Source organism: Quercus robur, chromosome 11 (genome assembly GCF_932294415.1).
Source record: "Quercus robur chromosome 11, dhQueRobu3.1, whole genome shotgun sequence".
Classification (NCBI taxonomy): domain Eukaryota; kingdom Viridiplantae; phylum Streptophyta; class Magnoliopsida; order Fagales; family Fagaceae; genus Quercus; species Quercus robur.
In genome coordinates this window covers 19,432,561-19,576,739 of record NC_065544.1, presented here as the reverse complement: position 1 = coordinate 19,576,739, position 144,179 = coordinate 19,432,561, and the positions used below count along the sequence as shown (strand labels likewise).

At 35.4% G+C, this 144,179-nt stretch overlaps 7 protein-coding genes across 16 annotated transcripts; 5 read left to right on the top strand and 2 right to left on the bottom strand.

Annotated features, from left to right (window-relative positions):
* Positions 1-5,263: 5,263 nt before the first annotated feature.
* LOC126705449 (probable helicase MAGATAMA 3) lies at positions 5,264-39,331 on the top strand. Its single transcript, XM_050404473.1, has 19 exons — positions 5,264-5,747; positions 6,015-6,151; positions 6,727-6,936; positions 13,840-14,031; positions 14,242-14,277; positions 16,281-16,366; positions 16,544-16,594; positions 23,903-24,014; positions 24,096-24,201; positions 27,268-27,365; positions 28,590-28,694; positions 28,764-28,856; positions 33,303-33,356; positions 33,523-33,581; positions 33,707-33,791; positions 34,075-34,443; positions 35,321-35,443; positions 35,544-35,630; positions 38,529-39,331. Exons 1-19 carry the CDS (start codon positions 5,489-5,491, stop codon positions 38,721-38,723), a joined length of 2,457 nt encoding a protein of 818 aa, XP_050260430.1. The 5' UTR covers positions 5,264-5,488; the 3' UTR covers positions 38,724-39,331.
* Positions 39,332-42,526: 3,195 nt separating this feature from the next.
* Positions 42,527-43,705, bottom strand: LOC126707071 (fasciclin-like arabinogalactan protein 19). The gene has a single exon (XM_050406660.1). It carries the CDS (start codon positions 43,663-43,665, stop codon positions 42,706-42,708), a length of 960 nt encoding a protein of 319 aa, XP_050262617.1. The 5' UTR covers positions 43,666-43,705; the 3' UTR covers positions 42,527-42,705.
* Positions 43,706-66,292: 22,587 nt separating this feature from the next.
* Positions 66,293-74,654, top strand: LOC126707512 (bZIP transcription factor 12-like). 2 transcript variants are annotated; one of them, XM_050407201.1, is made up of 4 exons: positions 66,297-67,273; positions 68,097-68,168; positions 69,921-69,950; positions 74,042-74,654. In XM_050407201.1, exons 1-4 carry the CDS (start codon positions 66,578-66,580, stop codon positions 74,120-74,122), a joined length of 879 nt encoding a protein of 292 aa, XP_050263158.1. In that variant the 5' UTR covers positions 66,297-66,577; the 3' UTR covers positions 74,123-74,654. The 2 variants fall into 2 exon arrangements, with proteins under 2 accessions (XP_050263159.1, XP_050263158.1); XM_050407202.1 differs by lacking the exon at positions 69,921-69,950 and having other exon boundaries at positions 66,293-67,273.
* A 4,676-nt stretch (positions 74,655-79,330) lies between these two features.
* On the top strand, positions 79,331-96,369 carry LOC126705293 (uncharacterized). 5 transcript variants are annotated; one of them, XM_050404181.1, is made up of 15 exons: positions 79,332-79,895; positions 79,997-80,082; positions 85,806-85,966; positions 86,801-86,865; positions 87,071-87,265; positions 87,378-87,432; positions 89,276-89,548; positions 89,653-89,786; positions 90,113-90,311; positions 90,466-90,525; positions 90,613-90,867; positions 93,301-93,559; positions 93,637-93,842; positions 94,903-94,953; positions 95,670-96,369. In XM_050404181.1, the coding sequence occupies exons 1-15, from the start codon at positions 79,705-79,707 to the stop codon at positions 95,958-95,960; spliced, it is 2,481 nt and encodes an 826-aa protein (XP_050260138.1). In that variant the 5' UTR covers positions 79,332-79,704; the 3' UTR covers positions 95,961-96,369. The 5 variants fall into 5 exon arrangements, with proteins under 5 accessions (XP_050260141.1, XP_050260138.1, XP_050260139.1 ...); XM_050404182.1 differs by having other exon boundaries at positions 79,333-79,895; positions 89,297-89,548; XM_050404183.1 differs by lacking the exon at positions 87,378-87,432 and having other exon boundaries at positions 79,333-79,895; positions 87,071-87,257; positions 89,297-89,548.
* A 7,707-nt stretch (positions 96,370-104,076) lies between these two features.
* Positions 104,077-104,526, bottom strand: LOC126704813 (protein THYLAKOID ASSEMBLY 8, chloroplastic-like; the record flags this gene model as incomplete). Its single annotated transcript, XM_050403813.1, has 1 exon — positions 104,077-104,526. A coding segment is annotated over one exon (450 nt), but the record flags the coding sequence as incomplete, so codon positions are not given.
* An 8,118-nt stretch (positions 104,527-112,644) lies between these two features.
* LOC126704614 (tubby-like F-box protein 8) lies at positions 112,645-118,709 on the top strand. 3 transcript variants are annotated; one of them, XM_050403646.1, is made up of 6 exons: positions 112,645-112,913; positions 113,079-113,142; positions 113,921-114,356; positions 114,557-114,644; positions 115,898-116,030; positions 117,710-118,709. In XM_050403646.1, exons 3-6 carry the CDS (start codon positions 114,009-114,011, stop codon positions 118,416-118,418), a joined length of 1,278 nt encoding a protein of 425 aa, XP_050259603.1. In that variant the 5' UTR covers positions 112,645-112,913; positions 113,079-113,142; positions 113,921-114,008; the 3' UTR covers positions 118,419-118,709. The 3 variants fall into 3 exon arrangements, with proteins under 3 accessions (XP_050259603.1, XP_050259605.1, XP_050259604.1); XM_050403648.1 differs by having other exon boundaries at positions 113,892-114,356; XM_050403647.1 differs by having other exon boundaries at positions 112,685-112,709.
* Positions 118,710-121,550: 2,841 nt separating this feature from the next.
* Positions 121,551-123,895, top strand: LOC126705375 (protein ROH1-like). Of its 3 annotated transcripts, none has more exons than XM_050404352.1 (2): positions 121,551-121,712; positions 122,343-123,895. In XM_050404352.1, the coding sequence occupies exon 2, from the start codon at positions 122,417-122,419 to the stop codon at positions 123,602-123,604; it is 1,188 nt and encodes a 395-aa protein (XP_050260309.1). In that variant the 5' UTR covers positions 121,551-121,712; positions 122,343-122,416; the 3' UTR covers positions 123,605-123,895. The 3 variants fall into 3 exon arrangements, with proteins under 3 accessions (XP_050260309.1, XP_050260310.1, XP_050260311.1); XM_050404353.1 differs by having other exon boundaries at positions 121,617-121,838; XM_050404354.1 differs by having other exon boundaries at positions 121,698-121,846.
* The last annotated feature ends 20,284 nt before the right edge of the window (positions 123,896-144,179 follow it).

Below are 144,179 nucleotides of genomic sequence, written 5' to 3'. Positions count from 1 at the left end.
AGTTCAACCAGGCATTACTTCAACAAATTTACGTGAAAGTGGCCAGTATGTGACTTTCTTAATGGATCCTTAGATTTTGTAAGTGGCTCTAACCTACTTAGCAAAATCCATGCTTTGGGACTATGGAAAAGCCTAAACAACATTCTCTTAAATTCCTCATTAAGGTTTCTTGAGTTCGAGTCATGTATAAAAGAATAAAATATTAAGAAATAAATGTGTAAATTTGATGGGCCCAACAAAATTGAGCTTTGCTTGCAATGGCTTGTAGATTTTTTTCTTTTTCCCTTAAGATATGGCCATAAAAAAACACTTTAATAAAGTTTCAAATGACACACTAATTATTTAGATAGTTTTATTAATTTTCATAAAAAATGTAGTTTTGCTAATATTTCTAAAATATTTTTATTTCTTTGACATAAATTTTTTAATTAATCTATATCTGACACTAGCATAAACTCTATTACATAAGTTTAACTTATTACAAAAATTCAAGAAAATTTAAAATAATATTTGATATTTATTTTCTTTCTATGACAAGTCAATACACTCTCATTTATTATTGGGATAATTATAGTAAACCCACCTATGGTATGACCCGTTTTCACTTTGCCTACCCGTGGTTTAAAACTTTACACTTTGCCCACCTAAACTTCAATCCGTTACCCATCTGTTACCCACCTCTGTTAAAATCAAGGGTAAAAATGTATTTTATCTTCAATTTTATGTCTCTCTCCTCTAAAAACAAAAAAGAATAGAAAAAACTCAAACAAACAAGATCAAAGAGGGGTTTTTGTAGCTTGGGTTCAAGAACACACTTTCTCTTGGTATGAACAATCTTGAGCCAATCAATCCAAATAAAATTTCATATTTGCACAAATCATAAAAAACATTTACAAAAATCCTACACTTGAAAGTGCTCTACTCTAATTTCACAAAAATCATTTCAGACACTTTCAGTCATTCACAAAAATCATACACGGCTTCAAAACCTAGACCCACCACACCTAGCAACATAAACATAGACCCACAAGAATTGACACTCAAAACCAAAACCAAAACCAAAACCAACGGCGTCCTAATTTGAATCCCATCTCCAACCCCAACCCCAACCCCAACAGCAAGAGCAAGAAGAAGAAAGGTGGACCCATTTCCATGGATCCCGTGCTTCTGGCATTGTAGGAGACCAAGGACGAGAGGAATTTCAGAATCTGAGCTCTGTCTACTCCGTCTAAGTTGGCTCTCACCGTGGCTGGAAATGATGTTGACAAGGATGGAAGTGTACTCGCTAATCTTGATAGAATCGCCATCGGAGAGATCATGAGGTGTGTTTGGTTGTAGCTTGGTTCCATTGAGGATAGTGTCGTTTGAGGAGTCAAGGTCGCGAAGGATCCATTTGGGTGACCCGGATCCAGATGAATAATCGATAGAGAGGTGGTTGGAAGAGATGCCAGAGTCTTTGATAGGGAGGTTCTCGCATATCCAAATTTGTGGGTTGATTACTTGGTTTGGGTTAATTCTTTGGTTGATTTTTATGGGTTGATTTCTTTGGTTTGGATTGATTTTTGTGTAGTTAGGTTTGTGTTTGCTATGGGTTGGGGAATGTTTAAGGGAATTTCAATTAATCTGGGTTTGAATTTTTTTTTTCTTTGGGATTGAATCTGGGTTTGTTGTTTGTTCCTCCAATTTGTTCTCATTGAAGTTCATGAGCAATGAAAAACCCTAACTTTTTGATTCTTGTTATATTTGTTTTTGCCTAAAAATGTGTTTTTCTAACAGCAAGCAGAGAGATGGGTTACGGAAGGCTAACGGAAGTAACTTCAGGTGGGCAAAGTGTAAAGTTTTAAACCACGATTAGGCAAAGTGAAAACGGACCATACCATAGGCGAGTTTACTGTAATTATCCCATTATTATTAAAATAGTTTATATCTTATTCATTGTCAATATAGTTTACTTTAAGTAAAACCAATCACCTAAGTTTCAAAAAATATGATTAAAAAAAAGTTAAATTAAATTCTACTCCAACTAAATTTTATTACCAAAAATCAAGAAATCAAAAATAAAATTTAATATTTATCTTGATTATCTATCATTATGTGTATTTTAATATGGTAAAACTTACAAACTTCATACTTTTTTTCAAAAATAAACTTCATACCGTTGTTACACCATTTGGTTCAATATATGTATATATTATGATATTAATTTGGTTTATGTAAAGCTTTATTAAGGTTTCAAGTGACTCAGTGCTGTGTATCCAAGAGTTAGGCAATTTTGGATATACACCACTATTAGTTTCTTTAAAACCTTCTACCATTTCCCCTTATGTGTGTGTGTTAAAATACTTAGTATTCTAAAAAAAAAAGTTTCAAGTGACTCACTAATTATTTAGATTATTTTAATAATATTTGTAAAATATTTTCTCCTTTACATTAAATTTTTAGTTAATTCACGCAGTCATAATACTAATGAGCTAGTTGTGAGGCATGTGAAGTAAAATAGAGTTATAATTCATAGTATAAAATTAAGAAGTGCCCTTGAAATTTAAACATTTAGATGAGATAATTATTGATATCAAGTAATCTTGAAAAATTGTAAGCGTAAAATCTATAAGAGGAAAATGTAATCTAATAGTAAATTTGTTAAAATTTATGTCCAACAACAAAATATTGAATGATGTAACTTAAATTATTACGTGTAACATGAATGTTATATATATCGTTATATATAAGACATGATTTAGGTATAATACTTTAGGTGCAATAGATTAGGCTCCTATACATTTAATTTTATTGTTCTTAATGAAGATAACAATATTTGTTCTTTTATTTGTCAATGCAACCTAATGTTGCACATATGTAGTGGCGGCTCCAGAAATTTTGTTTAGGAGGGTCATTAAAAAATTTTTATTAAAAAAGAACTTGAATATATCGAGTTACCGACAAAAAAAAAAAAAAATTAATACATGAAATTTTACAATTTCCTTCTACAAGTATTCAAATGTTGAATTGTTATATAATAGTTCATTATGAGTATCTATTGCCAATATGGGTAGCTATGAGCCTACAATCATTTTATTTTGTTAAGTTTATCTAACTTTTTTATTTTTATGCAATTTCTATTATCTATTTGTTATTGTTTTTATAAATATATTTTAAACTAAATGATTAAACTAAACTCATTGGTTTTGTATTAATTATTAACGCACAAGACCACACTTATTCATACATAAAATTATACACTAGTGTCTACTTAACCAATCAAATGCTTGGAAAATCACTAACTTTCAATTTTTTTTCTTGAATTTTACTAACTTTATAACAGAAAACTATTATAACATGATAACAATACACAAATATGTAACAAACCATCTCTATTTCCTAATTATTAAATTATATAAATTTATATTATATTTATATTGTACACACAAACATTCACACACATCATAATTCATACAAATAACATTATAACAAAAGGTAATGCATACAATCAATATTAGACACATTCACACACATAATATAAATTTATAAAAAATAGTGACACAATTCACAAGCACTTACTCTTTATTCTTAGAGTTGGAAATACTTGTAACAAGAGTGTGCAAATTTTAAGTCAAGGTGTGCAAAAATATTTTTAAGAAAAAATTATAGTATTAAACTAACAAAAAATATATATATATATATATATATATATTTTTTTTTTTTTTGAAGTCAGAAGGTTCGTTTGAACCCCTTGAGAATAGTGTAGCGCCGCCCCTGCACATATGTTACTTAAATTAAGTCTTGGTTTAGTAACAAACAGTAAAGTCTCTTATTGTTGAATAAGATATCCGAGTTTTGAACCTTGCCTATACCAAAAATTGATTGATATCTTGGTCTGATGATAAAGAGTAATCATCACAGAGCAGAATATATAAGTTAAAATTCTTTCATATCTCAAAAAGTCTTGGTTTAGTACCAAGTAACAACATACATGTAAAGTATTTTAATTAAAATACACACTATGTTCCTTAATGAGCCAACCAAACTAGCTTGAAGCTATTTCTTTCAATTTATTACATGATGATTTATAAAACTATCTATGCATATTATTTAAACAAGTGTAACTTAAACCGCACATAGATGATCTCTTTAATTGCTAAATAATAAGTTGGAAGAAAATAGTTTTAAACATATTTGGAGCCAACACTTTTCCAATGAACTAAATATTCCTCGAACTTATTAAGTGACAATTTATAAAATTATCCACGTGTGTTATTTAAATAAGTTACATAACTTATTACAATTAAAAAGATCACATGGCTAAAAGCACATGCCATTGGTACACCACATAGTGGGTTGGAGGAAAATTACTCTAAACTAATTTTGAGATTTTTTTTTTTCGATTATTAATACTAGGTCAGGAAAGATCTTCTTCTATGATATTTACAAGAGAGTTCAAAAATCCACACCATGACAATAGAATTACATTAAAAAAAATAAAAAATAAAACTATCCAATCAGAGGGCGAAAATGGGTAATTACCCATAAAAAGCAAACCATATAGTTAAGGGAACCGGTTTACAAACTATATGGATTTTTAGCAACTCGAGCCTTAAAGGCTCGATTTTGGGCCCCTAAATCGAGCATCTACTGCTCGATTTTCATGGGTTGTTCGTCTCTGATTTGGCACTTCTCCCAGGTGGCATCTACATGGAAATCGAGTCTCTAAGACTCGATTTACATTTAAAAAGGAAACAAAAAAAAAAACCACAAGGGCAGCACCAACGTGTTCATCAGAGAATAAATAAAAAAAAAAAAAAAAAAAAAAAACCCAGAGAAGAAGGTGTTCATCAGAGAAGAAAGAAAAAAAAAAAACCCGTGCGACCTGGGTTCGTCGCGCGACTTGGGTTCGCCTCGCGACCTGGGTCGCGGTGCGACCTGGGTTCGCCTCGCGACCTGGGTCGCGCGGCGACCTGGATCTATCACGCGCGACCTGTGTCGCCGGCCTGGATCTGGTGCGGCCTGGGTCAGCTTGAGCTGATCTCCAATTCTTCTTCTTCTTCATCTCTTTCTTTTTTTTTTTCTTTCTTTCTGCGTTTTTTTCCGTTGTTTCTGCATTTTGGTTTGCATTTTGGGTCATTAATATTTTATTTTTGGGTTAGAAATCGAGTCTTAGAGACTCGATTTCCATGTAGACGCCACCTGAAAAAAGTGCCAAATCAGAAACGAACAACCCATGAAAATCGAGCATCAGAAGCTCGATTTAGGGGCCCAAAATCGAGCCTTTAAGGCTCGAGTTGCTAAAAATCCATATAGTTTGTAAACCGGTCCTCTTAACTATATAGTTTGCTTTTGATGGGTAATTACCCATTTTCGCCCAATCAGAGAGAGAACATTGGCCTTCAATGTTCAAAACCCCGGCCGTCTAAACTCTTCAACCCCATAAACCCTTTTGTTTTTGGCAGAACAAAACCCGCGCTTTTTGTTTTTCTCTCAATTGAAGGCAGCCATGGCTGTGGACAGAGACAAGCTTGAAGATGAATCACCAATGCTCCGTTTCTACAGAATTGTTCTGGGTTGGGACTATTTCCGCCTCCTAAAGGAGTCCTGCAAGAATAAAGACAAGGAAAAGGCAGCGGATGGAGCTATTGGGCTCAAGGAAGTTAAGGACACTTACAAGGACATGGACGATTATATCTCTACTTTTGAGCCACTTATTTTCGAGGAAATCAAAGCTCAGATTACTCAGAGGACAAATGAAGATGAGGGTATTTTTCTATCTTCTTGTTTCCTTTGAATTTATCAATCAAATGGGTATCTGTCAAATTTTTTTCTCTCTTTTTTTTTGTTGGGTTGGGTTTGAATATGACCCAGAAAGCTCTTAACTTTTCCCTCAGTTTTCTCCACAGAATGGTCAATAAATTTGTTGCTTTTGCCTTTGTTTGATAAATTTTTGAAGTATGGAATGTGACACTGATAGCAATTCACACACACACAAATGCACACTGTTTAACTTTGTATTTTGGGCATTGCAGTGTCAGAATGGGAGAGGAGGCTGGTGGTGGAATGCAATGAGGTTGACGGGTTTCACTTACCGGCAGTTACTTATGCAGCTGACAATGCAAAAGAGTCCATATCACATAATGATCTTTTGCTTCTTTCAAAAGAAAAGGTAAAATGAAATCTGATCGTTTTTGCTTTCGACTTCTATGTCTCCATGCATTTTAACATACAGTTCTTGATCATTTTCTTTTTGTCTGGTGGTTTTTCATTGTGCTTATCTCATTGTGTTGGTGCCCGTTTGCTATGGCATATTTTACAGCTTTTTAAAAATGGGGTTGTTTGAAAAAGTTGTAAGTATTTTTTTTAATTAAAAAAACTGTACTTGCTTTTCTATTTTCGATTTCTTTTTTTTTTTTTTGTTGGGGGGGTGGGCGCACATTTGGGAAACAATGTATTTGGGTGTATATTATGCCATGTTTTGTTTCTTAGAAAATTTTTGAAAAAGGAAAAGTAAATCTTGGGGCACTGCAAGGTTAATTTTCTGCAAAAAAATCAACTAGTTAGCTTTGGTTGATTGCAACATTTAATTCAAGATAATCCGATAAACTGAAATATTGGTTCGAATTTTGTGTTTTTCCTCTTCTCCTCTTGAACTCTGGTAACCGAAAGGTAGCTTTATATATGGTAACTGAATTTAATTTATAATGCTTGGGCTCTCATTGATTGGAGTGTTGCTTATTGCAGTTTCAAGATGGTACAAGACTCCCAACGACATATGCATTTGCATTGGTGGAGAACTGCCAGAATGATCGTTTTAGACTTAGAATGCATCTGGCTGGAGAAGTACAGCATTATAATACAGATGTAGTTAAATCTTGTCAAAGGCTATTAAATATGCGGTCTTTGATTACTTCTCCTACTAGCGAAGTGGAGAAACTCTTTTACAGTCTAAAGGTAAGTTTTTTCTCATTAAATTATTGAACGTTTTAAGACTAGCTACTTATATGCAGTCCTTTATTCTTCTGAGATTCTTTTTTATTTATCTATTATTGTTTTAAATTTTGAATCCAGAGTATGAAACTGTTTAATTCTAAGGAAATTTCTGTTTATTTTTCCTGTCTTTACACAATTGTTATCAAAAGTCCCGAAAAAAAATGACAAAAGATAACAAGTAAAAAAATTTGACAATAGATATTTTTTTAATAGAAATATATTAGCTCAAGTTGGTTATAGTTTTTTATATGAACATGATTGTGATTGTTCTCTCTTTGAAATTGTAGTCTTCATCATCTTGTCCATTTGATTGACATGCCCTTACAAAGAGATGTTTGAGAGTTGTTGACAAGCATTTGAAATTAAATATATATATTTTTTTATCACTGTGTTTTCTCTGAAAAGTGGCAAATTTGCAAGAGGATATGAAACCTTTATAATTGTGGATGGTGTTTGTGTGCCCTTACCTTAGAAGTAAAACCTTAAAGCAAAGAAGAGTGGGGAGGGCAAGTGCCATGGAATATATATAGGGATTAAAATTGATGCTGGACAAAAGTTTGAATGAACTTTGATACCAATTTTGATGTAGGATCTCTAGGAATTCAGCACTAAAGTAGATTTTGTGATCAGATCTTGAAGTCCTGCATAGGGTTTTATCTTATGTAGGTTCAGGTAATTAAAAAGATTGCTCTTGAATATGTTTGATGGCTGTTTGGTATTAAAGCAGTGAATTGAACAAGAAAAGGCAGATAAATACTAGGCAATCACATCTAGGTTTTGCTAAGCAATCACACTTGGGTAGGAGAAGGCAATCACACCCTCAAAGGCTTAAAAGAAGTGCCTGGAGTTTTATTAAAATCAGTCTCACTATCTTTCCTCTATTGAATATACAAGACTCTCTTATAGGTTATTGTCAATACTACTCCTAGAAGAACCAGAACTCCTAGGATTCCTAGTAACAAAGAAAACTAATATAAAAGGAGAGGAATGCAAGGACTTTTAAAGGCATGGAACGTTCCGTGACATATGTGAAATTCCAATTTTTATGTACTTTGTTCAGTTGGATGAGCTCATTTATGTGGCCATTCAGCTTCTAATTTATTGGATTTCACTATGATGAATAGCTTTTGCAAAATGGTTGGTTTTCCTATGGTAAAACGTGAAGCTCAATGTGTGGCTTTATTTCGTCTATTAGAATAGGAGTGCCTTGAGGTAGCTAATGATGGCTGTAATCGGTGACTGGTTAAAGCTGGACAGAAAGGTCTTAGGGAATTGCGGGGTCTGATATCTACAGTAAACTATGATGGGACTTACTCTTGGAATAGAGGTTCGTCGACTGGTTTAGGGGCTATTGGTGGTTATAAATGTCCTTAAGACTTCTTTCTTGGAATGTTAGGGGGTTAAATAACCCTCAAAAGAGGGAGGTTTGTAAGAATCTTTTGAAGGAATGGAGATGTGATATTGTATGTTTGCAGGAAATTAAACTTTCTTCTTTAAATTCTGCTCTTGTGCGGAGCTTATGGGGTAGTCCCTTCACTGATTGGGCTGTATTGGACGCGCTTCAAACATCTGGGGGGGTTTTGCTGATTTGGGATAAACGGGTGGTTGAGAAAATTGATGTATTTGTTGGTCAGTTCTCTGTTAGTGTTATTCTTAGGGGAGTAATGGATGGTTTTGAATGGGTCTGCACTAGTCTATATGGTCCCAATGCTGATCATCATAGGGCTGCTTTGTGGGAGGAGTTGTCCAGGGTAAGGGTCAGGTGGAACACAGCTTGTCTCTTATTTGGTGATTTTAATATTATTAGATACCCATGTAAGAGGCTTGGTTGTGAGTCTTTTAGCCTAGCCATGTTTGCATTCTCGGACTTTATTGAGAATAATTATCTAGTGGATTTACCATTGGATGGGGCTTCTTTCACCTAGTTTAGAGACGCTGAGCTGCAAGCTATGTCCCGTATTGATAGGACACTGGTTTCTATGGATTGGGTGGATCATTTTGGTAATGTGTCTCAAAAGGTGCTCCCTTGTGTTATCTCTGGTCATTGTCCACTTTTGGTGGAAGTTGGTGGAGTTGGTAGTGGTCGCTGTGCTTTTAAGTTTGAGAATATGTGGCTCAAAGTTGAGGGTTTTGTCGAGAGAGTTAAACAATGGTGGGAGGGGTATAGCTTTATGGGCTCCCCAAGTTTCGTTCTAGCTCAGAAATTAAAAGCTCTTAAAGAAGACCTCAAGAAGTGGAATAAGGAGGAATTTGGAGATTTAGCATTTAGGAAGAAGTGTTTACTGGCTGAATTCATGGGTCTAGATGCTAAGGAAGAACTGTTGGGCCTCTCAACTACGGAACAATCCCGCCGTACACAGGTTAAAGGTGATATTGCAGCATTAGCTGTGTTAGAAGAGACTTTTTGGAGACAAAAGTCTCGTGCTCTGTATGTGAAGGAGGGAGATAACAACACTCGGTTCTTTCATAGATTAGTGAATTCTAATAGAAGAGCTAATCACATTAGAAGCATCAAGGTAGATGGTGTCTTATATGAGAACGGCTTTGCTGTACAATCTCGGGTAGTTTAGTTCTATCAAAATCTCTACACAGAGATAGGTATGTGGCGTCCAATGGTGGATGGACTGGATTTTGCTTGCATTGGAGAGGAGGAAAGGGTGTCTTTGGAGAGGGAGTTCTCTAAAGAAGAGGTTACCCAGGTTTTGATGGAGATGGAGGGGGATAAAGCACCTGGGCCAGATGGCTTCACCATGGCTTTTTTTCAAAAATGTTTTGAGTGTGGTGGAGGTGGATGTCATGGCTGTTTTTGAGCACTTTCACAGGTATTCAGTGTTTGAACGGTCTTTAAATGCCTTGTTTCTCTCTCTAATTCCCAAGAAAAATAATGTTATTGATGTTAAGGATTTTCAGCCTATTAGTTTGGTAGGGAGTGTATACAAGTTGTTGTCTAAGGTGTTGGCAAATAGATTGAGGGTTGTGCTAGATGGTCTCATCTCTAAGTCTCAAAATTCTTTTGTTGGTGGGAGACAAATTTTGGATTTAGTGCTCATTGCTAATGAGTGCCTAGATAGCAGATTGAAGAGTCATGTTCTCGGTGTGGTTTGTAAATTGGACATTGAGAAAGCCTATGACCATGTGAATTGGAATGCATTATTCTATTTGTTGGGTAGGATGGGTTTTGGGGTGAAATGGAGGGGGTGGATTAAGGCTTGCATAACTACTGTTCGCTTCTCTATTATTGTGAATGGATCTCCGGTAGGTTTTTTTGGAAGCTCCCGTGGGTTGAGACAAGGTGATCTGCTATCCCCTCTTCTTTTCCTTTTAATTATGGAAGTACTAAGTAGGATTTTGAAGAAAACTGAGGAGTGTGGTTTGCTTCATGGTTTTCATGTGAGGCCAGTTAACTCTATAGGGGTACGCATTTCACACTTGCTGTTTGTTGATGGTACCATCTTGTTTTGTGATGCTTCTAGAGATCAATTGTTGTCTATTAGGCTAGCTTTGACTTGCTTCCAAGCATTTACTGGTTTGAAAGTAAATGTGGGGAAGAGTGAGTTTGTTCCGGTTGGGGAGGTTGGAAATATACATGCTTTGGCTACCATACTTCGATGTAGGGTGGGTAGTCTGCCTATGAAATACTTAGGAATGCCATTAGGTACTCCATACAAAATAGCATCTGTTTGGAATCCTATCTTGGAGAGGATGGAGAAGAAACTCTCAGGTTGGAAGCGTCTCTATTTATCAAAGGGAGGTAGACATACTCTATTGAAGAGTACTCTTTCTAGCCTTCCTACATACTATCTATCCTTATTTGTCATCTCTGTAGTTGTGGCTGATAGGTTGGAGCGTATTTAGAGAAAATTTTTATGGGGATCTTCGGAGGAGTGTTTCAAGTATCTTTTGGTGGCTTGGGAGAAGGTGTGTATACCGTTAGAAATGGGTGGTTTAGGAATCAGGAAGTCAATGCATTTTAATAAAGCCTTGTTAGGGAAATGGTTATGAAGGTTTGGACAAGAAGGCACTCATTTTTGGAGGAGGGTTATTGCATCTAAATATAGAGAGGGTCAAGGGGGGTGGACTACTAAACCATGTAGAAGGGCCCACGAATGTGGTCTATGGCGTGGTATTCATGATGGATGGGAGAGTTTCTCCAAACATGTGGCCCTAGTGGTGGGTGATGGCACTTGTATTCTTTTTTGGCATGATAAGTGGGTTGGAGATAACACACTTAAAATGCTCTATCCTCAGTTGTATATGTGTTCTAATGACAAGGATGTTTGCATTTTTGATGTAGTATGCTACCAGGAGGGCGGAAACGATAGAATTTGGAATTTGAGATTTTATAGGGATTTTCATGAAAGGGAATTAGAGGTTGCCATCTCTTTCCTTGAGTTCATTCAATCTCGGATCCCTAGGGGTGTTGGGAGTGATACTTTCTCATTGGTGTCTCAATGGGAATGGCAAGTTTGATACTCGGTCCTATTACAATAACATTCGGGGTGCATTTGCCTCCAATTTTCCGTGGAAGGGTGTTTGGAAAGTTAAGATTCCTAAGAGGGTGGCATTTTTTGTGTGGACAGCGGTTCTTAGGCAGATCCTCATATTGGATAATCTTATACTTAGGGGGCGCATTTTGGTGAATCGGTGTTGTATGCGTCATCATAATGAGGAAACTGTGGATCATCTCCTCCTCCATTGTCCTGTAGCTCACTCATTGTGGGTATATATGTTTCAAATATTTGGGATCCAATGGGTCATGCTAGGCTCTGTGGAAAGCTTGGTGTATTGTTGGAGCTATTGGCTAGGAAAATTTAATTCAGACATATGGAATATGGTTCTTGGTTGTCTGATGTGGATTGTTTGGATGAAAAGAAACCAACGCTTTTTTGAGAAATCCTTGGTTCAATTACAAACTCTATGCTAGAAGACTTTATTTGATTGGTCTAGGTGTTGGGGCTTCTCAGATTACTCTACCATCTTGGAGTTTATTTCTTCTCTTAGTATTGCACTTTAAGTTTTTCCTTCTTGTTTGATGCTGATTGTTTGCTTGTTGCATTTCTTTGTGTTCACCATCATGAACACCTTGTATTTGCTTACTTTTGTTTTATAGGTTTTTTAATAATACTCTTATTACCTATCAAAAAAAAGGATTTCACTATTCTCGTACTTTCTCTTGAAACCTTATTGTGGCTACAGTATATATCCCCATATACTGTCTGGTGCACTTTATAAATTTTTTTTATTTGAATAAAAATTACTTAAAAAAAAAAAAAAAACTAATTAAGAACTTCTAAACCAAATAGAAAAATGACTCAAAAAATAAAATAAGACTCATTGGCCTTTAGTACAGCCTTGTTCCCTGAAACTTACCAAACTACCCCTATTTTGGCAAAACTTATTAAACTGAACCAGTAACTATTGAACCTAAAGAAACTTTATACCAAGACTAAATAATAAATAAAGTAGCCTATGAAAGGTGCCAAGAAGGCCTCACATTGAAACTCGACCACAATTCTTGAATATTTTGGTATTTAATCTTGTTTTTCCCCTCGAACTCTTTCTTGCCTGCATAAAAAATGAGGCAGCACTGCATGGTAAGGCATCAATATTTGATGTTCTTTGTGTTGTATACTCATGTTTCTTATTTCAATAAATTCTGTCGTGTGGTTGGTATGTCATATAGACTCTATTATCTCCAGTCAATTTCAATGTTATGAATGTACTACAAGGTCAGTGCAACATTCACCAATTATATGCCAACATTTTCACAGAGATTTGATAGCAATTTGTGATATTATAAGCCTCTTGAGAAGGACTAGGAAGGACAAATATGTCGCGGTTCCCATTTTGAAGATTTTGTGATTTACTTAGGTGTAAGTATCAAAATTGTTTTTTTGAATTGGTATACTCAGCTCAGAATTAAGTAGGTATGATAGATAAGGTGCGCTGGAGACTTAATAAGTGTTGCTTACTCTGATTTTCCTTTGAAGGCAGTCTGGAAAGTAAGAATTCCTATGAAGGTAGATTTCTTTGTATGCATCACGGCCCAGGGGAAAATTCTAACTATGGATAATCTTATCAAAAGTAGTATGGTGATGGGAAACAGGTGTAATTTGTGTAAAAGAAGTGGTGAAAATGTGGACCATTTGCTATTGCATTGTCCAGTAGCTATTTGTAGTGAAGTGAGTGATGCTGAAGAAGATGAAAAGATTGTTTTAATGTTGGCGAAGAAGTTCCAAGACTTCAGGAATAAAGCTCGGAATGTTGCCCCTTCTTGTTTTAATGTGGCATGTAAGGAGGGAAAGGGATAGGAGGACGTTTGTTGAACAGGAACTATCTATAGAGAGATTCAAAGCTCAGTTCCTTGGGTCTCTTTTTTACTGGTTGTTCTTGAACGAGAATAGACCTCCAACATATAAGATTTTATGAATTAATTGTCTTTGTAATTTAACTTTGCAAACCGCTCCTCAACCGAAAAATAAAATCTAAAGATTTAATAGTGAATGGGAACTGTAGTAATTGAGCCCAAACATAATTGTTACTTTGTTAATTTTATTCGGAATTTGATTGATAAGGTTGACCATTAGTGGTGTTTTGCTTTACTGGATTTTAGTTTAGACTAATATAATGCTTGTAATGATCTTTCTATTCGTTGTTGATACAGCTCAGCTTCTTGCTTACAGCACTCTAATATTTTAAGCAGTTTTGTTTGATCTTGTCCATCAGGCTGGCAAGATCTTTTTTCTCCTTGTACATAGCCAATCAAAATATTCATTTAACCATACTTTATCCTATATGAAGTTTGTTTTCATTCTTGCTGATGAACTTTCTTTTATCAAGTAATGAATGGAATACATCTTGCAGATCTGCAGTTTATCAACTATTGCTCGTGAATATATGGCTCTGTGGTCAATTGGCTCTCTCCCTTTTAAGGATCTGATATTATCAGCTACTGAAAAAAGTCTTGGTTCTGAAAACCAAGGTTGGAAAATTTCTAAGTTCCTAGAGGAATATATAAAAGACAATCATAATGAAACCCAACAAGAAGCCATACAGGTAAAACACTACTCAAATGATTAAATATGATTATCAATTGCTTGCATTTTTAATATGATTGCTACTACCCTAACATGGTGTTGCTTACATGTTGCAACAACCCGACAGTTTTTCAACTCTCTTTCTGTTCCCATCTTTTTTCATTATCTTTTTATGTAATATTTAAGGATTATGCTAATCTGTTGCTATGAGTGTTATTGTCTGTTGCAGGCTGGTCTAGCACGTAAAGCTTTTGTTCTGATTCAGGTTCGTATTATGTTTTCTTGAGTTTCTTATAGATTTATTTACGACATGCTTTTCTGTTATTTATCTTCTACTTGGTTTTTCGCATTCAAGTGGTACATGAGTGGGGTTTAGAACGTTGTGAGATAGTTTGGTTCCTATCTAGCGTTGGTGTTACAGGGAGAACTGCGAGGAGCCACACAGACAACCACACTGATAGCCATAGTCGTTAATCCAAACTTCTAATTATAGATTGGTGATGTCAGATTGCTACAGTAGCCATGGGAACAGGATCTAGAATCTGTTTTCAATGTTTTTTATGCTACAGTAATTTGAGGTTTTTTAATGTATTAGACCCACTTCAGACATTTGATTGAGAAGATTCCTGCATGGTTTTGGAGGTCACTGGTCACCTCACAAAGAGCCTAGGGTTATATCGGTTTCAATTTTATAAGTTGGTTTATGAGTAGTGACGACTCCAGGAATTTTGTTTAGGGGGGTCATTAAAAAATTTTAATAAAAAAAGAACTTGAATATATTGAGTTACTGACCCAAAAAAAAAAAAAAATTAATACATGAAGTTTTACAATTTCCTTCTACAAGTATTCAAATTTTGAATTGTTCTATGATAGTTCATTATAAGTATCTATTGTCAATGTGGATAGTTATGAGCCTATAATCATTTTATTTTGTTAAGTTTACCTAACATTTTTATTTTTATGCAGTTTTTATTATCTATTTGTTATTGTTTTTATAAAAAATATTTTAAACTAAATGACTAAACTCATTGGCTTTGTATTAATTATTGACACACACAACCACACTCATTCATACATAAAATTATACACTAGTGTCTACTTAACCAATCAAATACTTGGACAATCACTAACTTTACATTTTTTTTCTTGAATTTTACTAACTTTATAACAAAAAGTTATCATAACATGATAACGATATACACACATGTAACAAACTATATCTATTTCCTAATTATTAAATTATATATATTTATATTATAATGTACACACAAACATCCACACACATCATAATTCACACAAATAATATTATAATAAAAAGTAATGCATGCAATCAATATTAGACACATTCACACACATAATATAAATTTATAAAAAATAGTGACACTTACAATTCACAAACACTTACTTTTTATTCTTAGAGTTGGAAATACTTGTAATAAGGGTGTGTAAAATTTAAGTCAGTGTGTGTAAATATATTTTTAAGAAAAAAATTTTAGTATTAAACTAACAAATTTTTTTTTTTTGGAAGTCAGGGTGTTCATTTGAACCCCCTGAGAATAGTGTAGCACTGCCCCTGTTTATGAGTCATGGATCTGTTTACATGTAGTGGTTGATTGTAATATTATTGGAAAACCTGTGCAGATTTTTATTTTTGATATTTTTATGGATATTTTTGTGACTAATCTGAGTTTAAAGAACTCTAGTTCCTAGAGTTTTAACCAAGTATATGATGTGCATATTAGGAATTCCATGTGATTGACTGTTTTAATCCTATTAGAAGCAGGGAAAGTTTTTGAGTCTATGAAGATGACTTGTTGTACCCAAACATAGTTTGATTTATGGAAGTGATTTGGTTTTGTTGAAGACACGGATGCTAGCTTCTACCTCTCCCCTCTCTTCCCTTATCTTTGTTTTCATCATCTTCTTCCTCACCAGCCCCTTACAGCTTTTTATTGTATCAAATTTTATGGAAAGATTGCTTTTCTAGTCTTTTCTGTCTATCTCCATTTCATATTATTAATGTTGTAATTGTTGTAAGTGCTAGCCAACAGATTCTAGAGTAATTTACCAATAAAAAAAATTGAACGTGCTTCTATGAACATTGAGAATACAAATTATTAACAAAGAGCATCCTGTCATTCTTTACTCAGAAAATAGTGTTTTGTTTTATGTAACAAGAACTATTTTTTATTTTGCACATTCTGGTTTGGTTAAATTATGTATTTAGGTACTGTAAAACGTGGATACTGACCATATGCTTCCTTTTAGGGCCCCCCAGGAACAGGAAAAACAAAGACCATTCTTGGGCTTCTAAGTGCCATTTTGCATGCGACTCCAGCAAGAGTGCTCTCCAAGTAAAAATATCCCCCTCTCCCCTTTCTTTCCCTCCATTAGTATTTGGCATAAGTATTTTATCATTCCTAGGTTATGGTGTCTGTTGTAATTATGAGGAGTGCAGAATGGGATATATCATACAGTTCATTCTATGGCTCATTTATTCTTATATGTTTCCTGCTTTCTTTTTCATGTAGAGGCGAATTCCTTGAAATGAAGCGTGGGCCACAATTACCTATTCAGGAGAAGTATGTGTTGTTACTAACCCTTTTCTTCTTTTTTAAGACGTTCATATTTTTTTCATATATTTGACTTGAATGTTATATATGTCTATCTATCTATATATGTTTTCACATGTTGACTATTCCAATTATTGCTTTATACTATTTGGAGAAGTATGATCATTCTCATTTGGGATTGTTCTTTTTTTTTTAAAATAAGTAAAATTTCATAATTAACTGAAAAGAGTGCCAACTATGTACACAACAACAGGTACACAAAAATTAAGCATGGAAAGTATAACGATCAAGCAAATCAGGCAAAGAAGCAAAAGAAAAATAAACTTGAGGCATTTACCCACTCAAACAAAGTCTTGAGAAATAACCCAATCAACCACAAACAGTAAAAAATACATATTCCACAACTCTCTAGCAAGAGTGTGAAGTAAATGATCAAGAATTTTTCCATCTCGCTGACGCATCAATCCATCACAACTTATTGCCACCTTCACAGGTTATTAGTAGTTAAGATTTCCCCCAATGCTAATGTCCAATGGAAAAAACTGGCCTTTATTGGCACCTTAGGTTTCCATAGGCTCGTCCAAGGAAAAGATGATTAAGCTATCAAGTGTAACACTTTATAGTAGGACCTGACTTCAAAAACCTCCCATGAAGATGGATTCCAACAAAGCATCTCCACTCCACCCTGTCTTATCAGCCTAGAATAGGCCAGATCTATAAAAGAGACAGCCGACTCTAATTCCTAGTCTTAGAACGGCCAAGTAAAACTTACATCTCAATGGTGACTTTCCCCTATAAAAGACAAGTTCCTCCACTGAGGCATCTTTGTCACGTGCTATACCAAAAGGTTCTGGGAAGCTCTCCCTCAGAGGTAGCCCCCCACACTAGGAATCATGCCCAAATCTTATAGAGGAACCATCCCCCACCTTAGAACTAACAAATCGGTTAAAATTGTCCCAACCCTTTCTGATATTCTTCCATAAGCAAAACCCTATACAGACCCTAAACATTGTTAGGGCACCCTTCTTCACAAAGCATCCCCCTCAATCACACCACCATAGCCATTTCCCCAACAAAGCATGATTAAAGAAGACAAATTTCTGAAGTGGTTCACAAACATTCCTCCAATTAACCAGGTGATATTTGAAGTGGTTCACAAACATCCCTTGATGACTTTTCAATACAATGAGCAACACCTGTTGGGATAGGAAACAAGGATAAGTAGTAGGTATGAAGACAGGAAAAGTGGTCTTTATCAAAGTCAACTGACCCCCCTTATAGAGATGCATTCTTTTACATTTGCTTTGAGCCAATAGCCCTGTAGCTCAACCGACACTTCCTAGTGTTTCCAATGGAGACGTCCAGGGTTCAAATGCTTCCTCCCCCAACCATCTCAAAACATAGCTTTCGCTTTTAAGGAGGAGCCTAAGGGAAGCCCCTAACGTGTCATGGGGAGCTGAGCTACTTTGCATCCCAAAATATTTTCAACATTTGACGCTTCACCTACTAGGACCATTTCAGATTTCCCCAAATTTATATTAAATCCAAAAATACCTAAACCACACAAAATTAGATTCCAAATGCCACATTTGCTCTAGATCAGCCCCACAAAAAATCAACATGTCATCCTCAAAGAGAAAATGTGAGATCATGATTGGAGTAGCATGTCGGCTACCAACTGAGAAATCTGATATATAATTTCCTCGTCTCGCCCTCTCCAGACACCTACCTAGAGCCTCCATGAAAATTATGAGCAAAAGAGGGAATAAAGGGTCTCCTTGTCTGAGCCCCTGTGAGCTATGAAGGAAACCACTAAGGCTGCCATTCACTTGAACTGATGATGCAGGAGGCAATGGGAAGACATTTATTATATTTTATTTGATTTTATGTATCAAAGGCAATTTCTTACACAATACCCCTAGCATGCCAAACTTTAGATGACTATCTAAACATTTGTTGGTAAATTAGTACAGAGTCCAAATTTGTCTCCCTCTAATAGAAGTATTTTGGGCTTCAGAGACCACCTTTCCCAGTACCATTTTCAACCTTTTAGCTGGAACTTTGGCAATAATTTTATAAACTCCAGTAATTAGACTAATAGGTTGAAAATCCTTAATATCTACCTCTCAAGCCTTTTTTTTTTTTTTTTTTTTTTTTTTTTTGGGAATAAGAGCGATAAATTTAGCATTAAGACTCTTCTCAAAAGTACCGTGTTTATGGAGAAAGTGGAATACCCTCATGATATCCACCTTTAAAATGTCCCAGCAATTTTGGAAGAAAGTCATTGTGAACCCATCTGGTCCAGGGCTTATTTTTTGATAAGTAATTGAACTTCATTAAAGAACTTGAAAAAAAAAAAGCGTGTACAGGTAGTATACTATTGTCTAAAAAGAAATGTAGAAAGAATTTTTTTTTTTTTTTTTAAAGATCAACGTCTTTGTATCACTGGACAAGGCATAAAGAATCTAGAAACTCCATTAAGGAGTATGTAGAAAGGGTGTAGGACTGTGAAGCTCATACAAATAGAGTCTTCATGAAGAGAAACTTAAGATAGGCAAAGAAAGATCCTTTCCCTCAAACGTGCGTTGATTTTGGCCCAGGGCTTTATCTCCATTCATAACTGCCTCATAAACCTCTTCCTCTGTAAAACTAATATCCAGCCTATTAGATTCCTCATCATCAATAACTGAAAAGCTAAGTCATCCAACAGAAGGCGTTGGACTCCTGCTTCAGCATACAAAAGCTGGTAATTTTTTCGCATTAATTTCAGCCTGGTTTGTGGACATCTCCCTATTCACAGCTAGCTGCACTATAGTGTTACTTTGACAATGTGAGTTTCAAGGTGATAGAAAAACTTCGTGTTTTTATCCCCTTCTTTTAGTGAAAGCATCTGAGACTTTTGTCTTCAACTTATTTCCTCCAATGGCATAGTTTTCATCCAGCGACTTGATGCAACCTACCAGAGTGTTTTTCTTTGCATTACATTTCCAAACTCCAGTACATTCCACTTGTTCAAATCTAACTTGCCTTCAACTTGTTGGTAATAAGACTAGGTGAGCTGAGATATTGGTAAGAATCCCACCATCCTTTCACCCTATGAGTAAAGCATTCAACCTTCATCAACATGCTCAAGTCTAAATGGGCTCTGGCTTCATTGCAAGAACCCACACTCCACGAGAACAGGAAAATGGTCAAACAGTAACCATTGGAGATGCCTCTATGTTTTAGTAGAATAGTGCCCCTCCAAAAACAATCTTCAAATTTGTGCCCCTAACAGCGCCCTCACACTATTGTTTTTTCTCCTCTTAGAACTCTTGATCTCATATTTGAGGTGGTAATCAAAATTTTCAATTACCTATAAACCCTAGACTCTGAAATGCATTTGGTTTTTTTGGGACTACTGCCATCACTCCTGTCTCCCAAAGCAACTTCAGTTGCACTCAACAAATCCATGATGTCCTCAAAACCATCATAAGAGGTTCCCAAGTACCTACCAAACCCTCTGAATTTCTTCTTCACCTAGCTTGAATGCTTCTTCTGTGATCTAGGTGGGTTCTCTTTGACTACCTTGTCTCTTTCATCATCAACCTCTGGGAGGGTCATCGCCAGTGGTTTGACTTACAAAGGATCACCATCACAAAACCCAGCTGAGCCAGCTCAGCAGTCAAAGTTGTCAGAGCAATCTCACTGTATCCCTCATCGTTAGTGTCAAGATCAGTCTCAACGATGTTGTCATCCTCCTCTAAAAGATTTTGGCACAGTAACAACCTCTTCCCCTCTTTTGTGTCTCTTCAGTGTCATTCTAGTCCTTGGAAAAGGTAATGGGATCTCCGGCAACACAATCAGCCCACCTCAGCAATCCATGGGGAACAATATCCTTCTCCCATTGCACAGTTGCTGCAATCAATTAGTTGTGTCGCTGGAGATGCGGCTAACATTGGCCGCTGTGAGGGATCCAAGATGGCATAGCGTCTCCATGCTAGTCTCATCGATCGGCCCTTCTGCTGCAATTGGCAGTGGTTGCGACAAGGGGTTAGGGGAGGGCCACCTCAAGAAGCTTCAAGGATAATTCCTTTTTACCCACTTTTGATGGGTCGGGCTTTGGGGATTAATTCAAAGAGAGGCCTTGGTTGTGCTATTCGTTGTACCTGTTGGGCTGGTGTTTGTATACAAAACTTCAGCCCACTTTACTCACCATTATCCACTTGGGCCGCACTCCAAAATCACCTTAAATTTAATTCGGCACAAGCATTGACTTACATCCCATTCCCTAAATTTCTCTCCAAATTTTTAGCCCTGCTAGTTTTGGTATCTCTGGAGGAATGCCTCCATTGATTATGGCATCTTTGAAGGAAAGAGCTTCTTTCTGAGGGTGTGTTTCTCACAACTCTGCCGAAAGGCTTTGGGGATTCTTGCAGCAGCACAGCTCCAGAAACTACCAACTTACCCTTCGTTTCTGGCACCACCAAGCCGTTGATCACCTAACTGAGTTTTCTCTACCTCCACGACTGTCGGCCTTCCGGTAATATCACAGAACCCTTATTTCTTTTTGCTTCATATTTCATCACCGCAATATACCTACCTTGATCATTCCTATTCTTTTGAACAACAAACACCTTTCCTGCTTCTCAGCAAGACTTGAAAACAATATGGTCTGGTGGCAGTGTGAGTACTTCTGCCGCCACCGAGCAAAACCACTGTGCTACTTCCTTGCTGAGTAAGATGTTATTCCTGCCCCATTCAATGACCTCTGCAAACTACAAGTCCTCCCACTCTCTGCCAAGACAAATTCAATGGATTTCAATTCAATATGGAAGAATAGCCTTCCCCTTTTCTCTTTCTCCCAAAATAACTACCGTGTCTACACTGTTGGGATCTCCCTATAGCGCCATCCGTCATTGGCATGGGAAGTTCAGTGTAGTTGCTGATGTTCCTGTTAAGGGGAGGCACTTTGCATTTTTCAGAGCTCTTGGTGGAAAGAATATTCCATTTTTAGTGCATTTCATATAGGATTGTTTTTAATTAGAGCTGTTTCTAATTTCTACTGCAACTTACACATTTTAATAATCAGAAGTGCTTAAAACTATAGTGATGAATTAAGTGAAGAACATGCTTTTTGAGAAAGGGAAATTGTTGATTTTAATCAAAACTTGTAAAATTGTAAAAGCCATCTCTGAAGTCTAGCTTATTCTTTTATTTTTTGGGAAGAGAATATTTAATGTAGATAATAAAAAGAAAATCAAAATTCAGTGAGCAGAGTATTACACTAGGAGAAGGTTGGAATTTGTTCTAATGTATTGATGAAGAAAGAGAAAAAAGATAAGTGGAGAGACATGGTTTGTTTGTAATTTGCCAATCAATGGGAGAAAAGGGTAATTACTTTACCCACACTACAATTTGTGCCAACCTATAGTTTAAACGGTTGGGAGTTGTGGTCTTTGATTTATGGTCTATTTGGAGTCTCTTGGTTAATTCCTTCATCAATCTTGGAATTGTTGTCGCATTGGAGGGGTGTTTTAGAAAAAGAAGCAAGAAAGAGATTTTTAAAGCTGTTCCTTTAGAGAGAGAAATTCTGTTGCTTTAAGGGGAAAGGGTTGAATCTGGCAAAGCTGAATTTAGATTTACAGAGGACTTTATGATTGGACTTTGATTTCTCATCCTTTATTACAAGCTTTCTAGAGTTCCTGGACACCAGCTTTCATTAATTGTTCTGTGTACTTTTATTTCTTTTATGCCTCCTTTTTATTTTGTTTGGGCTTTCCTTTATGTACTTGTGTTCTAGGGTTGTGCCCCTTTTGTGCTTATTCTCTTAATGAATTTTATTATTTATCAAAAAATTAACCCACAATGTGATATGTGCCAACCTATAGTTTAAAAGGTTACATTTTACAGACTTTAGACCTTAATAAATTACATAAAAAACGCCAACATTTAAACTTGGTTTAAATTATACCTTGAAATTTCAATTGCATTGATTCCAACCTTATAGAATTAAATTAATGCAATTTGAGCCCTTACTATGTCTCTTTGATTTAAAAATTACAAAAATTACCTAAGTGATACTTAGAACCTTTCTAAACTCCAAAATTTTCTTAAGTGAATCTTGGATAATATTTTGGAACCAAAAAAGTTTACAAAATGACTTAAAAAACCCTGCCAAATAAACAATTGAAGATACCATAATTTTGTGAGTTTTTTGCACTGAAATACTCTTCAGTGTTTATGTGACAGGTTTTTACCGTCCAAATAAGTTTCAAGTGCAGTTTTAAAATAAACATATGATTCAAAAAGTTTACAGGCTGTATGGTTGCCTGTTTTAAAAGAAAAAGGTGTTGTCCACACTAAAAAATTCTTGTTTAGCCAACTAATTTCAAAAACACAATTAAAGATTTTGTTCTCAAAACCATTGGTCAAACACCAAAATTTGAAACTTCTTTTAGGCATCTGCTAGCCTGTAGTTCTGAACCACTCAAAAGTGTTGAAATGGGTTCGATCAAATGCATATATTAATGATTTTCCAACTGATTACAAAAATAGCTCCAGCTTTAACAATGAGGATTTGGTTACATATAAAAGCTAATAAGTTAATCAGCCTCCCCATGATCTCATTACAAACCCTATGACTCATCCAACACCATCAAACATTTTGACAGCATGTAAAGAAAATAATATTGATGCTATTTTTCTACTGGGGATGGAGGAGTTTTGTGTTAACCTAATTCATTAGCAATTAGAGTCAAACCATACCTGGATCACTTGAGAAGAGCAGCCCTGATCTATTTAAGTACTACCCAAACCTACTTATCAAAAAAAAAAAAAAAATACTACCCAAAGCTATTCTTGACGAGCTTGAGTCCCTCCCACCCTAGGAAAAGTGGTGCAAATTATAAGACGCACCAGGATTAGTGCTCAAAATTAGTGCTAATTTGAATTTTGAAATTCCATTGCTGTAATTTTATCCATATATATATATATATATATATATATTATTTATTTATTTATCCTAACTGAAGATTATATGGGATTATGTTTTGTTTTAGAATTATTTCCTTATTGATGTAGTCCTTGAAAACCTACTTAAAAAAGACTAATAAAAAAAAAGAATTAAAAAAAAGGAGATGATTGTGAATGAAGTTTTATATTGTAATTTTTGCAATTGCTAAGTGTTGATCTGTAGTAACTTTGGTGTTGATTCCAAGTAAAACCTAAGTGCTGATTTTTGGGGCATATCATTTCCTTTACATTTAATGTTTTCTTAAATTCCTATATTATCTTACCTTCTTGTTCCTTTTTGATCTCTCCTGCATCATTTTGCAGATACAATCACTGGGTGAGTGCATCTCCATGGTTAATTGGTGGTAATCCTAGGGATAGCATAATGCCCATTGATGGTGATGATGGTTTTTTCCCTACCTCAGGAAATGATTTGGTAAGTTTTGATCCGTAACTAGTACCATTGTGAATTTGTGATCTTGAAGAATAATGTTTGCTAACTTTGAATATATTGCAGAAACCAGAAGTAGTCAATTCTTGTCGTAAATATCGTGTTCGTGTGTTAGTATGTGCCCCATCAAACTCCGCACTTGATGAGATTGTCTTGCGTGTTTTAAACACCGGTACAAGTTTTTTCTTTCTAAATTTTCGAAATGAAATTCTGTATGATTTCATTCCAGTAGAATACCAAAATTATTATTGCCAGATTCATGTTTTATATTGCCACACCTATTCCATGAAATCTTTCAATCCATGATATGCATCAGGACATGTACTGGTGTTTCTATGACATGGGAATTGAGTATTAGAATTAGGAATTTTTTACATGTGCTATGAATTGGGTTGCCCATTTTCTTTTTTATTTTTATATTGGTAAGATATGCATACGCCCAGTGGGTACTTACCTTCTAGTCTTCCACCTATTCTTATTGGAGAAGGATGTGCCATTTGAGCTATACAATGATGTAGAAAAGGCTTTATGTGGTCTACTGTATCATGTTATTCACTGAGTAATCTATCAAATTAAGGGCAGTCATTAATAGGGGAGTTCATTAAACCCACCAACCTGATGAAACTGACCCAATCCAACCCAGCACCTTGGGTTGGTGGGTTGGGTTGCAATTGTATTTTGAGCCTTGGGTTGGGGTTGATAGTTAACCCATCTAACCCGACCCAAACCACCATGTATATAGGTTTATTTATTACGCTTAAATTTTCTACATTGATTGATTATGGTATTTTGAGAATTAGTTTTGATGAATTGTAAAATTTTGAATATAATTTAAGCGTATTATATGAATTGTAATAATTTATTGGAATTTTTTTTCTTCATATAATTGATAAAAGCCCAATTTTATAAAAGGCATAAATACATGATGTACACAACCCACCGACCCGACCCAACCCAACCCACAACCTGACCAATGTGGGTTGGGTTGGGTTAGGTTCTGCTTGTGATGGATTAGGAATTTCTCAACCCCACAAGGTCGGGTTGGGTTGAAAAAAACCCTCCAACCTGAACCAACCCAATCCATGCACTCTCCTAGTTAGAGCACATTCTTTGGTGAACCCCATTTTTTCATATTTTTTTATTTGTGTCCCATAGTTACAGAGTTTGCTTAAGTACTTGAAGGTAATTTATGAGCTCTTATCCTGCAATCTCATTTCATTTTTCTCATCTCTCTCCATCTCAGTGAATCCAAGAACCTCTTCCTTAGCATCTAATAACTCTAAAGTCCCCAATAAATCTTTCTTCCTGCGCCCAACATTGCCAAACTCTTGGTGATTCCATTGAATAATTTCTTCTTTCAAAGCTTTCAATTTTTTAGCAAACACATAACTGGGTGTACCCGAAAAAGAATGGCGATTCCACCATGAATCTACTCTATCAACAAACCCGTCCGACGTCAACCACATATTCTCAAACCGGAAGGGACTTTTTCCCCTCGCCATACCCCCTGCCTCCAAGAGAATTGGGAAATGATCTGAAACTAGTCTTGGTAGAATCCGTTGAGTCACACCCGAAAAGTGTTGCTCCCGGTCATGTGACACTAGAGCCCTATCGATCCTAGTTTAAATCTTCAATAAATTCAAAAAAAATTTCCATAGCCGGAGTAAGCCTAGACCCACCCCTCCGTTCACTAGGAAAACGAACAATATTAAAATCCCCAAAACAACACTAGGGAACATTCCAATACTGCTGAATACCCACCAACTCATCCCACAAATCACCCCTACAATTGTCATTTGGGCCATACACCCCTGAGCATGCCCAAATAAAACCATCCTCCACACTTTTCCACTAAACCAACACCGAAAACGAGCCCACTAGAACTTCCAATTTTTCTAAAACCCTCCTATCCCACATAATCAAGACCCCACCAGCCGTTTGATCAGCATTTAAAGCCACCCAATCCACATACAAACAGCCCCAAATACTGCAAACCAACTGCCTATCTATGCCAACAAGCTTTGTTTCTTGAAGGCATACAACATCACACTTTCACTCACGTAACAAGTTACTCACTACCAGACATTCCTATAGGGGAGGTTAATAATGTGCATGCCTTAGCAGAGATATTGGGTTGTAGGGTTGGGGCCTTGCCAATGACTTATCTTGGTATGCCGCTGGGGGTGTCCCATAAGTCCCCCAAAGCCCATTTTCTTCAACAACTTCAGAAGAGCCTCCCAATTCACATTGCCATAAGCTTTCTCAATATCTAACTTACAAATCACTCCCGGAATCTTACTCTTCATTCTGCTATCAACACACTTATTGGCAATGAGAATTGAATCAAGGATCTGCCTACCTCCCACAAAACTATTCTAAGATTCAGATATCAATTGATCTAACACCACTTTCAATCTATTTGCCAAAACCTTGGCCAAGATTTTATATAAACTCCCCATCAAACTCTTGTACAATTTTGCTGCAAACAGAGAGGCGTCCGTAGAATCATCTTTGATATGTCAATGAGCAGGGGGTGGGAGAACTTGGGATGTTCATTTCATTTGAGGTCCTAATGACTGGGAGGCAGAGGTGGTGGATGATTTCTTTCGATTCTTGGCAGCCAATTTACTTTTAGGGACTGATGGTGATCGTTTGAGATGGAAATTGACAAAAAATGGGGATTTTACTATCCGCTCATATTATCATAAGTTATATGGTTCTTCTTCCGTTGTTTTTCCATGGAAAGGTATTTGGAAGGTGAGATTTCATGGGTCCCTTCATGTAGGGTGTCAGATTTTTTATTTAGTTGGTGGAATTGGTTGGGGAAGCATTCATCTTACATTTGGAACTTAGTTCCGTTGTGTTTGATATGGTGTATTTGGAGGGAACACAATCGATGGACGTTTGAGAATTTGAATAGATCTGAGGACCAAATGCGTGCTCTCTTTTCTGGTTCCCTGTTTGTTTGGGCTAGGACTTGGGGACTCACATCTAATGACTCTCTTCCTCTATTCCTTAGCTCTCTTTCTTTGTAATTATTTTCTTTTTATGTTTTTTACTTTTCCATCTTTTTTGTACTTTTGTTATGTTGGTGCTAATTTGCATCTAGCAGTTTTTTGAATATATTTTTTCTTACCTATCAAAAAAAAAAAATGTACTTTTCTTTAGTGGAAATTTAGTACCACATGGCCATTCCTTGATGTAATATTTTCTTCAAATGTATTTGAGTTATTTTCAGGTGTTCGTGATGAAAATGACCATGCATATAATCCTAAAATTGTGCGTATTGGTCTAAAAGAGCATCATTCTGTTCGGGCAGTCTCCATGGATTACCTTGTATGTATTCGGCAATCATAAAACAATATTGAACTTCACTTTATTAATTTTTTCTTCTTCTTTTTGTCCAAATTGTTAATTCTACAAATTTAAAAAAAATCTCTGTTTATGGTAAATCAAAAGAATATGAATAATGATAAAGTTCTATAAATTGCTGACCAGAAGAACACAAAGCTTTTGAATTCTACAAAGGCAGATCTAAAATGTCTAAACCATGTAATACAGACAAGAAGAGGCATACAATGAGGCAAAATTTTCTCGATAAGTAATAAATACAATGAAGCAAATTTGATCACTAATGAACTTAGCTTTGATTTGGCAAACAAGACCTTACAAATGGGTTGCTCCTCCACATTCATTCTTTTTGCTGGAGAATTTGCCTAAAGTTTGTCAATTTCAGGACTCAACCTTCAAATTTCGTATCAGGGCAGTGACATTTCCAAACACATTGAAATACTTCTATTCTAATTCTCAGGTACTGGCAGTTTCTTTAATGGAAAAAAGGAGATCCATAACCTTTGAAGGATCAATATCAAATTCCCGTTGAGTAACTTCCTTCGAATCTCATCGAGACTCCCTTAAAGTGCAAATTAATTCTTTTAAATATACCTTCAATTGTGCTGATATACTATCTAAATAAACCTTTTGCCTACAGAATTGGAGGTGCAAAAAAGAACTGCCTTTATTTAGAAAACATTTTTCGGTGTTTCGCTCTTACAAAAATAAAAAATATTCCTATATTTTTATGTAGATATTAAATAAAGACTTTAATTCACCACTTTCAAATATTACTTATCAAACAAAAAAAAAAAACACTTTTTAAGTTTTCAGATAATAGTAGAACAATTAATATCAACCTGAAAGGCACAATCAAATTATAATTATGAAAAATTATGCCATAAGCACAATCAACATAACAGTGAAAAGCACCCAAAAAAAACACTTAACAGTTCCTTAAAAATATCTAACAAAAAGGCAAGGCTGAGCTTTTAAGTCAATAAGAACCAAAGGTGTAACCCAATACATCAACTGCCCAAATAGAAAATTATTAGGTTCAGCCAATGGTGACTGATTTTACAGTATTAAAAAAATAAAATAAAAGACGATGGTTGCTTATTTTGTATATGATGGATCTTGAATGTTTTTCTGGTACCAAATTATATCTTCCAATACATATAGTGGTAAAGCGAGTCAAAATTCTGACATGAACAATTTCCTTTGCAGGTGAAACAAAAGCAGGAAAGCATGAGTGCTGATAAAGATAAACATGGAGCTCCGCAAAGGGATAAGGATAGTATACGCGCTGCAATTTTGGATGAGGCTGTAATTGTATGTAACTTTTTCCTTGTGTTAAGTGAAATTATGTTGTTTCCTTTCTGATTTCTGTATAACTGGCAGGTCTTCTGCACCCTTAGCTTCAGTGGTTCAACTCTTTTCAGTAAATGGAATCGTGGCTTTGATGTTGTTATAATAGATGAAGCAGCACAAGCTGTAAGTTCGCATTATTTTATGTGCATTGCTTTTCCTCATGTCTTTGATGATTCTAGCTATATTATGGCTGGAGGTAGTGAAGCTTAACATACAACTGCTTTTCGTTTTACATTAAATAATCATATGGGATAGTTACAAGGAGAGTAACCTCTCTACGATTGGAAAATTAAAAATAGGAAGTCTTTGCTTATGAATTTTCCCTGTACTATCCTGTTCCTTTTTGTTTTCTGCAATAAGTTTGGCTTGATATAAGCCTCTATAGTTTATATTTAGTTGTAGATAAACAGCTGATCTGGGTTTTTCAAAAAAGGGCTATACAACAGCTGTGCAGCCTTTCCTCTTCTTATTTAGTTGTAGAGGTTGGACCTTGGTGCAATGGCAAGCGCTTTCTACTAAAGGCAATAGGTTGCGGGTTCGAGTATAGGAATTACCCTCTTCAAAACAAATTGGGGGTAAGGTTGCTTACCATGACCTCTCTCGGACCCCTCAAGAAGTGGGAGTTTTATACACTAGGTACAACATTTTATTTACAAGTAATAACATTTTTTTTTGGGGGGGTGGGGGGAGATGAACTACCTCATGCACACATGGTGTGTATGTAAGATTACAAAAGAATAGGATTTACAATAAAAAAAAGAGAGAATCAAAGTCCAAGATAGAGTGGTAATTGCTAGGACCCAAAATATAGGGCCATTCAAGCAAAGCAATGTCCTAATGAAAGTGACACAGGACAACCAAAAATATTGTGATTGGAAAAATATTCAGTTTGAGGTAGGGGTGGGGGATAGAGTGAAGTTTTGGACAGATCGGTGGTGTGGGGTTTTACCATTCCAACTGACCTTTCCGGTTGTGTTTGGGATTGCTTCCAATAAAGCGGCCTCTATGGCCTCTTGTCTTGAACGGTTGGGGATAGACGAACAGAGAAGTTGGGATATTCGTTTCATTCTAAGACCAAATGATTGGGAGATGGGTGTTGTGGATGAATTTCTTTGTACTTTGGGTTCTAATTTACCTCCAACTGAAAATAGAGACCGTATGAAATGGAAGTTGACGAAGAATGGATTTTGATATCCACTCATTTTATAATAAGCTATGAGGTCCCTTGCCCATTATCTTTCCTTGGAAAGGTATTTGGAAGGTTAAGGCTTCTCGACGTGTTTCTTTCTTTGTTTGGACCGCCGTGTGGGATAAGATTCTTACAGGTGACAATCTACGGGGTAGAGGGTTTGATTTTGTTGATTGGTGCATTATGTGTCATTGTAATGGGGAGACGGTGGATCATTTACTACTTCATTGTGGAAAGGCTTATTGGTTATGGAGTTTAGTTTTTAGATCTTTTGGGATTTCATGGGTCTTGCCAAGATCGGTTGCAGATTGGTGGAATTGGTTTGGAAAGCATTCGTCTAGCATTCGGAATTTGGTTTCGTTGTGCTTAATGGGGTGTATTTGGAGGGAGTGAAATTGGTGGACGTTTGAGGACATGGAAAGCTCCGACGACCAGCTGCTTGCTTCTTTCAGTGGCTCCCTTTTTGACTGGTCTAGGACTTGGGGACTCACCTCTAGTGATTCTCTCTCAATGTTTCTTAGTTCTCTCTTTTGTAATTAGTATTTTCTTTGTTTTTTCTTCCCTCTTTTTGTAATATTTGATCTGCCTTATGCCTTTATACATGATGTAGCTTTTTGAATATACATCTTTATTACTTATCAAAAATAAATAAATAATGGGAAAACAAGGATGAAAACCTAGGAATCAACATCAAGCAAGATTGGAGTTGGCACAGTGTAAAAACCAAACACATTTTTTTCTTAATCTCAAAACTGTCTTACAAAATAGACAATTTTGCTTAAATAATAAACAAAATGCATAAAGAAACCTTATTATTAAATGGCCGGGCTTGGTAGGTCTTTAGGCCCAATTTTTAGTAGGCTCCATCCATAAGGCTACAAGTTGAAGACCTTCCAAGGAAACTGTACATCATCAAAGCCTCGCAATAAATGAACATTAAACCTACCATTGCCCTTCAACCTCCACCTCAATTAAGTAAGACCCTTTCTACTTGGGATGTTGGAGTACATGACAACCATCAAAGAATCCACTGCCTTGAATTCCTAATCATTGAAATCTTTAATAAACTATTAAAAACAATCTCTAATAAACTTGATTTCCATGAGCATATCCTCACTTCACCTTGACCATCCAAGTAAGAAGTAATTAAGTTATCCTTATTAGTTGCAATTGCAAACAACTCCAAGTATACCTCCTTCAAAGATTGACTCCCACATCTCATCATGCTAGAATTTCTCAGTTTTCATCTCCTACCTCAAATTGCACACGACCAACAAATCTATCCAATTCTGCCTTAATACCTATGAAGCACAGGTACTGACACGATACAGGGTATGGTGACACAACATTTCTTGAAAAATTAAGATATGACACGTTGAAGATACAACAATTAATTAAATATTTATTTTTAGGTATATTTTATATATTTTGGTTAAAAAAATAAGTAACAACAATAAAATGTTTGAAAACATATCTACTTTAATTTAAAAGCAATAATAAAATATATTTTAAATAATACTATAAATGTTGTACACAATAACATGTTTGTACATTATATGTCTGTGTTGCAATTGTATGGCCATGTAATGTTACATTGAATAGGAAAAAAAATTCAATTAAGTAATAGTAAAAAGACATGTGGCATTCCCAATTAAATACCCCCACTTATTTTAGCATGTCTAGTAACCAGCATTCAATTTATGTAATCCCATTTCTTCCCACCCTCACTTCTTGTATGTTCTTTCGAAACCATGGAGGAAAAAAAGAGAGAACAAAACTAGATCAGAGGAGAGCTGTGAGCAAGCCATGGTGAGAAAGGATCATCTTGCCTTAGTCTCCCTGAACTGTTGAAAATGCCTAATAGGGAACCATTCACCAACAGCAAGATTCATATCGTAGATATGGAAGAGTGAATATAACGTCACAATCTATCCCTAAATCCCATTTTCCCCACACAGATAGATTAAAGTATCATAGTTGACATGATCTTATGCTCTTTCAATATGCAACTTACAAATGACTCCTTTTTTTTTTGAGGTAAAAGGTAGAAACAAATGACTCCTAATTCCCTTTATCCTGATTAAATCAAGATCATGTCCAATGTTCACCATTATTTGGGATTGGGTTCTTTGCTGTAGATTGCAAACAGTAAGGTAAGCTAGGTGGTAAGTTGATGTAGCTATAAAGAGGAATTTCTAGCTGCAACATTTGAATGGTGATAATACATCTATCAAAAGCCAAAGAAGGCTGATAAGGGGGAGTTTTACGGGTCAACTTCCAGGATGGGTGGGTTTTGTTGCCCCCACGCACCCTAGGGGAGTGGAGGTCTCTAGCCCACCCACCTTGCATAGCCTCTGATCACTGGTTGATAGAAATAAATATATACATAGGCCTAAGTAGAATGAGGAAATGACTTTGAACATAAAAGGTTTTGTAATAGAAAAGTCAAAACATGCCTCTTTCTCTACACACTGGAAACATAGAGATAACAACTCCCTCCTAGGATTTCTAAAAATCAAAAAAATGAGAGAGATGTTCCTTGTATCATTTGTATTTCTAGAGAGAAGTATTACCTACTTACCTCAAGAAGTTGATTAGCCATGTATGTGCTGAACTTTGGCATAGCTTAATATATGTCTTCGACTCTTTGTTATAGCTAGATACACATTAGATGTGTGCTATATGTCTAAAATAATAGAACAACAACTAGGCCTTATTTCCAAGGTTCAATGATTGATGTCTCAAAAATTCCTCTCAAGGTTCAATGATTGATGTCTCAGAAAGTGGCTGAGGCATAATTTAGTTTGGAAGGCATAGAAGCAGTTTTGTTGAAAGGAATTTTGAGACATATAGCACACATCTAATGTGTATCAGTGGAAGGCATAGAAGCAGTTTTCCCGTATGTGGACAATATGGAAAGAGGAATTTTTGCGTCTTTAATGGCATTTGGTTGTCTACTCCAGAGCTGAAGTCTTTATTTCTGCAGCCAAGTATTAGTGGTCTACTTGTTTTGGCATGAACTTCATTTCCCTCCTTTAGAGACTTTATTAATGAGTTTGTACCCAATGCCCAAAGCTCCTGCTTCCGCGGGGTCTAGGAGAGGTGATTGGTAGGCAATCTTACCTCCAATTTATTTTTGGAGGGGCCAATTTCCAGACTCAAACTTGCAGTGTGCCACTTTGAGTGGAAGGTACTTGCCATTGTATGAAGGCCTGGCCTTTCCTTTGTAGACTTTGTTGATTATTTGAATTTTAGCTTTTGATTCTTTAGAAGAACTCTATGTATAGTGTTGGTGCATATAGATTTCCCCATGAAATTATTATTGCTAACTGCACTATAATTAACATTGAAAAATTTATCAGTATCTCCTTCATGTGTAGGTGGAACCAGCAACTCTTATTCCTTTGGCCAATGGATGCAAACAAGTATTTCTGGTATATATCTGGTGCTTTTTCTAATACTATGGAAGTCCCACATCATATGTTTATATCATGGTTCCTTTTATCGTAATGGCCTATGTGCAAACTGTTGACCTATTTACATAGGGACTGGCACTTGGGAAATGTTTATGTTTTAGCTCATGTTTAGTTCTGTTCTTAGGTTGGTGATCCAGTTCAACTGCCAGCAACTGTAATTTCTCCTATTGCAGAGAAATTTGGGTATGACATTTTAGTTTATGAATGTTGTGTCGTTTAATTGATTTGTACCTAAAACTTCCGTGCATATAATTTTGCGCTCTCTCTCTCTCTCTCTCTCTCTCTCTCTCTCTTTCTCAAAACTGAAGATATGGGACAAGTTTGTTCAAGAGATTGCAAAGGGCTGGTTATCCTGTGACAATGCTGAAGACTCAATACCGAATGCATCCAGAGGTTAGATCTGATTTATCTAATGGGTTTTTTTATTAGAGAAATTGTTAATTGATGATACTTGGGAGCACATCACAATATAAATAAACCAACATGGTGAATCCTAATAAATTTGGATATGGTATGGCATGTTTTGGGAGTAAAATAGAATAAATGAAATCATGTAACTGAGAAAGTAAGTTTCAAAAGTTTGTTTGTTTGTTTTTTTTTTTTTTTTTTTTTAAATTTATTATTATTATTATTATTATTAAAAATAATAGTTCTCAAAACCATTCTTTTCAACCAGATTAGAAGCTTTCCTTCAAGGGAGTTTTATGCTGAGTCATTGGAGGATGGGCCTAATATAGAAGTGCATACAAGTCGTGACTGGCATTCATACCGTTGCTTTGGACCATTTTGCTTCTTTGATTTACATGAAGGGAAAGAGTCCAAGCTCGCAGGAAGTGAATCTTGGGTAAATGTTGATGAGGTTGAATTTGTTCTCCTCTTGTACTGTAAGTTGGTGAGTAGGTACCCAGAGCTCAAGTCAAGTTCTCAATTTGCAATTATATCCCCCTATAGCCAACAAGTAAAACTGCTTAAAGACCACTTTAAGACTACTTTTGGAGTGGATTCAGATACGGTAGTGGATATTACTACTGTTGATGGTTGCCAGGTAAAGTACACTATATTCCCTCGTATAATTTTACTTTCATTAGAATTGCTTTTGATAGTATCTTGAACTTAGTTTTTTAGGACATATGAAGAGTTGGCTTTGTTTTTGCTTTTTTTGTTATTTTCTTTATTTTTATTTTTGATGACATGGAACCTCACAAAGGCAGGGCCCTTTAGACCCACCCCTGGTGAGTAAACCACGATTACATATGAAGAGTTGGCTTTTTGGTAGTTTCCAAGAGTGAATTGTCAGTTGGAATGTATAATGCGTAGAATTGCGCAAGCCTGATTTCCTATGCAATGGTTATATCAAATGGATTATATTATCAAAGGAAGAGATTGAGTGAGAGAGAGAAATGATACATAATAATTTTTTATCCATTTTCATTCTTTTTCTATACTGTTGTTACATTTCTTTATTTGGGATAATAGGATGAGTTGGTCTAAACCATACTCAAACTAGTTATTGTCCCATTTGATAACTTGGTTACAAGTCAACAGGTTTGACTAGCATTTGATTTGATTGACCTAGAGCAGGTAGAGTAATATGAACATTTTTATCTTTTAAAAGAAATAAAAGGTAGCTTAATTGAAAGTTGGTTTCAGCCCTAGGATTTAAAGTTTCAATTAAACCCATTGCAGTTCCTCATATTTTAGATGACTAAGATCATTAGGTTCTTGGTGGGCTCAAATGGCACTTCATCCTCACATGAGAATGAGTAGAGGGTGGGTATGTGGTTTCAAAATCCATTGGTTGTATGTAACTTACCAATTAAAAAAATTGAGTTCTTTGTGGACTTTTTTTCCCCTTGTTTGGCTCTAGTTCTGGAAACTAAGATGTTGAAGGATAAAGGCAAACCTTTTCATCTTCTTTACAGGGACGTGAAAAGGATGTTGCCATATTTTCATGTGTTAGGGCAAGCAAAGATAAAAGCATTGGATTTCTGGCTGATTATCGGAGAATGAATGTTGGGATCACCAGAGCAAAGTCTTCCGTCCTGGTATGATATTATTCTGCATTTGGATATTTTCAACAGGACTTTTGTTGTCTCACGCACTTCACCTTTGCTCATGGAAGCTAAGCTTTAGCTGTTTCTTTAGGTGGTAGGGTCTTCCTCAACATTGAGGAGGGATGAGCACTGGAATAACTTAGTGGAAAGTTCTGAGAACAGAAAGTGTTTTATTCAGGTGAATATTTCTTCATTGAGTTATTTAAGAATTTCATTTTAACAATGTATTCAAAAGGTTCTTTTGATTTGCTGAGACAGAAATTTTACCTAAGCCTTTCATTGACCATTACAAATCAAATTTTTTGTGTTTAAAAAAAAAAATCAAATTATTCTTTATTGTCCCAAAATTCTGGAATGTAGCTTATATTTAATGAAAGCCAAGTGTCATTACCTATCAAAAACAATAAATAAAAAATGAAAGCCAAGAAAAATTTTACAATGTTAAGTCGCTCAATAACTTTTTATTCTATATGTGAACACCTTCCATTTACTCATTATTTTTATCTATATAAAAAATAAATTATAAAAAAAAAAAAAAAGTAATTTGACAAATGCACTTATCAAATATATATATATATATATATATTGTTACAAATCCATTTTTAGATTATTTGATCTCCTTATGCCCTTTATGCTTACAAAATATAAAGAGAAGGAGAGATCAATAATTATTTCATCTATAAAACGGTGGAAATTTAGGTTCTTTTTATTTTAAAAAATGAGTTTATGAATTATATAGTAAATAATATCCAATTAATATGAGATTTGGCATGTGTGTTAAGCTTGAAAAATTCCAGTGATGAGATGGTTAAATTACTAGTCTAATTAGATTTATATTAACAAGTATTATATTAAGTGTAACTTGAACCTTCTGAGTGGTGAAGAATCTGAGGGATGGATGGGATGGACAGGCAGATGGTGCATAGTTTGTGGAGTTGTTCTTATGTGGATTGGGTAGCTCTTGATGGCTCCAATATGTGCAGGTGGGGCAGTGATTATGTGGTATAGAAGGGTGCTTGAGAGTTTAGAGTCTGTTGTTGGCATGTACTCAGTGTCTTGTAGGTTGGGGCAAGTGGAACATGGGTTTGAGTGGGCTTGTTCCTGGCTTTATGGCCCTAATGACAATAGAGGAATTAGCTTAGATTCGGCAAAGATGGGAGGGTGCCTTGGTGTTGTATAGGAGATTTTAATGTCATTCACTTTTCTAGTGAGAGGTTGGGATGCCTAGACTTAGCCCGACGATGATGGAATTCTCTGATTTTGAGGGCCTTAATCTGATTGTCTTGCCACTGGAAGGGTAATTACCTGGACAAGTGGTACAGATCTGCCTCCAATGTCTAAGATTGATAAGGTGTTGTTCTCTTCGGATTGGGAAGAGCATTTCTCAAATGTGATCTAACAGGTTTCACCACACCCAATCCCGGATCATTGTCCAAATTTGTTGGAGGCAGGGGGAATGGTGAGAGGGGAAGCCCTTTCCAGTTTGAGAACATGTGGTTAAAGACGGAGGGGTTTGTTGAGAGAGTCAAGTCGTTATGGGATTGTTACTCCTTCAGTGGGACCCCTAGCTTTGTGCTAGCCAAAAAGTTGAAGGTAGTGAGGGAATATCTTAAATGGTGGAATAAGAGAAAGTCTGGGAACTTAGGAATCAATAAGAAGAAATTTTTGGGGGAGTTGGCAAGGTTGGATGTGAAGGAAGGAGTCCATGGGCTCATTGATGAGGAGAAGAGTGTAAGGGATGAAGTGAAAGCTAAGTTTTATCTCATCTTTATGGAAGAGATTTCTTGTAGACAAATCAAGAGTCGTGGCTTAAGGAGGGTGATAATAACTAAGTTCTTCCATAAGATGGCAAACTCTTGTAAACGAAATAACCATTTGGGTATTTTGGATGTGGATGTGATGTATGAGGAGGAGTAGGAGATGACGGATCAGGTGGTCCAATTCCATCCGTCTTTGTATCAGGAAACGGAAGACTGGCAACCTTCAGTTGAGTGGTTGGAATTTGGTCATATTGGGGTGGTGGAGAGTGGTTACTTGAGCAGAGGTTTGAGGAGAAGATACTACAAGTTGTTAGGGATTTTAAGGGGGATAAAGCCGTAGGACCAGATGAGTTTACTATGGCTTTCTTCCATCACTGTTGAAGGGTAGTGGAGAGAGATGTGTTGATATTCTTTGAGGAGTTTTACCAGTATGGGAAGTTTGACAAATTCTTCAATGATTCCCTTATAGCTTTAATTCCCAAAAAGAACAATGCTTCCCATATTAGATATTTTTGGCCTATTAGTTCAAAGTGGCTTTCCCAATTCTATAAGAGAACTCCAACAATCAGAAGGATTCAATGGAGTCTTTATTGGTGAGGGAGGTTGAGGGCAAGCGGCGGAGTTTGGATGTTATGTTTCATTGAGATTTTAATGATTGGGAGTTGGATTTGTTGGCTGCCTTTCTTCATCTTCTAGAGTCTCATATTCCTTTTATTGAGAGTGGAGACTGGGTGAGGTGGAGGTTGAGGAAAAATGGGGAGTTTGACATTCGTTCTTAATATAATCTTTTGAGGGGTCTTCTTCTGTCACTTTCCCTCAAAAGGTATTTGGGGTGGTGAAGGCCCATCGGCGAGTTTCTTTTTTTGTTTGGGAGGCAACATGGGGGAAAATACTCATTGGCGATAATCTTAGGAGAAGAGGCTATACTATAGTGGGTTGGTGTTGCATGTGCCAGTGTAGTGGATCATCTTTTCATTCATTTTGTTTTTTTTTGGGGGGGATCAGTTGTGGAACTTTGTTTTTAGATCATTTCGGGTCTCTCGGGTCTTATCAAAGAGTGGTTGTCCTTTTTTTTGGGTGGAGGAACTAGTTAGGGAAGCATTTGTCGAATATCTGTCATTTGGCTCGTTATGTTTGATATGGATCATTTAGCGCAAGTGTAACAGTCATACATTTGAGGATTGGTCTTGAGCTCAGGGATTTACATCTAGACAGTCCATCCCAATGTTTATAGAATCTCTTTCTTAATTTTCTGAATTTTGAAATATTTCATGTGATCACATAATTCCTACATGACATTTAATTTCCTCTTGCAGGTTTCCAAGCCCTATACCTCATTTTTCACTGATGAAAATCTAGGTTCCATGAAATTGGAAACTGGAGAACATGATGAGGTAGATAATAATGCAAACCTTCATGGTAATCTTGGGGATGTTGACCATGAGCAGGTGGCAGATGACCTTGACTATGGGGATGAGGACGGTGACATGGAAGGCTTTGGAGATGATTAAGTCCACCTATTACTATGAATATTATCTGGCTGGGAACCACAAAGTTATGGAAATCACTTTGAAACTACAGGTGTTGGTTTGTAAGTTGAAACCCACCAACAATTTTGTGTACTTTCATTGAAACGATCGTTTTGGAGGAATTTCTACATCAGAATGGCAACTGTTTTATACAAGGATTACTCTTCATTGATGTTAAAAGGATTATGCTCCTTTGCTGGCTATTGGGATTGGGAGTATTATGTATAGAGGCTTCACAAGATCGAGGTACTTGATTGATCCCCTTGAACTTATTACGCATTTGCACAACATCAAAGGAGATAGAAGTCATGTTGCTCCTTTGATGCATGATAATTCACATTTTGTAAGATCCTTTTATAAATAAAAAAAGTAGGTAGTAGGGTATTCTTAGCAATGCCCCCTTAGAATGGTTAGTGTATTTTCTAGGTCTCAAATGTATCAGTCCACTCTTTCTACAATGTCATCGATTTTCTTGTTTTCTTTTACCAATTAAACAAGGACAAAAGGCAAAAGATAGAGAATGAAAAGAAATTTTCATTTATAGCCCTAGTTGTGTTAATCACAATAAAAGCCATTGTGCATTTCTCTACTGTCACTGTGCTTTTGGATAAAGAATTGCATGCAATTCATGAAGTGTCAAATTTTTTTCAGGAAAAAGCAAGTGGGGTGCTTTTTGTAATCTTGTTCAATTTGGTGATTTTTTGCACCTATGTTTAAAGCGTGCCACTTATTTAGCTTGAACAAGCTAACTTAATCATATACTAGTTCTCTCCATGCTAAACCATTATCAAAACTTGACAATCTTGTGTTCATGTTAGAATTAACTTTGAACTGTCTCACCACCGGGTGGATATACCTGCCTAAAGTATATGTGCCTCTGAAAGTGTTTTATTTCATGCATCGATCTAAATTCTAATCTTTCCTTGGCTGTCCATTATAGCATATCAAGGATGCAATGTCTCCTTACAAAAGAACCATACTAGACACATTTAATTCTTGTAAACCAAGCATTTCAGGATACAAATGTTCTTACCATATTTGTGGCTAACAAATTTCTCATATTAATACGTTCTTCTGGTAAATGTTGCATGTGCGATAAAAGTGGTCCATTGTGATTTTGCATTTACTCACTCTAGTCATTGATTTTTGCTTGTTTTGACTCCAATGGGTTATGCTTTAAGCTTATGGGTGCGATTACACTATGCTATGCAATCACGAGAACTATTGGAAAGAGTGCAACCAGTGTACACTTGAAGAGATTGAACGTTTGCCACTCTAAATGGTCACTCCTTTCCTAATTTGGAGGAATTTCCGATGATGCTTATAGCAACTCTATTACACATGCTGTAATTTGATAATAATTACAATGAAAGGGATTTAATCCCTAGTCATTCACCCAAACAACCCTCATAAATTAAAAAGAAAAAAAAGAAAGCAAGAAAGAAAGCTTGTTTTATCTAAACTACCAAAATTTGTTTATCTATGGTCAAAGAAAACGAAATATACTTTAGGGTAAATTTCAGAAAACTACCCTGAGGTTCGAGGAAATACCAAACACATCCACAACTTGTTAAAAATGGTCAATCTAATCCTTTAACACAAACGGTGGTAACATCCACCGTTATTAACAAATTCTTACTCTCTCACCTCTTTTCTTTTTCTCAGTCTCACCATATTCTCTTTCTCCCTCAAATTTTTTTTTTCTTTTCCAAATCTGGCTTTCTTTCTCTTTTCCTTTTCACAATCTCATCTAACACTCTTTCTCTCTCAACTTTCTTTGCCTTTGGTTGTCTAAATCTTACACTCTTTCTCTCCCAACTTTGTTTGCCTTTGGTTGTCTAAATCTTGCTAATGATGGATGATGGATCCGCTTCCTTTCTCATTTCTCTATTACGGTGTGGAGATCTTGCGGTGGTGGGACTGGATTTGGGTTTGGCTAACATGGGTATCAACAATTTTGATGTTTGCTTGGTGTTTACTTGGTGGTTGATGTTTCCTTTCTCATCTCTCTATTTCGGTGTGGAGATCTTGCAATGGTGGGATTGGATTTGGGTTTGGCTGACATGGGTATCAACAGTTTTGATGTTTGCTTGGTGGTTGATGTTTCCTTTCTCATCTCTCTATTTCGGTGTGGAGATCTTGCAGTGGTGGAACTGAATTTGGGTTTGGCTGACATGGGTATCAGCAGTTTTGATGTTTGCTTGGTGGTTGATGGCAATTTTGTGGTGGATTTAGGAGCTTAGATGGTGTGATTGGATTGGGTTTTCTTGGGTTTCTTTGTGGAGGAGAAAAGGGCTTGTTTTTTAAGGAGCTTTTTCTTTTTCTTTTTGTTTTCTCGGCTTCAAACACTGCATGGAGGAGATGAGGCTTTTTCTATGGATTTTCCTTTGATTTTCTAAGCATTTCTCTTTGATTTTCTTGGCTACCAAACAGAAAGTAGCAAAGTAATCACCTTTTTCATTAATTTTTTTTTTTTGAAGAAAAAAGAACCAAAAAAAGAATTGCTGTGTTGTTTATTTTAAGAAGAAAAATGGAGAAAATTTTAGAGAATGATTTTGATAAAGAAAAAGAAAGTTGAGGGAGACTAAGATTAGGAAATAGAAACGAAGAAAGAGTTAGATCTGAGTATTAATTTTTTTTAGAAAAGTTTGTTATTAACGGTGGATGTTAACACCGTTTGTGTTAAAGGATTAAATTGGCCATTTTTTATAAGTTGTGGATGTGTTTGGTATTTCTTCAAACCTCAAGGTAGTTTTTTGAAATTTATCCTATACTTTAATATTGGTGCATCGCTTCAAAAATCGCTTTGCAACTTCAAGTGTGGGGTTTGTAAGTTGTAATATTTTGTGCAATTTGATTGAGGTAGTTTATAATAAATCCACTCTTGAGCTTATTTTTACGCATTTACACAGACATCAAAGTAGGTAAGAAGTCCTCTTGCTTCTTTGATGCGTATGTTAATTCTCGTTTTGTTCACTTATTTATAGTCCCTCCTCTTAAGTAGGCTTTAGTAGGAGTGGGATATTTATACAGATTGATCACGTTCTGTATATTGCAATGAATGAAAAATAATTGACATACACACTGTATTTATACGCTAATAAGGCAAGACATTCATAACTGCCTCTAACTAAGCTCCAAACTATACCTACCCAAGTTTCCCTCCTAAATTAGTTACAACCTTTAGCCAATAAGAAACTGACAGATGGCAAATAGACACAACTAAACTCTAAGATGTGCTACTTATAATTTTAGTATTTTTTTTTTTAGTTAAAACTACTGCCCGTTTTCATCTTTTCTTATTTACAACTTCTGTGTCTTACTCCCTTTTATCCTTGCTTTCTTTTATTTTTACTTCCAATTTTTTTCCTTTTGCATTTCTCATTATGCTTTTGGATTATAAACTGGTTGTGATCCAAAATCAAATAAGGTCAAAAAAAAGTTTTCCTTCGAATTGTTTCGAAAAAAAAAAAAAAAAAAAAAAAAAAAAAAAAAAAAACGCTTCAATCCACTACATGATAATTTATAAAACTGTCTATACATATTATTTAAACAAGTTACGTAACTCAATAAAAAATATTGTAACTAAAAATGTATATTCATGTGAATCGTTTTATAACTTGTCACATAATGATAATGAGTTGGAAGTAATTTTAAAAGAAAGCTTGATTCATGACTTTTCTTTTAGCCAATTACTCTCCACTAGTATTTTTTTTTTTTGGGTTGAGTTCACTAAATTGTTATGGTATATCATATATGGCTACAAATGAAAATAGGCATAGTAGTAGAAGAAACTAACAAGTAAATCATAGGTGAAAATTACAGGGGATCAGATTGGATACGTACACGAAACAAAACATGTCTCCGTTTTCATTTCTAAAATCTGAAATTGCGAAATCCAAAAATACAAAACCAAAGGAAGAAAAGAATGCTCGTGTTATCCACGTAGGACGTAGGACCCACATTATGTGCGTGATTCAAAGAATAACAACTCCGACCCGCTGACGTGGCTGGGCTCCAAAATCTCACCATCCAATGGACCATATAATTCTCCGAGTTGATGATCTTGATCATCCTGACCATAATTGCCGATCGACGGAGAAGGCGACGCTGTATTCTCACTCTCCGGTGACTGGATCGTCGGAGCAAGACCTGGCGAAACGCCAAGATACGAAGGCGAATTCGCCGGAGAATAACCGCAAAAGTCTTGCGGTGGTTGTTGTGGCGGCGGCGGCGGCGGCGCAGTACGGTTACTGTTGGAGCAAACGTTGGTTCGCTGAGGGAGAACCGAACTGACCGGAGACGAGGAAGAGTACTGAGGAGGTCCACGGAGAGTGAGAATTCCGTTGAGGCCGTGAACGGCGACGTATCGGCCGTAGTACACTCCCGGAAAAACGACTTCGATTTCGTCGACGGAGACGACAACGACACGGCGGCGACGATTATGATGATTCCGACGAGGAGGAGGAGGAGAAAGATGCCTGGTGGTGACGTGGAGATCACGCGAGGGGAGGAGAGTACGGAGGTTAGCGGAGGAAAGCCGCTGGAGCTGAGAGAAGGAGAGCCGCCTAGGGACGACGTGGAGGCGGAGCGTGTCGGTGAAAAACGGCGCCGTTTGAGTCATGTCGAGAGCGAAGAGAGCGGAGTCGGTGGGAGCGAAAATGGTGAAGAAGTAGTCGTCGTTGTCGTTGGAAGCGTTGTCGTTGGAGTTGGAGTTGGAGTGGGTGCAGAGGAGGTCTAACTGGAGGTCGGAGGTGGCGATGGCGTTGGAGAAGAGGTTGTAGCCGCGGGCTCTCAAGGCGGAAAGCATCGACTCCATGTCGCCGCTAGAGATGCAGTGGACGGGTTTGACGCCGCCGGGGAGTGACAGTAGCAGAATCACCACGCCCAGAGTCAGAGTCAGAGTCACGATCTTGTTCGCCATTTTTGCACTTCTTGAGAGTCAGAGTTTACTGTTTTGATTTTGTGAGTTTCGCGGGTGTGGATTCTGTTATATAGTTAGTTATGGTTAGTTATGGTTATTGGCTTTCTTTTTATGTTGACTTATTACGAAACTGCCACTGGCCTAAACCATGTGTTATGTATATACTTGTTTGCTGAATTGGGCTCCACTTAATTTTGCTTTGCGATTTTTAACTGCTTAAATTCATGGCCCAATGTTCATGGATGAACCAATATAGTCAACCAGATCCGACCTGCCTAATTTTACACTTTTAAGTCAAAATTAAAAACTCAATAGTTTTCATACAAACCAATTTGGAGAAAAGTTTATGCAATCCATTAAATGTTAAATCACAAAAATATTATTCATCTATATAATCATAATGTAGTTTGAGATTATACCCTTAATTTCATAAATCTTGATTGAGTTTAATAGAAAATCCAATAATTTGATAGGAGCAAATTTTGTTTTATCTTAAAAATCGTTTCCCTTTGATTTGACTATTTTGAAAGGAAAAAAAAAAAAAGATTTGAATCAAATGAGAAATAAAAAAATTAAAAAAAAAATGAAATTGTTCAATTTGCAAATTAACATGGATTATTTTTATTAGGAAGTGTGACACATTCCATTTTTTTTGCTGTAAAATATTTTGTTGAAAACATTTTCATTTTATAGTGTTTGGTTGCCTACATGAAAATGGTAAGAAAATATTTTCAAGTGTTTGTTTCATGATAAAATGAAAAAAATTTCCTAATCTCACAACTAATCAAATCCAAGCAACCACCTTTAAATCGGCAAAAACCAACACAACACCACTTCACCAACCACTCAAATTCATATATTTGAAAAAAAAAAAAAAAAAAGGCTGGCGAACCACCCACCACAACCCATAAACCTAGACACCTATGATCCATAAACCATCCAAAAAACATAGATCAATAAACTCATGAAGATGTAAAGGAAAAAAAAAAGGATCTAAGAACCTCTGGATGAGCCAACGATTGTGAAGGCAGAGTTGGTGATGGAGGATAACAATAATTTAAAAAAAAAATTAAAATAAAATATGTGGGGCCAGAGAATTTGTGATCCCGACCCACTTTACATTAGGGCCCAAGGCCCGAGCCGAGGAGAGACATTGCCGAAGACATATAATGAAAGTCCAAATGGCCTAGATATAGTCGAGGACAATTCTATCCTCGGCATCCCAAAGCACTCCTAGAAGAAGGGGCGAGTACGGTATAGGAGCAGAGCATGGAAAAGCTAAACACCTTCGCATTTATAAGGAAATGACCCATGAACAGTGTGGCGACAAGGGACAAGAGAAAGACTGTCATTACTACAATTAAGTACTCTGTGCCTGACAGAGTAATGCTTTTCAACTTTACAACCACCTCCAACCACTTTGAGTATGGGCTGATAGGACAAGTATCAGCCCTAGAAAGCTGGACCTACACGTGGACGTTGGAGGGAGGGTAAAGGCTAGTATAAAAGGAGAAGGGAGCAATCCATAAGAGGGGCTGGGAAAAAAGGCCAAGAATCAGAGCCTCCCAGTCTATGCCGAGGAGAAAGACTTCTTGGGCAAGCACGGTTCACCCTTGTGCAATTACCATGAACACCACAACCAACCACTGTCCGGTGACCAAGGCCTAACCTTTCAGCCCACTCTCTACAAATTTATTATTTGGGCCTTTAACGTTCGAGCCCAATAAACCAATTTGGAATCGTTACGAATTGAATCCTTACAATTGGCGCCGTCTATGGAAAAGGCTTGTGCGTTGGTACATGTGGTGGTAGGATTAAGCCCCTCCATTATTTCTAGCAGCCCGTGGCTGTTGCCCTAATATAAAGTTCCACTAGGGGCTATGCTTCAAAGCGCTAGTGGCACAAGCAGTTCTAGGGGCTTCCAACATCAAGTCAACACCCTACACCTTGGTCGAAGGGCTAACCCTCAAAACTACTTTGAAAAACTATAAGTTTTGGACAGAACCAAGGTATTGCATGGTCCTCGAACTCAAACCTATGAGAAAACCAACTACTTAAAGAAAATCTAAATTTTGGACAAAATCAAGGTCTTGTATGGTCCTCGGACTCAAACTTATGGGGAAACCAACTACTTAAAGAAAATCTAAGTTTTGGACAGAACCAAGGTATTGCATGGTCCTCGGATTCAAACTTATGGGGAAACCAACTACTTAAAGAAAATCTAAGTTTTGGACAGAACCAAGGTATTGCATGGTCCTCGGACTCAAACCTATAGGGAAACCAACTACTTAAAGAAAATCTAAATTTTGGACAGAACCAAGGTCTTGCATGCTCCTCGGACTCAAACCTATGGGGAAACCAACTACTTAAAGAAAATCTAAGTTTTGGACAGAACCAAGGTCTTGTATGGTCCTCAGACTCAAACCTATGGGGAAACCAACTATTTAAAGAAAATCTAAGTTTTGGACAGAACCAAGGTCTTGCATGGTCCTCGGACTCAAACTTATGGGAAACCAACTACTTAAGAAAAAATCTAAGTTTTGGACAGAACTAAGGTCTTGTATGGTCTCCGGACTCAAACCTATGGGGAAACCAACTACTTAAAGAAAATCTAAGTTTTGGACAGAACCAAGATATTGCATGGTCCTCGGACTCAAACCTATGGGGAAACCAACTACTTTAAGCAAAAACTATAAGTTTTGGATAGAACCAAGGTATTGCATGGTCCTCAGACTCAAACCTATGGGGAAACCAACTACTTTAAGAAAAAATCTAAGTTTTGGACAAAACCAAGGTATTGCATGGATCTCGGACTCAAACCTATAGGGGCTATGAATATTGTCAGGAATGTGGCAAAGCCTCCTAGTGCTCGGCGACCTTCTCAGATGGTGCTCAGCGACCCTCTCGGATGGTTCATTTTAGGTTACCCATCCTCGGGTGATCACCCCATATGCAATACAGAGCATTCAGCAGTTATTTCGGTCAGTCTCATATGGCTAACCTACTTCAAGTCAGCATTATTGTGCTTATCAGTTTTAATAAGTTCAAAGCGATAGCTCTTTGTTAACAAGGGTTTCGGCCTTAAGTATTGTTCAAAAGAACAGGATACCAACACATCCATTCACAAAATAATTATGGAAGAAATGAAAGAACACGCAAAAGATAAAGTCATCTTTTATTAGACAAAGAAGTAGTACAGCGTACAATAAGGGGCTTAAACAAGTTTATACCAAAAGCTAAATACAGAAGCAAAAAGAAAAGCAAAAAGAAAAAGAATATAGGGAAACGATAAATCCTTCAAAATTTTGCCCTAGCAACAACTAAGCCCGTCAGGATGGCACCAGTGATGGAAGAGAAGAAGAAGCGGAGGCACCTAAGTGGCCCCAGTGATGGAAGAGTGGAAGGAGCAGTTGAGCCTAACCCCCGTACCAGCTCTGACTGCAATCAAGCAGGTATCATATTAGCAGCGCTCAAGAGAGAGCGAATGGTACCGACGATGAGAAACCTCAGTGCTGTCGCACCAAAAATCTGATGCGACCTCCACCTGCTTCGGATTTTGGCTAAAGGAAGAAGAGGCTCCTTTCTTGCCTTGTCAAGAGGAAGAAGTGTCTTAAGTCTTTATCTCCCTTGCCCCGACCGGGCCATCTTGAGTCTCGGGGAAACCCAATGCTTTTGGAGAGGGTGTGGTCCCTTTGCCCTCATTCCAGACTTGACCATATCACTCCCTAGTGCTCAGTCACACTGGTAATAGGGACTATGAGCACAACTGGAGGGTTAGGGATTTGAAAGGCTTAAAGGGACTACAAATAAAGAAAATGACCCCCCACCGTGCTTCTTATATGGGGGGCAAGCCTGGTGGCATTTAATCTATACAAATCTCCAAGAAAAGTTACAAACGAGATAAGTCTCGCTCAACTCCCAACGCCGTCTTCAACCGTTGGATTTGTGTCGCCTCGTAAAGAAAACTTATTAAAAACGCGCCTCGTATACCGAAACGGTAGGAACGAGGCGTGAGTAAAACTAAAGGAATGTCTCATAACCAGGAGCATGTCCCAGGCAAATGAAAAGGCACCGGCCTTGATGAAGGACAAGGCTGGGCAAGCTGTGACATAGGCCCAACATCACCAAAACCCTCATCTCCATCCGAGAGGCCGGACAGCAGGATTTTGAGGGGCTATTGTGGGGCCAGAGAATTTGTAATCCCAGCCCACTTTACATTAGGGCCTAAGACCCGAGCCGAGGAGAGACATTGCCGAGAACATATAACGAAAGTCCAAATGGCCTAGATATAGCCGAGGACGATTTTTTCTTCGGCATCCCAAAGCACTCCTAGAAGAAAGGGCAAGTACGGTATAAGAGCGGAGCATGGAAAAGCTAAACACCTCCGCATTCATGAGGAAAGGACCCCTGAACAGTGTGGCGACAAGGGACAAAAGAAAGGCTGCCATTACTATAATTAAGCACTCTGCGCCTGACAAAACAATGCTTTTCAGCTTTACAACCACCCCCAACCACTTTGGGTATGGGCTGATAGGACAAGTATCAGCCCTAGAAAACTGGACCTACACGTGGATGTTGGAGGGAGGGTAAAGGCTAGTATAAAAGGAGAAGGGAGCAATCCAGAAGAGGGGCTGGGAAAAAAGGCCAAGAATCAAAGCCTCCCAGTCTGTGCCGAGGAGAAAGACTTCTTGGGCAAGCACGGTTCACCCTTGTGCAATTACCATGAACACCACGACCATCCACTGTCCGGTTATCAAGACCTAGCCTTTCAGTCCACTCTCTATAAATTTATTGTTTAGGCCTTTAACGTTCGAGCCCAATAAACCAATTTGGGATCATTACGAATTGAGTCCTTACAAAATAAAATAAAATAAAATAAAAAAACACTCAGGAAGGTTGAACTGAGAATTGGTGGGTAGAGGTGAAGCCAGTGATGAGTGACGCCAGCAAGTGGATCGGTGGCGAGTGATGAGTGGTTGATAATCTGGCTTGTGGAAGAGATAATTTGAGAGTGAGAAAGGGGAGAATTGTTGAGAGAGAGAGAGAGAGAGAGAGAGATGGGGTGAGTGAGTTTTTAAATGTTTTACGCTTGTTTTAAGCATTAAACATTTTACATGTTTTAGGCTTGGTTTTACAATTCGATTGACTATAAAACATTTTACAGTAAGTTACATTTTACGTTAAAACAAACACTGTAAAATGTGTAAAATATTTTTATTTTAAAACAAACAGAGCGATAATTTTCACTTGTTAAGCTAAACCATACACCCCAAAAGTTTGGACCAAAAATTGGGTATGAAAGATTGATAACCTGGTGCAATTTGGTCTCTCCATTCCCTTCGGTGCGACTCAGCTTCATTTATGGGGCAAAAACCTATCCAAAGCCCAACTGCACTGTTCTAAGAACAACCGTACGTAGGTTCATCCATTTTGTTACGTGTTACATAGCTTGAGATTATTTGGGTGAACACAAAAAACTACATGTATAATTTTGATTTTTTAAATCTATTGGATTAATGCCCTTGATTTTCTTTATAGGAAAGATGGAACAAAACAGGAAATCTCTTGCAAACTATTTCAAAAATAACAAATACATACTCTCTCCCAGATATAACCCCATTGAAATGGATGGCCCATGCAAAGAGTTTAGCACACTCATTTTATACCATGATCAAAATACAGGAGCAACAAGGAACGTTACAAAGTTAGTAGAGTGAAAGAACAAAGAAAAGTAAAGGAACAATAATGGCAAAACCCACTAAACGCTACTCCAAATAATACTTAAAAAGTACTTATATAGATGCATCAGATCATAAACGACTAGTTTTAGTGAGAATATATTCTTACGTTCGTGCATGGGCAAACCAAATGTGACCCATACTAGCAGCTGACAACTTTATTCATATAAATCGAAGTCCTTCGAAATGGCATCTCCTGTAAACCTCGATCCCTCTATGCTTTGATTTAAACTTCTCAACGGTAGAAGTGAGTATCATCAAAGATGGGGTTGAGCAGTTGAGCCATCAATTGAACTTCATATCCATGTCATCTTGGCTAATTCCATATATATAAAACTAGAATAGTAAATGTTGCAGTAGGTATGACCTTGCTGGACTTGTGGCTTGAGCTTGGTGAGACTCGAGGGATTGTCACTGATCACCTGGGCTTGGACAGGGATGTCGAATTAATGTAGCGTCGCGACATGTTGCCTGCTGAGGTTGAAGCCACCACCGAGTTGGGACTGATCAACTCGGTGGTGTGGTCCTCGTGATTGTTCTTGTCTGGGCTGTTACTGAAATTGGCCACATTATTCATGTTGAAAGATCCTATTGTGTTCCTAGTCGTTATCAAACCATTACACATTGGACATGCTTTGCTTTGACTATCCTTGGATTGTATATGATACCCAGTAGCAAAAAAAATATGTAAGGGCCTTTTTTGTGCCATCCATGGACTTGGGCTAAGGTTGCTTAGGTTTGAGGGAGTTGGATCTATTTCTCTCCGTAGGATGGGCCATGTGAACCAGTATGTGCACAAAATAACAGAGTCCAAAACATCATAGAAATAATACAAAAATAGCGCAATAATTGTTAGCACAAGTACAGTTAGCCCAAATATTTAAAGGACGCAAATAAGTAATTGTAGGTATATAAATACGTGTAATATATATATATATATATATATATATGCACACTCGCATACATAACCACTGCATTTGAGCATGTGCATGAGGCTCTTCTTTTTTTTAAAAAAAAAGTTTATAGTTTTTATTTATCATAATTTGGGGTTGATGCATTTTTTAATCACAAAAATACCAAGGTGTGTGATGAGATTTATGTGTTTCCAAATGTGTTTATATTTTGTGCTACCTCTCATCACACTCTTTGAGATTTTGGTGATAAAAAATGCATCAACCCTGAATTAAATTAATGTATACTTACAAACTTCTTGCTAATGATTTCGCATTGCCTTCTCTTTATTTGTATTATCCAACAATTAAAGACTGGCCATAAGCATAATTAGATTTGAAATAGGAATGAGAAATATTTTTAGTAGTGTGTGTGTTCATTTTTCTTAACTTTTTCTTTAATTTTTATTATGTAGACATTTTTTTTCATTGGTATTTTATGAAATATCAATGGATATAGCTCAATCACCAAAGGATTATATTGGGAAAAAAAATTAAATCATAATTTTATTTGTTTAATGTGTAGGTGATTAAAGCTAAGTTTAGTTTTTCTTTTTTTAAAATGCCTTTGATTATATTCGAAGCATAAGATTGAGGTCAGTTATTTCTCTATCATGATCATTTTATGCTTCCAATTAACTATCTTTAAAGGTTACAACTTACAACAATTAAATAATGAAGATCCATTTTAGTAATTGCCATAGAGAACCTCAACATGGGCAACACCCATTTTGATGTAGGACAAAATCTCCAAATTAATTTATGTAATTTGTTATTTTTGTTATTTTTATGTAATTTTTGTTATTTTAGATTTAGGGCATTTATTTCTTTATTTTTAGGTGCTTTTAATGTTTTTTAGATCAAATTTGGTTCATGTTATAATTAGGTTTTTTTTTTTTTTAGAATATTTTTTTTGTCGGTAAACTTTTACAGAGCCCTTAAATAGGCCCTTAAGTCTGTAAACATTTTTTTTGAATATTATTATCAATAAAATTGTAAAGTATTTCTCAAACTTTTCTCTGGTGAATTCCAATTGATCACCTTGTGGATTCAAGATTTATTATCAGAAGCTAATAATTTAGTTTCTGTTCTATCAAGAGAGTATCGTGTGTGCTTTCTTCAAACTTTCACGATATCACATTTAGTGAAAATGTCACACAGGTGTGCGTATTAGCAAATACAATACTTAAGTTTTATTTCAAAAAAAAAAATTATTTTAAAAAATCCAAGAGGAAAAACAAGGCTTGAAACTCGATCCAAATCCATAGATTGGCTTGTGAGAAATGTTGAGAAGATCAATGTTTAACTAGCCATAGTTTTTTAAATCCTTTCAACCTCTACTATTTGGCCCATGGAAGAGAGAGAGAAGTAATAACTTTTCCTTCGTTTTCTTTTTCCTTTTTTAAATACAAGTTAACGAATAAGAGCTAAAGATATACAGAGAAAAAGACAAATAAAATGAATTAGCACGTGGTTAACAAATAGGAAGATGCATGCACGAGACATTAAAAAATGGAAGGTGCTTATCAAAAAAAAAAAAAAGGTGCGCGCATGAGACTCTTCACAAGAAGAAGTCAAGTCTCACACGTAAAGTGCCCGTGTTCTGCCGCTTTTAAATTGAAGGAAGCATTCCCATAAGCCTCTTCACAATATAGTCAAACTTGATCACTTTTGTTACTTTAGTTAATCTGTAATATAAAAATAGAGTTATTTATACTAGCCTCAATATTTTATATTTATTTTATTTAAATATTATTTTTTCTTTCTTTTGATTTTTTTTTCCTTTCCTCTTTTCCCAAATCAATTCACAATCTCTGCCATGAACCTTTATCTTTTGGTTAGAAAAAGAAGAGAAAACAAAATATCACAACCATGAGCTTCGCCACCTCAACCCATAACCCAAACAACCCACGATCTCCTCCACCAAGGGTGGAGCCATGTAGTGAGGTGGTCCCTAAAATTTTTTTAAAATATTCTAACAATAGGTAAAAATAGAACCCCACTCAATTTTTTAAAGAGCTGGCCCTCCAAAAACAAAGCCTTGGCGGCCCACCTCCAACATGTCGGTCAAATTTGGCTTCCAAAATCTTAACTTTGCACTTGTTTTGTTAGTTTCCATTCCTCAACATCCCATATTTTTGTTTCCAAAAAACAAAAGAGGCATTTTTGTAAATAGAAAAAAAAACGTGTAACAGCATTTATAAACAAATCTACCTTCCACGTGAATGTCTGCCCCTTTGTAGTTCCACTTTATATGTTTTTTATTTTTTATTTTCTCAATAATACTAATATCACACATTTTTACACATTTTGTCACAATTGTCTTATGTTGTAGATGGTGAATGGTTGAGAAAAAAAAAATAATAATCCATGTGATAGTAGTAGATAGCCATTTATAGTCTATCACATAGAACAATTATGGGAATAGGTAGTCAATCATAATCTACAACATGGGAAAAATATGGAAAAGTGTAATCAATATTTGTTTTTTTTTTTTTGTTGAAAATATTATTTTTCCTTTTCTCAATTCTCATACAATTTCTTCTCTTCTCTACCATTACTTCTCTTTCTCTACTTCTTTTTTCTTTTTTCTTTTTTCTTTTTTCACAGTGCACTTTCTATAACTTTCACATCTCATCCTTCTCATCTTTTTTTTATTTTTTTATTTTACCACCCCTCTCTAACCTTTTCACCTTGCTTCTTCTTCTTTTTTTATTTATTTACACTCATCATTTTCTGACATTCTCAGTCTCTCTCCTTTGTAAATCCACCGCTTTTCTTTAGCACTCGCCATCAACAAAACCAACTTTTCATTTGGCTCAAAATCAATATGATAGTTTTACCTTGGTACTTCCAAACACAAATTCCTGGCTCTGCTCCTATCCTCCACCATCACAACCCATAAGTTTCGCCACCCTAACCTAAACAACTAGCGAGATTCACCACTGTAACCTAACTAGTGAGCTCTAGCATCACAAGTAGCTCACTTTAACCTATGTCAATCTAAATTTGCAAATCTTAGCTCCAATCTATCATCTATAGTTTCAATTTCGAGCTCTTCCATCGCAAGCAACCAAAATCATCATGTATCAATCCAAATCTACAAAGATCAGCTTTAACCTATCATCTCCAACCCCAATCCATGAGCTCCGTCGTGAGACTGTGAGAGAAAACCATTATAATTTCAATTGATAGCTCCACTTCAGAGAGAGAGAGAGAGAGAGAGAGAGAGAGAAAGTAAAAAACTATTTTGTTTTGGTGGATCGATGAACAGTATTGAAGTATTGTTTATTTGTTAGTTTTGCACACTATAATATTAAGCTTGATGCATAGATGTTTGGGTGAGTTTAGCTAAATATTTGGTTTGTTGAATCAAATGTGAGTGCCCTTTACAGGTTACAACAATTTACAAAGGCACAAAAAATTTATCAAATAAAGCCATTAATTTTATAAGCTTTTTTTTTTTTTTTTTTTTGAGAAAAATTTTATAAGCTAAACATCCGTTAATTTTTCCCATTATATTAAATCAAATATTGTTGTGTTGGTCGGTCACGATGTATCTGAAATCAGTGTCACCTAAATTACTATCTCCAAGGAATTACAGCTTTTTCCACCAAAACGTTAGCCTTGTCTCTTGCGAAGATGAATGTCTTTCCTAAGGTGGACAAAGGGAATCTATTGGACCTAGTTAAGTGGGGGTTTGGGATGTAGTGAAGTCTCTCACACTATTTATTTTAGAAAAGGATGTTAACCATTTCCCTCGTTTAAGTAGAAGTACCTGCATGAGAAAACATAGGAGGGAAAAAAGGGTTGAAGTTAATAAATAATAGAAATATTAGCCGGTAACTTTAGAGTAATGGTTAATAATTTATTTAAAAAAAGGTTTTATGGAAAATGAAAAAAAAAAAATTAATGTTTTAACAATTTTTTCTATTTCCCATAAAAGTGGTATCAAAACTTTCCTAAAATGGATTGTTAACCATTGTCCTCAGCGCTCATGTTAACATGACCCAATAAATAAAGGTTCACGGCGCTTTTAGGGCAATTGTTAATAAACCATAATAGGAAAGTTTTGATATAATTTTTATGGGAAATATAAAAAGTTTTTTTTTTTTTGAGGAAATATAAAAAGTTGTTAACAAGATTAATTGCTTTATCATTTTTTTATAAAAATGTTTTTAAAAATAGTTCTCAAACAAATGTCCTTAGATTAACATTTTCCATAAATAAATAGTAATGTCATACCATTTACTCATGAAATATCTCATAAATTTCATTAACTAATAGAATGATGGATAAAACTTTAAGGCTTTCAAATTTATGACACATCTTTTAAATCTATTCAACTCATCAACAACATATTTTTCTCCGATTAGTCATTGATACCATTTATTTATGGTCTAATTAACAAGTGTCTGAAAGTAGTAATTATAGTTGAGATTTTAATTATAATCTATTGATTTTTTTTAGATGGAGCCATACATTAATCAATTAAAAAAAGCATTTATTTATTTATTTTTATTGTTCTCCAATGGAATGAAGCTCATTAAACTTCTTTTAACGGATGCATGAATGAATCCATTAACAAAAGTTTTCATTTATTCTTGTTAATATCTTTGGGCCACCTTTTAACAAATTCATCTCTCTAATAATTTGGTGAATGTGAAATGGAAAAACAGCATATACATAAATAATTAAATATAGGAAGGACTAAAGGTCCGTTTGGATACTGCTTATTTTGCTAATAACTAAAAACACCGTAATAAAATAATTTTTAAATGTGTAAATAGTGTCGTGTGACTATTTTTTAATAAAAATTAGAAGAAAAAAAAAGATTTATAGATTCCATAAATAGTGCAGGAGACTTACTAAAACTCAATTACTGCTCTTCTCAAAAAAAAAAAAAAAAAAAAAAAAAAAAAAGTGAAACCCAAACAAATGCAGAGGCTGCCAATATAATCAGAACCCAAACAGGTACTAAATACACTCATTTATAAAATAAAATAAAAATTTTAAAAGTTAAAAATACAAATTAATAGTTATAAAAATAATAATAAATTAATGTTTACATAAAAAGAAACAGTGTCGTATTGGGCGTAGGGACGGCAAAAAGAAGCTGAAAACCGAGTCAAACCAAAAACTGCAAGATCCAGACCTATAAGCGGCAGCCTGATTTGTTGCCATTTCTGGTAGCTGAACAAATTATAAAAGTGGTTTCAATCACGTACTCGCCATTATAGCGCGTGTTTTTCACTCTCTTCGTACTCTTTCCTACTGAGGTGGGGTGACGTGCCAAAGGAATATTCTTTTCTCTAGTTTCCACTAGCCGGAGGTCTGGTTTTTATTTGGCCACTCGTATTCTTTTCTTTAATTATTAAAACTACTCCTATCCTTTCTGTTAGTTATCAAGTAGAAGTAAAAAAAAAAAAAAAAAAAAAGTTATCATGTAGAAGTGTTTGGTTCCCTAATTTTTAAGGCCTGCTAATTTTATTTTTATTTTTTTAAAATTAAGGTTTGTGTTGTCAAAAATTTTTAACTTTTTTGTTTTAGCATTAAAAAAATTAACAAAACTAACTTTTTTTGACAAACGAGGATATTCGGACCTCTTCGAGTATCCGACATTCTCACGGATGCATGCAATCTCTCCGTCCCATATACACCAGATTATTACATAGAGGAATCTCATGAGGGTGGCTCTAAGATGTTTGTGAGAGGTTTCAAACCCAGGATCTCATGAATATTATGAGTCTTTAGAAACTACTAAGCCAACCCCTAGGGGTTATTTTTGAAAATAAACTAGTTTGTAAGTTTTTGTCACACATTTAACATAAATGCTACCAAAGTTTATATTTTTTTAATGAATATTATACAAATAAGCTACTAGAAACTACAGAATACCCACATGAACATGTAGGAAAATAAACCAAAAATATAGATTTTTTATAAAGGAACAATTATAGCATTCTAAAAATTATTTTACACCTGTTCAATTTAGGTCAATTGTCATTTTAGTCCTTTAAATTTAAATTTTGTAAATTTCATCTTTTAACCTCACACTTGTTGTCAATTTGACCTTTACATTCGTTTTTGTTAAGAAATATGTGGTGGCCAAAAACTTTGTTATCAGTTTGTATTTGGGCCCTAATTTATTTATACGTGGGATATGTCACGACCCTACAGATTAGGCCCTGAATCTCGCTTGGCTTGTCTTCCCCTAACCCTCATTGCAATGCAGTTCCCCCGGTTTCCCTACGTTTCCCACTTGTTCCTGTGTTTCCCTTACTCTCACTCTCTCTTACCCTAATTTTTCTAACCCCCTAACATGTTCACCTTCTCCCCCTTTTATAGTCTCTCCTTAATGGGGGGAGTTATCATTACTTCCCCACTTGACACACTTTCCCACATCTGTCTGAATCCCTAGGAATCCTCACGACTTCAAAGGATTTCCTTGAAACTTGTTTTGAACGCCAATTAGTGCTCGACAGCGAACTCCCCAAAGTTATTTAACAATGTTTGGTTCTGACCTCAAATGGTTGTTCTCCCTCGGTCTTTCCTTTGGTTGGCTTGTTGATGTTGGGCCCAACTTGGCCCGAGCGTAACACTATATTACCAAGGACTTGCCCATTTTGTTAGCAAACTAATCCCATCTCTTATGTGTTTGGCTTTAGCCATATGGGCCAACCGCACTATAACGAGCCTTAGCCGCGTGGGCCCCTCTTTGTGTTGGGCTTTGGTGATGTGGACCATTCCTAATTTAGGGGCCCAAGCCCCTACAATAGCCCCCCCCCCCCCCCCACAATCCCATTTTCATGAAATGAAGATAGGATCGGGGTTCTCTACTATGTGGTTGATGATTTCTCTCTCTTTCTCTTTTCCAATTACAACGACTACACCTCGGCAATGTCAATTGTTGCTCAATTAATGCAGTGGACATGATTGCTCATCTTGAACATGCACATGACAGCATCTTCAACATTAGACGGTTGAGATGATCTGGCGCTTCGACTATCGAGGCACACATGAAAAGACACAACGGTAAGTATTGATTGATTTTTTGCAGTTTCATTAAATGGTCCTCGTCTCTATAAATACCAACATTCTTCGTGCCATTATATACTTTAGTTCCTTTTTCAAATTCAGAACTTTGTTTCCTTCTTCTTCCCAAGCCCACATATGCCTCCCGACCCTTGACCTATATGTACTCCTTCTTGCCCAACTAAGAACTCCTTAAAATGCCCAGCCTTCACCAACTACTCTAAGTGATCCTTCAACACGTGGCATTACTCGGTAGTGTGCCCTTTTTCTCTATGATATGTGCAATATAAGCTCTGATTCCTTCTCACTAGGTCTCCACCCATCTTTCCCAGCTATCGGAAATAAGGCTCATTTTTAATGCATTCCAGGATTTTATAAAACAGGTTCCTTGAACGTAGCATTAACTCCCTCGCCACATTGCTCTGAGCTTTCCCCAGGCACCCTTGGCTCTCTCCTAGTTCTCTGTTGAAACTTTTTAGGGCGATATTCTTTACGACACTGAGATGAGGCTGGGGCTTTACCTTTGCCCTGCAATCGGTCATCTTCCAGTCTCTTGTACTCCTCAATCCTTCTCATTAGATGGTGCATGTCTTCGGGAGGTCACATGGTTAGAGAATCTCTCAATGTTGACTCTTCGGGGAGGCCCATTCCAAAGGTGTTGGTTACCATTTGCTCATTCCCCCCTCTTATCTCATTATAAAGTTCCTAATACATGTTCGTATAAATACCTGTTCGTATAAGATCAGAGGGTCTTACCACTTTTCATCCTCATAAATAACAAAGAACCTATCGGTTGAGGAACTTTGCTACATGTAATGAATCGGGCTCCAAACGCTTGCATTAACTCCTTAAAATTTTGGATAGACCCCTTCCTCAAACCGTTGAACCATCTCATTGCTGTCGGTCCAAGGCTAGGTGGGAACACTTTACACATCAACCCATCATTATGAGAATAGAGTGACATCATCTGTATATAGTGACTCACATGCTCCACTAGGTCAGTTTTTCCATCGTAGATAGTGAATGGCGGTCGCGCAAACCATCTCGGCATTTCCGTATGCTTGATCTCATTGGTGAACAATGATCAGGCTGTTCTCATCAATACCCGGCTCATGGCAACCAAAGCGGCATTACGGTGTCCATGCCTTTCGCGATAGGAGATTCACGATAACGCCCTACAGTTTCACGTGATCGGTCTCTTGACCGACGCGAGCCACTGCGTTAAGATGACTCATCAACAACGTAGTCGGGATCATCGCAAATGATTTGGAAATTGAGCTGAGAGGTCGGTTTCTTCTACGATTCCGGCCTCTTAGCTTAATCTCCAAATCATTTGCCTACTTCCGTAAATTCTCCAACTCCCTCAGCCGATCACTGCGATGAGACCGCTCGGGGATATATGATACCATTTATTCCCCATGGGAAGATCCCTTATCAGAGTCTACTCTCGTCTCGTGCCCGTCATGCATGTGCTAATGTTCCCTTCTACACTTCCTTTCTTGCCTCCTACGACCCCTTGAGGAGGCCCTCGACTGATTTCCTCGCCCAGAACCCTCTCCAACATGCGGACCTTCCACAATGGGATAGTACCAAGCTTGCTCAACGCTTAAAGTAGAGTAGGATTCCCATAGACAACGCCAATTGTGGCGGCTAAAAACTTTGTTATCAATTTGTATTTAGGCCCCAATTTATTTATATGTGGGATATGTCACGATCCTACAAATTAGGCCCTGAACCTCGCCTGACTTGTCTTCCCCTAACCCTCATTGCAATATAGTTCCCTCGATTTCCCTACGTTTCCCACTGGTTCCCTGTGTTTCCCTCACTCTCACTCTCTTTTGCCTTAATTTTTTTAAGCCCCTAACATGTTCACCTTCTCCCCCTTTTATAGTCTCTCCTTAGTGGGGGAGATATCATTACTTCCCCATTTGACACACTTTCCCACATCTTTCTGAATCCCCAGGAATCTTCGTGACTTCAGAGGATTTCCTTAGAACTTGTTCTAGACGCCAATTAGTACTCGACAATGAACTCCTCAAAGTTATTTGACAATGTTCAATTCCAACCTCAAATGGCTGTTCTCCCTCGGTCTTTCCTTTGGCTGGCTTGTCGGTGTTGAGCCCAACTTGGCTCGAGCGTAACTCTATATTACCGAGGACTTGCCCATTTTGTTAGCCAGCTAATCCCATCTCCTCTGTTTCTGGCTTTAGCCATATGGGCCAACCGCATTATAACAGGCCTTAGTCGCATGGGCCCCTCTTTGTGTTGGGCTTTGGTTACGTGGGCTATTCCCAATTCTACAAAATCTATTGTTAGTAACATTAATAAGTGTTTGTTTGTGAACAAATTATTTAGTTTTTTGAGTTTTGTGTTTTGCATAAATTTGTTGGAAAATTTGGTTTTGCATCTCATATAAAACACATAGCGGAAGCAACAAACACAGATCTACTTTATTCATGAGAGATAACATGTAACCTTGAATTCTAAAACAAAAAATAGAAAGTGTACCTTGATGCAGTGAAATTCAAAAACAAGACTTGAGAATACCTCTAATCAACATCCCAATTCCACATGGTGCCCAAGAAGAGTGGTCTCTCAATCAGTCTTTTTGTACATTGATTCTCAAAGAAAATTCTTCTTCTCATTGTAGAGAAAAGCTGTTTTTTTTTTTTTTTTTTCATCATATGTACATACTAACTACCTTGGTAGTTTCTTTATTTAATAATTCTTATTAAATAAAAACTGATTATCTAATTGGATTAGCCTTTTGGGCTTGCCCAATTAGGTTTTAGTTCGTGGCTTGGGAAGAGACCAAATGGAACAAATAAGACTCTAATTCCAATAGGCCTTGGACTTATCTGTCAACTCTTGACAAGTCCAAAATTACCACTAATTATATTTAATATCACTATATAAATATAATTGCTCTCTAGGCCTTATTAATAAATTATATCCCAAGACTCTAATGATATCATTTGACCCCTCCATGAAATATGCATACTGAACAAAGTTATAATAAACTGTCACTTTGTAAACAACTATTTTATCCTTAAGTATCCGGTTTAATCTTTTAGTTATTCATATTTATTGAAATCCGATTTCAATAAATATAAATTTTAGTAACTCTTTACTAAAGTGGGCGTCCTGAATAACTAGTTCCCATTAAACTTATTTCAAAGGGATATTTCATGTCTCTATAAAAAGAGATTATGGATTCCATCTTGAGAATATGTATTCCCTCAATACTACAAGTGGTTACCCAACATACTGAAGACACATCAACATATCAACTAGATGTCTCCACTTCCATGATCAAGACAAACTATCTTAGTTGATGCGTTATAGTATTCACAGATGAAACGCCCAATTTCATCACCGATTACGAACTACGTTTTGAGTTTACAAGGAACTTGTGATTTATATCTTCTATGATTAAATCACATAAATCACATACAATGCATCTCAAGGACTATGATAATGTTTCATTAGTTCATTTATAAATAGTCTCATATAATTAACAATTTAATTATTTATGACATGCCAATAAATTGGATTTTAGGGCATAAATCCCAACAAAATTATTATATAAAAAAAAAGACAAATGAGACATAAATTAAGCTCATTGTTTTTTTTTTTTTGCTAAAGTACTGTAGAAAAATGCTACATGTGCAATTATATTTTAATGCTTGGATATGAAAAATGGCTTACAAATAAGAACATTAAATATTGAATAATAATTATAATATTGTGAGAGTGCTTTTTTTTTTAAGCACACAGGCCCAAGGATCCTGGGTCAAATGATTATAGTTTGGTGGACTGGGTTTTGGTTCACCGCAGCTAAAGAGTTGTTTAAGAACCAAGTGGTGCACATGGTATACTTCCTACAATACACATAAACTAGCAAACGAGGATATTTTTATTGAGCAACAATCAAAACAGCAAAAGTAATGCAAAGCAATCAGTAAATATACAAAGTAATGGTTAGGGATCCTCAAATTAATAAGAAATACTTTATTGAATTTTCTTTATTATGATTACAGTGTGCTCACTAAGACGTGATACAAGGTTCAAGTAAGCTCAAAAATTACAGTCTTAGAAGGCTATTCAAGCCTTTAAGACTTGCAAAGTTTGATTCTTTTTAAATCTGAGTATGTGCTTTAGTGGCTGTTTATGGGATACCGAGAGATAATCCACTAATATCTTTGAGTTTTCTTCTCGACAGAACTTTCTCAATGATTTTGTTGTAATTTTTTCTCTATCCTCTCTTCACAATCCTCCCCCCTTTTTATAGTGTTATTCTGGAGTCCCGGTGAACTATTGATTCCCCTGTTTTACCCCCTGGGTACTAGAGTCCGTTTTGTGCCCATCGTTCAGGAGGTTCAGTTTTCCTTATTTCTCATTTTTTTCTTCCTTTTTGTGTTGTTTCCTCGAAAGCCCATGGCTGACCATCTATTTCGGAGTGCATTGATGTCACATTCCTCATGGTTCAGCTTTTTGGCCGTTCTTCTTCTTTATCTTTTTTCTCAAATGGGTGGAATCCTACTTTGCTGGTTCGAAAGTTCTTTGCTGCTACTCCCCTTTTATAGCCCTTCATTCTGGTTCCTTGAGGTACCGTCCACTTGCGCTGTGAGGGGTCACTCCAGGCTTTTTTCTTTTTCTTGTTGGATTTCTGGTGCCTGAGAAGGACGTATCTACCCTCTGTTTCTTATGTTCTTTTGGCTTTTTCTTCGAGCTGTCTTAATTCTCTCTTGGCTGTGCTACACGCCTCAGGGATCCCGAGCTTTTGGCGTCCTCTGGGGATCCCGACTCAGCTTTCTTCTTACACTGGTTCTTCTCTAGTCTTTTGGTCTGGGCTTATTTTCTTTTTTTTCTTCTTTCTTTTCCCATAGGCTTTCGGGCTTGTCTTTTTTTTTTTTTATGGTTTTTGGGCTTCAAGCCTTTTGGGCTTACCATCTCTTTTCATTTTCTATGGCCCCTTGTGTTTATTTCTTTGGGCCTAGGTGCTGTGATTTTTTGAACCTCAACTGATATTAATAATAATAACAACAACAACAACATAAGATGTTAAAAATGTGGAATGATATTGTTTTAAGGGAGTTGATGGAAGTTTAAGATGCCTCAACTTGAAACATTTGATGGGACAAAGACCAATTAGATTATAAGGGAACTTCAAACCTTTGATGGATTAGTAATCGTTCAGATAATATGGTGAGCATTTTCTACCACACTAAAAGGGTCCATAAGAACATAATTTAACAAATTCAAGCCTAATTTGTTATGATATTTTGTTGGGTTAGAGAATATTATTTGTTAGAAATTTCATTGGTACCTAGTGGCATGGACGACCAGCTACCTATCTACACAACATAAAATAAAACTTAGTTGAAAATCTTTGTGTGAATGTGGCAATGTCTAACAATGGATTCTAAGTGAGTTTTCAATATAGTAAAACCAAGCAAAGAAATATTTATTGCTTAGCATTGAATTGGATCTATTCTATCAACATCCAACTTAAACCCATCCTGCTCGCCAAACATGTTAATGAGACCCAAAGAAACGCATGAGGTTCCTAATGTGTAGACATATAGATATAGTCACATGAGTAATAAGCTAATAAATCCCATGTGGAGAATGTGGGATACGCTTAGGAGTGTCCATGGGTTGGTCTAGGTCGAGCTTGTGCCCAATTTGCAACCGACCTAATGATATTAGGTTTCCAGCTAAAAGACCCATCACTGACTGCAAAAAAACCACTGGTGAAGTTGGATGACGGTCGAGTCGATCGAAACCAATGAAGATGCTTGCGAAGGTTTTGCTTGGTAGCGATTTGTATTTTTTTGCTGGATATGAGATAAAAACACTGGATCTTCACTAAATTTGAGTAAGAACCACCAAATCTGAGTCAAATTTGAGCAAAAACCATTGGATCGTAGCCAGATTTGATCAAAGCAACGAGATATGAGCGAAATTTGACCAAAAACTAAGAAATCCTCACCGAATCTAGGCAAAAACTACCATGTTGTCACTCGGACCTGGGTAGATCCAACCTCTTTCAAGGGTTTGGCCAATTGGATTGAGTGGCTTGGGTTTTGGAGAAGGAGACTTGCCGGCGTGGGCTGTTAAAATCTAAGACTTGCTACCGGCCGCCTCTTTGCTCGGATGGAACTATTTTGATTCGGATGGCTCCGGGTCAGAAAATTTTGTTGGGTCTCGGTTGGGAATGGACAACCCTACATATGTTAGTAACGTACAAATCTAGATTACACACTAGTAATTACACATCATTAATCTCCCCTAATCCCACATGTAAAGGATGGATTTTATATTTGGGTTTTCTTTGATTTTTATATCGTTGTGTTTGATATGTTGCGTTGCCAAATATTGTGTTGGTTCCATTGTTTGTAGGTTTTGACCATGGATGGTTTGGTGCCTTTTTTAGGTTGATTTTGATGAAAGTTTTTTATTTTTTTATTTTATTTTTTTTTACTTTATTAGAAATAAATGGTAATAGCTTTTTAATATCAAAATATTTTATAATGAGTAACCAAACTTTATGAACGAAAGGTTCAATGTTGATAATAAGTGTCAACGTAAGGGATGTAAATGACAAAATTTGAACTAAACGGTGATATTGGCAATTGACTCAAACTTAAATTGTGCAATTTGTATCTTAACACTCCGTGCCTTTTTATTTTTATTTTTAAAAGCCAATGGCTTTATGATTTGGATCTAATGATATTTTCACTTGTAATTAAAATTGCAGGATAGTGAGACAGTGACTAATGATTTTTAAGTCAAATAGCACCATTTGATATTTACAACAGAGATATCGAATATTTGAATTCCCTTTTCCACTTAAAAATGATCAAAAAAGGGGGAAAAGTGCATGGTAGTGGATGAAATTGTACTCTAATAGTACAATAATAAAAGGGGAATATTATTGACATGCCTAGAAAAAATTTAGTAGAATATATATATACACGCGCGTATCTCCTAAGTAAAATTCATTTTTACACACCTTTCTTCTTATTAACACCAAAACAAAACCATTGGATAAATTTCAAAATTAAAAGCAATTTTTATATATACACACACTAGCCTCTAAGAGCATCCGTAGCAGTTGGTACAAAAATTATGCTATTTTGCCACACCAAATGCCTACTTTATTATTTTACTATATTATTTTATAACATCTCATTTATCAGATGTTTTATAATTTAATTTTATACATTAAAATAATATTTATTACACATTAAAATACATTATTTTAGTTTACCACATTTGTCCGTACTGTTGCAAATTTGCAATGGTACGGACACAAAATTGTATATGTGCCAAATATATGCAACATATGCAACATTTGCTAGGGAGCTATTTTTTGTGTTTGGTGTGGGATATGTGCCAAATATTTAGCATTTGGCACATATCCCACATCTACTGTGGGTGCTCTAAGAGGTTTTTCTATTTTTTTGGGTAAACATTAATAATTTGTATCTATTATAATTTATAAATAAATATTTTTAATTTTTCAAACAAATAAAAATGATAAATTTAGAGATAAACAGTAACTATAATTTCTTTTTTGAACGTGAAGGAAAAAAAAATCATAAATTTTTGAAATTTTCTTTTTGAATTCAAAATAAAATTTATTATTTGATATTTATGACCTTATTCTTAATAAAGTTATCTTTTATTAATTATGGTATTTTTAAACCACATAAAAGTCTAGTTAAAAGAGGGAAATCATCTTTTTATATATATATATATATATATATCAACCATATATATATCAATATTATTTCTAAAAAATAAAAATAAAATAAAATAACTCTAATTCGAACATAACTCCCCAACCGTTTAAAAAAAAAAAGAAATTTACAAATGCTGTCGTATACAATATGCAATATTATCCATTTATCCTTCTCTTTGGTTTTTTAATTATCAACGGTAGGATTCGGGCAAGCATAAAAAAAAAGTAAAAAATTAAAGCCCCATAAAAAATAAAAAAGTAAAAAATGAAAGCAGCAGCTGCGGAAAGCAGCTTTTGAATATCTCGAAGTTTATCTGCTTTGATTTCCATACAGGAGTATAAAAAAGAAACAACCCCAAAAAAGAAAACAGAAACAAAAAGAGTAGATCATAAATGACACACGCACTGCACTACTGCAGCACCAGAATCAGATTAGATTGATTAATACAATAATAATAATAATAATAATAATAATAAGAGATTTACGTGCATATATTATTAAACTATTTTAAAAATTTTTAAATGAAAAAGTAATTAATTGTTTTGATTTTTTTTTTAATTTCCTATAATTTTTTTTTTCAAAATAGATGGTTAATATGTGTTTTAATGCACATATTAGCCAGACCCTAATAATAATGTTGTAACCACAAATAATTTTGCAATATTTTTATATGGGCAAGACTTAGTACAATACTTAGGTATTGTTTTTTAAATTTCCGTTAAGATTTTGCTATGAAAATTTTTTTCTCATGAAATTAAAGTATATTTTTTAGTTAAGTAGTTATATTGTTGAATCTTAAGAGAGAAATTTAAGGAATGTCACCTAATGTACTATATCTAAGTTTTATCTTTTTTTATAAACTGTTATTATAAACAACTTCTTACTGATTTCCTTCTAGGCTTATCAATAACATTTATTTTTTATTTATCAATAATCATCCACCAAAGTGTAGGAATTTATAAAAAAGTACGTGTCTCTATCATTTTTTTAATACTTTCTTCCTTAACTTCCTTGCCGACTGTCCTGCAAAATTATAAGAAACGTAAAAAGACTAAAATGCCCTCAAATGTGTACAAATGTCGTTGGAATCTTAGCGAGTTCAGATCCATATAAAAAACCCAGCGAGTAGACATCATAATTATATAAATCCATATTTCTCTCAGCTATAGAGTAGGATTTCTTCAAACTGCTCCGCGAGACTCACGCTCTATTTAGCTTTAGCTTAGTTCACTTCCAATAAACAGACACGAAAAAAAAAACAATTCAAAATAAAATAAATAGTCCCACGGTTTCTTCGTCCTGATCCTAAGAAAACCGCAAAAAAAAAAAAAAACACAGAAAGAGAGAGAGAGAGAGAGAGATAGTGTGTGTGAAAATCTCAAATCTCAGTGTGTGTGAGAGAAGAATCTGGGAAGCCCTAGAAATCCGGGGGAGGGGCATGGCGTCGTCGAAGGTAGTTGTAACGACGAATCCGGATCTGCCACGACAGTCCTCTATTTGTTCACTCTCAACTATGCTCGCTGATCTCCAACAACAACAGCAGCAAAATCAGTCTATGAACATGGACGATCTCTTGAAGAATCTCTACTCCAACTCGGCTGAACAATTCGCTGATGGAACCACCTCAGCCGGCGGAGGAGGAGGAGACAAGACTGTGGATGAGGTCTGGAAAGAGATCGTCGCCGGCACCGCCGGCACCACCACGACTAACGCCGACAATCACAGCAAGGTGGAGGAGATTAGCAGCAGCGATGGTAATAACACGGCGGAGGAGATGACTTTGGAGGATTTCTTGACTAAGGCTGGGGCGGTGAGAGAGGAGGACGTGAGACTTAGTGGTGGTGGAGCGTTGGTTCCGGTGGCCGGAGGTTATGGGGTGAATAATGGTGGTGGTGGTGGTGGTGGTGGGCAGTTTGGGATGGAGGTTGGGTTTGATGGGAGAATGGTGGTTGGTGGAGGAGTGAGTGCAGTGCCAGTGCCAGTGGTATCAGTAGTCGGAGGTGGAGGTGGCGGAGGAGGAAGAGGAAAGAGAAGAGCAATAGAGGAGCCTTTGCTTGATAAAGCCACTCAGCAAAAACAGAGACGCATGATCAAGAATCGTGAATCTGCTGCCAGGTCCAGGGAACGCAAGCAGGTCATCCATCATATCATTCTTCATTCTCTATTTTATTTTTTTACTCGTAATTCCCTATTCCATAATTAAACGAATAGAGATGATTTTTCTTTATATATTAGGCCAATTTGGAACGTCAGATCTAATTTTATCGGTTGAGTTTACTGAAATCTGTACCATCCGAATAATTGGATAAAAGGAGATTTTGCCAGAAAATGAGCTGGAATCTAAAATTATTATTAATTTTTATTATAGGATGCCAAATATTGGATGTTTCAATTCTTTTTATTAGAGTGTTTTTATTAATCTGATTTTCAATTTCTCATTGCTTGATTGCTAAAAATAAATTTTAAAAAAAAAAATTGGCGGAAAAAAAATGAAAATGAAATGTTGTATTTTTGTGTGTTAAAAAATGAGAATTTAATTTATGCGGTGGCATTGGCTATGTTAGGAGTGGAGATTTTTGTTTTTTCAGATCGTATATAATGGAAAATTAGAATTTTTTTTTTTTTTTTTATATTTAATTTCTCAATCTTTTTTAATTCTCCTTTCGAAATTGTCGTTTGAGGCTGTGCTCAGTAGAGGGTTTTGCTTTTGTTTATGTCCCAAATGACAGGAAAATACTAGATTAAATTTAGTTCCTCTTCTTGTTATATGTTTCTCTGGTTAAATTCCTCTTGGAATTTACTATTTGACTATTTCCCTCTATTTGGTTCCTGAGAAAATTTTGAATCCTCTGTTTAATGTCTTTTCCAACTGAAATTGTGTCTTTCAGTAGTCTATTGGTAATTCTCCTTTTGTTTTCTATCTGATGATTCTAAAACTAGTACCTTTTCACTTTTAGGCTTACACTGTTGAGCTTGAATCTCTGGTGACCAATCTAGAGGAGGAGAATGCAAAGCTGTTAAAGGAAGAGGTATAGTCCTGAATTTCTTGGCCTCCAAGTTGTAACAATTAGTAAATGCATGATTCCTGTAAGATGATCGGTTTTTATTAATTTATTTATTTGTTATATAGTAGGCTAAAATGCAAAACACCCACTCAATGTTTTACCAAAATTCATTTAAGTCCTCTAAGTTTCAAGTTTATTCAATTAAGGTTTCTCCATCAAATTCTGTTAAATATTGCAGTTAATTGTCCAAATTTTTAATGTTTTTCTTCAATTTTTTTTTAATTAATCCATTAATGATTGAAAAATATTTTCCATATTTAAAAAAATAAAATTTAATGGAAGTTAACTAAGAGACCTTAATTGAATAAATTTAAAAGTTAGAGAACTGAAAAGAACGAAAGCAAAGTTAGAGGACTGAAATGAATTCGAGTGACACTTGGTGTGTTTTGCATTTAGCCTAAATAATATTTGCAAAAAAATGATGTTTAAATTCATTTTGTCTTGTTATGCACATCAGTAGCTTGCTCTTAAGCTTTAGCATATGGCTTCTAATGGCATGGTTTTGGCTGCTGATGTAAAGTGTATTTGAGTTGTCACATTGAATAGAGTCAATAGACATGTTAATTGTTAAAATTATTGCTTACACACATGAACAAATGGAGAGAGAGAGAGAGAGAGAGAGAGTTTTCTCCGCCAATGGGCTTTAGTTCAAAGAGCATATTTTCCCCTTGAAAAAGAAAGGTCCCATGGTGAGTTTATGGATTCAAAACCCATTAGGTGTGAATAATTTATCAATTATTGAAAAAAGAAAAGAAAAAGAGAGAGTTCTTATGTGATCAACCATGGGCCATGGGGAGAATCATGTAGCATTTATTCAATAAAGAATTTAGACATTTCAAGTTTATTTGTCTAGAATGATGAGAAAATAACTGTGGACCCACATTAAAAAATGGTATGAAGTTTGAGATAAAGCAAAATTTTATGCTCGATAACATTTCCATATGGATGGACTTCTGAAGTGCATATTAGTCTAATTGTATCAGATAACTCAGCGGTACATCAATTTGATGTCTATAGTTTTATCTGGGTGACTTTCTTTTTATACAAACTCACATATTCTATTGTTTTTCAAGATTCAAAATCTTGATATTCCACTCCATATTCAGTATTTAACCCTTTTTTGTAAGTATATGTGCTGTCCTATATGATTACACTGTAATAGAGAGTGTTTAATGATCCATACCCAACCCCAAAAAAATTGGGACTAAGGCTTTGTTGTTTTCCTATATGACAACAGGAATCACTAATAAATTTCTTCATTTCTATCTTCTTTCTCCCCTCCCCTCTCATAAAAAAAGAGATTTAACAAAAAAATAGCAATAGGATAGACTTCCCTTACCATCCCCCTCCACCAGTTGAACCAAGTTTTCCATTTTCAGGGGAGAACAGGCACTAGTCTATTAATGCTGGTTGTTCTCTCTCTCTCTCTCTCTCTCTCTCTCTCTCTCTCTCTCTCTCTCCCTCTTTGTGTTCCTTTCCCCTTTGCTTTTCCTTTTCATGTTCTGATGTCATAGTTAATGCTAGAAACTTTGTTATATTTTAATCCTTATTTGCTTAAGAATTGGGTATCTTATATGTTTGTATTTGTACTATTGATAATCACTCATTCCCTACCTACACCTGGTTTCATTTAAGATTTTCCCGTTAAGATTTGTGTCTTTTAACTAGATTGTCATTTGTTCAGAAGTTTATGACAAATTAAAATCCTGAATGCAGGCTGACCATCAGAAGGAGAGATTTGAGCTGGTATGCATTTTCTAGTTTCATGTCTGCTTTTCCAAGCTATGCATTTTAAAATGATATCGATATATATGAAACAAAGACTGACAAAAAAATCGCCTAAAATCATTTTTGTCTTGACATGCTTTCGTGAGAGAGAGTTTATCATATATCTTCCCAAGTCTGTTATTTTCTTTTATTATTTTTATGCATATTTTGATTTTGCATATTCTGGGTTTTTGTTTGTGTGATGTCCACATCTGCATCACTCAATTCCTATATGGTTTCGAAGTTTGTCTTGTTAGGACTCTAGAGTTCTCTAGTAGTTCTGATGGCAGTTCCTTTGTTTGTTGTCATTTATTAGATTTAGTAGTCTTTAAACGTTTTGGTAAGAACTGAGTCTGGATGGTCCACCAAGATTTTACTCTCAAAATGAATACCATGTCTGTCCTATGTCAGATTTTAGAGCTGGCTCAATGTAGTTTGAGGTCTAAGGCTATAAATTTAAGTTGGACCTTTTATATTTAAATATCAATCGAATAATTTCTTTTGATTCTAACCAAACAAAGCTAAAAGCTGATGCCAAATGGACAGTCCAGCATCACAATCAGAAAAAGCTGTACATAAACAAAATAAGTTAAATGAAAAACATCGTGGCAAATGGACACTAGCTCTACATCAGAAATCAGAAATCACGGGCTCTACATCGCTTATGTATGGTATGAGACAATACCATGCCATAATACAGTTGGTGGCATACTGACATTGAAAGATGAACTAGTCATCATTTCAGAAACCAAAACACTTGTATGAATTAGATTTGAAATCAGTCAACGACGAAACTCCCTCACATGCTTTTGACCATGTTTCAGTAATGAAGTCTATATTTATGTGGACCATCTAGAGAGAGAGAGAAACAGCTTTGAAGGTGAAGAGAAATCAAAGCAGGATGTTAAGAATAGTTTTCTGAGATCTTTGTTTGAATATTGTACTACAATTGAGGGGGTATCATTTAGCTCTATAGTTGATTTTTTGGACCATATGAATGTCCATTTATAATTCTTTAAGGAAGCTTGACATTTTGAGCTTTCCTTTCTTCTTAAAAATATCTTACATGTGTTTATCAAAAAAATATGTATGGTAAATTACACTAACCTCCCTTAAGGTTTGGGGAAATGTCATGTCGGAAATCCCCTCCTATTTTTTAAAATGACACTTACCTCCTCATGGTAAATATTTATATTTTATTTATATAAAAAAAAATTCTTATCATAGAACCGATTGATTAGTAAGGATTATTTTGAGGGTATTCTGAATGAGTATTTAGTTTAAAAATTATGTATTTTGACTTATTTTTTAATGGACAGAAATGTTCAAAAGGGATTGTTTGCTATATAATCAAAACCTCAAGGGGTGTAGTTTTATTTTTAAAAAGAAGAGGAGGTTTATGACATTTCCTCAAACCTTGAGGGAAGTTGGCGTAATTTACCCCAAAAAATATCCTACTTATTAAAAAAAATTATGTAAGCAACCACATAGAACCTTGCTGCCTTCTGGTCATGAATATGTGGCTTAGATCGTCTGATGTAGTGAGGAGAAATACCAACTCAACTTGCATTCTTGACATGATTTACAGGTGGATGGAACTGAATTATTTCAGAATGGCAAATCTGACATATGTATTAAATTAGATATTGTTGAGTCAATGGCTAAAGTAAAGACTGAGTTGTGTCTATTTCCTTTCCAAGAACCCTTGAATTCAATAGAAAGCAATATATTATCAATGGTTTTAGATAATACAATGGAACTCACATTTTGTGTCATTAATTTTTTTTTTTTCTAATATATTTATGGAACTTTCTCAGTTAAACGGATTGAAATACAAATTGATGCTTGTATCATGATCCTGCTATTGTGATGTTGAATGGACAACAGATAATGTCTAAACTTTGTATTTGGGGCCATGCATTTGTATGATGTTAATTAATTGCAAAACACATGCATTTAATTGGTTTCAGAAATGAAGAAAGTTGGTAGGTAAATAGTATTACTTTTGAGTTAACCATTCGCTTACTAATATTTCTAGCTATCTTTTACCATATTGTTAAAGATGTTACTTGACAAAAAAATTTTGGTTAAAGATCTCGTCTCTATAAATAATATTGGAGAGCTTAAGATATTTTGGGACCACAATAGCTAAAATACTTCATTTGTTCTTATAGATGAAATATTTTGCTAAGAGTAATCTTGATTTTTGTGAAATATTTTGTTAGCAGTAATCTTGATTCATAAATATAAAGCAAATGCCTTTTTACTCACAAAACTGTTCAATGTTTCTATGTGCCTACTATAAATTTCATAATGGGGATATAGAACTTTCTCAATTATGGGAGGGAAGTCTTGGAAGTTGACAATGATAAGAGTGATGGTCTGACATGAAATTGTTATATATATGTTTGATTTAAATACGTTAAACAATTATTTTTAAAGATATCATCTCGAATCTGTTTTTGTGTAAGATGGTGCTCATATTTTGCTGTTTAATTTCGATTTATTATATTATCATTTGTGCAATCATGTTTCTGGTCATTTGAAGAGTTGTCATTTTACTTTTTTCACCCACCCTTTCCCCTTGAACAGGATAAGAAATTGGTACCATATTTAAGAATTGAAGTCAAACAATATATTAGTGTTAGGACTCTCTTGTTTATTTATATTTGGTTTGTCACTTGCACACGATTGAGGTTCATATAACCAAATCCAAGAATTTTTTTTTTCTTGGTCCACTGGAGGCTTTAAAATGGTGGCTCAGTGCATTAAATTAACTTAGCTATCTAATTTAATATTGACAAGTGTAATAATTTATATGATTTTTGAGAAGTACAAGCCATATTGTAGGGGAGTATTTTTTAATACTTGCATGTGGTTGTTTTGTGCTCTCTGCCTTCTCATTTAAGCATGTTTGACCAGAATTAAGATGTGTTGGCCACAATTTATGGTACTGTCCTACACAAAACACCACGAATCCTGAAACGATTATTATTTGGTTGAGTTACTGAAACAATTACTATGTGCTACAAAAAGAAAATCAACATTAAATTATAAAATTGCCTTCTCTGCAATTTACATGTGCCTTGGTGAACGTACTTGTCAACTGTTTTGTCAGTGACTCAAAACTTTTTTAGTTTACAGTAGCCAAACATGCTTCATGTAGAATATGGTAAATAAGCCTTTTTATTTTTATCAAGGATATACAAAATAAAACTATTGTAATTTTTCTTCTAATATATCCAGCTTCTTTGGGTGAATTGCCTTCCTTTTAAGATGTTGGATAGTTTTTCCTAGATTCAAGAACTTTAAAATTGGAGTATTGCCACAAATGCCTAAAAAATGCAACAAATATTTCACACCCACTCACAAATATTCACTTCACTTGGGCAACACCACAATACAAAAGGCATTGGGTGTGAAATATTCGGTGCTTTTTCGGTGTCTGTTCTTTCCTTGTTGAGCGTAATTGGCCCAGTGATGATTTAATCTAATTTATGTTATTTGTTTCTAGCAGACTTACTCTCACACATGCACACACACGTATATATACTTGGGATCTAGATTCAAGTGTGCTGCTTTAGTTAAATTTTTCCTGCTACATTTTATATTTGGAGAGAGTATAATAGGAAAAAGGGTTCCATATTATTTGTGACGCTATCACATCTCACAAAGATAGGAAACTAGGCTTTATTGGTAGTCTATGCATTTGAGGAGGGCTGTGATTATTATAATAGTGTTGCGAAGAATTTGCATGTTGTGATATTACCTTCTGGTTTTGTTGATACCATAAAGCTGCTTTTAATGTTTGTTGATCTAGGTTCTTGTTTTCTTGTACTATTAGCAGTACTGTGTCACTATTAGCAGTAATGTTCAATAGTTATAATAAACTGAAAAGGTGGTTTAGCGAATTACTTAAAAATATAATGTACTGAAATCACTAGCCCAAAATATAAAAATGCAATGCAATTGTAAAGTTGAATCTATAGATTTCATCCCTTGAAACAAGAATGTTTCTTGATGTGTTATTTCATCTAACTCCCTTTTGTTGTTTTCCAATGCACATGCAGCTCATGCAGAATCTCATTCCAGTTGTGGAGAAGCGAAAACCACGCCGTGCTCTTCGGAGAGTTAATTCTATGTGCTGGTAGATATGTTTTTTAATTTGTGGTTTCTGTGGCCTGTTATCGAAGCCGCAAAAAGGGAGTGAATGAAGTAGGGAGGCAACTTTATAGCTATAAAATAGAGAAAATAAATTGAAAAGGAAGTGTCAGTTTATTCATTTAAAGAAAAAAAAATCTCAGGTTACTTTACCTTACTGGTTATCTCGTAGGAGTAGTTGGAGTTGATTTGTAAAGACTAAAGAGGAGCAGAGTGCAGCCAAAACCTTGAAGTGAATCTGAAGATGATTGTCCTTAAAAACCACATCTTGTGGGATATCCAAGACAGTTACCTGGTGGATTTGCTAAGTTAGATTGTATAAAGAAACTTTAAAAAAAATTCCATTTAGTTTCCCTCACCCTGATGGAAGGGGGGACCTGATAAACCTGGACTAATCTGTACTAATTTTGCATTAGATGTTTGTATACATATGAAATTGATGTGCATGGCCATGGTTGTCTGTCGTCTGTCACACAATAACAATAATGCCTTGCATTTTTTAGAAATTTTACTTTATTTTAATCTAAGTGTATATGTGTGTGAAGTTTCTTCTTGGAGACTTGAATCTCAGCTCTTGCTCATCTATCTCACAAGAACTCTATACTTATGAAGTGATCATCATGCTAATAGGGTGCGGTGATTTTTTGTTCTTCTTGATAAGTCATTGCCGTGCATTACTCATCACCTAACAACCATTAAAAAAAAAAAAATCCCAACTCAGGTGTTTCTCTTTGGGCATTTTCTATTTTTTAAAGATTTTTACTCATTGCAAATGAGCGACATTTGAAATTTGAGAAGGCAGAGTATAGGTAAAAGAGAGAAAAATGGCATATAGTAAGGATATTGTTTCAACAAATTGGTTTGTTGTTGTGCTGTGGATCAATTCTTCTCTGGTTGGAAGTAAAACTGCCCTCTCGAGACTTTAGGTACGTCTTACTGCATAATTTCTTATCAAGTCTTGCACTTGCACAAACCAAGCCTGTGAGTTTCTTATTACGAATCAAATTTGTGCAAAACTGTGAGCCTGAGTTTATTTTTCAGTTTGTAATATTAGTAACCTAGTATAATCATGTTTACATACCATATTAATTTGCGTTAGATATAATTTCATTAGAATTTTGTTGATATTAAATGTGGTTCTATCAAATTTTTTAAATGAAAAAAGTCTTATAAAAAAAGAAGATTCATGTTGTAATTCAGCCCGTCGTCAACTTTCTTAAATCTTAATCAGAGCATTGCTTACATGAAGTGAGGCCACTACAACACCAAACTCCCCGAAAGATTCAGGTTGTCATTCAGCCTTGGGGGAATTTTTATTTTTCCTCTAATTACTGATTAGTAGTCGTTTAGTTGGGTAGTTCAAGGGAATTTAAATTTCTATTTTGGGAGTTTGTCTAGGTTTCCTTCTAAAAAGATCAACATTCACGATGTTACGGTTTGGGAAAATTATTATGAGTTATGTTAATAGATGACCTTAGGACAATTATTAATAAATCATTATAAGAAAGTTTTAACACTATTTTCATGTGAAATATAAAAAGTTGTCAACAATATTTATTGTTTTATTATTCTCTCAATAAAATTTTTCTAAAAATAGCTCTTAAAAACCGGTTAACATTTCCCAATTATTATTATTATTATTATTATTATTTTTAAAGTAACATTTGTACAATCAATTTAATACTTTTTTTAGAATCTTAATTTAATTCAATACCACTTGACTAACTAAAATTATTATTTTTAGATATATTTAATATCCACATGAATATACATGGCTTTTAAATTTTTAAAGTGACAATTATACCATCAATTTAATACAATTTGACTAACTAAATTTAACCATTTTGGTTAAGAATCTTGTAGTTCAACTGATTGACATTTTTTTTAAAAAATTTTTTATGTTTCTAATTTAGACGTTCAAAGTTCAAATCCCTCCATTTGCATCGTAACTATCAAATTATTAGAAAAAAAAAAAATCTAGTATAGTGCTTATTCATCTTTAAGTGTGTGTATATTATTTTTGAGAAAGCAGAGGGTACAAAAAAATCATATCATTATATATAATATAATAAAATTTGAGTTTAGAAGTCGTGGTTGCACCAAGAAGCTACTTTTATTAATTAGTAAATTAAATATATATTTTTTGTTAGGATATATTTCCTCAATTAAGGGATAATATTTAACAATTGTTTAATTTAGGTAAAAATTTATTACTTAAATTTCAAAAATTTTAAATTATATATATTTTTAAAATGAATTTAAATCTTATTCAAACTAAAAGTCTATTTTAAAAAATTTATAAACTTAAATCCTACACAACAACCCACGTTTTCTTTCTTAAAAAAACAACAACGCATGTTTTGACTAAGGATAAGATTTATTAATAAATTAATTATATATTTTTTTTGTTAGGATATATTTCCTCAATTAAGGGATAATATTTAACAACTCTTTAATTTAAGTAAAAATTTATCATTTAAATCTCAACAAATTTAAATTCTATTCAAACTCTAAGTCTATTATAAAAAAAATTTAAAATTGAATCCCACACAACAAACCACATTTTCTTTCTATAATATATATATATATATATATATATATATATGTGGGTACCTAAGGCATGCTTGGCAACGTCCTAGGCATTCAAGCAACGTCCTTGGCTGTCCTCGGCATGCTTGGCAACGTCCTCGGCATGCTTGCAATGTCCTTGGTTGACCTCAGCATGCTTTGCAACCTAGGCGTCCCACATCGAAAGAAAACCCCCCCACTTTCTGCCTTATAAGCTATGAAGCAAATGGAGTAGTGTACCACCAAGCATCTCTGTGATCCTTTTATTGTGGGTACCTAAGGCATGTTTAGGCATGCTTGGCAACGTCCTAGGCATTCAAGCAACGTCCTTGGCCGACCTCGGCATGCTTTACAACGTCCTCGGCATGCTTGCAACGTCCTTGGTTGACTTCGGCATGCTTTGCAACCTAGGCGTCCCACATCGAAGGAAAACCCCCCCCCCCCCCCCCCCCCCCGTTGCAAAGCATGCTGAGGTCGGCCAAGGACGTTGCTTGAATGCCTAGGACGTTGCCAAGCATGCCTTAGGTACCCACAATATATATATATTTTTTGACTAAAGCATAAGATTTAACAATAATTTAAAACAAAATTTAAATTCTATTCAAACTAAAAGTCTATTATCAAAATTTTCTAATCTTAAATTCTATACAACCCATGTTTTTGTTTTGTTTTTTTTCTCAAGTTACATGATTTAACAATAATTTAAAACAAATTTAAACTCTATTTAAACAAAAAGTCTATTATAAAAAATTTCTAAATTTAAATCCCACAAAATCCACATTTTTGTTTTTGTTTTTTTTCCTCAAGTTGCATCCTATTAAATTAATATTAATACAATCTTTCATAACCAATAAGTCATTCCTATAATTAAATCCCACACAATACACCCCATGTTATCGTATTTTTTCTTTCAAAATGCAACTTTAGCTTATGTTTTAATATAATAAATTCATCTTACTTATTATTTTTTGCTTCTGAATTTGCGTACATGATATTATATCAAAGGAAGTTTACTATAAAGAAGCAAAATAATGGACACTCATTTAAGTTCTTGGTTCTCTTATGTAAGTTTTTATTTATTTATTTTTATATTCTCAAATCTTTAACTCTTTTGAATATATTTTGATTTTCGGTTTTGGTTATTGTATTTAATTTGTGAGTGTGTTGATTTTTTTAATTAGACTATAACTAGGAAAAAATTGGTATTAAGGAACTATTTTGTTTATTATTGTTTGTGCTAGTTAGGGCATAAATTAAACATAACCCAAATAGTAATGATCAAACTCATTCCATATCTTATATTAAGAAATTAACACAAAGTACAAAGAGAATTTTAAAATATAAAAATAGATAAACACTGATAAAGTCTAAACTCTAAACAATTAGAATTTGAAGTAATTTTTTATTAAAATTATTTACTTATTTAATAATTTATTATTACCATTTATTTAATAATTTATTTTAAATTATTTTAAATTTTTGTACTTACATATGAATCATCAAGTCGTGTATCACACAAGAATAATACAAGTCTCATAATATTTTCATAACATCTTTGTTTTGAGTTGCGGTGGGTCCAAGAATTTTTTTTTTTTTAATTTTATTCTGACTTATGGTGGGTTGACACCTCCTCTTATTGTGAAAAATGTTGTGAGCATTTGTTTTATTCGTAAAAGAATTATTTATTTTTATCTCCTATTTGGATTTTTTTTTTCGGGACTATTTGGAATTATTTTAGTCTCCTACAGAAATTTAAAAAATTTTGATTGACAAGGCATAAATGTTATGAACCAATGAAAATTTACATAATTATTTGTCATTATTTTGTTGATCTTAAACTATTATTTTAAGAGATTTGACTTAATTCATTGTTTATATATATATATATGTGTGTGTGTGTGTGTGTGTGTATTTTGAGATAGTTTTAACCTATGGCATCTTCACCTGATGATAACTCTTTATAATCAAACCAAGACACTAATCGATTTTTGGTGTAGGTGGGGATTAAATTCCATATCTCTTATTCAACCATTAGAGACTTTACCAATTGACCTAATTGAAACCTACAAATTTATAAAACATATAAAATTCTCTGAATCAAACACTATGTAAGAGTAAACACCAATTGCCATTGACACAACTTGTGCATCAATCCAAACTAGCGTAGTTAACTAAATAGGCCACACAAGTTATCAAGATCGAAGAAATTCACAAACCCCTTTAAGACTTGTTAGGTTGGTGGCTAGAATAATGAGTCAACAAAACTTAGGGTACGACATTTTTCACAAATGTTAACATTACCCATTTGTGTTAGTGCATAAAAATAGTGTTAGTGATAGACTCAAGTAAAAATAATATTGTTCTAAAAACAAAGAGTCAGAGTTTGCAATTATGGAAAATGTTGTACTTAGTATTACTCTTATAAAGAGACAACACTCTTGTTTATTTAGACATAAAGATGAGATTGACTTATTCTAATCTTATAAATTAAAGGTCTAATTAATGAATGTTTCTAGAATATTTATTAATACTACTTTTATACGAAATATCAAAAGTTATGAAAAAATTTAGCCAATTTTTTTTATAAATAATTTCTAAAAATATGTCCTGGACTGAAAGTCAAGAAATTATTAAATTGAAAGGAGAGAGAGAGAGAGTTGGTTACTGAGAGTTTCATTAATGGCTCCCACCACACCCACCTGAGAGTTGGTTGGAGCATTTCATTTCAGCCGTACAAGGTGGTCGCTTTCCCCCAACAATTATTACAAACTAATATCAACAACTTATCCTTAATTTCCTCGACCCTTTAGTTTAAACCCGCATCACATACAATAACAACAATTTGCATTCTAATAACATTTAAGAATCAGAATTTTTATTTTTCATTTTTTGGGTTTGGTTTGTGTTGGAGAAATATTGGTGGGTTTTAGAGGATTTTGATAGAAAGAGAAGATGGGATGAGAGATTTGAGGATTTGGGTTCGGAATTGGAAATAGTAGTACATATGTTTCGGAAACTTAGGTGGTTGATTGGTCTGAGTTGTAGAAATTGGTCAGCTAAGAGGTTGCTGCCAACACCACCTCCACCACCACCACAACAACAACAGCAGCAGCAGCAACTGCCTACTCTTGATGCTACTCATGAAATCGCCATTTACATCCATAGGTTTCACAATCTCGACCTTTACCAAAAAGGGTAAATTATAATTCTTTATATGTCGTTATCAATTTGCGTTTGTTTGTTTGGGTAATTTCTACTTGGTAATGTGATTCTTTTCATGTATTTTATTTATGTAGATGGTATAGGATTAAAATAACAGTTAGATGGGAGGGCAATGAGAACACTTATCCGGGGACTCCGGCACGGGTTGTTCAATATGAAGGTAATGCATGCTTTCTTGAAGTTGTAATAGTTTATTTGTAACTTTTTTTTTAATACACTTGCATATGGGTTTTAATGTTTTTTTGAACAATGTGTTGGTACCAGGTGTACTTTGGATTCTAGTTAGCTTAGTTAGCACAATTGGTAAAGTTTATCGTTGTCGAATAAGGGGTCAGGCAAATCCCACATGCACCAAAAACTGATTAATGTCTTACCTTGATGCTAAAAACCAATCATCGTGGAGCATACATGATAGGTTCAAAACCCATCATATCCACACACACAAAAACAAACAAACAAACAAACCTAGGCATAATTGTTACTCTTGCTATAGTACAAAGTATTTACTCATGTTACATGTGATACTGGGAGAGGAGTTTGCTTCTTTTTTTGCATAATGAACTGCACACCTGCTTGCTTTCTAGTCAATGACCCAAAAAATAAAAACTCAACTTGGAGAGCCTGTGGCAGGCAACACAATCCTTTTCGCCATGTAACAATCTATCATTAGGTTATGCTGAAAATGACTATTTAGGAATGGATTCAACATTCCATAATTTCTATGGCATAATGGTGGTGATTTGTTATGTTAAATTATATTCAAAAAGTATACTTTGGTGCGATGTAATGTGGTGGCATCTTGACATGTCTGCCGATAATATCCCAGTATCTACTCTGTCAGGCAGTAAACCCATACGTTTCCAATACCTTAACCGTTTGCTTTTGTTGTGAGGTCTTCTATTTGCGGATGATACTATTCTGTTTTGTGATGCGGAAGTGGAGCAGATCCTTCATGTGCGGATGCTTCTCCTTTGTTTTCAGGCTGTGACAGGTTTGAAGGTTAATGTCCTGAAGAGTGAGATGGTTCCAGTAGGGGAGGTTAATAATATTCATGCCTTGGCAGAGATTCTGGGTTGCCGGATTGGGTCCTTGCCTATGACCTATCTTGGTATGCCGTTGGGGGCTTCTCATAAGTCCCCTTCTATTTGGAATCCTATCTTGGAGAAGATTAATCGGAGGTTGGCCGGGTAAAAGAAGTTGTATTTGTCAAAAGGTGGAAGATTGACGCTGCTCAAGAGCACGCTTTCCAGCCTTCCTACTTACTATTTGTCTCTTTTCACCATCTCGTCGCATGTGGCTAATAAAATTGAGAAGATTCAGAGGGACTTCCTGTGGGGGGAGTCGAAGGTTCATTTGGTGGGGTGGGATAAGGTGTGTGCTCCTAAGGTTAATGGTGGCTTGGGTATTAGGAAATTAACTACCTTTAATAAAGCCTTACTAGGAAAGTGGTTATGGCAGTTTGGGGTTGAGGAGACTCGTCTTTGGAGGAGGGTTGTAGCTTTGAAGTTTGGGGAAGAGTGGGGGGGTTGGTCTTCCAAGCTGGGTAGGGGTGTTCATGGGTGTGGTTTATGGAGAAGTATCCGAAAAGGTTGGGAGGTTTTTAGCAAGTTTATCCGGTTTGAGATAGGGGTGGGGGATAGAGTGAAGTTTTGGACAGATCAGTGGTGTGGGGACTCTCCACTCCATCTTTCCTTCCCGGTTGTGTATGGGATTGCTACTAATAGAGAGGCTTCTGTGGCCTCGTCTCTCGAAAGATTAGGGGCCGAGGCTCGGAGAAGCTGGAAGGTTCCTTTACTTAGGGATCCTAATGATTGGGAGATGGGAGAGGTGGATGAATTTCTTCATACCTTGGATTCTTGTTTACCTCACTCCGAGCAAGGAGATCGCATGATTTGGAAATTGTCGAGGAAGGGGGATTTCAACATTCGCTCCTTTTACGACAAGCTTCGAAGTCCCTTGCCTTTTACTTTTCCTTGGAAAGGTATTTGGAAGGTTAAGGCCCCCATGCACATCTCTTTCTTTGTTTCGACTGCAGCTTGGGAGAAGATTCTTACAGGGGATACTTTGCGGTGTAGAGGCTTTGATCTGGTTGACTAGTGTATTATGTGTCGTTGCAATGGGGAGACGGTGAATCATTTGCTTCTCCATTGTGAAAAAGCTTATAAGTTGTGGAGCTTGATTTTCAGATCTTTTGGGATTTCTTGGGTCTTGCCTAGATCGGTTGCAGAAATGCTCTTTAGTTGGTGGAACTGGTTTGGAAAGCACTCTTCTAGCATTTGGAATTTAGCTCCGTTGTGCCTAATGTGGTGTATTTGGAGAGAGCGGAATTGGCGTACTTTTGAGGACAGGGACAAAACCGATGACCAGTTGCTCGCTTATTTTTGTGGTTCTCTATTTGATTGGTCTAGGGCTTGGGGACTCACCTCTAGTGATTCCCTCCCTTTGTTCCTTTGTTCTCTCCTTTGTACTTAGTTTTTTGTTGTTTTCTTGTTCTCTTTTCTTTTTTCTGTTTGTTTCTTTCTCTGTATTGTCTGTTCTGCCTCTGTTTCATGAGGTAGCCTTTTGAATATACTTCTTTCTTACTTATCAAAAAAAAAAAATATTTGGATTTTCAAAAAACCCCTGAGATGTTTTATTATATTTTGATTATCTCATATATGGAAAATGTATATGCTCTGCTATTCTTGTATGTTTGATTGTGTTGCTATTATGTGAGCTTAAGCATTGATTTTGTTAAAGATATCAAGGCAAAATTTCTAGTCAAGGAACAACTCCAAAAATACTTGGTGTGCAAGTAAAGAAATCCTAGTCCAATCCTACTTAGTGTGCAAGCAAAGAAATCCTAATTCTACTTGTATTGCAAGTCTTGTAAATTTAGGATTTAGCCTACTGTAGATACTAAATACCTTGCTATGGGTTCATTGTAGTACATGGTTTGTATAGCAAAGATTTTTCTATCAAGGGCCTCTGCTTTGTCTTCTTTCAATTTTCATGGATTTAATGACTTATCAAAAAAAAAAAAAAATTTCATGGATTTAATGGTTTTTTTCTTTGTTACAGTAAAAGCTTATGCTGCCGACAACACTAAAATTTTTAATTTTTTTGTGAATGGGCCAATGGGTAGTAAAGCAATAAATTAAATTGAAGACTTATAAATTTGGTCCCTAATCCCGGGATTTGAAAAGGATTTCAATGTTACCCTTGTCCTCATTTCCTCTTTACAAATCTAGTAATTTTTTTATCCTTACTGATAAGAGACAAAAGAGTTTGAAGAGATCAAATTCCCTTATTTCCTTTGCAAATTTCATAGGCACAAGTAATATGAGTTCCATTGTAGATTTTCTTGATTCCCATTCTTTTCAAATGTAATTGATTGGAGTGTGAGTTTTTTAGGATTTTTCTGTCTAAACTTCCAATGTACATGAAATATTCTCCTTTTTATTAATAAAGTTGTTATTACTCATCAATAAAAAGGACTTTGCATTATTACAGGGGTCTCCTTAGATTAGGGCTACTGATATTTAGTAGGAATCATAGATTGTAGCCCTTATATACCAAGCTATAGGACATTAACATTTGAATAGAATAAGGTCAAAATATGATTTTGTTATCTAAACTATAAGTCAGTTTTCAATTTTCAATTTCATCTTTGAATTATTATCTATTGTTCCAATTTACTGCTTCAAGTTCTAAAGTGCCTCAATGCTATCCTTAGTTCCTTACCCTGCATTATCGTCACCGTGCAAACTGCAATTGCTGATGTGATAGACCTTTTCGTACACATTTCTTTATAACATTGTCATGAAACATTAGCCCCTAGGGGTTGGCTCAAGTAGTCAAAGCCTTGGTCTTGGTGGTATGCTCCCTCCAAGTCTAAGGTTCAAATCCCCTTGGGTGCAAACAACTCTAGGGGCTACGTCCCATTGGCAAAGCCAATGACTTAACTGATCTATGTGATGTGGGTGAGTCACATGGTTCCAGCGTTTACCTGAGTAAAAAGATACGATGCTTTGCACGGTCTCCGGGATTCCTTGTCATTAAAAAGAAAAAACGTTGTCATCAGACATTAGGGCACATTCTAGTCTCACAAACTCATGATTAAGCACAAATATTTTCTATTTATTTGATTTTCAAATATTAAATTCACGTCTCTCACTTACAAATTATAAGGACAATGTTTACAAGAATCCTTTGTCACATTACCAATTTTCGTTTGCATAATGACAGTAAGATAGGGTAAGGGAACATTGAGGTGTTCGAACAATCAATAGTTCAAGGACAAAATTGAAACTGACACATAATTTAGGGACCAAAATCATAAATTGACCATAGAACAAAGTTGTTCATAGGCATAGCTTAGACATTATTACTTGGATCCAGTTAGGAACCACTGAGGAAAATGAATTAAGAGATAGTCCATGTCCCTAGGTTTGATATTTGTAGTCCATTCCCATTCTGGATTTGGCACATTTCCTGGAATGAGTGATTTACAAGTAATTCTTTTTAAAGATAAAGTTTGTGAGGGAAAGTCCCATTTAAAAAGGATAAGTATACTAAAATAATTGATGTAATATGAACCCTTGCTTATACTTTCTTCTTCTTCTTTTTTCTTTCTTTGTTTATTTATTTATTAAAGTTCTCACTCAAAGATAAAACTAAATAATTGTCATTAACAATTCATAATAAGGGCCTGTAGTTTTGACCATGAAGTTGCAGATTTTATTTTTATTTATTTATTTATTTGCAAACACACAGCTTTTGTTGTCCCCAAAACCAGAGAGCTTGTTATATGATGATGATAAAATACTGTGCTTAGAACCAATTGCCAGATCTTAATTGGGCAGAGATTAGCAAATGGAAAGGAGCCCATGCCACTTGATGACCACAATGGAATCCTAAGGGATAGCGCAATCATTAGGGGACCACATGTCATGAAGTGGAGGACTCTAGTTTGAATCTCCCCTTTACCCTCATCTTGGGGCCAACACTCTGCTTATCAAAAAAAAAAAAAAAACCAAAATGAGCAAGTGATAAGTTCAGAAGGACATTGGATTTTGATAGTTGATTGGTATTGTATGTGTAAGGGTAACAGGGAGACTATTGATTACCTACTTCTTCATTGTCATACGGCAACTTCTGTATGGTCCTTTGTTTTCATGTTGCTAGGACTAACTTGGATGCCCAAATATGTATGTGAGAATGACGATTTCAGAGCCGCAAAGCCACTATTGTGAGGTGAACCTTGCCCCTATGTGTTATGTGGACTCTGTGGTACAAAAGAAATAGGCAGGTCTTTAATGGAGTTGAGTGACCTGCTCATTTGATCAAAGAGAAAATTTGTCTTTTGTTGATTTTATTGACACTCTTTCTTTGTGAGTTGTATTCTTTGAAAAGGTTTTGTGTCAGTTCTCCTTTCCCTTTCTACTAGAATTTTTCACGCATCAAAAAAGAAAACTGAGATAAGCTGTAGGTAGGTCATAGACAAAGGCAAATCACCACTCCATATGTAATGCGACTGCATGGAATCTTCTTTTGCCCCCACCAATATGTTGATTAATTTTTTATATGATTAAACTATTTTTATGTTTTTTATTCTATAACTCATTTTTTTGGATGCTAAATATTTGTGGTTATTGAATTTTTTTGTTTCCTAGGTCTTTATTAATCCCTTCGGATCTTTTTAGCCTCTTAGGCATCTTCTATTGCTGTTTTTATTTTTTTTTAATTACTTTTTCTGTGTTGCTCTGCATTTTTTAGGTTCAAAGGTAAAAAATAAATATTCTCTCAAATAAAAATACTCTAATCTTTTAGTGAGCTTGTTGTGCTTGATTGGTATTCCTTTTAGATCAACTAAGAGCTAAGAGATAGTGTTATTTCTTCCAGTTGCAGCTCCTGAACTGAGTTCTGATAATTTCAATGGAGGTTGGGGGATTGATGATATAGACAATAGCTTTTCAACACGGCCTTTTCTGATCAGAGATGCAAGGCAGGATGTTTTTCTATCCGTCTTGATCTCATTCAACCTAGCCCTTGGTAAAAATGAGGTAATGATCTCTCTTTTTCTTTTTTGGTGTTTGGGAAGAGGGGGGGGGGGGAAGGTGGTGAGTATGTTGAGGAGGTCTGGATGAAGGCCTTATAAGGATGAGACACAAGCGCACCTTGGAGGAATACTTTGACTCCCAGGTAGCTTGGGCACATATAAGCCACCAATATCCAACTCGCTTCCTAGTGATGTGGAACATTGCCCATAGAGGCGCCCTTAGGAGGGTTTTTCTTTTTTGCTGTCAACCTATATTACTTGAAAGAAGTGAAGGATATCTCCTCCTAGTGCACGCAATCTCAATATAACCAGGAATAACCAAAAGAGACGAAGAACTGGACAAAAATAATTGAAATATCAAACTCAGAGACACATTGGATCTCCAAGGTTGGTAAGGTTAGGATTTGAGTTAATGGAATCTGTGTATCCAAAGAAAGAAGCACTCCTTATTTGTCAGAGTGGACCAAACCCAAGCCCTCCGCTATCTCACACAATGGCATTACCATTTTTGCCTTTTACATATGTATGTTTAAGATTCAAGACATTGTGTTCCTTCTTATGCTTTAGTCAAAGGCAAGAAATTCTGTTTTCTTTGAGAATGTCTTTTAGATGGGCCAAAGCATTAGTAATTTTGTAATTCTATTAGTAGCTCAAGTAGGTTTTGAAGGGAAAACATTTCAAATATTTCCAAAAGGCTGAATTTGTCTCTACTTCTTCTGGGCATGTTCCTATTGGCCATTAGTTTTTGTTTTTTTATTATTTTTTTCCAGGTCTAGTCATTTAGATTTTGATAGAGCTCACAAGTATTCTGGAAATTGATTTGGGATCTTATTTTCAGGGTCCATCCACGACTGCTGTTATTTTGAAGTTTGAGCTAATGTATGCCCCCGTATTGAACATCAGGTTAGTTATCAGAACTTCTTTAATATCCAAGCCAAATGAAGTTAAACTGCAAGCTATGTTTCTTTCCCTGTATGCTTTGTTTTTCTGTTAAGTAAATTGTCATTTTGTTCTTTCACTGCTTGCTTGATATCACACAAACTTGAATTGAATACCCTTTTAACTCTTATCTGAACCCAGAACACTGGTTGTGCCACACTATTTGCAGGCCTGAGTTGCAGGCTTCTCTAGAACCATGCTCTGTTGCTGTTCATGAATTCTGCATTCCTCCTAATGCTCTTCTGGGAATGCATTCTTATTGTCCTGTTCATTTTGATGCTTCCCATGCTGTCCTTGTTGATATAAGTGTACATGTCAGTTTACTGAGGACTGGTTCTTACATCCCCCCACTGAAGGTACCCAGGTTTGTCATGATTCCACTTTCTGACATAGTCAGAATTGTATCCCTTAATCTGGAATTACCTGCTTTTATATGTCAACTTTTATCAGCATTGATTACCAACTATATATTACAGTGCAACTTGGGCTGTTGAAGATGATAATGGTCAAGATTTCGATGGGTCAAACAAGGTGCGTAATGTCACAATGATTTTTTTGAAGCTAAAACCTTTATCCTTCTTGATTAGCATGCCCATGTATTTTTTTTTTTTTTTTTTTAACTTTTATTTGAAAAGAAAACGGGAAGATCACACACGAGAGATGTGAATCTATCCCTTTCAAAAGAATACAATCCAAAGACAAGAAAATCTATAAATTCAACAAATGACATTGAGGGGATGTGATGGATATGGAAATTAGTTTGTTACTACGCAAATTCGTTTATTCAAGACTTCTTCATTTGGACAGCAGCTTGGGGTAGGATCCTTAGTTGTGAGAATCTCATCGATAAGGGGTTCTCTTTAGTTAGCTGGTGTTGCATGTGTAGGTGTAGTGGGGAAATAGTTGGCCATCTATTGCTTTATTGCAAAGTTGCTTTTAGTTTGAGGAGTGTCATCTTTAAGATGTTTGGGATTCATTGGGTTTGCCTTCGACGATAGCATCCTTATTGCTTGGTTGGAGGAATTGTTTTGGGAAACACTCGTCAAACATTTGGAACCTTGTTCCATCATATTTTATATAAATTGTGTTTAAGGAACATAATAAACACACCTTTTAGGATATTGAGTGGTCTCAGGAGCACCTACAATTAGTGCTAATATGTACTTTGTTTGATTGGTCTATAGTGTGGGGTTTTACTCATCTTTTCTGTATGATGTAATTTTTAAGACACTTTTGTTCATCATCGTGAGTATGAAGTGATCTTCTTTCTTAATAAACCTTTATTACTTATAAAAAAAAAAGTTTCCTATGGTAAAAAAAAAATTAATTTGTGTTTTTATTTAACTAGTTTTGATTGATTTTGTATTCAAGGGAACATTGTAATTTCTGCAATCCTTACAAATTAAGTGTACTTTGGTAATCTAATTGAGTTTGGAATTTTATATGAGATTTTAAGTATCTTAGGTTTTATTTTCTTTGAGTCCAAATGAGCCTTTTATTAGGTTTTTAGTTTACTAGTCATACTAGAAGTCTTAATACAACTAACACAAGAAAGAATCCTTATATATATGCTCAATCGAAGAATAGAGGAGTTGATCATTGGAACATATTGCCCTTCATGTGTTATTTACTCTTTCCTTCTTATTTTTCTTTTGCTACAATTCATGAGTACTACTTATACAGCCCCTAAACACCATAAATTTCTTTCTTTTTCCTTCTTCCTTACAACCCCAAGTCACACCCTTCCTCTTACTTATCGAAACCCTAAAACCTCACATATTTTCTCTATTAAATAATAATAACAACAACAACAACTACTACTACTACTACTACTACTCATAAACCTATCCTTTTTAAACCTTAACCCTTTCTTCTTCAACTCTAAACATTAGATCTAAAAATCCTCCTAAATCCTAAACCAACCATAAGCACTTGTAGTCAAATTCTCCAATATGTCTAATGTCAGGATGCTCCCCAAGGAAGTCATCAAATCATGCAAAGCCTACCATAACCCTTCTGCCTTTCCCATGCTTGGGATTGGCTATGAACAAATATATGATACTAAACACAATCTATGATGCTAGGCACAGACACAAGGAATGAAATAGTAATAACTTAGTTAGCTAGTAAAATCCAATGACCCAATAGAAAAATACAATCACTTCTAAAATTGAATAAAAAACTATATTAAAATAAAATTCTTTTCTTTCCCTGAATCAGATTCTGTCTCTTAACTTCCTCATTACAAGATATCACAACATCTACACTGTTTTGAGTTGCTTTACATGAATTCTTAGAAGATTTTTTGTAGTATGCTTCTGCTGTTACCAAGAAAAGATTAGCATTACTGAACTTTGTTGTTTATTCATTAAAGAAAAATTTGGTGACTGATCAGGCATTAGGTCAAAAAGCATCAGGAGATTTAAAACAGATCATGCTTGTAAAAGCGTTGGTGGCTGCTCGTGATATACTTTTTGAAGATCTACAAAAGATTAGCAAAGCTATCGAACAAGAAATTGATTTGACTGATCTTATTTTCAATCTTGATAATAAAAATCTGTGTAGTTCTATTATGCAAGCAGATCTGGATATGGAATTTGGTGAAGTTTCACAGAAACTCTCTGGCAAGCCACAAAATAGTATTGAGGTTCTCACTTTATTTCTTGTGGCGGATAAGTGTTGATTTTTTTTCTTTGATATTGATGGTCTTAATGTTTTTCTTTTCTGAATAATAATTCCTTTATTGAGCAGAAAGCAGGCGGTATTATTAACTTTCAAAGTGAGAAATTGCTCCAGTCCTTGCCTCAGGATTATCTGTTTAGCTTTTATTATATGCTGGGGAATCAAGTTTTGTTCTTATGGAACGCTTTTTTGAAGTTCCACAGGTATTCTTTTTTACTCGAAATGATGTTTGAATGATCCAGAAATTCGTCAGTTTACTAGAAATGAAAATAGCATGTATGCTTCTATTCAGGAAAAAACGTATTTTCTCTCGCAGAAGATCAACATGGTTTTATGATTTATGTGAGTTAGATATTGCTGAAAAATGTGAAAATGTTTCTACACTAATTATATATTAGACAGATTTAATTTTAAGTTCTTTATTTCTAGACTGTTTCTTGTATAATTTTTTTCAGTAGTCAGCTTACTCTCTTCTTCATTGACTTCTTTCTTGTGCTTATTTCTGTGCTGATGCATAAATTCTCTTCAGAGTTAACAAGACAAAGATACTTGAATTACTACGTGATGCATGGGCTAATGATCGGAGAGCAGAATGGTCAATATGGATGGTGTACTCTAAGGTTGAGATGCCACATGGCCCTAGTCAATACATGAGTCACAAGTCATCATCTTACCACAGTGTCAATGGAAAATCTTTGAGTTTGCGGAAGTCAACTGATGCAGTAAATGTAATTATATTTCTTCTCATTTATGACCTACATGTTTCATTGTCAATACGAACAATATAGTGGGTTTTCTGCTAAGCTTTATTTGAAAATAAGACATTTTCTGAATGAGTGCCATTTAAGCATCCACTCCATGGTCTTTGAATGTCCTGTACAGCCTGCCAACGCTGCAGCTATGCGTGCTGAGCTTCATCGGCAAAGCATTGCACGTATGAGGGTGAGTTATTACTCTCATTATGGAATGCTTAAATGTCCTTATTTTCTTGTATATTGAAGTTCATAAAAAGTTATGGTTTTCATGCAGATCAACAATCAATCACTTCAAGACATGCATTTATTTGGAGATCCTTTGCATATGCCTATTGTAATTGTCGAACATATCATCAGTGCACCATTGCGTACTACCAGTTTAAATTCATACTTCAACCATTTGGACCAAAAAGATACTCGTTCTGTGCTTATTGGACCTAGCTTTAAGGCTTTGAGCAGGTCATTTAGGGCTAGCCCTCAACAAGATGGTCCTGTTTTGAAAATTGTTGTCTTCGTGCATGGGTTTCAGGCATGTTCTACCTCTCCAGATGCACCTTGTCTTTACTATATATATTTTTTTGCCTATTTATTGTTTTTTAAAGAAATTCTCCTTTACAATGAACAAGAATAATTTAGTGAGCAAGCGATGAAGTCTTAACATCCAATCTAGCCACAAACTTAAAATATGGCACAATAAAATAAGGTAATATAATCATAACTAACCAAACCGCTTTCAAGCCAGTTTAGATTGAACCCAAGATGTCCTCATAGCTGCCCTTCAATTGGCCTAACAATTGACCTTCCTTTTGCCCTATATATGCACTTGACCAAAAGTAACTCATAGAGCAACAATAATTTACTGAATATTAGATAAAGTTCTAACATCTAATTTAGCAAATAGGTCATAAATTGTAAGGAAATTTAAGCAAAAGACAATCTGCACTGTCTTGAAATCATAAGATTAGGAATGACAGATGAGAGAGTCAATCACAGAGTGACTTCTCTCAATGTACTACCATTACTTAATTACTCCCTCCAGCTCTCAGTAACTAATCTGATTTTCCTCTTTGGGTTGTATCTTAATAACTAAAACTTTTCAAAAGTAGAAGTTTAATTTTCTATTTTTTAAAAATATTTTTATCCAAAGTCGTGCCACTTCAAATATAATGTAAAGGAGATATTAGTAAAATCAACATCATCTTCACCTTTCCATTAATAATCTTGCCATTTCTAATGCTGCATATAACAAGAGATGGAGGGAGTACAAAATTTCCCTCAATAATACAAAACCCTCTTAACACTCCCCCTCAAGCTGAAGCATCATCATGCCCAGCTTATTATAAGGGTTAAGAAATTGATTCTTGCTTAATGCCTTCAGGAAATATCTCTTAACTGATCAGACAATTTAACATAAGATTATGTACTTTGCCGCCTCATAAATATCTCGCTTACAAAAATGATAATCCACCTTAATGTGTTTGGTTTGCTTATGTAATACTAGATTACCAGCTAATATAGATTGCTGCCTGATTATTACTGAATATTTCCATCAGTTATTTACTAGAAAACCCTCCACCATAACATCTCACACACTGTATAGACCCTAGCCCTATGCTCCACTTATTTACTTGCTACTAATGTAGGAGGCTCAAAGAAATATCTATTTTAATTTAGTTTTATTTTATTTTGTGAAATTGTGTTTTTATTGGTCAATTGTATTTTATTTTAAACCCTAGTATTTAAGTAGATTTATTAGTATTTTTATTTTAAGTCAAGTGTATTTTTGTAATGAGTCAATTAGGGTTTCCCATGTCAGTTAGATTTATGGTTAGTAGTCAATATAAGCAAAGTCTTGTACTCCTATTAGAGAGAGGGGAGGGGGGGGGGGGGGGGGGGGTGGTTGGGGGGGGAGGAGGTTATTTTGATGAATAAAATTTTTATTGAAATTGTCCCAATGGTCTGGTGCCGACTTCAACCAACCCTAGGTGCTGACTCCTAGGGGTTTTCTCATGCTTGGAGCTGACCCCAAGCAAGCTTAGGTGCCGACTCCTAGGTTCTCAATCCTTTATTTTTCTGGTTCTTAATTATGTTGTTGAATTTTTCTGGTTTGTCCTTCGCCAATCACCAGATTTTTTGCTTCTTGATTCCCCAAGTGACAAGATTACCTCCTGCACTGATGTAAAGAGCATACATGAGCCTATCAAGATGATCACCAGTCCTATTTGCATATGAAAAGAGATATTATAAAGACTTCTGGTGGGGTTGAACTCACCTTGTGAGGAGCGTTTAGGTGCTTCAACTTATGACATAAACATCCATTGCTATTGCCTTGGAACCTGCATAAACTCACTAACTACTACAACAACAAAGGTGATGTCAGGTCGAATCACAGTCAACTAAATCAACTCACCCTCTTGTTTATTAAATAAACTGTGTTAGGATCCATTGGGCTGTCACCTGGTTGGCACCCAGCTGTAGCCACCCCTAACTGATACTTACCGTATGAACAAAACGACTGAGGCTTAGGCTAAGGGAGACCATTTCTATTTTATCAAGTTGCTCACTCTTCCCCCCACCCAAAAATAAATAAATTATTGCTGTCATGGTTAGAAGTCAATGTCATTGCCACCATGAGATAGTTAAAAATAAATAAATAAATAAAAAGGAAGTACTGGTGCTGATCTTCATCAAGCTTATAAATTGGACAGTGTGTATTGTTCTTATTTCAGTGAACATATTAGTGATATTTTTAGATCCAAAGTAAGTTTTTTTCATTAAAGGAGTCAAATATTTGAAATAATGTATCTGGTATTGCATTGTACTTCCTTATTGTGTTTTATGCTGCAAACTTTTGTTTCTGTACTAGGTTCATATGTCTGTATACCTTCTGTGTCTGTGAACAGTGATTAATGCATGTTTTATTTTGCATTGTATTTAAACATACTAATTACAACATGAATAGGGACATCATCTGGATCTACGGCTTGTCAGGAATCAATGGCTTCAGATAGATCCCAAAATAAAGTTTCTGATGTCAGAGGCAAATGAAGACAAAACATTTGGAGAATTGGGAGAGATGGGTTTAAGGCTGGCTCAGGAAGTGATTTCTTTCCTGAAAAAGAAAATTGATAAAGCCTCAAGATGTGGTAGTTTAAGAAGCATCAAACTTAGCTTTGTTGGTCATTCCATTGGAAACCTCATCATAAGAACTGCATTAGCTGGTATGCATTTATCTTTGAGGGCCTCATTTTCGTTTAATTTGCATTTACTGCTAGATGTGTGCCTTTTGTTTTTGCAGAGAGCATCATGGAGCCATATCTAAGATACTTGTATACGTATCTTTCTATATCTGGTCCACACTTGGGGTATCTGTACAGTTCGAACTCTTTATTTAACTCTGGGCTGTGGCTCTTGAAGAAGCTCAAGGGTGCACAATGCATCCATCAACTTACTCTCACAGATAATCCAGATCTCCACAACACTTTCTTATACAAACTCTGCAAGGTACTGAAACAAATTATTCTTCCCTAAGCCTTTCTCAGAGTGGTTCTAGCATTTTATTTATTTATTATTTATAACTTTTTCTTCTCTTTTTTTCTTTTCTTTTCTTTCTAAAGATGTGTTTAAAGGTTTAAGAGGGGCCTGGTAGCATATATAAAACAATTACTCACTCCTGATGTGGGAAGCGCAAAGAGATATCTATTTTAATTAATTCTGGAGTCAATTGTATTTTAATTTATGTATTAGTAGTTAATTAGGTTTATTAGTGTTTTTATTGAAAGTCCTAGAGTCAAGGTTATCTTTTTAATTCCATAAATGGCATTTTCCAAGTCATTTAGAAATAGTTCTTATAAGTCAATTAGAATTAAGGTTTTCCTATGTCAGTTAGAATTAGGGTTTAGTAGTCTATCTAAGCACAATAATGTACTCTTGTAGAGACAGGGTTATTTTTTATGATGAATAAAATTTCTCTTGAAATTGTCTCAGTGGTCTAGTGCTAGCTCCATCCAAACCTAGGTGTTTACTCCTAGCGGTTTTTTTTGCTTGATGTTGACTCTTAGCAAACCTAGGTGCTAACTCCTAGGCTCTCTATAATTTATTTTCCTTTTCTTTAATTTTACTTGGGAATCAGCATCTCAAAAAAAATTGAGAGAAAGGCTGCCTACCATGACCTCTCCCAAAACTTGCAAAAGTGAGAGCTTAGGTACAACCTTCTTTCTTCTTTAATTTTACTGTTGCATTGTTTTGGTTTTTTCCTACGTCACTTCTGCTGTTCAACCATGAAGTTGTGGCCTTAGATAGAGTCTTGTTCGCCTTCTCTCCAAAATGAAAATAATCCTGAAATACATATTCTAGGGAAATGACAGTAACCATATGAACGATTAAACATAGTTTTGTACATGTAAGAAGTATGCATATCTTTTTAATCTGTCTGTCATACTAAAACAAGTTTTATTCCCCCATTCACAGAAGAGGACAATCATAGTTTTGTACATGTAAGAAGTATGCATATCTTTTTAATCTGTCTGTCATACTAAAACAAGTTTTATTCCCCCATTCACAGAAGAGGACACTGCAGAACTTCAGAAATGTAATTCTGTTATCTTCACCACAGGTACTCCTCTTTTCAGGCTTATTTTGTTGACAAGGACAGCTTGTAAAATTGTACAACTTTTTTTCATGATATCATGCTTGCGTACATATAAACTTTTCCTTTTCCAAGAACTATTAGAAAGCTACAAATGTTTTAGATGGGCAGTTCACAACTGATCTATTGTAAGTTCTATGGGCTTTAGTATATTTAGAGAATCATGCTGGGATTGGAAAACCTTCTTCTAGTGAGGAGCCCCTGTTCTAATTGGGAACATCTATATGTTTATTTACCAGAAAATTTGGTACCAAATAAGCTGTTTCTATTTTTAGAGTCTTAATTTTGTACCTGGTAAAGAAAGAAACAGAATAGCATCTCATTTCTGAAAAATACTTTAACATCAGACTTATTTTGGTGAGTTCTAGATAATAGATACCAATGCAATCTCTTAATGGTTCAAAGTATCTTGTTATGTTCCATCTCATTCAAAGGAAGAAGCCAAATTATAAGAAAAACATGTAGGAACTATAGTTTAGCATTTCTGTTAGTTTCTAAAATTCCACCATTACACTTATTTGATGATTATACATGAATTTTTATATACTTCCAGCAATTTTCCCGTGTCATTTAAAGACTATCAATATTTTGTTGATTTCTGACCAAAAAAGAAAAAATAATAATAATAATAAAAGCAAAGCAGATAGATAGAAATGTAATGCTAGTTATTGATTACATGTCAGGATGGATATGTTCCATATCATTCAGCCAGAATTGAAATGTGCCCAGCAGCTTCATTGAATTACTCGAAAAAAAGCAGTGTCTTCATGGAGATGCTGAATAATTGCTTGGACCAGATACGGAGTCCTTCATCTGAGCATCGAGTGTTCATGCGCTGTGATGTCAACTTTGATGCCTCTTTGCATGGCAGGAACTTGAACTCCTTTATTGGACGTGCTGCTCATATTGAGTTCCTAGAGTCTGACATTTTTGCAAGGCTCATAATGTGGTCTTTCGCTGATCTATTTCATTGATTGTGATAGAACCTGCATTAAGTGCCTTATTTGTTATTCCACTTTCTTCTGTCATTCGTCGCACATTCTCTCTTGTTTTGGAGTGATTGGCCTGAGATTTCCAATGATAGGTGATTCAGCCAAATGACTCCTGCAGTATCTCAAAAATTGTTGCATATCCTCTAGGGGCTGAGTTCATCTTCAATAGTCACTTGACATGGGAGCCTAAAGTAGTTGAGTTTGGCAATGGGCATCAGGTTTGAGGTCCGACATGCTTTGCAATGGGCATCAAGTTTGAGGTCCGAGTTCAAGCCTCTGGACTTTCAGGGTAGACAGGTTATTGAAGTGAACTTAAGAAGTTAAGAGGACTTATATTTCATGAATGTACAAAAAAACCAAAATAAATGTCAGCATTTCTGTGTTGTGCCTAGGTGATCCTTGCTTAATAAATATCTCAGAGAGGACATTCTTCTTTTTAAGTAGCTAGAGATATTGTGACGTAGGACAAGGGGGAAAAACAAAATCTGAAAAGGTGGAAGATAATAGGGATTATAGGGTTTTTAAAAAGGACAAGGATTAGTAGGATTAGTAGGATTTGAAGATGAAACAAAGGAGAAAAATAAGAATTTGGGCTGCTGTTCCAGTGCAGTGAACAGCAAAATTAAAGAAGATATAACTTTCTAGGCATCACAACTAGACTTCCTAAGAATCACACCTCTAGGTTGCATTACACAAACCAATAACAAGCTTTATAGCTTCTAAAAATTTGAAAACTTTAATCTTCATTGTTCAAGAGAAAGCATTGCAGCCTTTTAAATAGAAGCCTAATACATATTCCAAATTGAAATAAGATTTCTAAAAACCCTAATAAGACTTGGAATTGGACTCTTAGGCTTTTATTACTAAACCTAACTAAATAACCAAACTTAAAGAAAGCTAAATTAAGACCCAATGGACTATTAGCGCAGCCCATATTATTAAAAAATTATGCCCCTGAAAATTAAAAATAAATAAAGTAAAATAAATCTGTCTCATTACTTCAAATAGGATTATTAGGGAAGGGTTTGGGTTAGGGATAATCCTGATTAGGGAAGGGTTTGGTTAGGGATAATCCTGCATACGATTGTGCAGTAATAAAACCTAGTTCCATGATTTACTTATGCTCTCTGTCCCTTTCCCCTTAATTCATTTCATGTGATTTTTTTTTATCTCCTAGTGATGGCTCTTGAGACCTGGCAAACAGGTCGGGTCAATCATGTCAAGGTAAAAAATGGGTCATCCTAAACAATTGTAAGTGGGTTACGTTGATCTGGTTATGGGTCAAATCCATATATTTTCACATCCAAAAAAATAAAAATAAAAATAAAAATAAATGAATGAATGAAAAAAATACTAATGTCAAAAATAACAAAATATATGTTGCTACCGTGTTTTTTCTAGTCTCGATTAGCGTGTCAAGATTACCAGTTTAAGTCCTAGAATGATGAAAACCATGTTTTAAAAATGGGAATTACAATAGGGCATCTTTTAAACCATCAATCAATGTCATTCTCAAAACCTTTTTTCAAAACCCTCTTCTACAGAGTATAGGGTTTGAACTTCGTCTTTTTTTTCTTTTTCTTTTTTTTTTTTTTAAATTTTAAGATGAACAAAAACCATGAATTTTCACTCCGAAAACATTTTTTTAATAAAACCATGGAAACTATTTTCTCAAATATTTTTTATTTTAATTTTGAATATGATTTTCTAATGTGTATAAAAATCCCTTTTTCTTAACACTGCTCTTTGTTTATGTTCTTCCCTCAAAACCACTTTTCATAAAAATTTAAGAGATAACACTTTTTTTTTTAAGCATTTCTCCCAAAAGTTTGGCACTTCTCTTTAAAAAAAAGTCTTTCCCAAAAATTCATATGAAGTTTTCTTTCTAAAAAAGAATACTCTTCTTTTCAAGCGTAAATAAATGGCATTTTTCTATCTTTTGTTTTCAATCAATTTCCTTTTAATAGCATAATTTTTTATGAGGCTTTTTTACATATCCATGATTCACCTCAATTGAATTGATGGATTACATTCAAGCTAACACATCCCCTCCCCCTACACTAACCATTTTAGTTTGTTGTGTTTATGCATGAAAATGAAACTTGGAGAATAAATTTGAGCATATATATTGCTTTTAAACGCATAAGGTGACACCTTCCTCACCCATAAGGCTGTAACTGAACTTCTAAGTCTAAGAATTTTCGGTTCGAGACTATGGTTTACCTTAATTAATTTAAGAGCCCTTGAATTGGTTTTTAGTTAGTTAGGTAACTAAAACAAATTAGATAAATATGTGACCAATCACACCTAAAACAAAACTAATGGTTGGTGGTGAATCCTTAAAATAAAATAAAGAAAGAGATTCACACACATTTCACCCTAGTAACACATTCACACACTTAACAGTCGCCAAGGAGGTGTTTGGATTTTGTGTTTTCCATCACTCATCACTCTAAACTCGTCACTCATCACTCAAAACTGGTGGGTCCCACACATGCTACACTTGTTTGAATGAGTTTTCATTACCCAAAACTCACTAAATTGAGTTATGAGTTAGTGAAAATGAAAACAAAAAAAATGGTGTTTTTGAGTTATGAAAACAGAGTTATGGTGACACTTTTGTAATTTTACTCAACTAATGGGCCCCATGTTTTGTGTGTTGTCAAATCGATGCCCACCTGACTTCCCACCTCTCTCCTCTCTCATCATACCAGACTTCTTCTTTTTTTCTTTGTTCTTTGATTTTTTGTGCCCTTCATCATCACCTCGTTGTTGTCTTCTTCTTCTTTCTTTCTTTCTTTTTTTTTTTCTTTTTTTTTTTCCTTTTCACATTGGGTTTTTGGGTTTGGTTTCTTTTTTTTTTTCTTTTTTTTTTTTCTTTTTTCCTTTTCTTTTTCACTAGGTTTCTTGGCTTGGGTTCTCTTCTTTTTCTTTCGTTCTTTCTTCACTCTTCACGATCTTTTCTCCTCTTTTTTTCCATCTTTTAGTTCTTTCTAAGCTTTATAGTGTAATTTGTTGTGGAAGGTGTTGGTGGTGTGAATGGCCGGATATGCTATGGTGGATTGGTTTGATGTTTTGTGATTTGCACGGTGATGGGTTTTTTCAGTTGGGTGCTGGGTTTGATGTTCTGTTTCCATTGCACCAAGTCAGTTCGTGGGTCCCACAAAAAGTTGAGATTTTTGAGTTTTTAGAATGAAAACTCAACTGAGTTTAAGAGCCAAACAGAGCTGGGTATAATTTAGGGGTTTTCAAGTGATAAAAAATGAGCTAGAGGGCGATGAGTTTTGAGTGATGATTTTTGAGTGATGAGTGATGAGATATCAATTACTCATCATCCAAACAGGATCCAATGTGGAGAAACTCAAGGGGAACCCAATTCTCAGCGGTCCACCTGAGGGCGTTCACATTACTCAAAAATAAAAGTTACATAATACATATATTCTTAAGTTTATACAATTCAAAGTTCACTGATGATATCATTACTATAAAAGAACAAAAATAAAATAAATATTGTGGACCATGTCAAGTTATCAACTTTCCCAAGTGCATATGTTCTTGTTGCATGTAAAATAATAATAAAGTTGTATCCTTATACTAAAAAAAAAAAAAAAAGTAATATTACCTAAAAAGATAACTAAATAATAAATAAAATTTTAAGAGAATTATTATTTGCTATATAAAATTTCTCACACCTTTTACACTTAGCCCTACATATCCCATAAAATAATAATAATAAAATTTGGGTCATGAGTCATTTGAACTAGAGAAAAAAGAAAAACGAGTTGGGTAATCGATCAACCTGTATTTACTATTGGTTAAAAATTTTGGGTTAGAATTGCATATTTTTCTTTGAGTTGTAGGGTTGTGTCCAATTTTAACAAGTCTGACTCTTGTGAAGCTTGGATTTTTTCTAAAACCAACTTAGAAAAATGCATTGATTAATGATGAGACCATCGTGGGTGAATGGGCATAGCCATAATTTTCCCCACCTGATCTGACCGGTGACCACCAACAGGGGTCGTTGGGGTGGCACAAGTCAACACCTCAACCTCAACCTCAACCTCAGTCCCGAAACCCAAAACAACAAAAAGAGATGGCTAGAGAAAGAGGACCCCACCACCTCCCAAAAAGTCGTCAATAAATTAATTTGACCCTACGATTTGGATAACAAATCACGTTGGTTGTTGATTAAATAATAAGCGTTAAGAAAGCGTGGAAAGTACCACTCCTTCACTACTCACTCTATCTATGTGTCTTTTTCTAATCTATAGAAAGTCAAGTTGTATATATGTGTCAAATTGTCAATTAATAGTTTAAGTGCATAGTAAAATTGTGTTTAAAAACAAATAATAATGCTACAATGGCAAATTACTTAATAATATTTTTATAAATTATTATTGTAGTAATATTTTATTGATTTTTTTGGTTTATTGTTGATATCACATTTTCATTTATCGATAATCACTCACCACCTCAATAGTTTGTTAAAAATTTTGTAAAATTTTTTATGACTTGAACATTTTCTAGAAATAAAAAACGGTAAAATAAAATAATTTAATTAATACTATCAGCTATGAAGTCCCACTTTATTAAATGGTAAATTAGATTTAGGAGATTTGAATTTTTATTTTATTTTTAAGAAAGCGACGTTCATACTTTATATGTTAAGTTTATAGGATAATATAATCACAAAAAGAGATGTCTATCAGCGAGGTCGTCCTTCTCGTCCAAAGCAAAAATGCACAAGGGATGAAAGGGGCAAAATTTGCGAAATAGTAGCTTTTTAGAAAAAATTTTGGTGCATAGCACACGTTTGAAACTATTTTGTAAGTTAAATTATTTTTGGAACTCGAGTTTAGACTAGAACTCGAGTTTGACAAACTCGAGTTCCAAGCAATGTGCAACAATATTGAATGGAACTAGAGTTTGTCAAACTCAAGTTCCAAAAATAGTTTAACTTACAAAATAGTTTCATCAGTGTGTTGCTTTCATAAATTTTTTCTAAAATCATGCTATCTGGCAAATTTTTCCGGATGAAAGGGATTCAAAGAAGAAATTATAAGATTTGGATGACCCAATCCCCATTTGGTAATGTGGGATCTTTGATGCAAGCGAGCAATATTTGTGCATAATGAGTACATCATTCCTAAACATAGTTATGAAACTTGAGATATTCACCCATAAATGTGGGGAAATGATGAGAATCATGAGATCATAGTAGTCAAAATGTGAATCGTGAATCGATTTTTTATTTTTCTGTATCGTGTATCGTATCGTATCGTGTATCATACGATATGCAAACACCTAATAAAATTATTAAAAAATTATAGATATACATATATAAAATGTATATTCATTATAAATTCAAAATATATTCAACTAATGACCAATTTAATTATTACTTATGTAATAATATTTAACAAATCTAACTAAATAAATCAAATTAACATATATTTATAACATACACATTCAAATTGATTAAACTCATAAGTGATAACACATGATTTATGAACCAAAATAATAATTTTCTTTCATCATCTCACCTAATAAATTCCATCTAAGTCTTTCCCCTCAAAAAAAAAAAAAAAAATCATCTTGGTCAATGTTTTCATTGACATTTTTTTCATCATCATCATCATCAACATTTACTATCTCTTTTTGTTTGTTTGTTTGTTTGTTTTTTTTTTATTCTAATAAATTTTTGTTTATATTTTTTTATTGGTATTCTTACTTCTTAGACTTATAACAATAATAACAAAATAAAAATAATTATATTTTCATTTTAATACATTATTCATAGCATAGAAAAAGAAATTTATAAATATGAAAATGACATTCTAGCTTCTTAGACTCATAACAATAATAACAAAATAATAAATAATAAAATTTTCATTTAATACATTATTCATAGCATAGAGAAAAATTGCAAATATGAAAGTGAGTGCCAAGTATATACACCAAATTTTGAAGGAGAAAGAGAAGAGGGGGGAAAAAAACTCATGGACATGTAATTTTATTGGACTCAATTAAGTATTCCAATAATTTTGTGTTAAAAAAAAAAAAAGTCTAACAACTTGTATAAATCAAATAAAACTGCAAATTTTAACCAAAAAAAACTCATATATACTATTTTCTATATTAAAGTGAAGGTATGAGAAAAACCATAACATAAATACTATTTTCTACATTAAAGTACTAACTTGAGCATCAGAGAAGGATTGATCCGCGACATCACACCAATATCACTCCAAGCTATGATGTCACTCCAAACTATGTATGTATGATTTATCTTTGTGGGTCTACCAAAACTTGCAACTCCCCAATTCTTTACATCATCACTAGCCACTAGGTAAAATTTTAAAAGGAATTGTATCTAGATTGATCAGTTTAACAATATGCATGCGTGCGTGCGTGAGAGAGAGAGAGAGAGAGAGAGAGATCTAAGTGTTTGTTTTGATAAGCAATGACTTAAAATTAAATTATCTATTCAATTTAATAGCATATATATATATATATATATATTGGTATATGCATACGTAATGTTACTCTTATATGTGTATGTGATTCATTTACTTTAAGTTATGTATGCATGTGAGTAACTGTCATGTAATATTATTTTCTTAGTTTTATACACCCATTACCTTGTTTATTTTTTTATTTTTAGTTTTAGTTACTCATTCCGTTTGTTCTGCTTTTGCTTAGGGGAAAAAAAAACATTAAAAAATTATAGACAAGGGCTTCTTAGGTTCTGGGAAGCTTCGAGAGCAAGCAAGGTCAGCAGCTAGCCTGTGTGGGCCGTCGTCAAAGTCAAGCCAAAAGCCAAAAAGGGAGGAGTCCGACTTTACAATATATATAATTATATATCACACACTTTTGCTTTATTTGCACTATTAAAAGTTAAGTTGTTAATTTTAGTTATTATTTTCTCTCCATGAATAAATAAAAAAATAATATTTTCTAAATGAAATCAATATTAGATGAAGAAGCCATAATGGGTTCAAGTTCAACCTTACAATTTTGACCAAGATGAAAACAGATCCTACACTAGAATCTCCACTTTTTACTATAATTTAGTAATTTACAGATCACAACTGTCTTACGAACCATCATATTATTGAATCTATAATTAGGTCAAAAAGAAGAGTTCTTTTATATTTATTATTTTCTTTTCAAGGGTGAGTTTGCAGTCATGCTTAATGAATATACTTCATTCTCTTGCTTTTTCAAATTACTTAACAAAAAAGAAAAGATTAAATTATTCGTGGCTTTGGTGATCATATAGCTTATTTAATAATTTTTTAATCCTATTGAGCTATCGCTCAAACAATATTTGAGCACCAAAATAATAAGATAGAGGGTAAGGTATCCACTTCATGATTCAATTAGTGCACACACACACACATATATATATATATATATATATAAATTATTCAATTTTGTTGATAATTATGATTAATGCATTAACAAAAAGCAAACAAGCTGTGGAGAAAACATAATATTTGAATCTCGCCGATAAATGGCTCCAAGGGAATAAATTTACATATTTCTAGCATTCTTATTAGTTGGACCTTACTGTAATCAATTTTTTATATATTACCAAAAAATAAAAGATAAGCAAACTTGTGTGCAGATTTTTTTTTTTTTCAACCATGGAAGAACACAACATGAAGCAACTCATGAGTCATGACCAAGGTTGTCAAAATTGAGATCCTACGTAGGATTGTTGAAGGTAGGTGGGATCGTAGAAGACCTAATATTTGCATCTTGCCGATAAATGGCTCCAAGTGAATAATATAATTTACATATTTCTAGCATTCTTATTAGTTGGACCTTACTGTAATCAAATTTTTATATAGGGTAAATTCCAGAAAACTACCCTGAGGTTTGGGGAAATACCACTCAAGTCCAACACATTTCAAAATTGACCAATTAGGTCCCTAAAAGACATATTAGTCTCTAATACCCTTAACACCGTTAAACACTCCGTCACTTTTCTTTCCCTCACTCAGAATTCTCTCTCGTCTCTTCTCTCTGGTTCCTCTCCCTCTTTCAATCCCAGCCAAAGCCATAACAAAAAAACCCACATCTTACCACAAAACTATATCGTCTCTACACTCTCGTAAATCCTGACCGTCGATTCCCTCCTATCAACATCAATCATCGCCTTGATCAACCCGATGAACCCCTTATCGTCACACTGGATCCCACCTCCACCACAATCTGTCTCCAAGTCACAGATTAGACGGTTGAGATCTTCCACCATTATGTTCCTCGCAAGAGCGGGGGCCACGTCGGCGTAGAGGGACAAGTCTGGATTGTTGTATTCAGATCGGACGACGAAGAAGGTGTGGAGAGCGAGGGCACAGTGGTCTTGGCGTAGGAGCTCACGTAGGGTAGCGAGGAGGTTGGATTTGAGGAGGCGAGAAAGGATGGGGGAGTAATCGGGTGTGGTGGAGGAGGACTTGTGAGCTCGCTTGATGGTTTGGATGGCGTTGATGGCTATCCAAATCTTACCCCAAATCCCACCGTGTGACCCCAGCTTCAATAATCAGTGGATCTTTGTGTTGTTTCTTGTTTTGGAGCTGTTTTTGGATCTGGGTTTTTGTTTTTACATCTTATTTTTGGCTTTTGAGTGTGCAAATGATTGATCTTTGAATTGTGTCAAATTAGTTTTCTTCTTTTCTTCAAAGGGTTTCTATATCTTTTTGGCTTTGAGTTTTGTGGTAAGATTTGGGTTTTTTTATTATGGCTTTGGCTAGGATTGAAAGAGGGAAAGGAACCAGAGAGAAGATACTGAGAATTCTGAGTGAGGGAAAGAAAAATGACGGAGGGTTTAACGGTGTTAAGGGTATTAGTGACTAATATGTCTTTTAGGGACCTAATTGGTCAATTTTAAAATGTGTTGGACCTGAGTGGTATTTCCCCAAACCTCAGGTAGTTTTCTGGAATTTACCCTTTTATATATTACCAAAAAATAAAAGATAAGCAAACTTGTGTGCATACCTTTTTTATTTTTTTTTCAACCATGGAAGAATACAACATGAAGCAGCTCATGAGTCATGACCAAGGTTGTTAAAATCGAGATCTTATGTAAGATCGTTGAAGGTAGGTGGGATCGTACATCGTAGGATCAGATCGTGAATCATAAGATCATACATATTTTCAGATTTAAAGCAATAAACACATTGATAATGGTTTTGTATGTTGAATAATCACATAAATTATAAATTCATCCATAAAAAAACTTAAATTGCATCATATGATGTAATTTGCATGTCATACATTGTTAAGTCTATACTAACGAAACAATATATTTTAAGTTTTGACCTAATGTATCTAAAAAGTTCAATACATGTTTAATTAGCAACCAAATACCAAAATTTTTATCAAAACATATGAAAAATATTTTCCAAGTTCTAAGTTCCAAGTTTGAAATCCAAAATAAGTTAGCAAATGGAAACTAGCTAACTACAATATGAAATCCAAAAGTAAGATGAATTTTAAGGTGAGGTGAACATTTAATTATTCTCATTCTAAGATTTTTATAACCACCATCCTAAATTTTTTAATCATCATCATCTATTTCATCATCTATGTAGACATTATATATTTTTATACTAGAGCTGCAAAAGATATCAAGATACAATTTCACACTTAACTATTCAAGTTATACCACTCAACAACAATTAAAGACCACGCTCAAAAAAATCAATCAATCAATATACAAATACAAACATAACTAATAAAATTATATATAAAAAATATTTTAGTAATATTAGAAAACAAATTAGTATATTAATTAAACAAATTTAACAACATTATAGCTTAAAAGACAGTAAAGCCAACATCAAATTCTTCATTTAAAAATGATGAAGCATTCCTTCATTTTGATTACAAGTGAACTAGAAATTAGAAAACATTTGCTTAGGTTAATATAATTTTATAAAATAAAAAATACAAAGTCATACCATCACAATAAGAAAAAATAAAAACCCTTAAAACTTCATCAAAACAAAGAATTTATCCAAAAAAAAAAAAAAAAAAAAAAAACCAAAAATTTATGTTTTTGGTAGGATCTCGTACGATTCTACGCAATCCTACATACGATCTTACCATTTTTACAATTTTAGTGCGATCTTAAATGTTTTGGTAAGGTGGCATTGTAAAATTGTGCAATTCTATAATCTAGATCACGATTTTGACAATCATAGTCATGATTACTATCAAAGTCCATTTTTTTTTAGTGAGTTCTAGTTAGTTCAATTGAAAAAGTTTTTGATTATTGAATAAAAAATTTGAGTTTCAATTTTTGCCTATACTAAAAACCGATTAAAATATTAGTTTGATAATAAAGAGTTACCATAAAAAACATACGTCATAGGTTAAAACTATCTTAAAAAAAAAAAAAATCCACTTATTTCTATATATCATTAATTGTTTAGACACTATTCGAACTGTCGACGTGTCCCTCTGTCTTTATTATTGTAATGATGGAAAACTGTATTGTTTAATAATACTTTCATTTTAATCAATAAAAAAGAAAAATAAATAAAAGATTGGTAAAAAATATGACTTTTTTTTATATCTTTAATTTTTTACCTTTATCATGCATGCTTGGATGTGCTTATAAGTTCACAAGTCTCGATGTTGCCCGTGTTGGGCATGAACACATGTCCAGAGATAAGTTAAAATAATAATGTACATTTACTGGTGAGATAAAAATGAAAGAAAATAGTTCTTATAGCCAATACAATTACGTGAGTCTAGCAGTAAAAGTTTGATAAAATAGGGCAAAGTGGGGATATATTCCTTTCAGTTAAACTTTTCAGTAAAATGCTTTCTGTTTAAAATTATTTAGGTATATGCCCCTATTTTAAACTCGATTTTTAGAAAATTGAGTTTCAATAAAAAACTTAATTTGGTGAAAATTGAGTTTCAATGAAAAACTTGATTTGGCAAAAACTGAGTTATAGGCAATCAAACTAAAAAAAAAAAAAACCCTTGATGGAACTTGAGTTTCATGCAGGTTTTTTCAAATAACTCAATTTTCGCCAGATCGAGTTTCAAAATAAAGACAAATTCCTAAATAGTTTTAAACAGAGATATTTTAGTAAAAAGTTTGGCTAAAATGGTAAAACCCAATTTTGACCTATAAAATAGCATGCTTTTAATAATGAACTACTGGTATAGCAATCCACGTCAGCAGTAAAAGGACAACAATGGAACTCGCATCTAGTGGCAAGTAACAGTGAATTAAAGCAACTTCAAATTGGAAGGAAGAGAAATAATACTCCTATGAGTCTAGCGATAAAAGATGTTCATAGGTTCAACAGAAAAATATCAACAAAAGATACAAGCCCAGCAGTTAGGATAATCGTAAATTAGTACAAGTTGCATAAAACTTTCGGTTCAAAGGGGGCAAACTTGAATGCGATTGTAGGGAGAGAATGTGACTAATTGTGCATGAGGATGAATTGGCCAATCCCCCTTGTTGGTCACTAGCTTGGAAGGATATGAGTCTCCTCAATGAGTGCTTTTTTTTTATTTGTTTAGAAGGGTTTATAGAGAAGTGAAGTGTGGAGTGAGTTTTTTTTTTTTTTGAGAATCCACCCCAAGAAGACGAGGGGGGAGGAAGATTCATTAAACCAATTCAGAAATATACACAGGAGCAATGTCTGGAGGAACATCCTCCATCCAGACATTAAAAGAGGGAAAATTACAAGCTCGTCTAGCAATCTTATGGGCTACTTTGTTCCCTTGTCTGCGGGTGTGACAAAAAATCACTTCACTAAAAGCTGAGGAAGCAATTTTGATGTCCCTAACGATATGGCCAAAGCTGGTAGAGGAGTAGCTTGTGCTATTCAGGGACTTAATCACCAGTTCTGAGTCACCTTCAACTATCACTTTGGCAAACTGAAGCTCCCTAGCTAAACAGATGGCATTGCGGGCTGCTAGCACTTCCACCATCTCTACCGAGGTAGGCAGTGGAATGATTTGTGATGAGGTAGCCATTGCTAGACCAAGGTCGTTTCTAATAATGACTCCCAATCCAACAGAGCCATCCTCCTTAAATAAAGCCCCATCGAAGTTGATTTTCACCCAGTTTTCAGGAGGTAGAGACCATTTGACAGGGATGGGAGGGGAGGAGGGGCCACGGGGGAAAGGATTAGCTTCCTAGAATTCCTGGAGAGAGTCACGGGCTAGGGAATTGATTCTTTGCAACGGAACAGTTGTTTCGCCAACTCGCAATCTGTTTCGATGGGCCCATATAAGTGAAGTGATGATTGCAAACAAATCAAAGAGGCTGCTCCTAGATTGGCATGCTTGAATAATATCCCGGAAATTAGAACAGTACCTGGTTTGCCTGGTTAGCCACGCGAAGTGGGTTACCCAAACCTCAGATAAGGCCGAACAAGACCAAAGGGCATGTAGGACCGATTCCTGCCCCAGACCACAGTTAGGACAGACCGGATCGCACAACACCATCCTTTTCACCAGATTTGCCTGAGTAGGCAGAGCATCTAGACCCGCCCGCCAAATTAAGGTTTTCACTCTATTTGGAACTTTCAAATTCCAGACCGCTTTCCAGATTTACTTAGACTGGGATATGTCCGAAGAACTTGGGTTTTCGCTAGCATCATGATCCATAAGAAGTCTATACCCTGTTTTGACCGAATATTCGCCATTGAAATTCAGAGGCCAATAGATTTTATCATCGCAATCCACCAAACTGAGAGGAATAGATTTAATTAATCCAGCTTTGTGAGGCAGGAAGAGATTGTCAATCACATCATGAAGCTAGCATCTTCTATTACCATTAATCAGAACTGATACCCTAGCATCATTGTTGAGAAAATCTGGGGGAGACAGTACTTGTTTAAGGTGCGGGTTAGGGAGCCAATTGTCCTGGTAGATATGGATCTTCGAGCCGTTACCCACTCTCCATTGCAATCCTTTACTTACCACATCCCGCCCCTTGAGAATGCTTTTCCAAGCATATGAGCTAGTCCCTGCCTTGGCATTGAGAGCCAGTCAATTGATTAGTTTGATTGACCAAAAATCTCAACAAGATGGAAATTAAGTGAAATGAGGTTTGCTATCCTAGATTGACATATGCCGAAAAATTGGTGCACACGTGGATCTGGCTGTTTTTATGGATTAGGCTAGCAATTGAATTTTGGACTAAAACTTGGGTTCTTTTTAGGTCATGAATTGAGCTTTTTGGACCATTGGATTTCACACACGATGTTAATTATTTTAATAGCAATTGGATTCTTTGTCATTGGGGTTGAGGTCCTTGGGTATAGAATAGAACAAAATAGGATGTCTACAATCATAGTTGTCAAAATCCCAATCTAAATCCTACGATTTTACAATCTCACCTACCTAAAATGATTTGAATCTTTCAAGGATCTTTGGAATTGTTCAGGATCGGTAGGATTGTACAATTCTAATGATCCCAAACGATCCTGATTTCTTGTAATTTTCTTTAACTTGACATAAGGCTGAGTTGGACCTAAATGAAAAATAATATCCCAATAGATCAAGTTTTGCTTTTCTAACGTAGAGAGATAGAGTGTTAGTTGGATCAAATGAAAAATAACATCTCAATAGAGTGTCACATTTTGAAATTTTTTGCTTCTTTTAAATGATGATTACAAATGGATATAGTAATGTATAATAATACATCAAAATCAAATGGATGCAAATTATGAATGAATGTATAATTTATGTGATTATCTAACATACCAATGTGTTTTTTTTCTCAAATAATGTAGGATTTTATGATCCACGATCTCACCTACCTCCTACGATTCTACGTATATAGGATCTCAATTTTGACAGCATTATCTACAACAATAACATAAATATAGGATTGCTCACATTGACATAATGATGACCATCGCGACCTTATTTTATAACTTTGGCTTTGCGTCGCGATTGCGCAAAGCATCAATGTTTAAAACATGGAGAGCCAAAAGAATCATAGATGATTTTAGGAGTTGCTTGTACTTGTGTGTGTGTGTGTGTGTGTGTGTGTGTGTGAGAGAGAGAGAGAGAGAGAGAGAGAGAGAGAGAGTTTTTATTTTTATTTATTTTTGTTTGTTAAATGTCAATAATTTTTTTTCATTATTGACATTTTTTTTGTTAAATAATTACTTTATTGATAGTCATCAGAGTACAAAAGAATGGAAGGTCTGGAATCATCTTTCTTTCCACAACCCAAACAACCAGGAGAGGGACATTAGAGATGGGTAATGGCCTTACCTAATTTACAAAAGTAGCCCAGTGGGGCTAAAAGATGGACTGAAGCATTGCCATCTCTGTATATAAAAGAAAAAGAAAATGCATCAAAACACTTAACAAGATCCAAAATATCTACAATCACCTTTGCAATACTCCAATGAGTCTTCATTCCTGCATTTCCCAAATGGACCTATCACATTCTAAACATCCCCTTCCACAATAATTTTAGAAATTCCTTTATTAATAGCTTTTCTGATGGCACAAAGTGTTGCCTTTACTTCACCCACCTCGGTCCTACTTGTTCAGCCCAAGCAAAAAACGATCCGAATCTTTCAAGGATCTTTGCAATTGTTTAGGATTGGTAGGATTGTACAATTCTGATGATCCCAAATGATCCTGATTTCTTGTAATTTTCTTTAACTTGACATAAGGTTTAGTTGGACCTAAATTAAAAATAATATCCTAAAAGATCAAGTTTTGCTTTTCTAATGTAGAGAGATAGAATGTCAATTGGACCAAATGAAAAATAACATCCCAATAGAGTGTCACGTTTTGAGATTTTTGGCCTATTTTAAATGATACTTACAAATGGATATAGTGATGTATAGTAATACATCAAATGGATGCAAATTATGAATGAATGTATAATTTATGTGATTATTTAACATACCAATGTGTGTGTGTGTGTGTGTGTGTTTTTTTTTTTCCTCAAATAATGTAGGATCTTATGATCTACGATTCCACCTATCTCCTATGATTCTACGTATATAGGATCTCGATTTTGACAGCATTATCTACAACAATAACATAAATATAGGATTGCTCACATTGGCATAATGATGACCATCGCGACCCTATTTTATAACTTTGGCTTTGCATTGCAATTGCGCAAAGCATCAATGTTTAAAACCTGGAGAGCTAAAAGAATAATAGATGATTTTAGGAGTTGCTTGTACTTGTGTGTGTGTGTGTGAGAGAGAGAGAGAGAGAGAGAGAGAGAGAGAGAGAGAGAGAGAGAGAGAGAGAGAGAGAGAGAATTTTTGTTTTTTTTTTTTTTGTTTGTTAAATGTCAATAATTTTTTTTTCATTATTGACAATTTTTTTTGCTAAATAATTACTATATTGATAGTCATCAAAGTACAAAAGAATGGAAGGTCTGGATTCATCTCTCTTTCCACAACCCGAACAACCAGGAGAGGGACATTAGAGATGGGTAATGGCTTTACCCAATTTACAAAAGCAACCTAATGGGGCTAAAAGATGGGTTGAAGCATTGCCCTCGCTGTATATAAAAGAAAAAGAAAACACATCAAAACACTTAACAAGATCTAAAATATCTGCAATCACCTTTGCAATACTCCAATGAGTCTTCATTCTTGCATTTCCCAAATGGACCTATTACATTCTAAACATCCCCTTCCACAATAATTTTAGAAATTCCTTTATTAATAGCTTTTCTGATGTCACAAAGTGCTGTCTTTACTTCACCCACCTCGGTCCAACTTGTTTAGCCCAAGCAAAAATCAAATCTCCTTTATTATCTATGCCCACTACAATTAAAGAAGTTTTCTCTTCTCTTGCATCAAAATTCAACTTAACCCACCCATCTGGGGGAGGCTTCCAAATTGCTTTCCTCATAGGACTATGTAGCCTGTCTTCCCCAAAAAAAAAAAAAAAAAAAAAAAAAAATCAAAATAACCCCCTAAAGAATCATAATACTAAATAGCATATACTTCTCCTAAAACCCATTTTATTGGTCAAATAATTTCTTTTCTGACCAACATTTTAAGTTGGGTAAAATACCCGAAAATATAGAAAGTATTTTAAAACATTTTATGTCCAAACAAAAACACAACTTTTTTTTTTTTTTTTTTGGTTGAGAAACTAAACAAAAACTGAAAAACACAACCTTATTAAAAGAAAAAGAAAAGGAAGGAATTTGGGCAGTCTAAAGTGGAAAAATCTCAAGTACGTATCCAGAAATAGAAGGAGCTAGCGTAGAGGAATAAAACCTAGCATAGTCTAGACTCTATATAGTATATTCCACAATCTTACAAGTTACAAGTGAGTGACAACTCATTTTTATATATCTCTCTCTCTCTTCTGCCTGTGAATATCTTACAAGTTACAATTCAACTCTTTCGCTGCAACTTCCGTTGTTGTATTGTAAGATATGACAGAAAAGGTCAAAGCCCTTTTGGTCTAATAAATCTTTTGGTAAGTTTATAACACAGCCTACTCATAAAACATCACCACCAAAAAAGAAACAAAAAAAAAAGAAAGAGTTGTGACACACTTGGCACTTTAGGAAAGATTATTAATATTTCATACTATATATACATCACTACCTAAACATAAAAAAAAAAAAATAATAATAATACTATTAAATTTACTAGTACCTTTTTCTCTGCTGCTTCCGTGAACTAAATTTAATGTAGACTTGGAGTCCGGATGAGAGAGAGAGAGAGAGAGACCTAAAGAGAGGTACAGTGGTCTGAAGAAAAAAAGGGTTGTTGTTACAATTCTGACTTTGACGACTTTTCTCCTTCTGCTTTGGTTGTTGTTGTTACCTTATATTACCTGATAGAACTGTAGAAGTGAAGATAAAAATTAAAAAAAAAAACACCAAAAGAAAGTTTGTGATTTTAGTTTAAGATTTGTGTCTTTGTTGAGGTACTTGTCGTTGAGGTATAGATCTCTCTTTTTCTTCCACTCACCTTCAAATCTACCTTTTTGTTTCAAAAAAATTCCAGAGAAAATCTTGGTTCTTTAACTTCTTCTAGTAGTCTTCTCTTTATGAGGAAATTTCTGGGTTTTTTTAATAAAAAATTTACATGTTGTTGTGCTTTGCAGATCTTTGATGGGTTTTGACTAAGTTATTGAGCTCTGCTTTGATCGGTCTTAGCTTCCTTACCAGGTTTGTGTTCTTACACTTTTTTACTTTTGGTATATGTAGATGCACAAGGCAAGTATTTTATTTTGGAATTTGTTGAAGTGAGATGGGGGTACTATTTTATTTTTGGAATGGAATTAGTGAATTTGTGTTCATCTAGCGGAAACTGGGTTAAATTAAAAATAATTAAGAAATTATATAGAAAATAGAAAAGGCTTTGTTATATGATCAGCAGGTATAAATTCTCACTTTGTTATATAGATAAAAATTTTATCTTTCATCTGGTTTTTATTTATTTTTTTGGTATGGGTTTGTGACATAATTAATTTAACAAAGTAAAGGAAATTACTTTAGTTTCTATTTCTAGATTTGGGTTTGGCTTGTCCTAATGGTTTTCCATGAACGACTTTCCTCAAACGCAGCCAGCTTTATGTCTCTGTTTAGATTTTCCTTTTCTTAAGAGGGATTGTATGCTTTACTGCAGAAAGTATTTCACTGTATAATTTGTTTTATTATATCTTTAGAGAGCAAGTTAAGAGTTTTTGATGAGCTCTTAAGATAGAATGTTACTTGGCTTAGTGAAACTGACTTATAGCTTTTTGGTAAAGCATGAAGTTAAGAACCTATAAAAGTTGTTAACAAATAAGGTTCGGCTATTTGGAATACTTTGTAGTCCATGTGAAGCTGCCTTTTTCTTTTTCTTTTCTTTTTTACTTTTGTTTCCTATTCTATTTTCTTGCTATCTTTATTTTTGTTGATGACATTTTTGGCAGGAACTGATGCACTTTTTGTTTATGGGCAGCTGTATGTACTTAATAAGTGGAATATAATTTATCAGAAAGTTTCGTGTGAGATATTTGATTTTACTGGTAGTGTGATCCACCTGTAGAATGTCGTTCCGTAGCATAGTACGTGATGTGAGGGATGGTTTTGGGAGCTTATCTAGACGGGGTTTTGAAGTCAGGCTAACTGGTCATCACAGAGGCAAATCTCATGGTTCATTACATGATTTGCAAGAACAGCCTATCATAATACAGAACAGTCGATGGGCTAGCCTACCTCCTGAGCTACTATTTGATGTAATTAGGAGGCTGGAAGAAAGTGAGAGTGTGTGGCCTTCTCGTAAGCATGTTGTTGCATGTGCAGCAGTTTGCCGTTCTTGGAGGACGATGTGCAAAGATATAGTGAAGAGTCCTGAGTTCTGTGGGAAGCTTACCTTCCCTGTGTCCCTGAAGCAGGTTGGTTCTGTTGTGTCATTTGTTTTATTGCATACTATTATTCGTTTATTAGTAGTTTTTTTCTTAACTCAAATTGGTAATGGAATTAAAGTTGCCAGGATTTTCTATCTGTTTCATTTATAGTGGTAATGCGTCTGCATTAAAACATTTGGACATCCTATAGGGTGCCACTGACTGTTTTTGATTGTTTGAATTTTCAGCCAGGGCCACGTGACGGAGCTATCCAGTGCTTCATAAAAAGGGATAAATCTAATTTAACATACCACCTTTTTCTGTGTCTTAGTCCTGGTAAGCATCCTTTCATAGTGTTAAGTTGCCTTTTTAATCTCTTTGAATTTCTTAGTTTGTGGTTCTATATTATTCATTGATATCCAGCAACAAAAAGGCATTTAATGTCTTTAAATTAAAGTATTTTCATTAATTTGGTAGTGTATTTCTTTTTGGAATGCATACATGAATCTAAAAGTATTTATACCAATTTTCTGCTTTGAAGAGTTGTAATTATTGTTATTATGATCATAAAAAATGTATTGGTAGTGTATGTGAATGATGCATACTGGGTTTCTTGTGAAAAGTTCACTATTGCACTGGCTGGTGCAATTCAATAATGTTGCTTGTTGTAGCCAAAGAAGAAAAATAACTAATATGCTTTGTTGAAGGCCAGTGCTTTGTAAATTCATGAATTAAAGGGTGTCTGATGTTTAAGTGCAAATAAGTTAGTAACTTCCCAATATGATGGTTCTTTTGGGATACCTGTCTTATGTCTATTTTAATACTCATAGAAGACACATTTTCATTTAGTTTGTGAAAACATTATGCTGAAAGTATATGTTTATAATTTATTCCTTTTCATGAGCACTCTCAGCCTCCCTATGATTAGAGGGCTTTTTAATTGTAAACAAGCAACTGAAAAGAGCTAGACTTGCCCTACCGTTCAGCTACGCTTTATTTGACGTAGTCCAAGCATTGTCAAATTTATACTTATGTTGGCTATAAAAAGCTTCTTTAGGTCTTCATAGTCCGATTCCATAGGTTTTGGTGTATTTAGGATGTCAATTCAGCTTGCCTTGGCTATGAAAGAGCTTAATTTTCAAGATATATGGAAATTTTGGAGTTTGATTCAAGTGCAAAATTCCATGTCAAATGCTCTTTGGTCAGCGAGGGAGAATTAAATCAGCAAATGGATAAAAATAAGTAAAATGTGCTGTAGCTGTTGAGTGAGGTATTAAAATGGTCCGTAAAATACTTGTGATGGCGTTTTGGCCAGCAAGTTTCACGCACCATTTGTGAGAAAAGTGAGTTTGACTTTACCTTTTATCATGCTTCTTTGGTTAGTCTGTAGACCTAAGTCAAGACTCAAGATTAACTAACATTTTTTTTTTCTTTATAATCTTGTTCTATTTATTCTTTATGAAAATCTATTCCATTTTATTTATTTATTTATTTTTTTATGTATTGTCCTGCCTGAATGGTTTGAACCAGTCTGTATATACTGTTTTCCTTGAATAAATTGGACATTTACTTATTCTCTTCTCCTGCAGCTTTGCTGGTTGAAAATGGAAAATTTCTTCTTTCGGCAAAGAGGACTCGAAGAACCACATGCACAGAATATGTTATCTCTATGGATGCTGATAACATATCTAGATCAAGTAGCACTTATATTGGCAAGCTGAGGTAGGCTCAATACCTATTTACATTTCTCTTCATAAACATACACAATGTGCACTAAGAAACATCCATATGGTTGTTACAAGTTATTAATATGTCATTTTATAAAATAGAGGATAGATATGGTGAGGATATGTTAATAAGTAGATTTTTATTTTTTATTTTTATTTTTTCATTATATTAAAAGCTATTTAGTGGTGTAACTCTTTTTTAACGTTATGCCACTCAATAAATTTTAGTAATATAAGTATATTGACGGGTTACTTTCACTCCATGCTTAAAACACAAATGAAGTTTTATGTTAACTGGATTCTATTTACTATTGGAAGCGTAAACTTGTGTTTTTTTTCTTTTAATATAAAAAATTTGAAAGTGCAAAATTTCTATAGATGGAGTAGATCTTAAATTTTTATCATTTTGATATTTGGCAAGCGTGGAGGATATGGAGAGACCATGTAATCCAATGGTGGATTTGTCAATATACTTTGTGTTAAAAGTTACTAAGTAGTGTAACATTGACAATAACATGTGTCCTTGAACCTTTTACAAGTTATTTACCGATATATATAGGTGTATTCCTATACTAATAGGTGTATTCAATAGGTGTATTCCTATACTTAATTCTGGACTAATAGGTGTATTCAATAGGGTATCATTCAATATATTCCTATACCAATAGGTGTATTCAATACTTAATTCTGGACTATCTAAAAAATGTAGGACGTGTTTCATAAATTCAAAATTATGTTCTTCCAAATTTTTGATACATTTGGCTTATTCTATATTGAGTTTGGGCATTGGTGTGATTGCAACCACCCTTGTCCAAGCAATGTGTCTAGGGTTCGAGTCTAGGAATCAGCCTCTCCATAATCGGGGATGAGGCCACCTCTTCTAGACCTCGCACAAGTGGGGGCCTTGTGCTTTGGGTACAACCTTTTTAACTTATTATGGATAAAGCTCCCTTGGTATCCATACTGGTTACATAGACATACAAACAGCGTAGTCTCACTAACATTGTTCTTTTCCATACTTTTGGGACCAGCGTTTAGAATAATATTCATTCTAGAAGAACTTTCTGTTTTACTCTTCAAAGAAGATTTTCTAGTTTAGGATGCTGTTGATGTTCTTCCATTTAGAGGAATGTTAATGGAAAGTAAGTAGTAAAATGCTAAAATACTCTTAGTGGAAAAAAGACTAATTACTTCAGAATGCAAATGTCATCCAGCCTTTTTGGAGAAATGACATGGTTTGCTTAAAAGAGGCATTCAAATTGAATATCTGTAATTCCCTCTTCATGAATCAAAAGAGGATCCACTATAAAGAGCACCATGGAGTGCCTCTTATACGTGGTAGGAGTCTTTATGACATGCTGAACAGTTGAGCTTACTACCTTGTCATGTTACACAATTAGTGGGATTCAAACCCCCAATTATTATTATATTTTTTCTGGGGACCTTCTCCCATGTGTCTGTTCCTCCATGTGCCTGTGCACATATCCTCATTTGAGGATCCTTAGGTTATATATTTAAAATGGTTGCCATTATGTTTTCTTTGTTATTCCAGCTAGGAAAAAAGGGGTTGTATATTTGCTAGAAGCTTTTATTGGTTCTTTTTCAGCATTTTTTTTCCCTTTTTCTTTCAAATTTTAATTTACTAAAACACGAGTACTTGGCTTCATGTTCCAGATCAAACTTTCTTGGCACAAAATTTATAATATATGATACGCAGCCTCCATACACTTCTGCCCACATCCCCCCTCCAGGGCGCTCAAGCCGCAGATTTTATTCCAAAAAAGTTTCCCCAAAAGTTCCAACAGGCAGCTACAACATTGCCCAGGTAACATATGAACTAAATGTGTTAGGCACGCGGGGCCCACGAAGGATGCACTGCATGATGCATTCTATCCCGGCCTCAGCACTTGATGCAGGCGGCAGTGTCCCTGGCCAGCCGGAGCTTCTTCCTCGCTCTCTTGAGGACTCATTCCGTAGCATCTCCTTCTCAAAGTCCCTTGATCACTCTGTTGATTTTAGCAGCGCACGATTTTCTGAAATTGGTGGACCCCAATATGATGATGAGGACGGCAAACTTAGACCCTTGGTTCTGAAAAATAAGCCCCCTAGATGGCATGAACAATTACAGTGTTGGTGCTTGAACTTCCGTGGGCGGGTAACAGTAGCATCTGTTAAAAACTTTCAGCTGATTGCTGCTACACAGCCAGCTGCTGGTGCACCAACACCATCTCAGCCTGCCCCACAAGAGCACGATAAGATAATTCTACAGTTTGGTAAAGTTGGTAAAGATATGTTCACCATGGATTATCGTTATCCTTTATCTGCATTTCAGGCTTTTGCAATTTGCTTGAGCAGCTTTGACACCAAATTGGCTTGTGAATAATAATTAAAAAAGGAAGCAAAAAACTGAAGGGTGGCAAGGATCAAAAAGCAGAGAAGTGAAATAACAATCTTTTTTCTCCTTTTCTCTTGGTGGTTCTTTGTATCTTTTCCTTTTGCTGTCATTAGGGTAGGAAATTGTTGTTAATGTTATTCTGTTGTTGTAAAACTCATTTGCAATTATGGTGCTATTCTGATAACTGGGCTTACTGCATTGTGAACTAAAAATTTTAGTACCTTCTTTTGTTTCATGCTCAATCAATTATGAATTTCAACGGCATATGATTTTGATTCATCTGGTTACTTTTGGTGCCTACTTAACACTATTTTTTTTTGTTGAGAAAACCTACTTAACACTATTTAAATGCTTCCCGAGGAATGTAGCCCCTCGACTTGTATTTTTAAGCTAATGTTCGAAAGTAGGAACAAAGGTAAAATATTTGGTTTCCTTTTCTTTCCTTTCCTCCCTGTAATGTAGAGACATGAATTTATAATCGTGTGCCTATGTACCCTAAACAACAGCAGAATTGGTGGTCATAGTGAGTATGGTAATAGATGGGGAGCAAGTGGCATAGACATGCAATGGTGTGATGTTGGTTGATTTCGTGACAATTCAATAATGATGGTTGGTCGATGAATAGGAATGATGTACTAATATGGTATAATTAATTTGATGCTTGAAAGGAATCTTGGATATTATTTTCCTTTTTCTTTTTCCTTCTAAATTTATTTTATTCAGGTCATACTTCACTATTCCTAATAATCACCTATTTTGCAATATTCCCAATTTCCCATGTGTCAAATATGATGATTAACTCCTAATTTGAAATAAGTATTGCAATATACCCCCACATTAGTGTCAATATTCCCAATTTCCCATGTGTGTCAATTATTTTTAAGCAAGTAATGACATAATTTGCTTTAATTTATTAGGGGATCCAAGATTCTAATAATTCTTTCCTATTGTTATAACTAATCAGCTATCCAATTATCCAAAAAAAAGAAAAAAAAAAGAAAAAAAGAAAAACACTTAAAAACAATGACATGACACATGCTGACATGCCACTTCAATAAGCCCCTGGTTCTCCCAATCAAACATGAACGAGATTGAGCTCGAGAATCTCATCAACGTTAACGTCTAATTAGTTCCACCAAGGTACTCCTAGTTTAATTGATTCCAATATTGAATGCCTCCATATAATCTTTCTTCTCTTTTGGTTTTACCTGGGCTAAGAAAATCCCTTTGTTTAACCCATTTTTCTTTGAAATTATATTGAGTTAAAATTGATTGGCTGGTGTGGTTGTTTTGGGTATGTGTTTGACCATCGGTAGCATTGTGGTTTTGGGAATTATTGATGAGGCTACATTGGCTTTAGGGCTGTGGATAATTGATTTGTGGAGGATTTGTAGTATAATGGTAGACATAATATTGGGGTGAACCCATTATTTTATAGTGAAATTGTGAGTTTAATTCGTGATTTCACTCCAAAAAGGTAACATACTTGTTATCAGTATAAGTCTGTAAGATACAACAATGAAATACAAGTAAAATTATTAAATACGTTTCATTTAAGACAAAACAATCGAAATTTATTGTAATAAAAGAAAACACCACCTTCCACCTTAGCCTAAATTTCAGACCATTTTGGCCGGTTCCATCCATTCTGGTCAATTTTGAGAAATTTCATTACGCATTTCAAGACCTTTTTCCTTCTCCCGTTTACTTCTCTTAAACTCTGCATTTCTTTTCCCCTTTTCAAATCCAATCTCACACTCTTTCTCACACACTCTCTCTTTATCTTTCATTCCAACAAAGCCTTGTGAGGAAGACCCATTGTTGCTTGCCCTTGATTGTCATCTTGAGGAAGACCTATTTCGCTATTGTGAGAAGTTCCATATTTGATTCTCTTTATTGTGAGTTGGTTTCTTGTGATTTTAGGAGGTAAATTCCATAATCTAGTTTCTACTAAATCTAATAAGATTTGAGGGTTGATTAATGTGCTATTGATATATGTTTATGTTTAGGTTTGGTTTGGTTTTTTTTTTTTTTGGTTGACCTTGAAATGGTTTTGTTAAGGTTTGGTATTTCACTATTTTATCTGTGTGTGGGGGGGTTGGGCTGTTTGGGGTTTTGGGTTTAAACCTTGAGTTATTGTGTGACAATTGCTGAGGTTTTTGTGTTGAATTTGCATTTGAGTAATTGAGTTAAGAGTTAGAGTTTATACAAAGTTATAAAATATAGGTATATTTATTTTGTGCTACATAATATGTGTGTGTATTAAAATTAATTATAAGTTATAACCTTGAAATGGTATGTTGAAACAAATGGGTTCAGAAATATGTCATTTCAATGCATTGATTGGAATAGCCATTGGAACAAAATTGACAACTTTAGGGAATAAGACCATATATGCACGATTTAAAAAACGGATCGGGTCAACTAGTTCAAGCAGTCGAATCAAGAATCGTACCATGGTTTTAAAAATCGGACCCGGGCAAAACTAGATTTGCCTCCGATTCCCAGTTTTATCTGTTTTTTGACTGGTTTTTAGTGTTTTTTTTGGATCGGACTAGTGGCTGGTTCTTAGTTCAACCGATCAAACTGGCTGGTCCGGTTTTTAAAACCATTAATCATACATAGAACCAGTTTGGTGAAAACTAGTAAATAACTGGTCAAAATCGAAAAAACTGGTCAAGAAGTAGAAAAGACTGGGAACGGATCCCTATTTCGGTTCTTTGACTGTTCCGATTTTTGAAACCATGCATAACCTAAAAAATTAATTTTTTTTAGAAAGACAAGAAGAGTACTACATGTGATGGACGAACCGACAATGCTATTTCTTTTTGTGACCTCTTTCACTCTTTAGGACACATTGAATTCTTGCAAAATTAAGTGCAAATGGTAGAATCAAATATTAAATAAAGAATTTTAAAATGGGGGGAGGGAGAGCGTTATTAGGATGAGGGACCACTAAAAAAGCTTTCGTTAAATAAAGGAAAGCAGCAAGTTAGGGGTATAAATGAAATAAACACGTGCGATCCACATAAGGAACCGAAAAGAATTCAAAGGTATATTAGAAATATTTGCAAATATCAACACTTTGGAGGGCAAAAAGTCAATGCACGCGTTTTATTATTATTATTATTTTTTTAATTTCATATTTTGATTTATTTTTGGGTTTTGATTAAGTCCAATATTTCTGGTCTTTTGACTCTGGGTTCGACCAAGTCGAGGGGCTCATGTCCTTCGCTTGGGTTTGGAGATCCAACGTTGGCTGTATAAGTTCAAGTTGCTGCTGTATGTATTTTAGTATTTAGACTTTTCTTTTTTCTTTCTCTTCCTTCTAAAAAGCTCTTTATATGTGTTTGATTCTCTGCACTTCTATGTTTTATTCTGAACCGTAATACTTTGACATGAAGTAAGGTATAAAGGTACTATCTTTTGTTGTTGTTTTTTTTAATGCTCTATTTTTACTGTTGGCTTCCAATCTTTATCTGGGTTTTGAGAATTTTTGTGGATCTGGGTGTTAGGAATTGTGGGTTTTGGATTTGCATATCTGGGTATTGAGATTTTTGGGATTTTAGGATCTGGGTTTGATATAACTGCTTTTACGTTTTGTTGGGTTTTTTTTTTTATTTTTTATTTTTTATTTTTATTTTTATTTAATTTTTTGAGATTTATAGATTTGGGTTGTAAAAAGTTTCTGCATTTCAGCTTTTGAACCTATATAAATTGTTTAGGTGGGTTTGAAAATTTTGTGGATATTGGGTGTGGATTCGTAAATGAAACTGAATTACAAATGGGGTTCTTTTGATTTTGTGAATTTTTGTTGTTTTGAGTTTGATGAGTACAGCTGAATTGCAGATAGGTTTTTGTTGATTTGGTGGATTTGTTGGTACTGAGTTGTTGGGATTTGCTGAATTGCAGATGAGGTTCTGTTGATTTTGTGTATTGTGTGCTCTTGGGTATCCTGAGGGTGGTGTCTTTTGAATCTTGTGACTATGCCCTCTACTGATAATCAAGGTTCTTCATCGCCTTCGGCACCAATTGGCCGTTCAATTTGGAGTCTAAGGCGAGAACAGGTTAATTCCATTGATGTTAATCATGAGTCTAGTGCCCTGGAATCAGAGCTTGAATTGTTCCAAAAACAAGTTACAGACCGTTTCCATGGCTTGTCAGCTGTTAGTGCTGATGAGTTGCTCTCAATTGTGTGGATTAGGAAGCTTTTGGATGTGTTTGTTAGCTGCCAGGAGGAATTCAGGGTTATTCTACTGAACAACAAAGCATCAGTCTCTAAACCACCTTTGGACCGATCGGTTGCTGAATTCTTTGAAAGGAGTGTGAAGGCACTTGATATCTGTAATGCAATTCGTGATGGGATTGAGAAGATTCGACTGTGGCAGAAGCATTTGGAGATTATTTTGTGTTCTTTGGAATCTGGCCAGAGGGCATTGGGTGAAGGCCAGTTCCGTCGAGCAAGAAAGGCTTTGATGGATCTGGCACTTACAATGCTTGATGAGAAAGACTCTGGGTCAGTGTTTTCGCACAGGAACAGGTCATTTGGGCGTTATAACACTAAGCATCATCATCAGTCCTCAGGGGGGTCCTCAGGGGGGCATTCTCGTTCTCATTCATGGAGTGTGTCTCGTACTTGGTCTGCAGCTAAGCAACTGCAGTCAATTGCAAACAACTTGATCCCGCCTCGTGGGAATGAGATTGTGGCTACTAGTGGGCTTGTAGTCCCTGTTTTTACCATCAGCTCTGTTCTTATGTTCGTTTTGTGGGTTCTTGTTGCTGCAATTCCATGTCAAGATCGGAGTCTCAATATTCATTTTTCATTCCCACGGCAATTCTCTTGGGGCACTCCACTGCACTTGCTTTATGAGCGCATCATAGAGGAATCTAAGAAGCGAGAGCGCCGGAACTCTAATGGGTTATTGAAGGAGATTTATCAGGTTGAGAGATGTGCACGCCACATGACTGACTTGGTAGAAGCAGTTCAGTTTCCATTGGCAGAGGAACAGAAAATGGAAGTTGAGCAGGAGGTGCAGGAGTTGTCACTAATTTGTGAAGCTTTTAAAAATGGATTGGATCCGTTGGAGCGCCAAGTGAGGGAAGTGTTTCACAGGATTATGAAATGCCGGAATGAGGGTCTCGAATTCTTGGGTAAAACAAACAGTCTGGAGTAACTGAGAATGGTTAATTACCGGTGAGAATCAAATGTAAACATTTGCGAGTATGTTTTTTATATATTGTCTGCCGTTTGCAAGGAGGAAGAATGACTTGAGGTGTTCAGCAGCAATAAATGGTTAAACAGGTAGCTATCTTGTATTTATCTCTATACTTGCTGTATAGAACATAGTATTTGTATAAGATCTTTTTGCTATATGGTGGTGCTTTAGAACTTTTTACAGTTTCTTTTTATCACATCTGTTGGTAACTCACATTCATTTTGAGAAAGTATGTTAAACTTCTAACCAGTCATTTTTGTAATACACCTTTTTTTTTTTGGGTTGCAATCTACTTATGTTTGAGTATTGTCTGAAATCTGAAATTGCTTCTCACTAACTTGACAGCACTTCTCTGGATAATATGCATATGCAATAAAAGGATAGTGTTTAAGTTGACAAGCAGTCTTTTTAATAGTGGTGGCTATGGCAACTTGCCAAAGACAACGACAACAAAAAAAAAAAAGTTGCCATGGGAGATGGCAAAAAAGAGGTCATGGAACCTCTTTTATGAACAAAATCAGTTTACATTAAGAAACAATGTTGCCATTGAATGGACTTGGGTTCGTTAATTTGAAATAGGCTTACAGTGAATGAATTTGGAGGTTATGTTGACAGATGTCACCAAAATTTCTACTTTGAGATAATGTGTTTCATGTGAGAAATTTTTATATGATTTATATTTATATAAATAGTTTTTTTTTTTTTTTTGAGAAAGAAACTGACTTATTTTATTTAACTTGAAACAATTACATTCAAATCTAAAATCAAAGTAATATGGGATGAGACATTTTCCATCCATACTTGTAAATTTGGTATGCGTAAAGCAATTTTTGCCAGACTATGAGCAATCCTATTGCTGTTTCTCTTAACATGAGAAAACACCAATTGTTCAAAACTACTAGCAACCCATTTCACATCGTCTACCAGCAGACCTGTTGGAGAAAGGCAATCCTCTGTTGATTTCAATGCTTTGATTAGACCAAGAGAATCACCTTCAAGAATCGCTTTTCGAAAGCCCAAATCACACGCAAGAGTGACTGCCTTCAGAGCAGCCAGTGCCTCAACCTCGTCAGGTTTGTATGCTTGGTGAAGTTTTTCTGAACAGGAAGCCAGCACAGCTCCGTTATTGTCCCTGATTACCACTCCAACTTCGGACTGATTTAATTCACTGAAAACAGCTCTGTCAAAATTTATTTTCACCAAACCACCTTGCAGACATGACCATCTAGAGCCTCCAATATTGCTGTCCGTGACCTGCACTTCATAATTCTGCCGATCAGCTCTAAACTGAGTCAGTTTTTGCTTCGCTTGTTCTGCCAATTGATGGAGCGGAACAGCTTGTTGGGTGACACGTACTTTGTTTCTTTGAGTCCACACCATCCAAGCCATATAAGCAAATAACTCAAGTGGTTTTCCTTCTGCAATCAGCCATGACAGAAGCTCCTTCACATCTGTAAACTCCACCTCAGACCTGAAACACCACTCTTCACCCACACCCCGTTTACTTGTCTCTTTCCCTTTATCATTATTAATACAATTTCTATACTTTGTTAAAAGAAAAAAAAAAGTAGTATGTCTGTTGCTGTATATTTAAATAAAATGCATAAAATGTCTACCTATAAAAAAAATGGTAAGAGGACTGTACTTGATACTTACAGCAGAGTCTACATTAAAAGAAAAATGTGCATCCTTTCTTAAGAAAACAACAGAAAAATACATATTTTAGATTTCATGATGGAAATAATGGTGCAGGCTTTATGAATCATGATCTTAGAAATGCTCTGTTGTTCTGTTAGAGCCAATATGCTGGGTATGGACCTTCAAAGCATGTTTAGGCTCTGAATTTGGTTCATTTACAATTGCCATTTTAGTACTGACTTTTGATGCTAATGGGGCTCCTTAATCAATATTGAAGCTATAGAAATTTTATAAATTTGAACTTTTCAATTCGCACACATCTTTGATCTGAAACCGTTCACCTAGGCAATCGGGCATGGTTAAGTGAAAGTGCGGATGGCGTCACCATTTCATTACATTCTATCATTTTTCTTTTGGGTGGCGAGGCTTTGCTTGTTTAAGGGTTCTTGTTTGTATATGTCAATATTTTATGAGAAATGCTGTGTTTATAATATTTTTACAATATTTTCATAATAAATTTCAAGTGACAGGTGTTATTGGCTGTTACTAATGGGAAAATAAAGTAATTTCAGTTGATGAGATCAAATTAGAAAAGTAATTTCAGGTGATGAGATCAAATTAGAACAAGTAATACTTAAGATTTGTTGTGAAAATGGTTGTAGACGTAACATTTTTCGTATTTTATTTCCATTTGCAGTTCACACAACGTGCTGTCAGTTGTCATTACATCTATAGAAAAATATGCATAAAAAATGATTGGCAATGTAATTTTTAATCCTATAACGACGTGATGAGGTATTTTATCCAGCTCCAGCGCACTGGATGCTACATGGACTATTAATATATATATATTTATATATATATAAATATAAAGAAAAATTCTAAGACCTTATAAAATGGCACAACTTGTGCTATAATTGTCCATATGACAGACTGTGAATAGTAGAGAAAAAGTTGTGTCTTTATGTAAAAGTGACATGCATCCAATTACAATCTGACACGTAAGATAATTGTGGTAAAAGTTGTGACAATTTATATGATACTAGAACTACTCATTTTATAAGCCCAAATAAACAGCAACATCTAAAATAAGTTATATATCACACATGACACAATAAAGAAAAGAAAAATAAATAAATAAAGAAGTCTAATTTGCCAGAGCAGAGTTGTAATCACGAGATTGGCATCATGTTCATCAGCAGTCAGCATAAAATTGCTTTATCTCTAGGAATGTTTTAATTTTAGGTATAACAAATTCCCCTACCATTATTCCATAAGAAAAGGGCTAGATTGGACTAGATTTCAAGTGGTAGGATGTAGATTACCATATCAACCATTATTTAAAAGATGTATTGGACTTTTAGAACTTAAAAGCCTCAAATTCATGCCTTGAAAATTGAAATACACACCAAAGTTCCGAAACATCATTGATACAAATTCCAATATTGAGAGAAAAGCTCCAAGCTATACACCACAATCCAACCTCCCTTCTCTCTTAAGCAATCTGTCCCTTCTCTCTTAAGCAAAGTCTCAACCTGTTTTGTAATTGTAACTAAAGTTTTGTTGTTGGATTGCAGATTTATGAATTCCAATCCCCCTTATTCAACCACCTACTATTACTAATCTTTTAGGAAATTAAAAGAAAAAAAAAAATTTTTTTAGGCAATTTTTTTTTTTTTAAGAATCATTGTTGATTTGGTCTTTATATTTTGGTAGCAATTAATTTGTTATTTTTAACTTGTAATCAATTTTCATGACAGTATGAACTAAATTGATTATAAGTTGAAAATAACAAAAATCAAACCGGCAGTTATAAAAATATATCCAAATTAACAGTGACTTTAAAATATAGAAATTAAAATGATATTTTTTGCCTTATTTTTAATACCCAACTTCAATTTTACTAAAAGGCAATTGCGTACAATTCCATGCACTATATTATAATAGAGGACTAACTCTAATATACATTTCCAATAAAGGTACGACGTCAAAATCTTTTTGCTTCACAAGTGATATAACTATTTATTTATTTATTATCTCCACCATCAAAGGTACCCCTCTCTCTCTCTCTCTCTCTCTCTCTCTCTCATTTGCGATTTATTTCTAATCTCATTTTCTGAATTTGTTTAATGTTTTTTTTTCATGAATTGCTTTCTTCATATAGAGATTTTATGATTTTGAGGCCAAAGATTGATTGATTTATTTTATTTGTTAAGAATGGTTGATATTATTTTGAGATTAATGCCAATTTTTATTCTTTTATCTTTAATAGGTTTTGAATCTGTTAAATTTCAATTACCATGTGATTTCAATTTTATTATTCCATTTTTGTGGGTGCAAGAATAACTTCCCAAATAATGGTTACATATTATTTTATGGACAAAATTTAAGTACAGTAATTTATGTGCTATTTCTTAAGTTTCCCCCCTTAAGATTCAATTATGTGGCTACTTAACTAAAAAAATACTTCCATCCCATGAAAAAAAAATCATATGACAGAATTTTAAAAGGGAACCTAAAGAACAACACCTAAGTACTGTACCTAAATTTTGCTCTTATTTTATATATTTTTATTGAGACCCACCATATGATTTAAGATATATATAAACATATATTGTTTCATTTTTTTTAGCGCAATGTTTCATTTTCTTGGTTCTTTACATTTCATCTTTCTATTTGATTAATATTTTTACTTAGCACTTTATTTACTTTGTTATTTGTTCTAATAAATAATAAAAATACAATAGCTATATTGATATTGTAATCTTCTAAAGTTTCTAAGGTAGAACTTTTGGTATACTTAATATCATTAAAAAATTTGGTTAATAAAGTAGAACTTTTGGTATATTTAATATCATGTAATGATTGGTTAATGACAATCTATTGTAATGGAAATTATATTTTACTACCGTAAGACCACAATTTGTTTCCTAAGCCCAAAAGATTAAAAGATCTAGGCTCAAAGAGCCCAATACAATGAATTTGTAGAGAGTGGGTTAGAAAACTAGGTTTTAATGAGTTGGATAACAATTATAGTGGATCCAGATGATAAGAAAGTAAAGATAGACTGGTTTTATCTAAAGAAAATTGTCTTCGGCACAATTCGAGGAGATCAATTCTTGTATATATCTTTTTTGAATTTGGTTACTGTAAGGACTCAATTTGTAACGACCCAAAATGATATTGGGTTCACACGTAAAAAAAGGTCCAAACAATATCATTTGTAGAGCGTGGGTTTGAAAGGCTAAGCCTTGGTCATCGGGCGGTGGTTAATCGTGGTGTTCATACAGAATTAAACCGTGTTCGCTCGAGGAGTCTTTCTCCTTGAGGCGGTCTGGGAGGTTCTGGTTTTTGGCCTTTTTTCCCAGCCCCTTCTCCGGATTGCTTGCTTCTACTTTTATATTAGCCTGTATCCCTTATCCTACGTCCACGTGTAGGATCGACTTTCCAAGACTGATACTTGTCCCATCAGCCCATACCCAAAGTGGTTAGGGGGTGGTTGTAAAAGCTGAAGAGCATGGCTCTGTCAGGTGCAGAGTATTCAATGGCAGTAATGATAGCTTTCCCTTTGTCCTTGGTCGTTATACTATCCAGCGTCCCCTTCTCTATTGACAGAGATATTTTAGATTTTTTCCAAAACTATTCCTATACCGTTCTTGCCTTTTCTTTCAAGGGGACCTCGGATATGGCGAGGACAGAATTATCCTCGACTATGTCTCAAGACTACTTGGACTTTTATTACACGTCCTCGGCTATACCCCTCCTCGGCTCGGGCCTTGGGCCCCAATGTAAAAATGGGCCAAGACCACAAATTCTTGGGCCCCATAATAGCCCCTCAAAATCCTGCTGTCCGACCTCTTAGTCGGAGAGGAGGGTTTTGGCGATGCCTAGCCTTTATTACAATTCGTTCAGCTCTAACCTTCATTAGTGTTGGTGTCCCTTCATCTATTTAGTAAATGCGCTGGGTTACGAGACATTCGTCTAGATTTTCACACTGGGCGCTCCTATCGTTTCAGTGTACGAGGCGCATCTTTAATAGATTTACACTACGAGGCCGATCAAATCTGACGGTTATAGATGACATTGGGGAGTTGAACAGACGCTACCTCATTTGCAGATCTTCTTGGAAATCTGTACGGATTAAATACCACTGAATTTACCTTCCATATAAGAAGCCAGACGAGAGGGTACTCCCTTCGTGTAAAGACTCTTTAACCTTCCTAAAGCCTCAAACCTTAAGCTGTGCTCAAAGTCTTCCTTATCAGCATAGCCAAAGCTTACAGTGTGACACGTTTGAAGAAAAAGCGGGGATGAAAAGATCACATCCTTCTCAGAAGCGTTATGTCCCTCCGAAACTTAAGATGGCTCGGTCAGGGCAGGGTTGGCAGAGACTCAGGATGCTTCCCATCCTCCTTCAGCCAAAATTCGAAGCAGGTGCTAGTCGCATCAAGCTTTTGATGCGATTGAGCTGGGGTTATCCATTATCAGTACCAGCCGCTCTCTTATGAGCATAGCTAATATGGCACCAGCGTGTTAGGAGTCAGGGCTGACGCAGGGACTAAGTATCCCTGCTTCTTCCTCTGTTCCTTCACTGATGCCTCCTTTTGCCTCCCCTTCTTCTTCTTTCCCATCACCAGATCCATCCTGGTGCTTTTCCTTCTTCCTCTTCTTCTCCTCATCCATCAAAAGAGGTCCTCCTCTCAATATGGTAGCTACTAGAGCAGAATTCAGCAAGACTTCTTATTTTTGTTGCTCTTTTTTTTTTTTTTTTAATTATTTTTTTATTCTAGTTCTTGTAATTTGTTTCCTATATAGGCTTGTTTAAGCCCTTCATTGTACGCTGTACTACTTCTTTACATTAATAAAAGTTTCCATTGTTTTATTCTATGTATTCTTTCTTTCTTGCAATGGTTATGCCGTGAATGGACGTACGACCGTATGACTTTTTTTCATTTTTATACTTTGAACGATGCTTAGGGCCGAAATCCCTATTAATAAAAAGACCTTACTCTGCACTTATTGAAACTATCCAGCATAATAATGCCGATTTGAACAAATGATACTTAGGGCAGAAACCCTTACAAAGAAAAAAAGAAAAATGTGTTATTATGAGCTTATTAGAGCTGTCTGGCATAAAAATGCCGACCTAAGAAAACGATACTTAGGCCCGAAACCCTTACTAAGAAAAAAGATGTTATTATGAACTTATTGAAGCTATCTTGCACAATAAGACCGACCTGAAAAAGGGTTGTATACCCCAAACTGAACGAGATGATGGCTGAATGCTCGGTGCTGTGTAGGAAATAATCATCCGAGGAAATGTAACCCAAAATGAACAGCCCCTGCGGGTCGCTGAGTAATAAGGCGTTTCGCCATCTTCCTAATGACCTTCATAGCCTTAGTCTTTTCCAGTATTTGGTTCGAGGACTGAGCGACTTAGAATTCTCCTTAAGTAGCTGATTTTTGAGTCGGAGGACCATGTAATACCTTGGTTCTGTCCAAAACTTAGCTTTTTTAAGTAGTTGGTTTCCCCATAGGTTTGAGTTTGAGGACTATGCAATACCTTGGTTCTGTCAAAAACTTGATTTTTTAAGTAGTTGGTTTCCTCATAGGTTTGAGTCCGAGGACCATGCAATAACTTGGTTCTGTCCAAAACTTGATTTTTAAATAGTTGGTTTCCCCATAGGTTTGAGTTCGAGGACCATGCAATACTTTGGTTCTGTCCAAAACTTGATTTTTAAGTAGTTGGTTTCCCTATAGGTTTGAGTCCGAGGACCATGCAATACCTTGGTTCTGTCCAAAACTTGATTTTTTAAGTAGTTGGTTTCCTTATAGGTTTGAGTCCGAGGACCATGCAATACCTTGGTTTTGTCCAAAACTTGATTTTTTAAGTAGTTGGTTTCCCCATAGGTTTGAGTCCGAGGACCATGCAATACCTTGGTTCTGTCAAAAACTTGATTTTTAAGTAGTTGGTTTCCCCATAGGTTTGAGTTGGAGGACCATGCAATACCTTGGTTCTGTCCAAAACTTAGCTTTTTTAAGTAGTTGGTTTCCCCATAGGTTTGAGTTGGAGGACCATGCAATACCTTGGTTCTGTCCAAAACTTGATTTTTTAAGTAGTTGGTTTCCCCATAGGTTTGAGTCCGAGGACCATGCAATACCTTGGTTCTGTCAAAAACTTGATTTTTAAGTAGTTGGTTTCCCCATAGGTTTGAGTCGGAGGACCATGCAATACAGGTTTGAGTCGGAGGACCATGCAATACCTTGGTTCTGTCAAAAACTTGATTTTTAAGTAGTTGGTTTCCCCATAGGTTTGAGTCGGAGGACCATGCAATACCTTGGTTCTGTCCAAAACTTAGCTTTTTTAAGTAGTTGGTTTCCCCATAGGTTTGAGTCCGAGGACCATGCAATACTTTGGTTCTGTCCAAAACTTAGTTTTTTTAAGTAGTTGGGGGAATTAACCCCTCGGCTATGGCGTGGGACATTGGTTTAGGGGGAGTAGCTCCTCGGCCAAGCCCTTAGAACCATCCGCGCTATTGACGCTTCAAAGCGTAGCCCCTAGTGAAGAAACATAGCCCCTAGTGGAACTTTACGCTAGAACACTACAACTGGCTGTTGGAAATGACGGGGGGACTGTCTCAACCCACCGCTTGTGCCAACACACAAGTCTTTCCCATAGACGGCGCCAATTGTAAGGACTCAATTTGTAACGACCCAAAATGATACTGGGTTCGCACGTAAAAAAGGCCCAAACAATATCATTTGTAGAGCGTGGGTTTGAAAGGCTAGGCCTTGGTCACCGGACGGTGGTTAGTCGTGGTGTTCATACAGAATTAAACCGTGTTCGCTCGAGGAGTCTTTCTCCTTGAGGCGGTCTGGGAGGCTCTGGTTCTTGGTCTTTTTTCCCAGCCCCTTCTCCGGATTGCTTGTTTCTCCTTTTATATTAGCCTGTATCCCTTATCCTACGTCCACGTGTAGGATCGACTTTCCAGGACTGATACTTGTCCCATCAGCCCATACCCAAAGTGGTTGGGGGGTGGTTGTAAAAACTGAAAAGCATGGCTCTGTCAGGTGCAGAGTATTCAATGGCAGTAATGACAACTTTCCCTTTATCCTTGGTCGTTATACTATCCAGCGTCCCCTTCTCTATTGACAGAGATATTTTAGATTTTTTCCAAAACTATTCCTATACCGTTCTTGCCCTTTCTTTCAGGGGGACTTCAGATATGCCGAGGACAGAATTATCCTCAACTATGTCTCAAGACTACTTGGACTTTTATTACACGTCCTCAGCTATACCCCTCCTCGGCTCGGGCCTTGGGCCCCAATGTAAAAATGGGCCAGGACCACAAATTCTTGGGCCCCATAGTTACAAATCTAGTTCTTATTCCTACAATGTTTTTCTCTTAATGGGGGAAAAAACAATTAATTGAAGGCATACTTGCTAAGGAAGGAGAACCTTAACTTAATCGTTATCTAATTTAGTTTAAATGTAAACTTATATTAAGTAAAGAAATTCAACCCCTTATGAGATTTATGTAAAGAAATTATACTATAGTTGCCTAAAGACTAATATTTACAAATAAAAAAATTCGGTGCAAAGCAGTGGTCAGCCACTAGTATTAATTTAAGAAAAAACTAACTTGTAGCATCTATCTTTCCCCATTTCAATTCTAGATCTCTAAATGACATGGGAGTCATCTTTTGCATTGTGTGTCTACTACTATTTCATTTCATTTTCTTCGAATCTCATTTATGATAAATCTCCATCAATAGCTATGCTTAATGTTGTTGGGCTAATATTTGTAATTAGGAGTGTGTATAAGTTGGATTGAGGAATTTTTTAATCCAACCCACCATGGTCAAGTTGAAAAAATTCCAACCCAACACAACTCATCAAAGGCCCAGGTTTGACCCAACTCACTAGGATTGGGTTGGATCCTTGGCTTGGACAATTTTTTATTTTATTTTATTTAAATTGATCATTAGAATAGCACCAAAATAAATAAGAGCAAATTCATAACCTAATAAATCTGAGCATAGCACCAAGCCAATACAAACTATTTTATTAGGGCTTCAAAGTTCAAACCAGCACAAATAATCAAATCAAATAATTTTATTAGTTGCTCCTACCATCTGTAGATTCTAAGTAAGAGCACCACCAATCCACCATACACAAATTATCAAACCAAATGACATTTCATTTAGTTAGTAAGATATCAAATGGTTCTATGTCAATTGAGTTGAGAAAAAAATAAATAAATATGAACTAGTTTTATTATTCTATAGTTGGTAGAATATTATATAGTTCTATCCCAACTCAGTTGATAAATAATAGAGTAAATAAAATATTAACTATATGTGCTTTGGTTCGAGTTAAGCAAATTTGTGAATTTATTGACCTGCACCCAACCCGACCCATCGTAAAAATTGTTTTGGCAATCTAACTCAACCCACCAATCCCTAAAAACTGACCCAACCTGACGATTTGGGTTAGATCAGGTTAGGGGTGTGCAGAAAACCCACCGACCCGCCAAACCCGACCCAACCCAACCCGACCCGCCGGGTTGGGTCGGTTTTTAAGGCTTGGTGGGTTGGGTTGGGTTACAAAAAAAAATTTATGGCGGGTTAGGTTGGGTCTGGGTCATAAAATTACAAACCCGCCAAACCCAACCCGACCCACCCATATATAATATATATTTAAAATATATTTTTATATTTAATAATTTTTTTAAAATCAATTGTAGGGAACTTTTATATATATATATATATATATATTGTGGGGTCCAATAATTGACGGGCCAGGCCCATTTGCTGATGAAGGGTCCAAAGGCCTAAGCCGAAAAAGGTCATGGCCAGAGTTCAAGAATAGTATGGCCCAATTGGCCCGGAGAAGCAGCCGAGGACAGTGCAGTCCTCGGCTGACCCAAGAATAAGGGCAGAAAGGTAAAAGGACGGGCTTGAAGGGAAATCTAAAATATCTAAGAAAGGCTTCCTTTGCCACCTTCCCCATGCATATCTCTGCGCCTAACAGAACCTTATCCATTAACTTTATCAACAACTCTCAACGACTTAGGTCTGGGACTGATGGGATAAGTATCAGTCTTGGAAAGGTCGACCCTACATGTGGACGAAGGAAATTGAACGCATGCTAGTATAAAAGAAAAATATGTAACCTAAAGAAAGAGAGGCTCCAGTCCCACGGGAAAAAGAGGAGGGGTTCCAGAGGTGGATACACCTAAACCATATATGAGTTCCTTAATAAAACCACAGCCGAGTAAATACGACTTAGCCTTTCGATCCCACTCTCTACAAATGATATTGTATGGGCCCATTTACGTACGAACCCAACTCTACTGCGGGTTGACGCGAAACGTGTCCCTACAATTGGCGCTGTCTGTGGGGAGGCTTGCGTGTTAGCTCGAGCGGTGGCGAAGTTAAGCTTCTGTCGAACAAGGGACTACGAGGGTGCCTGTATCACCGGCGACACATTGTTGCTATTCCAACATAAGCTCCCACTAGGGGCTGCGTTCCACGGTGTCAACGACATGGGCAAGCTTAGGGACTTCAAACACCAGGCCAGCTTCCCCCACCTTATTCGAGGAGCTAAACCTTCGGAAGATAAGCAAAAAAAGAGAATACAAGTTTTGGACAGAACCAAGGCTTTGTATGGTCCTCGGACCCAAGCCTTTGGGGAAACCAACTACTTAAAAAGAGAATACAAGTTTTGGACAGAACCAAGGCCTTGTATGGTCCTCGGACCCAAGCCTCTGGGGAAACCAACTACTTAAAAAGACAATACAAGTTTTGGACAGAACCAAGGCCTTGTATGGTCCTCGGACTCAAGCCTCTGGGGAAACCAACTACTTAAAAAGAGAATACAAGTTTTGGACAGAACCAAGGCCTTGTATGGTCCTCGGACCCAAGCCTTTGGGGAAACCAACTACTTAAAAAGAGAATACAAGTTTTGGACAGAACCAAGGCCTTGTATGGTCCTCGGACCCAAGCCTCTGGGGAAACCAACTACTTAAAAAGAGAATACAAGTTTTGGACAGAACCAAGGCCTTGTATGGTCCTCGACCCAAGCCTCTGGGGAAACCAACTACTTAAAAAGACAATACAAGTTTTGGACAGAACCAAGGCCTTGTATGGTCTTCGGACCCAAGCCTCTGGGGAAACCAACTACTTAAAAAGACAATACAAGTTTTGGACAGAACCAAGGCCTTGTATGGTCCTCGAACCCAAGCCTCTGGGGAAACCAACTACTTAAAAGGAAAAGCTGTGTTACATGGATTCTCTAGTTTGCCCTCGGATCCTCAACACTAGAGGGACCAGTATGGAATGGAGTAACATGTTTCCAAAAGCATAACTGAAGTCATGCAGTGCTCGGTCACTCCCTCGGATGAATTATTTAGAATTTGTCGTCCTCATACAATATTCTCGTGCTTACTATGGAACGTTCAACTGTTATCTCGGTTAGTTTCCTAAGTTTAACTTACTATGAGTTATTATTATTCTGCCTGATAGTGTCGATAGATTAGAATTAGTTGGATCGTGTTTCAAGAGTTCTTGCTTTAAATACTGCCGAGGAGAAACACACACATGGAGCACACCAACTCACAAAGTAGTTTTATCAAAGGAACAACATTCAAAACAAGTAAAGAAATCGCCATTTTTTTAACTAAAGCAAAGAGATAGTACAGTGTACAATGAAAAACTAGAATCAGTTTGTGTCAAAGCTCACTACATAACCAAAGAGAAAGGAAGATACAAGAGAATAAAGTAAAAGCCGAGGAAGTAGATCAGAGGAGAGGTTGGTTACAGCTCCAAGACGTTGTTCTTCCTCAATGCTTTCACTTGCCCACAACTCAAACAGCAAAAGAGACCCAACTTGAGCCTGACACCGCTGAAGGAAAGGTGCAGGGAGTTGGAAGCTGAGGGGCTTTCTCTAAATATTCGCCCGCCACAAGGCAGAGGCGCTGATGGGGGAGAATCTTTCTTCTGACACACCAAAGTTCTGGCATGAACAGAACCTGCTTCGGATTTTGACTAAAAGAGGGAGAGACATCCTTTCCCCTCGATTGAAATGGAGCACTCTCTTGAACTTATGCTTCCTGTGCCTATACCTCACCGTTTTTAGTCTCATAAGGGCACGGCGCTCCTGTGATGGAGGGAGTTCTTTCTTCCCAACTCTCGCCTCAAACATGTTATGCTAAGGGAGGACAGCACTGAGTATAGGAGCTGTGATTTGGGAGAAAACTAAGGAATTGGTGCGAGGATGAAGTAACTTTCTCTTCTATTTATTTATTTAAAGAAATAAGGTGGTGGCATTTAATGCACGCAGCGCCCCCAGGAACGCTACGGATAAGATGGCTTAGGCTCAATCTCCAATGCCACCTGTAACCAGGGGATTAAAGGAGTCTCTGGAAGGTGCACCTCGAACATTGGGACGCCAGAAAGCACCACGTAACCATAAACTACGTAAATACCCTTAAAGTTATGGGCCAAGTAAATTCGTGGTCCAGGCCTGTTCTGCATGGAGGCCCAGGGACAATGGCCCCCACCGAGGAATAACTGTTGCCGAGGACAACTTGCTGCTCGGCACCTCGTGAAATACCTGAGGAAGAGGAGAAACTAAGCTCAAAGAATCTTGGACAGAACCTAGGCCTTGTTTGGTCCTCAGACCCAAACCTATGGGGAAACCAAGTACTGAAAAAATCTAAGTTTAAGGCAGAACCTAGGCGCTACGAAGTCCTCGGACTCAAGCCTTTTGGGAAATCAACTGCTAGGATGGAGAAGTTTCTCGGCTCAAATACTGGAAAAGGTTAAGGCCAGTATGCTCAGGAGATGACGAAATGGCCTGATGATCGTTAGCCCAAGGAAACTACTCATTGGGAAGGTGACATATCCTCGGACAGTTACTTCTTACACCTTATCTAGCACTTAGCCCCCATCTCGGCTAATTTAAGGTAAGCCTCGTTTTTCACTGGTCGGATTGTTATGTCGAATAATAATAATTTTATTAAAGTTGTGGTGGCGTCTTTTTATTAACAAATATTTCAGCCTTAGTTACCATTAATTCAAATGCTATATTATTGTGCCGAGCAGCGTGTGTAAACTTATAAAACATGAAAATAGAACATGTGAAATAAATGAATAACAACTTTTATTAATATGGAAAATTGTTACAACGTACAAAGAAGGGCTTAAACAAGCCTATACAAAAAATGAACTGTCAAAATAACACTAGCATCCGCAGTACAGATAAGTAAATAATCAGCTGCCTTTTAAACTCGCCTTCAAAGCTTTTCCAATCTCTGCCTCAGTGCTACTCATATCAGGAGACGAACCTTTTTAGAAAAAGATAAAGGAGAAGGAAGAAGAATTGGAACACATGGAAGCACTTCAGCAAGCTCTTGTCACCGAAGAGTGCCAAGGAAGAAGAAGATGGAGGACATGAGCAGAAGATAGAGGAGATGAATGAGGAAGATGGAGGACATGAGTAAGAGAAGGAGGAGAAGAAGAGGGAAGCAATGAAAAGAAAGTAAAAGGAGCAAAAGAGGGAGAAGGAAAAGCCCCGGGTGGAGCTGGTGGTGGAAAGAAGAAGAAAGAAAAGTAGAAGGTGGCACCAGTGAACAAAGAGAGGAAGAAGCAGGGACATTTAGTCCCTGCCCCAGTCCTGACTCCTAGCACACCGGAACCACATTAGATATGCTCATGAGAGAGTGGGTGGTGATGATGCTGTGTGTTCTCGGCTCAGTCACGTCGAAGATGCAACGTGACGAGTTCCTGCTTCGGATTTTGGTTGAAAGGTAGGCGAGACAAATCTTGAGTCTCCGCCACCCTTGCCCCGATCGAGCCATCTCGAGCTTAGCCAGAACAAGGTATTTTTGGGACGAAGAAGGTTTCTTCATCACCTATGACTGTGGTGAACGTATTATGAGTCAAGGTATAATCGGAGGGAGAATGTAAATTCTGGAAGGAATCTAAGGATTTCAATTTTCTGGGGGATTAAATGATTCATATATGAAAGAAACAACTCATATCCACCCTCTTTATACAAGGGACGAGGAGGATGGCATTAAACATGTTCTGATCTTTAAGGAAATCTGCCAGCAAGAAGGCGACTGTTCCGCTCCCCCACGTTATCAGTAGCCATTGAATTCGAGAGGTCTCGTGAAGGAAAAACATTAAAGACCTACTTCGGGTAGCCAAACGGACAGAACGGATAAAGGATAAATCAAAAAGGATATCTCGTAGATAGGAGCGTTTCCTGGGTATTCGGATAACTGCCAACGCCAGGGAAGGGTCGAATTAAATGAGCCGTAATAAAGGCTCAGAGTTACCAAAACCCCCCTCTCCAACCAAGAGGCCGGACAGCAGGGTTTTGAGGGGCTATTGTGGGGTCCAATAATTGACGGGCCAGACCCATTTGCTGATGAAGGGTCCAAAGGTCTAAGCCGAAAAAGGTCATGGCCAGAGTTCAAGAATAGTATGGCCCAATTGGCCCGGAGAAGCAGCCGAGGACAGTGCAGTCCTCGGCTGACCCAAGAATAAGGGCAGAAAGGTAAAAGGACGGGCTTGAAGGGAAATCTAAAATATCTAAGAAAGGCTTCCTTTGCCACCTTCCCCATGCATATCTCTGCGCCTAACAGAACCTTATCCATTAACTTTATCAACAACTCTCAACGACTTAGGTCTGGGACTGATGGGACAAGTATCAGTCTTGGAAAGGTCGACCCTACACGTGGACGAAGGAAATTGAACGCATGCTAGTATAAAAGAAAAATATGTAACCTAAAGAAAGAGAGGCTCTAGTCCCACGGGAAAAAGAGGAGGGGTTCCAGAGGTGGATACACCTAAACCATATGTGAGTTCCTTAATAAAACCACAGCTGAGTAAATACGACTTAGCCTTTCGATCCCACTCTCTACAAATGATATTGTATGGGCCCATTTACGTGCGAACCCAACTCTACTGCGGGTTGACGCGAAACGTGTCCCTACATATATATATATATATATACATTTAAATATATATTATATATTTGATAATTTAAAAAAAAAAAACAGTTGTAGAACAGTTTTTCCTCAGTTCCTTCTACTAATACTAATTTAATATATATATATATATATAAAATATTATATAATTAATAAATTTTTTCAAATAGTCAGTTCTTCCTATCCTATATAAAAGCCAATTAGTTCACACAAATTCTAATAAATTACTATTGTTGTTTAGTCATTAGTGTTGTTTGCTTTTAAAGAGTTACCTTGATACTAATCTTTAGGTTTTTTTAATATTTTAATTTTTTTTTTATACTCAATTTAATAATAATAATAAAAAATTTCAAACCCATGGATTCAACCCGACCCAACCCGACCCATGTGGGTTGGGTTGGCCTTATGTGATGGGTTGGGTTGGGTTGGGTTTTTTTTGACCCGCCATGGTAGGTTGGGTCAAAAAATCCCCTCAACCCGACCCAACCCGACCCATGCACACCCCTAGATCAGGTCAGTTTTGGCTAATCAACTAGTTGGCTACGCACCCCTACTTGTAATGCTTCCATTGTTGCCACTGTTGTTATTATTTATTGCAGTTGCGGTAGCAGTCTCACTCAATTGAGAGTGAGATTCTTGGGAACTTTTTGATGGCTCTGGTTGATTTATAGTCTTCATTTCCTTGCTTTTACCCCACAACACCATGTACAACCCGCACACGATCAAAGCCGCTCCTAGTATACTGTCAATTAAAAGCATAAAAGTGCAAATATAATAATTTATAATTTTTTTAGTAGAGATTAAGCTTTTACATGATCTACAATAATATAACAAATTCGACAATCAACATTTATGAAAAGAGACCACTGATCCTTTTAGCCGAAGAGATTTACTCCCCCACTTGGGTTGAAATAATTTAGTTAATGAAGTATGGGGTCAAATCGATTTTATTGCCTTATATTTAAAATATTTCCATTTTTTACCTTCAAATACTTTATGCTATATTTGGAAGTTTGAAGAGAGAGAGAGAGAGAAATGGTTACTCTTCATCTTGTCAGGATAACATTACTAACTAAGGTGTAACCGATAATTACTCTTTTTATACTCATAAGAAAATTTAGTGAAATTTCACACAATTCGTGACTTATCTTATTGGATTGATTTATCTTTTTTTTTTTCTTTGAGAATCTTCTTGGAATGAAATTGAATGTGAAAGAAAATTCGAATTAGTAACTTTAATCTAGATAAACATTATAGGAGTCTCTTAATTTTCAGGTTAACCAATTATTAACTAGGGATAACTTGTTTCTCAACAAAAAAAAAAAAAAAAAAAAAAAAAAAAAAAAACACTAGGGGTAACTTATACCTCTTTTATACTCATAAGAAATTTAGTGAAAATCCACATATATCTGTGAACATAATAGATTGAAATTGAATGCCAAAGACAATTCAAATTAGGAATTACTTGATTAACATTTGTTAATTGTTATGGGTGACCATAGTAGTATTAGAGTACTCGCTATAAATCCAAAATTCAAGGAAGAGGGAAAGGGACCGAGGGAGTGCTTGGTTTGGAAGTGGGAGGACTAGTATTATGTTTAAGAAGTTGTTGGAAAATATTTACCTTCCTAGGTGCAGCTCTTCCTCCAATACTAAAGATCCTGCAAGTGCTACGATTAAGAGAGAAAGAGGATTGAAGATTGAGACAAACAATGGACCTCTTTCTTGTATACACCAAGCAATTAGAGCCACCACCAAACCAGAAGACACAATCCCCTACAAGTTAAAAGGCAAAACAAAGCACCCATCAAAAGTCATTTAAGACGAATTCCAAAACTGTCAAAGATTCTTCTAAATTTAGGTTTATAGCAATTTAAAAAAAAAAAAAAAAATCAAATTCCAGATAGAGGTAAGCCTACAAATTATGTTCGGTAAAAGATTTCCAAACATAAATCTGAAGGTTCGTATTTTTTTTAGTAAAAAAGGTCAAGCTTATCCTTTGGATGAATCAAAGTTACCACTAGAACAAGGGGCCTTTGGTAATTTGGAGATCCTTATATTATTAAGGGAAAATTACATTTTAAATCTAATAATTTAGTGGTGTAACAAATTAAATCCTAATATTTTCAAAATGTAAACAAATTAAACCCTCAAATTATATTAAATTCTTAAAAAAACAAGTAGTTTAACCCTTTTTTTTTTTTTTTTTTTTTGGAGAAAGAAGCCATGATTACAATTAAATCAGAGCCAAATTAGCTTGAAATACAACATTTAGGTGAGGAGGAACACCCTCCATCCACATTGAAAAACCTTTAATATTTTTAGCATGTCTAGCAAGGTTACGAGCAATAGAAATTCTTTGATGACGTACACGTGAAAAACTTATAGAACTAAAGGATTCTACAATCAACTTCCCATTTGAGATCAGATGACCAAAATAAGCCCAATTGTGTCCTCAGCACTCTGTTGATGCACAAATCCAATGGCTCTTACGGCTGCCATTGCTTCAACCTCATTAACCGAATGTGAGAGAGCAACTCTCTGTGTGACATTGAGGCTATAACCAATCCTTTATTATCCTGAACGACCACCCTTATTCCTGTATTCCTCTCATCTTTAAAAACTGCCCCATCAAAATTTATTGTAAAGAAAGTGCGAGATTTAATTTGTTACTTTTGAAACAATATAATTTAATTTCTTATATATACCCCTAAATTCTAGGGTTTATTATGTAGTTTACTGTTTACCCGAGCAGTCAAAAGGAGTAAAAATACAGTTTGAAGTACCGAATAAGCTGCTGTAAGGAGCCTAAGATTCCAGCCCAACTTCCACTGACTCCAATCTCTTTCAGTGCATAAGGCAAAAACAATAGACTGCATGAAACTCATTGTACATATGAGAGCTGTGCTGGAATAAAGGCATGGATAGCTTTCAATCATTTTTGCCTGTACTTAAAAATAATAGCAATAGAACAATTAAAACTGATTAAAAAAAATTACTAACAAGAGGAAAATTAATCATAAAAAATTATTTGACCTGGATTATCAACCACATTGCATAGGATAAACTGCTGGCTAAAAACAATAGGGTGCCAATTACTTGACGGCTAGAGCTCCCCTGGTGTGATGGTGCCACGTGTTGTTGATGATCATGATGTAAAAGGTCAACGTGCGTTGACCACAAGTCAATTTCCACACCTCTGTATAAAGTGAATAGCATTGCCCCACCTATCCCTACCATTGACCCCGCCATTTTCAGTTTCCCAGCCAATGTTCTTAGCGCAGGCTTTTCCAACCTGAGATCAAATTTATTGGGACTCATTATTATAGTCAGAGACTTAAGCCCAAGTGTTGGTTTATCAGTAACATAAATCCTATATATATTTGATAGGGAGAAAAAGAACCTGTGGATTAGTTGCTGTAGGAAAACACATATATGTAAGAAAGGAGGATTATTAGTACCCGACAGAAATTGCCAAAACGAAGGTAATGGCTGGATTGAGATTACTCATGGCTACAGAAACTGTTGCTGACGTGAAGGCAAAGCTCTCAAAATATAGATTCTGATTTAGTGTACCCCTGCAATATTAGTACGTACTAGTCGCTAACCCGTGCGATGCATGAGATAATTTAAAGCAAGTTGTTGACAATTATTTTTGTTGAAAGTAAGTAATTAACCTACTGAAAGAAATAAGTTCTTGTTGACATTTTTCCTTCAGAATAATTTTCATAAACTTAGAAGAGTAGGTGTTGCATTCCGTCAATGATCAATAGAATCTTTTTTTTTTTTTTTTTTTTTTTTTTTTTTTTTTTTTTTTTTTTTAAATCATACCCAACAGCTATATAAAGATGGCTGAATCCCAATTACACTACCAAAAATAACCTATAATTATATATATATAAATTACATTCCCACTTTTTTTGACTTAACACACAAAAGTCATTATTAAAAAAATAATAAAATAATAACGCAATGATACAAAAAGAGAGAGAGGGGGGGATGAAACATAAATTTGACATAGACACCAATTAATATCGAAGACTAAGAACATACTCAGAAACTTCAAACTTTAAAGAGTCTCTCAGGTATATAGAACCCCTAAAACAATTGGGGTAAAAAACCATTTTGAGAGAGGAATATATTCTTAGATCCCTTCATAAATTAAAATAATAAATGAAATAAGCCTTTCATAGTCATCATTATTATATTTCCGCAAAAACTAAACATGATAATCACAAAAACAAACTACAAAATTTGTACTAAAATTATAAACTTTGACACTTTTAATGACGATAACTATCAAACTGGTTGTAGGAAAAATTAAATTTGAATCATAATGGAGATTAAATTATAAGCTTACTATTTCAATCAAATTGAATAGAAGATTGGAATAATCCCAAAAAAAATAAAAAAACCAAAAACCAAAAAGTACCTCTCAAAATATGATTTTGAATAACATTTAGCACCAACTTAACAATAAATTAAGGACAATTAACATAAAATTTAAATGGTAAATTCATTTTGGAAATATCATATAACCAAGTTTCAACCAATATAATCAAATCCAATGACACCAACACATATTAGAAAATTCATGTAAGGTTAGCACAAAATGTTGCTTAGATAAGCATATCAAAGCACTCTGCAAAATAGAAGTTTTAGCAAAGATGTGAAAAAGAATGGCTTACTAAATGGGCAAATAATGTCACCTACTTAGGATTATTAGGTTGCAACCAATTTGATCAACAGAACATTGTAGAATATAAAACATTGCAGAATAAAGTTGAAAGAAGCAATCTTTTTAAGCATAATTTTTTAATGTTATGATGTGCTCATGCTCATTATCTTGAGCATATATTAATTGTTTCCATTAATAAAGTACCACAACTTATCAA

What these genes read in the sequence shown, in the direction of transcription:
- LOC126705293 (XM_050404181.1), top strand. Translation starts at nt 79,705, where the DNA reads ATGTTTCGGAAACTTAGGTGGTTGATTGGTCTGAGTTGTAGAAATTGG. An exon ending in TCTTATACAAACTCTGCAAG is followed by an intron (nt 93,843 to 94,902) that starts GTACTGAAACAA and finishes CCCCATTCACAG; the next exon opens with AAGAGGACACTGCAGAACTT. An exon ending in TTCTGTTATCTTCACCACAG is followed by an intron (nt 94,954 to 95,669) that starts GTACTCCTCTTT and finishes ATTACATGTCAG; the next exon opens with GATGGATATGTTCCATATCA.
- LOC126707512 (XM_050407201.1), top strand. Translation starts at nt 66,578, where the DNA reads ATGGCGTCGTCGAAGGTAGTTGTAACGACGAATCCGGATCTGCCACGA. An exon ending in CAAAGCTGTTAAAGGAAGAG is followed by an intron (nt 68,169 to 69,920) that starts GTATAGTCCTGA and finishes TCCTGAATGCAG; the next exon opens with GCTGACCATCAGAAGGAGAG. An exon ending in AGAAGGAGAGATTTGAGCTG is followed by an intron (nt 69,951 to 74,041) that starts GTATGCATTTTC and finishes ATGCACATGCAG; the next exon opens with CTCATGCAGAATCTCATTCC.
- LOC126705375 (XM_050404352.1), top strand. Translation starts at nt 122,417, where the DNA reads ATGCCCTCTACTGATAATCAAGGTTCTTCATCGCCTTCGGCACCAATT.
- LOC126707071 (XM_050406660.1), bottom strand. Translation starts at nt 43,665, where the DNA reads ATGGCGAACAAGATCGTGACTCTGACTCTGACTCTGGGCGTGGTGATT.
- LOC126704614 (XM_050403646.1), top strand. Translation starts at nt 114,009, where the DNA reads ATGTCGTTCCGTAGCATAGTACGTGATGTGAGGGATGGTTTTGGGAGC. An exon ending in TCCCTGTGTCCCTGAAGCAG is followed by an intron (nt 114,357 to 114,556) that starts GTTGGTTCTGTT and finishes TTGAATTTTCAG; the next exon opens with CCAGGGCCACGTGACGGAGC. An exon ending in TTTTCTGTGTCTTAGTCCTG is followed by an intron (nt 114,645 to 115,897) that starts GTAAGCATCCTT and finishes CTTCTCCTGCAG; the next exon opens with CTTTGCTGGTTGAAAATGGA.
- LOC126705449 (XM_050404473.1), top strand. Translation starts at nt 5,489, where the DNA reads ATGGCTGTGGACAGAGACAAGCTTGAAGATGAATCACCAATGCTCCGT. An exon ending in CCCAACAAGAAGCCATACAG is followed by an intron (nt 14,032 to 14,241) that starts GTAAAACACTAC and finishes TGTCTGTTGCAG; the next exon opens with GCTGGTCTAGCACGTAAAGC. An exon ending in GAGCAAAGTCTTCCGTCCTG is followed by an intron (nt 35,444 to 35,543) that starts GTATGATATTAT and finishes CTGTTTCTTTAG; the next exon opens with GTGGTAGGGTCTTCCTCAAC.